Raw genomic sequence first — 141,804 nt, 5'->3', positions numbered from 1 at the left:
GCACACTCATGCCGACTCTTTCAGCGGCAAAGGTAAAGGAGTCCCTTGCAACCTTTCATTTTTAACTTTATGGCTCCTGGTGGAAGAAGTTTGGACACCCTGAATTACAAGTTTGTCATTGGACAGCAACAGTGTGCCTTATACTTTCTTTGAAAGCTTTTCTTGCAATTGGTGCACAAAATTGCTGCTTCTTTGTACCCCCCAATCCCCTAGCGACTTTCTATTGTCTTGTTCAATTAAGTTTAATTGACAAATCCTGACAGTTTGTCTGATGCATTCCCTATCTTCTGTATCGGTTCAGATTTGGCTCCCTTTTTCCTGGGAGAGTATGTGCACCTCTACGATGGAGTTGGTGACAGGGAGGTGGCAGGGTGTAAAATAACCCCCGACCACCACTTTTCCTCCTCCTCTCTCTGCACTCCCAACAATAGCATTTGCATATTTTTATACTTTCTCTCAAAGAAAACAGCCTGAAGCGTGAATACTTCAGCAGTCGGCGTGCAGAGGGGAAACGGAAGCCGGGGAGACGGCGTGTCCGTTCTCACTTCTCGCTGGGGGTTGAGGGATGCTGTGCATGCACACACCCACACACACACACACCATTGGGTCCTTAGCGACAGAAGTCGTGCATGGTGAGGAGGGGGCGGGGGAGCAAAGTTTACTGTGTGTGGGGGTGCTGGGGTGGCTCTCCTGAAAAAAGACAACAAAGAGAAATTAGTGAGATGTGCATGCTGCTTATGAAGTCCACATGGACCAGCACCATGATTAAAATGTCATTGTGTATCAATTAGGGATATCAGCATAAAAATGGCATACAGTTGTCCTTTGTTTATCGCCGTCAGTTGGTTCCAGACCTGATCGCAATACTTGAAAGTAGGATTACTACGTAGGATACTAAATATTGCCTGTCTTTCAATATTTTTGGAATAATAATGGTTCATAGTCACCATGAACCTCTGGTCCTTGTTAATTAATTTTTGAAGAAAGGCCATTGAGGGAAGCAATTTGAACACAATAAAATGCACATACAAGTGATTTTATAGAACTATTGGCCCTTTGATTTCAGTAATGTTGATGAGACAGTAGAACAGAACATTAAAAAAAGAACATTGTTATATGGTAGATATGTTATTGCAAGTCTAAAGGGCTCTTGGGTCGTGAAGATTTTGATTAATAAATACGGAATCTTATCACTTATCACGTAAATGAGGGGTCACTGTACGGTACTTTTTATATAATTTGTAAATTGCAGTGTTTGTGAAATGGATCACAGTAAGAAACATCAAGTGTTTGTTCATTCCACGAGATGCAACCTGACATGTGTGAGGGACAATATAGAGCATCTTTTAGTATCAATGTCATCCATACAAACTGGCCACACCCAAGCATGTCAACCACTGGATGCAAATGTGCTAAACCTGTTTGAATGACAGCTGATTGGTAGATGTTACTTGTGTGACTAACCGCGACATCCACACTCGCCCACAAGTGCGTCCTTATTTGCGTACAAGAACAAGGGCAGATGACTCTGCGTTGCGTAACGAAGGAGAACACACGACGACATGCATTGCGCATTTTGTTCATGGTTTATCCAGTTGGTTCTCGATTAACAGCCACTTGAACACACACAAACAAACACACACACACCAGGGAGCTTGCACACCCTCATGGCACTGTCGCCAACCACAAACGCCAAGAATCTGCTTAGCTAAGCTCTGAATATGGAGTCACTGGATTCATTTTACATAACAGTGAATTATCTCTCCTCCTAACGCACAAAAGAGGCATATTTTGATTTGCATACAGCAGCAGCAGAATATTACAAGTCATATTTTGACAATATGAGCAGCAACGTTATGTGAATTGCAGTCTGTCTTGCAACTTCACCTCGGAAGCACGTCCCAAATTGCAGACACACAGCAAGACGCCTGTGACGTTTCAGACAGATTGACACATTTACTTGAAAATGTGAAAACTATTTATATCAGACAGCAGGGCAAAAACGCGAATCCTCGGCACAGCTCTAACATGATCCTGGTTCGCAGACGCCTCTCACCAAAACAGGCGCAACACACACATCTACATGCTCACACGCAGCACTTCCTGGCAACATGAAGAAAAGAGCCAAATGCTCTGAGGGATATTTGACTTGACAGTCTATGCTTGGGCAATTTTTGGATGTGCTTGAACAACAAAGTTCTATTGTGTCGCTGCTGGCGTGGCGCGGCCGTGGCAACACTCGTTTCCTACAAAATGGAGCGTCACACTCCGGCAGTGTCAGTCCTGTGACTGCCCCTTGTTCTGTCCTGACCGAGGGCCGCTGGTGAGTCATGTGCGATGGGTGTCGGCTCAGAGGCTCTGCGACCCACATGTGCACCCCCACCACCCCCGCCTTCAAAGCTGCTTTTGTGCCGCTGCTGGCTGCAATGCTTACAGGCTTGGACCAAAAACATGGGCAGGGGATGGGGAAACGGGCCAGCAGCTGCTCAGGGGAGTGGCGAGCCAGTTGAACTTTTGTAGGGTTTTTTTTTTTTTTTTTTTTTGCATTGTTCAAGCTTTTCACACATTAGGGCTGCTCACACTTTTTCAGCCTGTGAGCTACTTTTTAAATGGCCACATCCCAAACATTCACAGTTTCCAGGTTTATAGGTAATCACAATACTTTATATTTCAATTAGTGACACTTCAAGGGAAGTAAATATAAATAATTGCACATTATTCCTCAATATTTGTATACATAACTTGAGTAGTAGCATATTGAAAAGGTTTGAACTATTGGAAATAATGTAAAGCCAACAAATCTGTTCCAAGACACTCAAAATTATTGATTAAAAATACATTTGCCCGGGTTGAATTCAGTAGTTTCTCACCTTCTTTATCGATTGTTGCGTTTGTTTGTTCCGTGCAATATTGTGCAAAAAGCGAGGCAGAATTTTGGCAAATATTCAAAAACCAAAGAATGTACAAAATCCCAGGTTTGACTGTATTTGAAAAATGTGACTAGTGGGAGAGAAGGATACGTTTGTGGGAAGGAACAACCCTTGTGCTATGTTATGTTAGCCTTTTGTTTAAAAGACACAATTAAGCGGATCAAAGCACACATTCAGACCTAGTGCAAAGCCTAAAACCAGTTGAAAAATAGTTATTTACCTTTTGCGCATTTGGATCTTGATGAGGTTTAAAGTAGAGCTACAATATGCAAAAGCAAGAAGGGGAGAAAGCACTAAAAAAAGGTAATTTATTGAAAACAACAATTAAACTGAAATGGGATGTTTATCAACTGATCAAAAGTTTAAGACCATCTCTCAAAAAATGACAAACTCTCTAAACCAGAAGAAAAAAATCTCTCTGTAGTACTCTGTAATGAGTAGCTCCACCTTTCTTGTTAATCACCTCAAAATGTGTTTCCTGGAGGCTATTGGGAACATTGCTCCAAGTGGTGAAGATGGCTTCACCAGGGCATCAACTGTCTGAAACTGATGGCAATATTTATAAACTTCCCTTGCAGGGGAACATGCGGGATGGTCCAAAAGAGTGATGTTCTTCTCCCTGAAGAAGTTCTTGGTCAAACCAGCATTGTGAACTGCAGCGTTGACCTGTTGAAGAACCTAGCTGTTACCACACAGACCAGTGCCCTCGTCTGTCCTGCCGCAACTTTTGCATGTAACTGGTTGCAGTTCGACAACCCTGCACCACCTGAAGCTCCGGTGTTCCACTGAATGAAAAAGCACTCCGGATCATGATGGATCCCCCCTCCACTATACCGTGTAGAAAACATCTCAGCTGGGATGTCCTTGTTATCCCAGTAACGTTGGAAGCCATCTGGACAATCAAGGTTCCATTTTTTCTCATCAGAGAAGAAAACTTTTATCCACGTTTCAATGTCCCATTTTTTATGCTCCCTGGCAAAGTCTAAATGGGCGGTGGCGTTGAAGGGGACGAGATCTTTGGATTAGTTTTTTGTTTTTGAAAGCCTTTTCCCACAGATGCCATGTGATGGTTATTAGACTGCAGTCGGCACCAGTAAAGGCCGTCATTTGGGTCCAGGACCGCCCTGTGTCTTGACGGAAGGCTCATCCATTTCTCTGGCTCAGCGCAGGTGTCATTGTTTTGGGTTTACCGCTTGACTTTGTTGTTCCGTAATGCTCAGGATCTTTCCAAAAATGTAGAATGACTGTCTTACTGCCTCTTACAGCTCGACGATCCGACCACGTTCAAGAAGCGAAAGCTTTTTAGCTTTAGCCATCAGGAGACCAAAAAATTGGAATTTTGAGGAGGCAAAAAACAACCTATTTCAATTTACAATTCCCCCCCTTTCTTTTGAATATAGTAGCTCCACTTATGGCCTTATTAAGGTCCAAATGTGCAAAATGCATATCGGAGCAATTTTTCAACTCTTCTTAATATTGAATCAGGGTTGTATTCATTGGGGGGGGGGGGGGGCACAATACAATAGAAGGTGGAATGACACTCAATAGAGCACATATCTCTACCCAGGCCAAACTGTCCGACTTAAGTTTGGATCAGCCCTAACTGTATGCTTTAACAGATTGACATCGTACAATTGTGTGCAATAAAATAAAGGGCAACCAACGACAGCAATAAGTAGTAAAGCATCACTAAGGCCGACAGCATTGCATCACCCAAGAACCCCTCAGCTGCACCGTCAACTTTGTTCACTATGCAAGCTTCAGTGGGTGGGGTGGAATGGGAGGCGGTGCTTTTGAGTCATCTAGCAGAAGATGTATGTAAACCCATTTCCCAACAAATGGGCCTGACTGCACAGCAACGGTGAGAGGTGCCATAAGCGTCCGGTGTGCATAATGCCTGCATGAATCAAGGCTCCCCCGGCTGCTTCAACGTGACCACACCAGCTTGTGTATGAATAGCAAGTGTCAACCGCTGCTGCATATCATCAGCCTGCAAGGCTCCCGGTCGGATCCTCATTGTGGGCGCTCAGGTTTGCTGGACCTAGGTCGCCGTGTGCAGCTTTACCAGTTTCCCAACAGAGCTCAGAATATCCAGAACCTTGCCGGTTGTAGCATGCACAAACATGCCGTCGTAAACATGGAGAATTAGCAAAGTCTGTTCTCTGTAGGGTTTGTTATGTAAGCCTGCATGAATCTGGTGGTGCAGCCATTACAATAAGATCTCGTTTCTCCGCAGGTGAACACCAAAGCCGCAATAAGACTTTACTATGCTCTCTCATCTAGCTGTGTCTTGATTACAATTATTTCAAATTCCTCAACAGTATGAACCTTGACCAGGAATCAAACAATCAAAATTTTATTCTTACGACTACACAGTGACACTCACTTCTGTCACGTTAGTGGTGTTGTGTTCTCCATCTGAGCTCTCTGGGGCCTCAATACTTCTATCTGGGCCCCCGCCTGCACATATGCAGCAGCAAGTTGGATAGCATTAGATCCATTAAGTTGGTAAAATGAGCACAAAAAACAAACAAAGCCCAAAAAAGGTGTGCTCGAGCTTTAGCCTATGTGCCCGCTCCTCTGTTATCCAATTTTACCGGGATTTGGAGTGATTTGCGCCTGGCTCCCCGAGGGAAATAAATACTTTGATTAATGTAATCCTGCTAGGGTAGGTGCCACAAACCGTCCTGACTACATCCTCAGGGACTGCCGCTGTTTAACAAACAAAAACAAAAAGCTGCCACTATAGCGAGACAAGCAGAGTGGCAACAAAACCATGCAGCTATAGATTAGTTTGCATTTGAAATACATGGCTTAACACAAATATCAGCCTTGATTAGCATGTGTAATGCAGGCCAATTGAATGGAAAATGACCATGCAGGACCTGTCTGCTGATTTGCATTCATAAAAACCCGACTTGTTTTGCCGTGTGTCTAACCTCAATTTAAGTTCAGTAAAATACTTTAGTTTCATCAGATACCTTTTCTATTTAATTGCTTGAAATCAGTTCATGAAGAATATGTTTGTCGGTGCTGTAATATGACTGTATGACCATGCTGCGGCACCTATACCGTATACATGAGATCCCATGAACACATGGATATTGATTTCCAATTTCAAGTCAATATATTGACCTGAAATAGGCCTAAACATGAGCTCAAGTGTAAAAACATAAATGTTTCATCAACTACTATACAAAGCCAAGGTGGAATGAGAGCTGTTCATAGCACTTATGAATACAGTATTAATAATAAAATGCAGCTTGAAGGGGGTAAAAAAAATTCTTCCCTGAATCAGACGCCACCTTTAATGCTTACTGGGATATTCAGTGTAGGCCATTTAATTAGCGCTATAGTGGTCACATTATCGTTTAAGTGCCCCAAGTTAAATTCGGCTCTAAATCAACGTTTGGCCTGACATGAGCCGCACTCTATGTATGTCGTTTCACATACGGGGGGCAGGAAATAAATTATGCAGCCCATAGGCAACTTAAGTGGGCCATAATTAAAATGGCAGGAATTGCATCCATTCAATCTGAATATTGTAACCAGGGGTGCAGGAGATGCTTTGCCCACCTTTTGAGATGTGGGGATAAATCTGTCCGTCTCACATTTATGGTTTCAGGGGGAGCCTGAGCACATTCATTGATCCCCCACTATGTTGATGTTTTTATCTTGTGCTTTTATTTATATTGGTGGAAATCGCTTTTTACATGTCCTGTAAAGGTGGTGCAAGCTCTTGATAAATGTGAAAATGGGCCAATAACAGGCCGTGTGATTGCAATGTGTGCACTGTTGCAGCAAATGGCGCAGCAGCAACAACCAAGTGGTGCATGCATGGAGAGGAATTGCACCACACTAATTTCCAGGATGATTCATGAGTCCTGCCCAGGCCTTGTTTGCCACTAATTCTTAAAGTCAGCCCTTACATATGTTTGCACAAAGAGCTTCTGGCTGCAGATGGCTGTCATGAGGTGCAAGGCCTGTCTAATTACTGGACATTTGCATATCAGCTGTCTTTGACGTACACACTTAAGACCTATAATGAATCTATTTTTTGCAGCAGCAAATTCACTTGTATTCCTTTTGTTGTCTGCTGTATTTGCAGACTTGCATTTTGACACAGTGATCACATCAAAACAAGCAACCGACTAATAATAGGAAGTCTCTTGAACAACAGCTTTATGAAAGTATATGGGGTAAAATGACGTCTGACTTTTTGCAGTGTTTGCATGCCGAGTCAGCGCGACACCTGGTGGCAAACAAATGATGTATCTTTATTTCTCATCAGCCAGTGAATAAAACTCCACGCCACCTTCGCTTTAAAACTGAATTTGCCTCTTTCAGTTTTTTGTCAGCAAAAAGCAATGGATCTAAGTGTAAATGGGCAAGTTCCTCCCGTTAGTGTAACGCGTTACTTGCAGGACACATTTTCTTCGAAACCCCAGTGCACAAACCTACAGCTTAATGCGACCACTGTCGCCCCCTCCTCTCTCACTCTGCCTCTCTCTCTCCCTTCATTTTTTTATTGCTCTCACCATGGCGACCAAGCGCTGGGCTGAGAAATGCGCTCCCGCATCAATGGAGCAAGAGGAGTTCACCCGTGAGAAAGAGGAGCCAACTCCGCACACATTCGGACTCAAAAGTGCCACAACACAAGCGTCGGCTGTCATTTCAAAATACTAATCATACAAGTCAACGTGGGCTTTCTCCAAAAGCAGATGTAATAGATCTGACTGAGTCTAAAGCAGCTTTATCCATGAAAGTGATGATCCCGGTGGCTGTGTTTCTCCTCCCTGCTTCAAATGTGATGGATGGCCCCCTTTCCTCCCGCAAAAGCGTGCAGCGTATCCGTCTGCCTGCTCCTTTTCTACACAAAAAGCAGCGACGCTATTGAGGTTTTTTTTTGCAACATACAGAAACCCCCGGAAAATGAGCGTTACACCTTTTTAGAACGTCCTTTTTAAAAGCAGCCGAACCCGACCAAGCCGTGCGTAAAGCGCCGAAAGGAGTCCGCTTACCTCAAGTCTCCAGAAAGTGCAAATATGTAGGACTTGTGCAAAGGCTTGTGTCTTCCCTCGACTCTGCGCTGCTCCCTGAGATTTTCTTTCCTCTGCCTCGACTGAGCAGCAGCTCTCCTCTGCTCCCGCTATTATTTTCCACTAAAATATATGAAAATTTATGCAAATGAAAATCAGCACTAACTGTTCGTCTCTTGTTATACTTGGGGATGATTTTTTTTCTCCCCCTCGCCCCGTGCCTTTCCTTTTTTATGCATACCAAATAAAACCGAGTCCCCCAGCAGGGAACTTGGGGACCTTTTTTATAATAAGCAAATAAATACTAAACACGTCATATATCAGAGAGGTGCGGGTTTCTTTTTCTTGTGGTGAAGCCTTTTGACTGCTGGTTTTATTTTGCATGTTCAGTGCAGAAAACGGTAATTTAGAGAGAAATCAGTGCTGTATATTAATGACTAGAGGGTCCCATGGCTCTGGCCCCTTTGCCTGCCTATTCAATGTAAACAAATCCACAAGGCTTCCTTGGGTTTGAGCCTATTCCAAATGAAATCTACTGGGGAGAGAGTGGGGAGGGTGTCACTGGCATGGGCCCTATATTTGCCATTAAATCCCTTTAGCGTCCCATCTTTGATGCAGGGAGCTTTGGAGAGAATGTTTGTGGGGGTTAACGCGTGACATGTTGCACAAATCCGGGTGGGCTTCACCTGGCAGGTGGATACAGTGGGGGTGGGGTCGGGGGGTGCACAAGGGCACTATTCATGGTCACCTTGAGGATGTGGCCCTGTTGAGGGCTGCATGCAGTTTCAAATATATGCTCATGCAAAACTTGAATCATTGAATTGTGCCTGCATGGCCCACACGCACCCAAATGCTCAATGAGGCATATGTGACCTTGGGACAACAGTTCATTGCAGGGTTGTCCAAAGTGCGGCCCAGGGCCCTCTGCTTATGGAAAAAATACAATGAATGTATTATTCATAAGATATTATTGCATATTCCACTAATTTGATTTGTCATCTATAACCAAAAGCTAAAATATACTTTTATCTTCTTTTCAAATATATACTTAGCATCCTTAATGCAGAAAATGTATCAAAGTGGCTAACCATAACTTTCTTATGCCTTAGATGGATAAAATCAATATAAACCAAAGGCCGAGTCTGCAACATATCAGAAAAGAGGCCAAAATGTTGATTGCTGTTTTGTAAAGTCAAAGCTGACGTGTGAACATCTCGTTATGTCATGCGACACAAAGACAACAGGTCTGCTTTCATACTAAGGAAGAAACATTCACAGTCAATAAACATTCACGTTTCAGAGGCTGAAGTCAAATTTGAGAAGACAATGAATGAAATACCAGAATAGTTGTTGATTAACTGGACAACTGATTAATCGTTGATTAATTGTCTCAGCTACTGTTTTAATTATTTCATTTCAGTTTGTGAATTTATTTCACTTAGGAGAGGGGGGGTGTCGCACGGTGAAAGTGCAATGGATTTGAATGAAATTTTCTGGAATTGTGGGAAATGGAACATAGAAGAAGCGATTACATTTTGGGAGGTGATCCGGATCCATTTTTTTTAAAGGATTCTTTAACAGTGCGAGATTTGTGCATAACGGAACAAAACTGGGGGGAAATACAGGACTGGTTTCCACCAGGTTTGAGACAAAATACCAAAGATGATCCAAAATATATAGAAGTATGGTTATTACACTGACATCACCAAGAAAGCATGCAATGTAAAAAAAAGGGGGGGGGGATTATAAGTTTAAAAGGCAGATAGAGAAATCCAATAGTTGTCAAAGATGTCAAGGTACTGGACGAATATTGTCATTATATTGTGTGTACAGAACTTGGAATTTCCTCCAGATATTCATGTCTATATATTTTTTATTTGTTGTATTTTTTGCCACAGACACGGGTCACCGTTTTTATTCTCTCACTTTATTTACTACTGGTTTGTTTTGGGCTGCAATTAACAATAAGCCAATTGGAACTGCCGGAAGCAAGCTTGGTGAGCTCGCAGCTATGCTGGTCGCTCCTGTCAATCATTCCCCGGTCAGCCAATCAGCAATTAGGAGCAGGGTAAACATCCGCAAGCCGCTGTGTTCAGGCAAGGGGGGGCCGGGAGGCGGGACTTGCCGTCAGTTCAGTGAGAGAGAGGCGTGGAGGGAGAACAAGCGAATGAGAGACGAGGCTGGCGAGCAGCGCCTTGCACTGTTCCTGCGGATTGTACTTGAACGGTAGTTTGCTGTTTGGCAGCTTTAAATATATCAAAACAGAACAAAGAGAAAGACTCAGCACTGCCATAAAAGAAGAGACTTAACAATAAAGCGAGGGAGAATCTCAGATTGAATTACAAAGGACTCTGCTAATGTTTTGGGGTTTTTTTTTCAAAGGGAACACAACACGCTGACTCCGGAGAATTTGCAAGCATTTCTATTTCTAACCACCGAAAGTTTGTTGGGACGACTCTTGAATTTTAATGTTCACATTTCCACTTCGCCCCAAACTTTGGACTGCTCATGCTTTCAATGGACTTTTGAGTTTTTATTCCTCCATCTCCAAGCCCGAATGCTGTAAATGCACGCGGATTTTAACCAGTTTTCTCACACCTTCTTTTGGTGGCGTTTTTACGCACGCATGTTATTTGCAAGCCGTACTTTCTCAAGTTTGAATAATTCATGAGATACAATTTGCCCGCACGAAAGAAGTGACTGCAAAAAGGGAGGGGGCTATCCACAAACATATTCATAAGGCTTGACGGAATGGCCACCGCGGCTTCCAATCCTTATCTGGCCAGCAATAGCATCCCATCCTCTCGTCCGGCTCCATCGTGCACTCTGACTCGGGAGGCGGTGGCATGCAGCCTGGCAGTGCTGCTGTTACCTCGGGCTCCGGGGGCTACAGAGGGGACCCCTCCATCAAGATGGTGCAGAGTGACTTTATGCAAGGCGCCATGGCAGCGAGCAACGGGGGACACATGCTGAGCCATGCCCACCAGTGGGTGACGTCTCTCCCCCACGCCGCCGCCGCAGCTGCGGCCGCCGTGGCCGCAGCCGAAGCGGGGTCTCCCTGGTCGTCGAGCCCGGTCGGCATGACTGCGAGTCCGCAGCAGCAGGACGTGAAGAACCCCGCCAGAGACGACCTGCACACGGGCACGGCGCTGCACCACCGGCCGCCTCACCTCGCCCACCAGACTCACGCCGGGGCTTGGGGAAGCACCACCGCGGCGCACATTAACTCCATATCCGGTGGGCAGCAGCAGCAGTCGCTGATCTACTCCCAGCCGGGGGGGTTCACTGTGAACGGCATGCTGAGCCCCGGGAGCCAGAGCCTGGTGCACCCGGGCTTAGTGAGGGGCGACACGCCGGATCTGGACCACGGCAGCCACCACCACCATCACCAGCACCATCCTCACCACCAGCACCACGGCGGCGTCAACAACCACGACCCGCACTCGGACGACGACACGCCGACCTCGGACGACCTGGAGCAGTTCGCCAAGCAGTTCAAGCAGCGGAGGATCAAGCTGGGCTTCACGCAGGCGGACGTGGGCCTGGCGCTGGGCACCCTCTACGGCAACGTCTTCTCCCAGACCACCATCTGCAGATTCGAGGCTCTGCAGCTCAGCTTCAAGAACATGTGCAAGCTGAAGCCGCTGCTGAACAAGTGGCTGGAAGAGGCCGACTCGTCCACCGGCAGCCCCACCAGCATCGACAAGATCGCGGCGCAGGGGAGGAAGCGGAAGAAGCGCACGTCCATCGAGGTGAGCGTCAAGGGGGCCCTGGAGAGCCACTTTCTCAAGTGCCCCAAACCCTCGGCGCAGGAGATCAGCACCCTGGCGGACAACCTGCAGCTGGAGAAGGAGGTGGTCAGAGTGTGGTTTTGCAATAGGAGACAGAAGGAGAAGCGGATGACGCCGCCGGGAGTGGCGCAGACGCCGGAGGATGTGTACTCTCAGGTCGGCAATGTGAGTGCAGAAACACCGCCCCCCACCATGGACTGCAAACGAATGTTCAGTGAAACATAAAACAGCAAAACATTTCATACTAGACTGATTTAACTCAACACACACGCACACACACACAGTGCGAGGGAATACAAACAAAATCATCTATTTTTCACCAGAGAGAGAGAGAGAGAAAGAAAACAAAGAGAACCCTCAACAGCACATTTTTTGACCCCCCACCCGTCCAAACGCATCTTCTTCTTGGCCCTGAAATGTCATAACCTAAAAGGTTCCTTCTGCTTTTTTCTTTCAGGGGCATTTTTTAGTAGATTACTTAAAAGATGCGAGTGAGGCGAGCGACCAGAGGGTGACAACCACAAGTTCATTCCACCAGGTAATTTTGGCGCATTAAGAAGAGACCCCCTCATCCCACAGCACCATCAACTGTTATTATTATTATTATTAATATTATTATTATTATTATTATTATGCCCCTCCCTCTCCTACCCTGCAAAACAACCGCCACTGTCCTGGATGTGTGTGGTGTGTGTGCGTGTGTGTGTGTGTGTGAGTGCGTGCGTTTGACACAAAGGGCCAATCTTTTTTAGAAAAGAGAACAAAATGAAGATCCACAACGCTTCCTTCTTTTATTTCTCGCCCACATGCGAAGGATCAGGGATTTTTTTCCATTGGAAAAACAAAACACACACACACACCGGAAGAGGACTAACCCCCCACCCTCACCCAACACACCTTGAAAAAAAACATTCAGATCTCAAAGATCTCCCTTTCACGTCTTTTTCATTTTTGTATTATTTAACGGATGCTGTTGGATTCGTCCCCCTTTTTTTAATTCCAAGAAATTGAGACATTTGGAAAGACTTCAGCTGCACTTATTTGGGTGGGGGGTGGGTGTGTGGGGGGGTTGCCAATCGTGACTGTGGACGTCCTCCGAACGCTGCCCTTTCTCGGCAGTGCTCTTTGCTAGCTTTTAATAAACCAACAACTCTGTCACGTCGGCAATAGATCACTAGATCAGTAGATCACAGTGGATTGATGACTTTCTATTTTTCACCACGATGCTTCTTTGGCTCGGGATGCGTATGAATTATTCCAAACGGTAATTTATTGGACTTGTGTAAAATGATTTTGTTTTTCCTTCTTTCTTTGTTGACATTTTGATGGGGTATTGGGGGCATCCTGGAGGAGCACAAATCATCCCAAGATGAGCGTTGTTAGGGTATATTTTTGATGTGATCATTTGATTGTAATTTAATTTCAGTAGTGGTTCCGTACGAGCTGATTGAGACACAATAAATTTGTTAGAATGAAATGCAGACGTGCTGTGTGTTAAATGTGCAATTTTTTGCAGGCTGGAAATGCAACATTATATTTAAAGGACACCAAATGTGTTCTTCAGTGTCAAAACAGGAGGCATTGGCATTTTATTTAGGGTTAGCAATAGTACTTGCAGACTGCATTATCAGTGTGTACGTTTTTGCATAAATGTTAGGCTCAAATGCTGTTCAACTTTTATTTATTTATTATCCCTCGTCAGAACTCGCAGGACGTACGCGGTTTTGAATTTCGCGGACGATTCTCCCCACTAGTTGCCTAGCAACCAATGATCTTATAAAGCGGAGCGATGCTCGGTCTTCGGCAAACTTTCTTTTATAACCGCTTTCTCGTCACCAATTGTTTGTTTTTTTCCCTCCCGTTGTTGCATGCGAGTTTTGCTTGAAAAAGTCGAACGCGTCAAAGTGCCCGCGTGATTTGCGCGCAAATATCCCAATCTGGGACACAAAACCCGGCTTCAAATCTCATAATGGGTTTTGATCCGCCTATTCTGCAACAGCTTTGGCTTTTTTCCTCCATGGCGCGCTTCAAGCACGCGCGTGCGCGTGAGGCCCTGGGAGCCCAGTCGGCCCAGTCATCCCAGTCGGCCCAGTCTTCCAGTACTTTATTGTCACGCCGATCTGCTCCTTAAAAACAAAGCAAACTTTGAAAGACTTCATGGCTGCTGCTATTCCACAGCAGGTGTGTGTTGTTTCCAAGCAAAAACATAGCAAATATTTATTAAATGTTTATTAGATACGGCTCGATGCTGATCATATTCATTTTCTGTGATAAAAGAACATCCCCGTGTCTCAGCAATTACTAGGTTAAAAATATATCCTATTAAATATTAATATAAAAATAGCAGTCAAAGAAAAGCATTAAAGTGTAGTTTAAAAAAGCGTGTTTTTTTAATATTTAGTAATACATTTAAAAACAAGAAAGCAAAAATAAAAAGGGTGGGAAAGGAACTAAATTAAATTTAGGAACTAAAACTAAACTTGATGTAAAACGAATAAACAGGCAGCTAGCATAGACATTGTATGTAAATACAGGCAAAACGTTGCATAACCAACACATGAATCTATATTTCATTTGAAGTAAATCTGCTGATGTTTGATTTGTATTTGCTTTTCCATAACGTCCATTCCATTTTGGCTGTTGAATTGGAATTGTCAACCAATTTCTGGTGAATTGGACTTAATGTATCTCCACTGTGTATATCTCATAGAAATGGTGATCATATATCGGTGCGTTTTCGGTGTCAAAACGCGGGAAGGCACGCCGGCGTCTTCCGGGGTGCGGATGTTGGCGCGATGACGTGACACTTGGGGTTTCCTGGATAAATTGTGAAGGTCACGGTGCTGTGAGCTCGGTGAGGTAGAAGAAGAGGATGGGACGGGGCTGGGGTGGAGTGTGGGGGGTTGCTGTTTTGTCTTTGCAAACGAGAGGCCTCCCGCCGCCAACAAGCAAGAAGCTTCACCACCAAAATTCGTCATCAATGTATCGGTTATCCTCACAAATCTACTTTTAATATTATTCTAGGCCACATTAATTATGATTAATAATTGTGGGTTTTTTTGTGATTTGTTTCATAATGTAACGAACTGAAAAGCGGTGAATTCTGGAGCGTTCATCTAAATGCAACTTTGCGTCAGATGGAATGAATTGACAATCATTTATCCAGTGCAGCAGTGATGAGCTTAAATTTAATGTCTTATTAAACCGAGTAAACCTGTAATGAAATGATTTCTTTCCAGCGTTTTTTAGGTATAAGCCTGAAACCCACCCAATTAAATTAGATAGAAACACAGCACAAGAAATATGACCCTGTAGCGCCCCCCAGTGGCCACCTTACCTGACTCCTGCAATTAAAAGCCAACACCGATTTTATTCCTATATCTGACTTTAAAAGGATATTTTATCCAGTGGTAATTAGGTGTAGTATTATTTCATGTGATCCTAATGGGTTTATTTATTTATTTTTAACATTTTTACATGGTTTTCGCCTTTTTGTTCTTTGCACAGAATACCTGTCTGATACCCACAAAATATTTTCACTTGTATTGAAATATAATGTATAAGAATAATAGGCTAATTACACGAATAATATCTGCAAAATAGTAATAATTGTAATTATTTTACACATCACACACACACACACACATTTGCCATTTACCATTTTGTTGACGTTTAGTTTGTTATTATATTACATGCAAAATAATAAAAAACTAAACGTCAACAAAATGGTAAATGTGACATATTTAATATATTTTTAATTCCATATTTTGTTTATAACATAAAATTACACAAACTTTAGCATATCTAATGTCTTTATTTACGTATTTTATTTATAATGTGAAATACAAAAATAAGAAAGTGCAAAATAGTGGTAAAATAAAAAAAAGTAAAACATTTGCATTTGTTGATAGTTTTTCATGATAAAATATGAATGAAAATAAAATATCAACCAAATGGTAAATACGGTGTCTTTTTATTTCTATATTTTATATATAATAAAAATAAGAAACAAGTGTAAGTAAAAATAAGAAACATCAACAATATGGTAAATATATTATATGTAATTATACAAAGTAAAAATAAGAAACATCAAAATATTAAATATAGTAGGCTGTATTTACTATATTATATAGGACTATATAATATATCAAAAGTGTATCTGTATATAAATGATGAAATATACCAATATCTACAATCACCTTCCACCCACTGAAGGGGAAGCGCAGCTGGATGAGCTGGAGCCGTGCACCGTCATGAAGCATCATTGTAGGGCCCAAAAACATACACTCTGGTATCTGGGATCTAAATACACTCTCATCACTCTTGTAAAAGAAATAGTTATAAAATCACATCAATGGGTCTGACGTCCAGTGTTTGGGTCATCGGCAGCCCAGCAGACAAACGGGGACAGCCGTGAGGGTCAGTCGGTCCTTGGGGGCCCCAAAAGTGACATCTCCTGCTACAGTCCGCCGGCCGGCAGCCAGCTCGGGTCAACCGTCCCAGCAGGCTGCCGGCCCTGGCGGCTGTTAACGAGGTGACAGCAGAGGGCGGGAGGGTGTGTCATTGGGGAGCCAGCGGGGAGCCTGATGCATCGCCAGCTCTGATGGCTTTGTCAATATCGCTTAGATCAGGAGTGAGGTGGTGCTTGCTTGCTGTGAGACACGCGGGGCTCCGAAGCCCACCGGCGCGTCATTGTGATGCTTGTGGGACACGGACAGTGATATCACTGGAGTCTTTCTGCTGGTAGGACGGCGTTTATCCCCGAAATGACTTGGCGTATTTCTTCAAACATCCTCAACTCTTTGGTTGTTGCAATGTTTCCTTCTTTAAAAACGGTCGGTTGTCGTCTTTTCAGCTACAGTCAGCAAAGAGCTGGGGGTGGTAGGGTGAGCCGATCGATCCAAATATTCACATACCCAAAATTTGAAGCATTACTGCAGTATAAATATTTGTACCACCATTTTTATTCCACTGAATCTCAAAGTACAACCGCAAAAACAAACTTTTAAACAACAAAAGCACCAGCAGGTTTTTTTAAAGACCTTCAGGAAAGGATAAATCTGGAAAAATGTTCATCGGCATCGGCGATACTGGCCCTGCATTCACTTGCTACCAGATCGTTACCAAAATCTTCAGTATCACCCAGCCGTGGCAGATGTGCGTTTCTCATTCATTTTCCAATGTTATTCCAAAACATTGGAATAAAAGTGGATCTTTGACTGTGAAACCGCCAGAAGGAAATGTTTTGTTGTGGCCGCTGAAGCCTAAAAGCACATAAACGACATTAAGAACATGCGCTCGCACACAAACACTGCTGACAGACTGTGAGGCGTGGGTGCCCGGATTAAACCAGCACTGCAGAGAAGAGCACGCCGGCAGATAGAAATGAGACGAGGTGAAGGAAAAGAGGGCACGCTCGGGCCGTCTCGCTCCGTATCTCATTAACCAAAGCGAGAGGCGGCTTGGAAAAGAAGCATCAGCCACATTTGGGCGGTGTAACCATTTCCAGACGGTGGATTTAATAGATTACTAATGAAGGGCCTCAGGTACCTGCAGGTTAGACATTAGAGACGGGCGCCACAAATGAGCTCGCTAATCCCGCACAGTTTCCCTACTTTGATACGCGAGTGTGCCGATGCTCGGACTCGGCTGTGTGTTGTGATGCTGGGAGTCTTTCCGGGTAATCGTGACCCGCTGAGGAAAGTGTGAGGATGAAGCTCCAATCTGACCAATCCTCTTAGCGAGACGCGGCTCCTCTCACGCGTCGACGCTCAAAGGCGGCAAAGCCATGTGCGCCTTTGCTTTGAAACAGAAGCAAAATGTGCACAAGTGTACACAAGCCAACGCGGAGGTTGCTTACACTCCAGCAGCTTTGCTGGCTGAAATAAAAGTAATTAACTGCTGCGATCCACCAAGGACGTCATTATCTTTTGCAGTAACTGGCACATATTTAATTAGGAGTAATTGTTCCCCGAGCCTCGTTCAAAAGTGTTCTGATGTATCGTACACTAATCCCGCACTTGATACTTCTGTGCAACAATTGCATGTCAAACGGCACACACACACACACACACACACCCTGGCAGTCAGGAAGGCCTTGTCTCACACACACACACACACACACACTTTGTTTGCCACGTCGGGGTGCAAGTTCCTACCTGTGCTTCCTGAGGCGTTAATGCCTGCCAGATTGGAGATATTTGAGTCATTTGAGATCATTTCGCAACAAAGGCTACTGATACTGATTAACACACTCGCCAAGTGGTGTGGTCTCATTTAAAAGCAGCGTCAGGAGCTAAATTTACTCCTGGAGCCGTGGGGCGTGCGTGGCCCGGAGGCTGCGGAGGCGCCCTTGAACATGGGAACAAGGTTTAATAAGTAAACAGCAGAGGCAGTGAGATCACGTCTTTTTGGAGCCGCTACTAGCTGATTAGCCCGGGCTGATCGGACCCTGTAATTGCGGTGCCTTGAGCCCCTCTGGGCAAATATTACATTGGAGTTTAACCTTTCCCAATTGTCATATTGCCGGGCCAGATGTTAAAGAGCACAGCGGTATTCCGCCGCCGTCTGATCAGCAGGGAGAAAAAGCTTGCAGAGTGTCTTGTTAATATTGTCCCTGCTGATTTCTCACAGCGGTTTCCTTCTCAGCAAAGTTCTTGTCCCCTCCCTTGATGTCAGGTCACAAGCGAAGCGTATTATTTCAAATTGGTCCGGTCATTAGCTGTGCTTAGATGATCAATGGCGAGATCAATTGTGCATATTAACCCTGCAAACAGTCACTTGCTCCAATGACTGCTGTGAATTGTCAACTGTTCAAGTGCAACACATCCACCAAAACATCTCTTTTCTTCAATGAAAAGATTATGGATGAATTACAATGGAATCCCTAAGGTCAAACACAGTGCCTTAGGCTGGTCACAATAAAAGGCCTTTACAAAATATGAAGTTTTATGACCAAGATGCTGCAAGTGTTGAGAGAGTGAGCAATAGGCTGACTGCAGGAATGTCCACCTTAACTGCTACCTACCAATAGAATACACATTTTATCTACCATTAGGCGTTTCAAAGAACTTTGAAGTACGTCCAACTAGTCTCAAACAACCATCCATTCATCTTCATCCGCTTATCCAAGGTCAGGGTGCGTTGAAAAGCCCAGAGACAAGGTCTCTCCAATGTGTCCCAGGTTTTCCTCCTACCAGTGGGATGTGCCCTGAACACCACCTCCCCAGGGAAGTGTCTGGGAGACATCCTGACCGATGCTCGAGCCACCTGATCTGTCTCCTTTCATCGCAGAAGAGCAATAGCTCGACTCAGAGTTCTGCTGGGCTGACTGTGTCTGTGAGAGCCCAGCCACCCTCATTTTGGCCGCTTGTACCCGCTTGTACGGTATCATCCTTTTGCTCACGACCCAAAATCATGACCGGAGGTGAGGGTAAGAAGGTACTGTAGATCATCTGCTAAAACGAGCTTTCGCTCAGCTCCCTCTTCATCACCGTCGATTGATGCCACATAACTGCAGACGCCGCAACGATTCGCCTCCCTTCCCTGTCCTCCACAAGGACCTCATCCCCGACCTGGAGATGGCACTCCATCCTTGGACTCCTCTGAGTTTGATATATGTCAGTCTGTCACAGACAACGATTGTACTCCCTTCTTCCCTGTTTGTAAATGCACCAACACAACCTTCATGGGAAGGTGTACAGGCTCTTTCAAGCTGACTAGGCCCCTTGTGGGGGGAGGGTTCAGGGGATGAGGAGGGTACTGAAGCCGGCGGAAGTTTTTTTGGGGTCATTCCCAGACATTTTCAGAAGTTTCAGATTTCCTCCCCCGTCTGCTCCCCAATCCCAAGCTTCTTCCTCTCCAATGAGCCCGGCCCCAGTTCACCCAGTCTGTAATGGTTTCCTTCCTCTCCAGGCACCCACATGAAGAAAAACACTGTGAGAGGAGAAGAGGAAGGAAAGTAGTCATGTCATCTTTCCGACCCAGCGATGGACTGAAATAACCTTTCAGCTGTTGGGGGGTTGGGGGGTTGGGGGGGAGAGAACTCAATACTGGGTGTGAGGGCAGGGGGCGAGGTGGGCAACAAAGTGGTTCCATGTGAGAGAAAGACTTGAATGATGGGAAAGACTGGAATCAACACCTTACAGCTGGCCATATGGCTTCATGTTTTTGCTGCTCGGGATCTTGTTTGAATGGAAATTCAGATTTTAGAGTGCAACATCTAAAGTGAAGCTGAACAAACTGTACATTTGAAATTAGATGAATCATTGGGGAAATGTTCAAACATATATTGTAATACAATATTGTTATATTGCATTTATTTTAGAATATTATATCAATTTACTTATTCATACACCAGCTATTGCCATACTTCATATCTAAATAATAGCATAAATTTAATGTTTACTCATGTATCGACAGTATATTGTTGTATTGCAGATACATTTCTGGTGGAGGTTTTTGTTTTGTTGTTTTAACATTAATCATTTGAGAAAATGGGTAAAAAGTATTTTTACTTCATTGTATTTTTATATTTATATTTTATGATACAAATAAAATATACATTTGATTATTTATATATTATGGCAATTTCTGATATTACCCAAAGGCATTCCTGCATAAGGTTGTTGTTTTCACATGTATCAGTTAAAAAAATATATTTGATTATTATTTAGAGGCATTATTGTAACTGTTTTTTATTATTTAATTTTATTATTTTATATATTTTCTTTAATTTATATTTTACTGTAAACTATTTAATGTATAGTATTATTATTTCCATATGTCGTAATATTATCCAGTACCCTGCCTCTCGCCCGAAGACAGCTGGGATAGGCTCCAGCACCCCCCGCGACCCTCCTGAGGAAAAGCGGTAGAAAATGAATGAATGAATGAATGAATGAATAATATTATCCAAAGGCATACTGTGATTCCTACTTTTTTTTAAATTGCCATCAAAATCTTAGGCCCCTCCTGGTATGCGTTCATGTCTTTACATTTTTTACCAATTCGGAACAATCTTGGGGTCCAACAATCTTAGGTACGTCACTATCTTGACCCACCAGTAAACGTAGTGTTGTAGACAACAGCTTTTCTTCGTTTTTGCGTTTTTGGTACCACAGCCCTCTCTCCCGTGGTTCCCAGGTTGGAGCCTACACCACCAGGGCTTTCCCTTTGTGAGAATACAACCCGGAAATACAGAAACCATATTGTACACCCATTGTGTCATCGCTAATACTTCAAACTGCCTGAGACTTTTTCAGTGACTTCTAAGAAACAATAAGTTGACGAGAATCCTTCTGCTGACACACAATTTGCCAGAGCATTGTCTCATTCTGTTTGCTCTCTTTTTATTCCAAACTGTCCAAAGCTATTAGCTGCACATACGGTTGACCCAAGCAGCCTCCGAGCAGGAGCAGCAGCTCGGGTCCGCCCGGGCAGCTCTCGTCCCGTTGAGGCGCTCCTGAGTGGGAGGCAGCCTAATACCTGCAGACATCTATAGCCGCTGCCCAATCTGTTGCATGCGACGTTCATTTCACGCGCTGCCAGAAGCGCTTTCTAATTATCCTGATATTGATGAGGACTGATTCCAACAGGTCATTGCTGGCCGTTCAGTAGCTTTTACACTTCTCAGTAAAATGTCTTCATCCATTACCGATGGCCAATTAATTTCCACTTAGGGACAGTGCTTACTGGGACAATGATATGATATTTCAGCCTCCCTGTGTGTCAACTAATATGCAATGTAGTGGAGCACCTGCTGGAATTGGATCCCTGCCATTGAGTCTTTTGCTGCGCTTTGTCCATAGTACTTGCAGGCCGCTAAGTGTGTTAAAAGATGGCTGCTAAGTGATTTGTGGCGTAAATGACCACTTGTAATTGAATATGCCATCGCTGTCTGGCAGTGTGGTGAATCCCCCCTGCTCTGAGGGTAAATAAATGAGCTCAAGAAAAGTGGCCCTTTGAGTCTCCATGTTTGTGGAGCAACCGTAATGGATTCTTTAGCACCATGAGTGGTTTAGTTTATAGCCATGTTTCAGCACGACGGGCTTATCCCTACGCAAGGCGCTAAGGATATTAGGAAATCGGCGTAAAGCAGCATGGAAATGATGACGGGAGCAAAGCCCCAGCTTGCCGGTATTAAACCCTCCATCCTCGGGAAAAACGGGGAGGGAGCGCTTGGCTCATTGCCACACTGTGATATCCGATATTGTGTTCGCTCTTTTAGGCGCACAATTAGAAGGGTTGGCACAGTGTCGTGCTGTCCCACATCCAACATTGTTGTTGCACATTTACCAGAAATGACGATTGTGATATTAATCCGCTGCCTGTTTTCTTCGTCTCTCCTTTTGAATCGTGGATTGCAACCAATCAAGTTAGTCCCTCCCCTTCTGCTGTAGCCGAGATGGCGATGATTGAGGTGTGGGTAGGGTCCATTTGAGGTCCGATGACTATAGAGGTGCGCACCGACATACTAATTGGCTATCAGTGCTTCATTTCGATGATAAATAACTGATAACATGGAAAAATGTCGGGGGTGGGGCTTAAAAGGCGGCGGCTATAAAAGAACACCAGCATGGTGTCAGTTAGTTCCTCATCAGTTTTCATCACTTTTTCTTCTCCTACTTGGGCAAACCTGTGCACTATGCCTCACGGTAGCATTTTCCAAGAATGCTCAAAGGGCGGCCCCAATGGGAATCTGGCTCAGACACCTGCAACAAGTGCTTGAAGGTGATATTATACGGTTACCATCTTGTGAGTACAGTAATCCCTCATTTATCTCTACTTACTGCATGGTTCTTGACCTGACAGTGATAAGATAAGATAAGATTTACACAAAATTGCTTGAATTTTGTAGTTAGAGCATAGAAAACCTTTTTACGGCCATCAAAACTGTAGCCAGCAATATGGTTTGCAGTGCTGTTGTGGCACACTTAAGTGGCCAAAATAGTCTGATGCATTCTGTAGGTTGTAACAAAAAACACACACAACACTAATCAATCAATCAAACTTTATTTGTAGAGCACTTTTCATACATAGAATGTAGCACAAAGTGCTTTAAATGTTAAAAAAGAAAGACAACAACAAGACACATACAGTGCATCCGGAAAGTATTCACAGCGCTTCACTTTTTCTACATTTTGTCATGTTACAGCCTCATTCCAAACTGTATTAAATTAATCTCTTACCTCAAAATTCTATACAAAATACTCCATTATGACAATGGGGAAAAAAGGTTTTTTTGACATGTTTTGAATTTATTAAAAATAGAAAACAAAAAAAAATCACATTTACATAAGTATTCACAGCCTTTGCCATGAAGCTCAAAATTGAGCTCAGGTGCATCTTTTTTCCACTGATCATCCTTGAGATCTTTTTACAGCTTAATTGGAGTCCACCTGCAGTAAATTCAGTTGATTGGACATGATTTGGAAATATAATAACTGTCTATATAAGGTCCCACAGTTGACTGTGCATGTCAGAGCACAAACACCAAGCATGAAGTCAAAAGAACTGTCTGTAGACCTGCGAGACAGGATTGTCTTGAGGCACAAATCTGTGGAAGGATACAGAAAAATTTCTGCTGCTTTGAAGGTCCCAATGAGCACAGTGGCCTCCATTATTCGTAAATAGAAGACGTTTGGAACCACCAGGACTCTTCCTAGAGCTGGCCGGCCTTCTAAACTGAGCGATCGGGGAAGAAGGGCCTTAGTCAGGGAGGTGACCAAGGCCCCGATGGTCACTCTGTCAGAGCTCCAGCGTTCCTCTGTGGAGAGAGGAGAGCCTTCCAGAAGGACAACCATCTCTGCAGCAATCCACCAATCAGGCCTGTATGGTAGAGTGGCCAGACGAAAGCCACTCCTTAGTAAAAGGAACATGGCAGCCCGTCTGGAATTTGCCAAAAAACACCTGAATGACTCTCAGACCATGAGAAACAAAATTCTCTGGTCTGATGAGACAAAGATTGAACTCTTTGGTGTGAATGCCAGGCGCCATGTTTGGAGGAAACCAGGCACTGCTCATCACCAGGCCAATACCATCCCTACAGTGAAGCATGGTGGTGGCAGCATCATGCTGTGGGGATGTTTTTCAGCAGCAGGAACTGGCAGACTAGTCAGGATAGAAGGAAAAATGAATGCAGCAATATATAGAGATATCCTGGATGAAAACCTGCTCCAGAGCGCTCTTGACCTCAGTAGACTGGTCATGTACCTTGACCATATAGACAGTAGACATTAGCACACAGCCAAGATCTCAAAAGATTGGCTTCAGAACCACTCCGTGAATGTCCTGGAGTGGCCCAGCCAGAGTCCAGACTTGAATCCGATCGAACATCTCTGGAGAGATCTGAAAATGGCTGTGCACAGACGTCTCCCATCCAACCTGATGGAGCTTGAGACTTATTGCAAAGAAGAATGGGCAAAACTGCCTAAAGATAGGTGTGCTAAACTTGTGGGATCATATTCAAAAAGACTTGAGGCTGTAATTGCTGCCAAAGGTGGATCAACAAAGTATTAAGCAAAGGCTGTGAATACTTATGTAAATGTGATTTTTTTGTTTTCTATTTTTAATTAATTCAAAACATGTAAAAAAAAAACTTTTTTCACATCGTCATAATGGAACATTTTGTGTAGAATTTTGAGGTAAGAGATTAATTTAATACAGTTTGGAATGAGGCTGTAACATGACAAAATGTGGAAAAAGTGAAGCGCTGTGAATACTTTCCAGATGCACTGTATACACACACACATATAAGAAGTTTGTTTGCCCGAGTACAGAGGAACCAGTTCAGGAAGCGCTGCCATCTGCGCTGGGGGCTGCCCACAGCCCAGGCCATAATGCCGCAACTCAGGGGCCAACCACACCAAAAGGTAGGTAGGCGACCCACAGCAGCCCCCTGCAGTGGGGCACCGCCACAGAGCTCCCAGCCACCCCAGTCGGTAAGCCCCATGAGAGGAGACACCCCAGCCCCCAACCGAGAACAGCACCGAGCGCAGAAAGCCCCCACTGAGGAAACACTGGATATATGGGATAAAAATATAAAAAATAAGAATATAGAAAGCATATATAGAAATAATGACATAAAAAGTAAAATATATAAGAACATTAATAACAACTAAAATAAGAATGTGTAAAAACATAAAAACATTTGGTTAAGATCCAAAACAAAAAGTATAGGGTATAAAATAACCATTAGATAAAAGTCAAGTTCAAAAGGTAAAAAAAAAGAGTAGAGTTTTTGGAAATAACAGTTTGAAGCTCTGTGTTATGTTTTGCCCTTAGTTGTTGATTTATGCGATGCGTTAGCATGCTGTGGATGTGTCATGTTATGGTTTTGTTGCACTGTGAGCAAGTGTGTCGTGCTGTTTGATGCCACCTAGTATAAGTAGAAGGCCCCAATTTTTAACCCAATGTAGAAAAATTTGCACATCCCTGCATCACGTCACGACTCAAAGGCTTGTATTTTCCATAGCACTGAACCCTCCTTTAACTTTCATCAGCCCTGCTGTGTAACCACTTATTAACGAGGTGCATGTCGTCCTCAACAAAAAGTGAGGTGTGAAAATCCCCCTGTGCCCCTTGAGTCCGACAATGACAATTCGTATATCAGACGCACAGGGATGATTGATGTCCACCGTTGTGAATTAGAGACCCCAGCTACAAACTATTTTTCTCCGTGGTCAGAGGGACGCTTGTGGCAAGAAAAAGGGAGCAAACATTATTTATCATTCAAGTGACGACAGCCCTCCTCCAGGCAATTTAAGCGCATCGCCGTATCGACTGGCACCGGCCTGGAGTCAGTGCCCCTTCACTTTGATTAATCTTCCCGTGTCCCTGTTCCAACTCTATCAAAGTAATCGAGGTGAAGATACACAACATTGATCTGTAGGCACAATGCAAAGGAAAAACGCAACAGATGCACACTCATCCACAGTCACTGGTGGTGCGCTCAGCACAAAGGGAGCACTCACAGATATTTTCTGTGCATTTGTGGGAGCAAAACAGAAACACATTTAGTTTATTTGTGTGGTCTTATGTATCTCCATGACCGTATAGATTCACAGTGTGCTTTTACCCTACAGAGCACAGACTTTTTAAGAAGTGGCGTCATTCAAGTGGCTTCTTTGAGTCATTACCCAATTGTTCAACTGTTTTGAAGCGATTTAAACATTTTAAACAGTTTGTTTTTACCGACGGGTTTCTTTCATGGTTTGTATATTGTCATGTGCTTCTTATTATTCAATTTACGGTGCATTTTTTGCCGTCGTCTTGGTGTGGATCCCTCACACATATGACATGTCTCCATTAGGAATTTGAAGTGCTTTTTAAAAATGAACTATATACTATACTATATATAGTAACTATATAGCTATATATACTATATATAAATGACAATAAATGTGGAAGGCTGTTTCTGCCACTGAAATAAAAAACAAAAACAAAATATATAAGTAAGTCATAATTATGGGATAAAAAGTCAGAATTGGCAGAGAAAAAGTCTAAATGTTAAGATACAAACTGCCCATGTGTCACCTTTTTCACGGGTGTCTTTGTCACACGGCTCTCCGCACATGCGCAGTTCGTATCTCATAGCTCGATTTTGTATGTAATTTTTATCTCGTAATTTCGAATTTTGGGTCATAATTATATGGATGTCTTTCAGTGGCTTGAATGGGAATCGATAAAAAAATAACAACCCCTTTTTTATTAATAAAAACGATGTGATGCTCTTTGCAGAGCGTCCTTTTCCGGGTTTTCATAGTCCGAGATACAAATACTTCCGGTGTGACTTGACGCTGTGGCAGCCAATATGGCGGCACCGTGTACACGAGCTGTAGTGCAATGCCTCAGAAGATGTGGGACGTCCTCTTCTCGTTTAAAAGAAGTCTCGTCGTATGCGAGTCGGCAGGTAAATCTTTTTTGTTTGGCTTCAGGAGTGAATGTTTCCTGTCTTCTGACATGTTTAAAAGAACAAACATGAGCTTACAACGCTGACGTCCTTGAGTTAGCTTGTTAGCTAGCGGAACTCTCGTTATAAATTCATTGACATAAAACCAAGCTATGTTGTATTTCATTCTATAGGCTGATTGCCGTTCTTATTGTTATTAACCGCAACATTTTTCAGACCGCTTCATACAATTTATCTTCCTATTTTATATTGTAAATGCTATTCCTGTATTTATCAACTGCTGGGCGAATAAAGACTCATTCTGTCACTTTTCTACCTCAACCTTATTGAGTATCCCATCCTGGGTCAGTAGGAAGCTGGAGTCTATCCCAGCTGTGTCCCAAGAGCATAGAAGCAAATAACCACACACACTCATGTTCTCACACTAAATGTAGAGCAGCGGGGATCCAGAGTTCGACCCACTAAAGATAATTTAACAAAACAAACAGCAAATAACAACCGTAATTTTAGGAAGCATCTAAGTTTTATAGTGGGTGGTTTTAGTCAGTGTGGGTTGACTTTATGATAGACTTGTGTTATGGTTCAGTGGGGGCATATAAATCGTTGCCTATATGACCCTCTGGTGCCTTGTACCATAATAGTGTCTGAGAGGACCAGGAGAGCATTTGGTACAGGACCCTTTGAATTAACTGACTGGAATGGGTTTTATGATTCGACTGAGGATGTACTTGTAGATCCCTTACAGTTTACATATCTGAAAGTCAAAGTGTGGATGATGCAAAACTGTTTATTTTGGATACAGTGTACAAGCAGCTGCAGAAGCAGCAGAGAAACCTAAATCCCTGGCAAGGATTCAGCTTTTGATAAGATGTAGCCTCGTGTTTTAAGTAAACGCTTATTTTTATCTTTCAGGTCAGTTATATATATATATATATATATATATATATCAAAGTGGCACTTGCATCCTTCCCTCGGTGGGAAAAATTTGGACACTCCTGATTTAGGCTGTCCAGCTAACCTAACGCGCATGTATTTGGACTGTAGATCATTCCATTTTATGGAATGCTGCCCCCCACCTCTTCTCCAGGTGGTCAGGAGGCAGATATCCACAAGTGCAGTCACGCACAGAAAGAACCTGGCAGCTGCTGGACCCGAAAAGTTCACAATGGAGTTTATTGAGAAGCAGGTGGAGGAGTTCAACGTGGGCAAGCGGCACCTGGCCAACATGATGGGAGAAGACCCAGAGAACTTCACTCAGGAGGACGTAGATGTAAGGACTGTCTTGATCTGTTTTTCTCCCGTTTTTTCTTTGTGTGCCCTTTTTTTTACCTGTTATACACATGTGACTGGTTCTTTTCCTCCTCGATTCCTTTCCACCTGTTCCGTCATTGACTGAACCAACATAGCAGGACGGCGCACACACACTTAGTGCGCCATCTGTTGGGCGGTTAATGACGACGCATCTATGCACGCTGAACTTGTGGTGAACTGTTGCACACATTGGCCACCGTCTGTTCACTGTCATTGCTGTCACACACACCAAAGTGTCCCCTCCTTGAACCAGTGAGCAGCTTGTGACTCCACCCCTGTCACTCTGACGGCGTGACCTCTGTTGTTCGCAGGTGTCGTCATTGTCATAAGCTAACATTTTCTTTTTGTCTAAATTGTATATTTTCTGTTCCCCCCGCCACAGAGGAGCATTGCCTACCTCTTCCCCTCTGGTCTATTTGAGAAGAAGGCGCGGCCCCTCATGAAGGTAAAGACAGCGACTGTCAACATGTATGTCATCAATCTTTCTTACCCTCTGCCCTCACACTGCCTGTCTTCTTTAGCATCCAGAGGAAATCTTCCCAAAACAGCGAGGTACATAATGTGGACATAATATGGACTGTAAAGTGTTTGGACTAATTATGGCCCTCTCTCTTTGGGGCAGCTGTCCAATGGGGGGCGGATGGACGGCCGTTCCACTTTCTGTTTTACACAGGGAAACAGGCCTACTACTCCTTGATGCACGTACGTTTTTATTTTTATCAGACGCCTTTCCACCATGTGTATGAATGAATCCAGCATCAAACTGATACTCCTCATCTTCGTCTTTTCACTGTCTGTTGGAAGGAGACACAGAGTAAAATCCTCAACGTCGAGAGGCATCAGGATCGTCTACGAGCCAAAGGACTCCTCTCCAAGGATGTCAAGCAGATGTAGGAGCATAAAGGGATGTATGATGACTTGAAATGCTTCAGTCTAATTCACCTACTTTTCTCTCTTTAATCCCTTCAGTTCCCTGAGTGCAAGCAGATGGCTCCTGAAGGAGGAGTTGGAGGAGTTGCTTGTGGAGACCATCTCCATTCACGATGTAAGCGACTGTCAGGCCGCATGGTTAAGAGTTTTAGCACTCCGTGTTGTTTGGGCTTGTACGATAGAGCCCCGCTTTTTGTATCGGTCACATTCCGGGACTAACTGCAGTGCGTTCGAGGTGTGAAATCTCGACTCTTGACGAAATATCATTATCAGTGATAAGACCAGAGATACTGGCTCTCTGACTGATATCCGAGCCAGCATTTCACTGCTGATACCAGAACAGCCTGCAGCTCTACTCTCAAACTAATGTTGTGTAATCAACACATTATGCTTCTTTTATCATGATGCCACTGGATTCAGTAGAAGACAAATACTGCAATTATAGAAAAATACTGTATTCACTTTCAACATTCTCATTATTTTGCTCCATAGCATGACGCCTAGTGATTCTTCCAGACGTGTGATATCAGGTTAGAAGTTTAAAGGAAGATGCCTGACTCCCTGACTCCCAGTGACAATTTTTGGGGTGAATATTTTGGGACAATTTGCAGATTAGTACAAAAAAAATGTATGGTCAAGATATGTGGTCATCATTTTTTGCAGATTTGTAGGCAAAAAATATTTTTTCAAAAAGTTTTTTTCTATTCAATTTTAGGATTAAAATATTTAGAGGGGTTTTTTGTAAATATTTTGGACAAGTCACAGATTTGTGGACAAAGTATTTTTTAAAAAATTATATTGACAATTACAATTTATGGTCAAAAACAATTTTTAATGTCAAAGTGGACCACTGGATCGCCGCACATTTGCAGATTGAGGGTCAAAAACAAAAATTGTAAAAATCTGTTTTACCACAATTCTGTCATTTTTATTTGAAATTTGTGTATTAAAAATTGTTTTTTGGACCATAAATCTGCAAATATACGAGGATCCCCTGTATTTGGTTATTGGAAAACTAACAAAGAAATATTTTTGTGTCTTTGCTTTTTCCTTTCAGTACACTCGCTTCCTCCAGCTAATGGAGCGATTGTTGTCTCTGCCTTACTGCACCGTGGAGGAGCAGTTTGTCCTAAATTACCGCCGGCAGCTTACAGCCCAAGCCAGAAAGGATACAATCCCAGCACTGGAGAAGGATGAAAGGGGCGTGGCGTACAGCACCGCTGAAGGTACATACACTTGTACCTTCTTGTTGCGTACTTCTTGTTACTTACGCACACAAAGGGCAACAAGTGTCTTTATTCTCAGGACGAAGAAAGACTTCAAAGGCCTCTGTAGTTCTGAGAGATGGTGGCTCTGGATCTATCAGCATCAACGGGCAGAACTACCTCCAGTACTTTCCTGTCCTACAAGACAGGTTGGCCACGTTTTTGTGAATGTCAGCTCCTGCTACACTCCTGCTACTGTCCAATCCTTCTGAATACTGTGCACGCTGGTGTTCACTGGTCCTCACATCTGTCCTCTTTTGGTGTTGGGCATGCAGAGAACAGCTAATGTTCCCCATTCAGTTCATGAACATGCTGGGACGCTTCGACCTGGAGTGCAGCGTGAGCGGTGATGGGCGGTCCAGCCAGGCGGGTGCGTTGCGGCTTGCCATCTCCCGAGCCATTTGCAGCTTTTTGTCGGCGGGAGACGTAGAGGCCATGAGGCAAGGTGAGGAAGCCACACAGCAGCCTTTCCCCTCCTACAAAATGACGTGTTCTGAGTCAATATTTTGGCTTTCATCGCTTTGTTTGCTAGCTGGTTTGCTGACCCCAGATCCGAGGGTGCGAGAGAGGAAAAAGCCGGGTCAGGAAGGTGCCAGGAGGAAATTCACCTGGAAGAAACGTTGATACTGTAGGAACGTGTGAAATAATGAAACTGTCTTGTTGGTATTCCTCACTTTAAACTGAGATCCCTCAGTCATTTCATGCTCAGCCACCAGATGGCGCTTATGAGCAGAAATTATGTTCTGTGTATGAATAAACGTCCATTGCTTTTCTAAGAGGATTACCTTTTTTTGCTTAGCCACAGCTTTTTAAAATGTGTAATGTATTGTTTGTTTTCAGCAGGGTGGTGTGTTAGATAACGCTTCCTCACAACAAGAAGATTCAGGTTGAGGGTGTTGGATTCAAATTGTTATTTCAGGTCTCTTTGTGTGTCTTCCAGGTACATTTGCTTTCTGTCACACTCTAAGCATGCCGGGTTCCTTTAAACAGTCTCATGGTCATATCATGAGACCGCATCGCAAACTAGTGTTGGGCAAATTAGTTATAATTACTCTCCAAACGTTCTTGAATTAGTAATGGGAGTACTCCATTAATGTATTTTCTTACATTTTGGTTAATATGGGAAGTGGTTATTGCATTACTTTTTGATGAAACTTCAAAAATGTAAAAGCTTGCTTGCTTTGACTTGTGATTTTCAATTCTCTACCAAACCGCTAGGCAGCGGTGTTTGTTAGCTTGTACAATAACTCTTTTTGACTACTTAGTTCATGTGTAGTAGACTTCCAGATCATTTATGTATAGTACATGTATGATTGTGATGTTTGAAATAGCAATTGTTACTCCCACCACTGGTGCTAACTAACGCAAGCGTATCAAATAATTTGGGGCGACTCCCCGAGGACATTGATGTGACATAGATGACTTTAGTGCAGTGACGATGTGTGGCCGCTAGATGGTGCCAAAATACACTTGCCGACATGAATTGAGGTGGTCGATGCTGATCATTTTTACCTGAATATTTTTTTAAGCCTGTGAATGACTGCGAGTTTGCTTTCAATTTCTTTGATTAAAAAACATTTTACATGGTTGTAAGCAAAATAAAACGGGACATATTTGTGGACATTTTAAAACATCAATTTCTCAATACAGAAACAAGAAAATGTAACAATGGCAACATAAAACCATCCTTATTTGAAGTAATGCTATACAATTTAGAGCACAATATAGTTATGTAAAATAAGTTAACAAAGAGCCTTTTGCCCCCAAAGCCTCCATGCGTCCAAGGCCTGCCTGAGTTTGTAAGCTACAGTTGTAAACTATTGGAATGGTATTTATCTATTTCTCCCTTTTATTCTCCTGTATCTGATTCGAATCATGATCAATTAAAGGCAAACTCACCAAATCATTCAATGGCCTTAAAATGTCAAGTAAAAGTATACCTCTGGTTTTTACAGGAGGTGTGGTCATTCTATTTTATCCTTTGTGGCAGGTGCACTTGATGAAGTAATAAAGCCGGTTGAGGGTGGAGCTTATTGGGCTGTGGGCGGAGTCACAAGAGTGTTCAATTGAGTGAAGCCTCCAGGCGAACGCTCTGATCACATCTCCACCAAGTTAATACTCCGCCGGCATTAACGTGTACCCCAGCAAGTGGATGTGTGCACGCCGAGTTCAGATGGAGGCCGCCCTTCTGAAGCCCAACATCGTTCCGGTGGTGGACTGCAACAGCAACCCGGTGAGCGGCGATCTGCAGGTGAGGAGGCTGCAGGAGCTTGTGCTCAGGCTGGAGTTCCACAACGAGCAGCTCCGCACGAGGGCCGGCGCGGGGCGTCATTGCTGCCCGCTGGCCTCCCCGATGGCCTCCCGGATGCCACAAGAGGACGCCGGTGTGGATCTCCAACAGCCTGACGGATCCGTGCTGTCAGTTCTAGACGAGGTGGAGTTGCTGGACGTGGACCTTGACTGCTCAGATGAAACATGGTGAGTGGTTTTAGTGGTACATTACATTAGCTTATTGTTAATTCATTACAAAAGTACTTTTAATAACATTCTTGATCAATCCTGTTCATTTGAAGGCTGTAGCCGCTGCCTCCACTGTTGGTAGGGCTTTCCTAAATGAACTTGTGTGTGTCTGAAACAGGTTGTACATGTCCGCCAAAGCCTCAAAGGTGGAGAGCACCATAACCCCCCTTCAGTGGTGCCGGCAAGTGCTGGATGATCCGGAATGGGAGGTGATAAAGCGTTCTATGCGCTTCAGGCTGAAGTCAGGTGGGAGAACAGTTATTTGTTGTTTTCTACAAATATACAACTATTTTCGCACATGTTTTACATACACTCAAGCGAAATTAAGCGGCCCGATAAAAAACACAGGCATTAGTTCCAATGGGAACAATTCATTTGGTTTTCATACAGCTCTGTTTCAGCCTGTGGCAAATTAAGAATGAAAAGTCAGGTACCACTTTATTACCGTTTACCGCCATCTTTGAGACTTGGCCACCCGTTTACTTCCCAAATCTATTTGCGGTTCACAATGACTACTCCAGTTCGTGAGACAGTTGTCTTTTTGTCCTTCAGTGTGTCAGTGACTGGCGGTGCCGATGAGATAACTCTCCAGTGTTACACTCTTCTCAAAGACGGATTTATTTGCAACTTCAATTTTACCTTTTTACAAAAGGATGGAACAGAGTTGGACTATTCTTGTCCCATGTGGCAGTAACGGTTTTGATCCCCTGTTGATTTTGTAAGTCCAAAGATGTGAACAGCTCATGGTTTTGATGGCAGGTTCATTTTTACAGAGAGATGTAATACAAAGGCAACAAATACAGAACTAGAATTGATGCATTTGTACTCGTTTGCATGGAAATAGTTTTTGATCCCGTGTTCCTATGAAGTACAGGCTCCTGTCAGGAAGCTCGGTGAAAACCACTGTTGGTACGATACAGTCCAGAAGTACAGCCCAGACCACATGACATCTGACTGGAATGTCATTCCACCCAAACGACGCCCGTTATTGGTGACTGTCGTTGATTATGGCTTAATGACATTTTGTGCCACAAAAGAGTGGAAACCATTCTTGTCTGGGCATGCCTATACCCTTTTAGAAGACAAATACTTTAGATCGTGCACAACCTTTCAGACTTGATCTGTCCTTTCTAGCCCATGAGCATGAACGGACGAAGCTGCCACCGGTGAAAGGCCAAATGTCTCAGACAACCTGAACAGTACCGCTGTGATCAATTCAATGCCCTGAGAATACAATGACCTGGATGAATGAGAATATTCACCAGCAACCACCCAATCAATAGCATTCACTCTGGAGCTTCATGCAAGATCTCACATCATGAGAAAAGGATGATTCTGAACTTTGCCCATGATGAGTTAGACGAGGCTTGGGAGAATGTGTTGCTATTTGGCATTGGATGCAGAGAAATGCTGAATATGACCCTAAGAACACCATCCCTATTTCCAAACATACGTAGAGGCGAAAACGTTCTTTGGGGTTGTTTCTCTGCTAAGGCTGCAGAAGACGTTACCACCGATGTACCATATGATCCTGGATGAGAACTTTCTGGCGTCCACCAACAGCTGGATCATCAACCAAACTGAGTGCTGTTTGCAAGTCAGAATCTTCATCATGCATTGCATGTCACATGTCTGTAGCAATGTGTTGATAGAGTTATACAGTCTGGTACAGTTCTCCATCTCTGTGTGTTCATTGTGTCCCATGCCCAATGTAATACTCTGATTCCTTAAATCATCCGCAGCTTCCTGCTGGTGCAGATCATTATCCAGCCCTGTCTCATCCCCCCCACCTCCGAGTAGAGTTGGAGGTGTATCCCCCATTGGCAGTCCCTGCACCCCCGTTAGTTCCTCTGAGACTCATGGTAACCACACAGCATGTATACACACACACAACCAAAGTTCTGCTTTCATGCTGGATTGTTGCGACCATCGTTAAGGTCAAAGATGGTATTGTAACATCTATTGCGATGTTGTGTGGAGGCGGTCCACCAACAATCTTTCTACACATAACTTCCAGGTTGCTACAGTATTCTTAAGATCTGGTCTTCCCTCAGCGTCGTCACTCCGCCATCATCAGAGTTCTGTGAGTAAGGCAAGGATTCCGACCTTCATTCCCCACCTCGCCCGTGGTAAGACCGTTCACACTCGTTTCCAAATGTTGTCTTTAACTCGGAGCTGGGCGGGAAGTTGTGGTGAGGAAAGCAGCTTAAAAGAATGTTTTGTTTTATTTTGCCAGGCAGCAGCCTGCGGCACCGTAGCCCTCGGCCATGCGTGGAGAGTGACCTCATCTCCCCAAGAGTGGATGAGGATGAGTCGATCACCCATGACTACAAACTGCAGGACCTAATCGACGTGCAGGTGGTAGCGCGGCTGCAGGAGGAGAGTAAGTCCCGTCCCAAAGTGATCATTTCAGTCATTTGTGGTTTTTCATGTTTGATATCCGACCACCGTTATGCCTCCCCCCACCCCCACATCCCTCTAACTGTACTAGACCTCAGAGCTCATCGATACTTCAGCTTTATTAACCCCACAAGGTGTGTGTTTGTGTGCCATGCCATGCCATGCCATTCCTCATGTCCCGCTCATCCAGGACTCAGGCAGGACTACGCCAGCATGTCCTCCATCCTGGCCAACCGACGCAGCCAGAGCGTCACCTTCCCACTCAGCGCACGCTCCGACCCGGGGGAGGGAAACGAGTTGGCAGACGAAGACTTCGGTCCCCTGCCAGCTCTGCTCCACGTCTCCCCGCCGTCTCACGGCCACAACTTCTTCAGCGGCCGAGACTGGCGAGGAAGCAGCAGCTTCCTGTCCACCCCTCCTTCCACCCTGCCTCGCCCATCCGCAGGGTTCGCCTACCACACGCCGCCTCGGCGACGTCCGCCACCGGGAGCAGGTGAGCCAATGTGGCCTTGACCTTAAGTGCCCTCGCTCTGATGAACTTAATAATAACCATCTAATCCTCTTGTACAAGTGGGCTTAAAGCTCCGCCTGCAGTGCCTTTCCGATCCCAGTTTGATGGGATTAGATTGAGCTGCGCGTATCTGACCGCCGTTGCTGGGAATTGTTAAAGGAGCTTTATGTAGCCTCTTAAGTCATCACAAGGGGCGGCCGTGACCTCCAGATGTCATGCCATTCAGCAGGAAGTGACTTTGGGATGACTCCTGCTGCTGGCGTTACTCTTGGTACACATCAGTATGCTGTACAGTACTACGGTTCTCTATATACTAAATGATCTCTCTATCCTAGCGAGATTTACGTCATAATCGGGTAACTGCACAATTTTTCATGTACAACAGGCCTGACTCTCTCAAATTGTTCCCAAAGCGTTTAGTTCATCCCCCTCACAGGTGTGGCATATCAAGATGCTGATTAAACAGCATGATTATTGCACATTTGCCTCTGGCTGGCCACAATAAAAGCCCATGAGATGTAGTATTTGATAAAACGTGCCTGAAAATATTATTTAATATCGGAGACAATTAGGGCTGGGTGATGTATTGATATTTTAAAAGTATCAATATTTACTTTCAGCCCGGTATAAAAAACAACCATATCGTTGACACCAATATAGACAGGAAATCTCCCTCATGCCTGCTTGCAGGAGGCAAGGCATTTTGAATGGACAGCGATACCATGAAGCAATGCTCAGACTCATTTTTCATTCATCCACAACCATCACCTCATGTTGCAGCATGATCATGCACGGCCCCCATGTCTTTAGACGGATCCCGGAAGCTGAAAACATCAGCATGGTTGGGACGCTGCATCGGCGGACTGGTAATTGAACCCAATGGCAGTCGCACCAGATACTGACTGCCTTTCTGTTTTCAGATCATATGCGAAGGAGCTTGCCTAACCTCGCTGGAGCTCCCAGTAATCCCAGCGTTCCCAGTGCTTGCTTGCTTCATAACAGCCAAAGCTTTGATTCCCCGGGTGGCGTGACTCGCCGGCAGTCTTCTAGTGAGTCGTCACATCACCCCTTTTGAGATTTTGGTCAAAGCCCACATTTTGTGTGCTTGTACCTCCAGTGGCCTCCCCCAGCTTGCTGCACACCAGGGTCCAGGGTGCGGGGGGTGTGCCGCTTATGCCCACCGCCTTTGTCAGCCCCACCATCAAGGGCTCTGCCTCGGTGCCAACGTTGCTGGGCGGCAGGAGTGGGATCCCTCTGCTAAGTAAATCATCCTCCTATGTGTCAACATCACTTCACAGCGTCCTGTCGCCGCCTGCCTACTGCAATGAGACCGCAAGCCCCACCCCTATCACCAAGGTGGCCCGATCAGCGTGCAGGTACAGACATACTTTGTGGCATCTTCCAAGTGAGTCTGATGTGACCATAATGTCCTGATTCCAGTTTACTGACACCCCCAAGGAGCTTGTCGGCCTTCTGCAACCTCCATGACCGCGCCTGGAGGGACAGCCGCTATTGACTGAAATTGAAAGCGCTTATCAGAAACGTCATTTAAACTGTTTTCAGTTTGTGCCAAAGGGGTTTTGTCGCTGCTGCTTTTGTGCAAAGAATTTTTTTTAATGACCAACTATTTATATTAAAGCGTAATGACTATATTTAGCCCTTTTAGCAACATGTGCCATGCAAAAGCTAAAGGGAATGTATTTGCATCACTTATAGCACAAGGGAATGGTATTAAATTACCTTTTTATTTGACTTTATCCACAATGGTTTGATGAAACACTATTTTGTAATGTTGCACGTTAGAATGGAGATGTTGTCCTGTCGGTTTGCTATAGATTACACTTCATGTCACAGTAAAGTAACACCCTTTTTTTGTCAATGATGTACACTGCACTTGTCTATGTTGGACTAACAGATCAGAATCGTTTTATTAAAAGAAATTTAAATGTGCATGACTTTTTTTAAGAAAGTGATAAAATAAAAATATTAATGTAATAGTATTTTATTTACAGTATTTAAAGTAATACCAATTTGTTTTTTGTCCAGCAGGGGGTGGTCAACCGTTTACACGCGCCCATAGGGTGCAACGTGACGTAGAAGAAGAATATTTGCATAATGTAGTTTTAGGACGACAGTTTGAATATCACCGATGTCATCGAAGTGACTGTACTGGCAACCTTAATATGGGGGACAAACTAGACGAAGGAAACTCAGTCTGGATGTCCCGGCTGCCTGAGGAGCACCTTGATGTGTCGCTGTGGAATTTGGCCATTCCCGGTAACAACAATAAAAATGTCGACCGAAAGTTTGACATTTCCCAACACGCTGGTGTGTTTTTGTCTTTGTACGTGGGTCTTTCAGGGAGCCACGACAGCATGTCCTTCTGTCTGGACGTGTCCTCTCCAGTTTTAGAGTCGGAGTCCCGGTTCCTCAAAATTGTGGACAAAGTCGCTCCCTGTTGGACTCGGCCGTGTGTGTCCCGTTGGGCCACCACTCAGGTACGACGTACACAAAGGTGCGTGTTCGTCATAGCCGAGTCTGTATGGTTTGCCTTTCCACAGTACGTCTAAGTTCAGGGTAATTTATTCAAACTTGAGCTGACGTGGGAGGAATGGCGTATTTTACAGTCACTGTCGATATTTTTGTTCTCTTTAACGAAGAACTGTATTTTTATATACTACCCTTTAATAGGCTGGAGAAAATCACACCACCGCTGAGTACCTAGTTGGTTTCACTTCCTGCCTTTCTACGAACTACAGTCTTATCTATGTAACACTACTGACATCTAGTGGCTGGTAGTAGAATATCATATATCATTACTCCATTACCGTTCTTCCCCCTTTTTTGACTGAAACCTGAACATCAAATGAAAATGAGGAAAGTGTATTTACATACTTATGGTGTGCACTCAGCAAGCGGTGCTGGGTCGCCAGTGTGACCTCGGCATTCGCTTCTTGGACCTGCGGATTGCCAGGAAGCCAAAGGACTGCTACGACTTATTCTTTGCCCATGGCATTTATACGTGGATTACTGTCAAGGTACGCACACACACACAAGCAATACATATTTGACCAAGGCATCTTTTGCACCATGTGCATCAAATTCAAATGATAAACCCATGAAACCTCATCAAATCTAAAGTTTAAAATTGTTCATATTTTCATCATGACAGAACCACCACAGATCATTCAGTGTGAGACGCACATGTTGTTTCTCTGGTTGCATGAGGAATATGCCGGGGGGGCAATGAAAACAGGCTGCAGGCCACAACCTGTCCCCCGGTCCCACACTTTGGCCACTCACTGATCTAAATGATTGTTTTTTTGTTCAGCCCAATGTGAGCCTGCTCCACATACTGTATCATCATGATTGCTGTGTGGGCAGGAAGCGCTGGATGACCTGGCCACCTGGTTGGATGCTCACCCCAGGGAGGTTGTTATTGTTTGCTGCTCGCATTTTGCTGATCTGACTCTCGGTGACCACACACGGCTCGTCGAGTACCTCATATCGCTGTTTGGAACCAAGCTCTGCTGCTCACAGGTAAGTTCATTTGTATATATTTTTTTGTAATCAAACACCAATGGAAGCCTTCTTATGCAGGATAATCCCACCCTGCGATCCTGTTGGTCCAGAGGGCAGCAGGTTATTGTTTCCTATGACAACCAGGAGATGGTGCAGCGTCATTCTGAACTGTGGACTGGAATACCTTACTGGTATAAGTTATTCAGTAGGTACATTCACATCTCAGAGTCCTAAGTGTGAATGTCTTATCCCAGGTACGCTGATAGCCCCGACCCTAACAAGGTGATTGCTTACTTGGAGGCCCAGAAGCAGAAAGGCAGACCTGGTAGGATCTTTTGTATCAGGCAGGTCTACATTTGATCACTTGAATGGAATAAGATGACTCAAGTTTTGCTCTCCAGCTGGATTTTACATCAGTGGCCTGAACCTCACAGAGCATGCGGCGTACATCCTCTTCCATCCTTTGCAGAGCATGAGAAAAATGACAACGCAGGCGATCATGCTACTGCTTGGCTGGGTGAGGGAACAACGTCCGGGACCTCAGGCGGGCTGCGTGAACATCATCTGCTGCGACTTTGTGGATGTCGCTCAGTTCTGCGATGATGTGATTGGCCTGAACTACAAAGGCGGCGTGGACAGAGACAAGACTGGTTAGTCTGTTAGCATACACCGGCTAGTAGCTACACATGCACAAGTATGAGTCCTTTCTGTGTGAAAATCTGAAGTTTAAATCCAGCCTTTGACAACCCATCTTTTATTAATCTTTCTAGCTCAAATACGAGGAGGGAAACATTCTTAGCTTGATGAAGAAATGTCAGCATGTACAGTACACATCGATGGCCGGGAATTAAGGCAGGAAAAAGATGTTTGACACCAATCGTCACGAGAGTTTCACCTCGCAGTTCATGGCCGCGTCAGTTCTGTCCCTCCCCTGCAGTTCATGTTACACACAGTCGAAAAGAAAAGACGATCTTCAACAGGATCTTATTTCTTCTTCTTCTCCTGTGTGCTTGTGAACCACTGGTCCAGCAGCTTCTTGCTGTAGTATATCTGCCAGCCGTGCACTTGCACGGCAATGACGATGACCAGATACATGACCGACACGGCAGAGAAGCCAAGGATGAAGCGGTAGGCTTTGCCGTGCCGGTACAGCTGCTGAGCGAACGGAAACATCTCCATGCTCCCATAGATGAGCGGCGCCACGGAGAAAAGCCCAGCGCTGATCATGGAGATGACCAGGTAGCTGATGTTGTTACGAGGCAAAGCCAGGAAGCAGAAGACTGTGGGGATGATACTGAGGAGGTACGGGTACTCCCATTGGTATGGCGAGGCAATAGTCTTGTGGGACACCAGACTCAGCTGGTTCACGATCACCTGACAAGGGAAAAACATTGAAGTAGGAGTACAACTAGAACTTGTGTTGTATGAGCTTTTACCTGAGCTGCCATCAGTCCCCAGATGAGCAGGTGGACAATGTTGAGTTTACGGATTTCGGATTTGAGGGCAACACTGCTCAGGATGACACCACGGGAAACAAAGAATAATGATGCCATCAATCATTTGTACATTTGCCAGACAGATTCACTACCCACCTCATCTGGTAGTGTGAGGCAACACGCTCTCTGTGCTGAAAGTCGCTCCCATCTGTGCCCGTCGCCCGCGGTCCTGCTCGGGAAGCCATGCCTGGGTTCTGGATGCAAAGCAGTCTGGACTGTACACATTGTTACACTTCCTCCTGTTACTCTGCTACAGCAGTTGTACGTTTGTTGATGTCTCCGCCATTCTACAGCACATCTGCACTTCCTATCATTCCCTTATTCAAGTATAACTGGTTGCCTTATTGGAAGACTCGAAATGTGATAAAGACAGCAGCTAGCAGGCTAACGCAGCTGGATATCGTCGCTGGCTTTCAGCGTGGATGTGACTGTGCGTTGAAATGTAACTCCATGCTTTCCACATACAACGTACACTTAAGAATACAAAGCACTTACATTTTAAACGAGAGCGTTAATATAATTCTCAGTGTTGGAATACTTCGGCCGCTGCTGCCTGCCCAACACCAGCGCCGTCAGTGTGCGGAAGGGAAAGGGTGACATCAGCAACTTTGATTGGCCAAATGGACTTCTTTGCTGTCGTCTGATTTTTCGTAGTTAGGTAATTGTCGCCGTCTTGTGTCTTGGGTGTATATTGCAGCCAACCATCACCTTTATCCGGGTATCATCTGACTTTTCTCACTGCTTTTAATATTTATGGGACTATAACGGTGCCGTATAATCGTTACTTTTTTGCATGTTTAATGTTGTTTTACTAAAAATCACAAAATCACCACAGATGCGATTCATAGTGTGTGAGGCAAGACACCAAACCCGCCGTTGCTATCATCGTTTAATTCTTGTCACCCCTTTCACAGTTTTCAGGGTGACATCCTATTGTCATAAGGGCATGAATATAATTTCATTGCCAAAGTGGTGAAGCTACAAATAACAGAGTACATTATAGCTCTAGTTTTATACACACATTTATATTGGTGTTAAAAACACTCAAAACTTTATTGGATAATGTTATAATGTGTTCGATTTACCATGCAAAGTCTCAGCAATGTCATATCCTGCAGAATAAGTCGGCACTGTGCAATGACAATAACATTCAATTTCACCTACAATATAAACATTTTTATGCTTCATTTTGGAGTGGCTTGACTCATTTACAAACCCAAATAATCAAATGATCAGTAGTCAAACCATTTATTTTTGACACATTTGATGAGTGAATCATTCACATTCAAAGCAAAAACAAAATTTGATTGATTGATTAGTGATCGATCCAGGGTGGATCGGATCACCCAAAGTCAATTGAGATACACTGCAGCTTGAATAAAAATTGCACATTTTGGAGCGGCCTTTTATTGTAGCCAGCTTAAGGCACACCTCTACAATAATCAGACTGCAATACCGTGAAAGCGAAAAGTGACGTTCATGTGTACGTACAGACATAATGATTTTAATGCAATATCTGTCCCGATTTCTTATTGTTGCCATAGCACATTGGAAAAGCTTTAGTTGTACATTTAAGATGTGTCACTTAGATTGGGTACAATAAGTTTCCAGAAAATGTGGAGTGGACATACTGACTAGCATAAAGTCCTGCTGCCTGGTCAGATGGAAGCTGAACATGCACAGTGTCAGCCTGCTGTAGTGGGAGCACTGCGCTCCCCGATGCCTGATCCAGCAAGCCCTTGGTGCACTCATCGTAAGTGTACATGACAGGCTCATTGTTCTTCATCAGCGCCATCCACACATTATTTTCTTTGCAGTGGATGTGGTAAGCAAAATAGTAAATTCCTGGCACGCTACAGGTAAAAAGGCCATTTTGAGGGTTGTAGTCCTGATTGCCATTGTATAGAACTTTGTCGAAAATGACAGGAGAACCGACAGGTGGAAACGGATCGGTGATCTTTGCTGTGAAAGCTGGCATTTCCAAAGCATTACCACCAACGTAGGCGCCATTCTGCTTCCTGTACACTTGTTTCTGGCCATGGTATGGACCTGAAGCTGGCAAGGTCTGTCCAAGGTCAGGGTATACAGACGGAGATCCCGGAGGACCAGGGGGTCCAGGTTGTCCTGGTAGTCCAGGTAGTCCAGGAGGCCCACTAGGGCCAGAGTTACCCTTAGGACCAACATGGCCAGCAGGTCCTGGTATTCCATCCCCAGGATAGCCAGGCACCCCAGGAGAGCCTGTTTCCCCCTTTTGACCAAGCAGCCCAGGAGGTCCAATTGGTCCACTTGGTCCTGTAAGTCCTGGAATCCCTTGTGGTCCCTCTTGCCCCATGTCACCAGGTTGTCCGCCTTCTCCTCTTGGTCCAGTTAATCCCGCAGTACCAGGGGCACCAGATAACCCCCTACTGCCAGGTTCCCCCTTGTGGCCAATTGGTCCTTGAAGGCCTCTCAGACCAGGTTGTCCCGCCTCGCCTCTCAAACCTGGCTGTCCTGTAAGGCCTGGTGGTCCTAAATCCCCTTTTAATCCTGGTTTTCCTTTTGGTCCACCATCACCATCTTCTCCCTTCTGACCTGGGAAGCCAATGCTACCTACAGGCCCCATTGGGCCAGGTCGGCCTGGTCTACCACTTGAACCAGTGGGACCGATAACACCTGGAAAACCTCCATGACCCTTATCTCCTTTTGGGCCTGGAGATCCAGGGAGCCCACTGTGTCCCTTGTGACCTTTGGGTCCTGGAAATCCTGGTTTGCCATAACCAGGCAAACCTGGACTTCCTGGTAATCCTGGAGTGCCAGCTTCACCTTTTCCACCAGGAATTCCTGGTTGCCCTCGAAAGCCATCCTTCCCTGGTTTTCCAATTCCTGAGACACCCGGTAGCCCAGGTTGCCCTCTATCACCAGGTGGTCCTTCTGGTCCTGGTTCGCCACGAAGACCGGGTTTTCCTGGTATTCCTGGCTGCCCAGGAAGACCATTTATGCCAGGCTTTCCAATCCCGGAGACCCCAGCATGTCCGGGTGGACCCGGTGGTCCACTAAGTCCTTTCAATCCGGGTAAACCAGGTATTCCAAGTCCTTTTTCTCCTTTGGGGCCTGGTTGGCCAGTAAGCCCAGGGGGACCTTTTTGCCCTGGTTCTCCTTGAAGACCTGGTTGTCCAGGCAGGCCTTGACCTCCTGCCTTTGAAATCCCGGGGAGGCCAGGTGGACCAGGAAGTCCTGGAGGACCAGGAAGTCCATTTGGCCCTTCACCACCACTGGGTCCTGGATCACCCTGTGGTCCCGGCAAACCAGGTCCTCCCGGTTTTCCAGGTAATCCTGGCATTCCTGGTTTCCCGATTCCTTGGTATCCTCGAGGACCAGGAGGACCTGCCTTTCCTGGCATTCCCTGCATCCCCTGGCCTGGAAGTCCTGGTGGTCCTTGAGGTCCTGGTGGCCCTGATGGTCCCAGTGGGCCTTGAACTCCCTGAAGTCCAACTCTGACACCATCTCCTTTAGAAACAGGGAGAGGTGGGCCTTTGGCTCCTCTGGGAAATGTTTGCCCTTCAGAAACAGAGAACATTTGGCAGTGAGAGGTGAGGGTTAAACCCTGATGAACAAAACTCATTACTTTGGTTTTCTTTTAAACGATAACAGATACCTTTGCTTTCAGTTAGTAGTCGCTCTTTGCCCAACTGAAATGGCAGCTGAGAGAGCTCCTGTACATACTGACCCAGGAATGGCATCTCATTCCCTATGAAGGGCTGCTGAGGGTGGCCATCATTGTACTGTGGCCGGGCCTGGTGTTGCTGAGGCGGTGCCTTGCTCCTGTAGAAAGCACCGCTGTGGGCCTGGTGGATCAAGGCGGTGATTATGTGGATGTGATGGAGGAGTATAGACACCATTTTCTACTGTGGAGTAGAAACATTGATGCAACTGGAATGACAAATTCAGCTTTGACTTGGAAGTAGCTGAGGTGGGCCAGTGGAGCTGTGGACTTACTTTCAGATTAGCCAGGTAAATACCTTCAGCTTCTGTTTTGCCCGAAATTAGGTTTCTTCTATGTTGTCCCCAAGGCATCAGTGGCGTGGCGGCCATGTAGAGGCTGTGGTCAAGTCTCAGGTCTACCAAAATAGAAACATCAAGTTCATAAAGACCTGGGAGCGTCTTCATTTTCCTGCTTCTTCACTGAATAAATATTAAAATGTTGTAGGATGTAATGAAATTTAAATGACTGTTTCAAATGTGACCAGAAATACACAAATATATATATTTAAAAGGTTATACTATAAACATACATATCATACAAATTTTCTTTTAGAATAACATTTGATCCATCACTAAAGACATACTGATGGATTTCTACTAGTGTAGAAAATTAGGAAATCTTCACACTCTGAACCTTTGTGAGTCGGATTCCAGCTGGTGCATAAAGTACGCCTTAAAGGGGTAGTTTGGATTTTTTGACATTAAGTTATATGACAACTGTTGTATGACAGCAGTACCGGGCCCTTAGGGGTCTCCAGTGCTGAAATTGATTATCATGCCATTATTGTCAAAGTAAAAGCATTTGGAAAAGACACAAAGTTCATGAAGTGCAAATCGAAAGATATGACAGCAGAGTTTTCGTACAGGCTGAGACCTGAAACAAAAGTTGGACTGGACATCCGGGGATTATGTCACAATCTGGACGGCTCTAAAGACCAGCCTGACAACAGCATATTTAACCTGATGCTCACCTGCTCCTTTGTCAGGGTGAATATGCACCAGAGTAGTGAATAAATGTGTCAGCACCTTTTTTTCACCATGGTCCCTTTCACAATAAAACATTTATTAAATGACCCGATGCAGGGAAGATGGCATGTAACCAAATGGAGGCTGGTTCCTCGGAGGCTCCTTGCCAGACGAGCTGGTTCAGTGAGGTGCCACTCGCCTTTAATGACCTTGGGCTCAGCTTTGAAAATAATCACATTTCCATTTTGGCCTTCACTGGTTCCAGTTGGACGACTCTAAGAGCAGTTTTTGGAGCACTGTTTGGACTCAGACGTTGACGTGCAAAACACTCAGCTGACAGCACGGGTTGAAGCCAAGACATTTGGGGAATGCACCTTTGTGTGTGTGTGAGTGCATGTGAGTGTGTGAGTGCCTGCCTGTTGTTGTATCTAAAAGTTCTTGACAGCTGAATTTGTATTTGAAAAAAAATGTCTGAAGTCCATTAGTGTATACCAAGCCTTTCAAATATAAATAATAATGGAATACATACATACTGTAGTCGGATTCATAATTCGACATGTCCAAATAGGAGTAGGAAGAAGCAAAGCGTATTTAATCCTACCCCCTCTCCGTTTCACGTCAATTGCAGGAGGTTTTTACCACAGGTCATATTTCTCCTCTCCTGTTTTGGGTAAGATCTGTATTACGTTTTTGAGTAGCCGGCTGCTAACAGACATTCTTGCGAGCGTATCAATGACTCATGTTTTTTTGGCATTCGTTGCTGGTGCTGGAACGTAAATCCCATGAAAAGCTGGGATCAACTGCAAATAGTTGCAATTTTCTCTCTGTGCAATCATGATTGGGACATGAATTGAGAAGTAAATTAAATAAGTACAAAATCACACTCAAAAATATTACTCCAAAAATGTGGCAAAATGGGCTTGGAGGGAGTTTCACACCCATCTGCGAACCGCCACCAACTAAACACAGAGTGTCCAAGAAGCCATCGGGACCACATCATCTGCACATAGCTGTGACTCAAACAGAATCAGTGCAAATGAAGCAAATCACAAATGATGTGTATCATGTGATGTGTAACTGCCGCTGTGCAGCAACAATGAAGTCCCAGCATGAAAGCAACCAGGGGCTGCTGCTGTGGCTGATGGCATAGGATAAAAACTGCACAAAAACTACACACCTTTAACAATTGCCGCTATGTTGTGCATATTATATATTATATATATATATATATATATAATATATATATATATAATATATATATATGTATATATATATATATATATATATATATATATATATATATATATATATATATATATGTATATTTATTCATCCATCCATTCGGTCGTGTGGGTGCTGGAGCCTATCCCAGCTGTGTTCGGGCGAGAGGCGGGGTGCACCCTGGACGGGTGGCTAGCCAATCACAGGGCACATATGTATGTATATATATATATACATGTGTATACGTGTGTGTGTGTGTGTATGTATGTATTCCATTTCACAAACAATTAAAATGAATGAGATGATTTTCAAAGAATGATCGACATTTTTGCATAGAGGCCTACTAACAACAACTGTCAGTTCTCTGAATCAATCTCCTGGTATGGCTGCTAATCCAAGTCAATAATTCCATAAGGCTAATAGATTATTAGAAAAGCCATCTCAAAATCTGAACTAGGTATTTTCTAACTCAACTTGCAGATCATGTGTTTGTAGTGACCCAGAAGTCCAGAGACCAGAAATCCGACAGGAGCAGAAGAGCATAGACTCATTGCGGCGGGATCAAGAAGCACATTCCCTCCGTACTACATCAACACTTCCTGTTCAGGAGTAGGAAGAAATATGTGTGGCGCTGTGGAGACAGCGTACATCAACGAGGTGGTGGAGTCTGGGCCTGCTCAGTTGCCTTGACATTCAGCGCAACTCTTAAGGCACAGGGAGGTTTACCACGTACTTTACGTGTTTGTTACGCTTGCATCAACGTATGCTGTCATCAAACCCTTGAGCTCTGAGCTGGCAGGTGCGCACGCAAACACATGGCTTCCTGGCAGCCTGGGGGCCGTGCACCATGATTACTTGGCTTTGTGGATGCAAGAGAACTCTAAAAGCCCGTTTGTGCACAACAGCCAAAATGCAGGATTATGCAACAAAGCACTGCTTATTAGTCTCAGGCCATCTCCTGGTTTCCATCCTTCAACCATCTGCATGGTTTTGATTTTAAAGAGCCAATCCAATCAGGAAATACAAAAACCACCAGTAGCAGCAGACTGCAAGTGGTGGTACGTCTTACCTTCATGTCTTCTGCTGCAGGGTGGATGTAGCACAGATCGGGGAGGCTGTGAGACTTTATGTGCGAGAGGGAGGAGCTACAGGAGGAGCAGAGGAGGGAGTCCAAACATCGAGAACAGGATCTCAAGAGAAAAGGCACAGACAAGAAAAAACTGGGAAAGTACTGTAAAGTATTTGTCTTGGCCGAGCTTTGAGTCATTTTCATTTCTGTCTGGTTGCAGACGCACCAGCACAAGCCGTTTAGATCCAGAGGAAAGCCTGACCAAAAAATAATGGCCATCGCATTGACCTAACAATGGGGCTCAAATATTTAACAGCTGAAAACTCAGCTTTCAGTATCAGTGTCTTCATGCTTGAAGAACTCTTTTCTAAATTGTTTAAGCTGTTGCAGACGTTATCTCATCTCATGTTGTTCATCTATTTTCATCATCGCTGTGCCAGCGACTCATGCAGTGCTTGGAACAGATCAATATCTTCTCAATAGCATTTCAAATCAGGGGGTGTGGGAAATATAACAAGAGAAGCACTGCATTAGATCATTCAGGTTTCTTCTCCCGAGTATTTGAACTTTTGCTCAACGTCTTGCTTATTTCACGCAGACAATCCCCGCTCGGAACAGATGGTTCACATTTGAAATATCATTCTTCATACGCTTTGTTTTATTCCACGTCTGCTGTGGCAGAAGGACAACACGTCGTCTGACCTGCAGCGCTTTTCACAGCAAACGGTATTGCTACATCAAGCAACAAAGCCATCAAGCTTTGTTCAAGCTTTGTTTGAGCCATCAAGTTAGGCCAGCTCCACCACCACCAACAGCCAGCCATCAAGCTAGGCCGGATCCACCACCAACAGCCAGCCATCAAGCTAGGCTGGATCCACCACCAACAGCCAGCCATCAAGCTAGGCCGGATCCACCACCACCTGGATTCAGAGTCACAACTACTGATGATAACATCTTTGACGGAGCGTGACTGCCCAGCTGCGGACCCACAACAACGATCAGGATCCCGAACAACTGGGTTGGCCGAGGCCAAAAAAGGTGCATAGCTTCTTCTTGCTGTGTCTCTGTGTTCTGCAGCTGCATCAACATGCATCCTTTAATAAGATCTCCCTCGGCGTACTGGTTTTTACTGCTCATCTTTGCTCTGTTCATTACAACCCAGCCCTCCTGCGACACTAGCAGACTTTTGCACTGGCTTGTAACAGTTACCTATGGGGTTAGTACGCTGGACTTCCCACTATTGCCCAATGATGCTCCCACTTTCTGGATCACAAAAAATGCAGAGCTATTCAGACTTTCTGCTTCACACTCCCCACTTTACTGTTTTGTGTTACTGCAGCAATTCATTGACTCTCCCCTCCCATTACCTGGCAAATTAACTATGAAAGACAAAAGCATTAATCCAAAATCATACCTTGGCTCCACCCTTGCTGCATTTTAATTGTTCTTATGTTACTTATCTCAGGGAATATTCATCCTAACCCAGACCGGGCTACCTTTAGTCATAGTTGTTCCTATTTGGATGTTTTATATTTGCCCAGTTGTTTCCTTGTTTTTCTGATACAATGCGGCTTCCTCCTTTGTTGGCTTTATTGTACATTGTGTGGCTATCATAAAGAGATCCTAACTCTCCAAGAGTACAACAAGAGTACAACACAACAGTTTGAGGAAGCCCCCTTCATGTTGGCTTTACACTCGCCTTGAAGTATAAACCATTTCCCCGCACAGGAATGTGAAATAGTCTCTCTTTTCTTGGTAAATCCGGTAAGAAAGGGAAAAGATGACATCATTGCAATTTCAGCTGGCTAACAGGGAAAGAAAACACGTGGTTACATTTAGCTGAAGGTCAGTGAGGAAAACGTCAGCTTGTGTTTCATGTGTGGCCTGCAACATCCCAAGGAGTCGACCTCCTGGCATTATCTGTATTTGATGGGCGGCCACTCTTCTACTCTTCTAGCATAAGAAGGACAACATCTACAGGAAGACAAATGAACAGAACAGGGTCAATGTTCTTGAGCTGTAAGAATGGGAGGTGGGGGGCGTTTAGGCCCATCGGGCACCATCAGTCATGAGGCTTCTTTGGAGAACAGGTGACCAAAGCCACAACAGATTGTTCTGTTTTCTTTTTTTGTTTGTTTGCGATTAGCCTCTAAGTTTGACCCGGAATCTCTGCAAGGTACAGCTCTACTGGGTGTAAAAACACCTGATAATGGAGGCCCCATTTCCGTTAAAACAGCTGTGACAGCTTTTATTTCCAACATCAACATGGAGACAATCTCCTCAAGTCGTCAGGGGCTGTGACAGCAACAGAACTACACAAGCCGACCCAGAAAGGAAATGAAGGATTAGAGGACGGCTGTTGTCTCTGCTGCTGGGGTCCCAGGACCCTGCTTGTGCTGCTTTGATGAACCACGGGTGATCTCTTCCTTTGCCAGCAGAGTCCGTTTATACTGGCCTGCCGAGCCTCACTGGAGACACGCAGGACACTTCTCTGCAGACCATGTTGACAGCGTGGGAAGTCATCGCCGATGAACTTGTGATGGCGGCATACTGGAGTTTACAGAGGCTGCATTAGGACCAATCAACAACGTAGAAGCTTAAAACCAGTTGACTTTCTTAGAGAGTTTGGAGCAACAGGGCAAGGCTTCCAAAATCAACTTGGATGGATTTAGCAAGGCTGTAACAACATATTTGATATTTATCAACCCCCAAAAGATGCATAAACAGAATGAAAAGACAAACATTGTATGACAGAGGTTGAATACCTTCTCTGATATTCCAAGGTGAATTAGATCATTAGACCATCTACACAATCCATAAGCACCAAACTCCTTGGGCCTGGATACCGTCTGCTCAGATCCTGCCTGGATATAAGATCATATTTCTCGACATGTTTTAGAGCTTCCAGGTTTGGCCAACAGGAACATTTCAGGAGAACTAGCGGAATTGGAAACCAGCAGTGGAAAGCAAATAAACTCATTGTCTCGAATTAGTCAGAGAGAGGAGCGGCTGACAGACCATGAACTTAATGACAGGATACAGAACCCACCAAGACCCTGAAGTGGGTCGTTTGCCGAGCATCACCACATTCATCTCAGCAGTTATGGACTTCTGGTCAAGGACAAGTCGCGGCTCAAGGTTTGCTCGCACATTAATAATCAGCCTGACACCAAGTGACTGCTGGGGGAATGAAGTACGGAATCACGCCAGACCGCAACTTGGTCAGCATTCAATGGATTGAGTCCACAACCATTCCACTGCTTCTAATGTATGAAAACCGCCCAGACAGCAAAGTCAACAGTAAAAGCATCAAAAAAGTCATAAAAGCCAAGTGGCGAACATCCGCACGTAAATTCATAAGCCCATGAAAATGTATTTTTGGGTCACATGGGTCGCCCCCCCTTTCCAAATCCTCCGACTGGCTTGACATTGACATTCTATGATTTCAGATGATTCAGCACCAGAACAGTCTGGTCTGACATTACTAAGGAGTAGGGCTTAGGTAGGTTCATGCCTCATTACTGTAATTTTGTGTACCTTACTCTAAAGCGTTACCGACCGTTTCTCTTCAAGTTCCCCAAACTTTAATTATTAAAGATGGGAACCGATTGATCAGTCACATGTCTGCCCTCCAAGGTGTAGCTTTGGGAGATGTTCCTCCAAGCCACATGGAGAATTGGCCAACTGTGGTACATTTATAAAGTACCAAGTTTTACCATGACTGGAAGTCATCATTAGGGTGAATGGATGTGTTTTAATCACAAAACAATCGATTAAATAAAAGCCATGAATTTGCAGGGCATCACTTTAATTTTCCAAAGCACATAAATTCAAACAATACATATTCTTACAATAAAAAACAAAAATAAATAAAAGGAAGAGTCCATCACTTCCTGTTGGCAATCCTCTTAGACCGTCTCAGAACCAGCGTTGGTTCCACCTCTTTCTGCTGAGCAGGTTTAGAGTTCTTTGCCTGTCTGTCATGTTTCACCTGCGAGGCCGAACCCTTTGAGGGTCCAACAGGTTTTTGCCTCCCTCGGGGACCCTGCACAGGCTCCGTATTGTCTGCCAACATCTGCTGTCCAGTGGAGGCCGTGGTCGTCTTTAAAGATGTTTTCTTGGATTTGCTGCTACTTTTGTCCTGGTCTGCTGGCCGACTTTTCTTTGGAGCAACAATCTTTCTCTTGACCTTTTCTGGGTCCTTCACAGGACCTTCAGCTGCTTGCACCTCCTCTGTTGGGCCACCACCATCGTTTAGCTCCTGAGTGATGGTCAAGCACACGTGAAGCTTTCACTTTTGCCCAAAGCTCATTTTGACACACATTACTTGAACATGCAAAGTAAGCTCTTACGTCTTGCTGAGCCAGTTCGGATGCGAGATCTGACAAGTCACAGATGAGCTGCTGAATGAGCAGCTGGAAACAGACACGTTACAAATGAAAAGGTGCTGGTCCTCCTGCTGCAGTCATGTTGCGTCTCCCTCACCTGGCCACTGGCAAGTTGTTCCTCGAGCCGTCCCCGCTCCTTTGTGTCCTTCATCCTCCTGAAACATGTGGCACATTAAGAGACCACATTTGAACTCAACATTGAAGCAGCACCACACATACTGGCGAGCCACCATCTTCTCCAGCTGACTGATGGCTTCCCTCTTCTCACTCAGTGCCACATCTACGTCTTCCCTCGTCACCCTGGCCAGCAGTGATCTGGTGTCCAGCTCCGACACTTCCGTTGCAGGCGACGGGACTCTGAGCACTAGCTTGAGAAGCTCAGCAAGCTCTGAGCTTGATGGGAACTGAACAGGACAGTGATCTGTTTGACCTTGAAGGTTCCATTTGGTGACTTATCAAGCGACCGCAGCTCACCTTCCCAAGGTGAGCACACATTTTCTCCCTGGAGGCCAGCGCAAGTTCCAAGGCCGCCGTTTCGCTCATCAACTCCTTGCGCACCTCCTTCAGCTGTTCCTGCACGAGGAGCGTCTCGTTGTTTGCCTTGCATGATGCTTCCTTCACTGGGAAAAACCCACCTCCAGCAGCTTGGATCGTTTGTCCACCTTCAACATCCTGATGAAGTCCAGGTCGTTTGTGGTGAGCTCATATCCCTTCATGCCCCTCAGCAAGGAGTCCGAGTAATCTGCACAACCTGGAGGGCATGCATGGAAATCCTTACACGCTTTAGTAGTCATTCTGATCCCTAATCATCAAATGGATTGCATAACAAAGAGGTACAGTAGACAACATTCAATTGGGGGAAATGAGAGGGCAACCATCATTGATTTTCCCACCTGGGGGCCACACACTGAAACGTAAATGTTCTTGTAGTAAACTTGTGGAAATTCCCATTGTCATAATTTGACAAAATTGGCGACTTGTTTGTTTCGCACAAAATGCTTCAACGCCGCATTTTTTCCCCCTCATAACATTGCACCTTTTCATGCTAGACTACCCCCAAATATTTTTTTCCACAGTAAATTACTAAGCCTTTTCCCATCCCATTACTGCCATTTCATTTTCCATCTATTTCAACTATATTGTGAGAATATTGTACCTTTTTCTTGTTAGAATTTGCATTTTTCCCCTCAAAATTTGAATTGAATTCCCATAGAGTCATAATTTGACAAAATTGGCAACATTTCTCACAAAATGCTTCAACTCCGCTACTAAAAACTGCATTTTTTCCCTCATAACATTGCAGCTTTTCATGCTAGACTACCCCCCCAAATATTTTTTTCCCAGTAAATTACTGTGAGCCTTTTCCCATCCAATTTCTGCTGTTTAATTTTCCATCTATTTCAACTTTGTGATAAAATTGTACCTTTTTCTTGTTAGAATTTGCCTTTTCCCCCTCAATTTGATAAAATAAAAGTTTTGTAGTTAAATTACATATTTAAAATGTGTCACAGACAATAAAAACCCCACCCCTGTTCTAGAAGGATTATCATACCCATCGTTGTACCCGCTGTGTTGACCTTTGAATCCAGTTGTTCTCCGCTGGCCCACTGTGGATAAGGTCACCAACAGATCACCAACATGACAGCCAAAGAAGCAGTAAAGTAATACCACACACACCTCTGTCATCTCCTCGCAGGTCAAAGGTTCTTCACTAGTTAGATCCTCACTGGAAAAATCCAACTCTTGCTTCACTTGGACCACGGGCGGGGTTCTGGGCAGTTGTCGACCACTGGGGATAAAGTTTAGTCTGCTCCGGTTGGCCATGGCGATGAAAGCACCAACGTTCTCATGGCGTTGGGCTCCTTGCTGCCTCTTTAGTGGAAGCCGTGTGATAAGCTATTGGTTACACCTGCTGTGGAAAACTATTGTTTCCACCTGGTGGCGCAGTATTACATTGTGACCGCCAGGAGGAGACAGAGTTACAGGTTGAAAATGCAAAGGCATAAAGAAACGTGTGTGTGCTGCCACGTACGTCTACAAATGTGAGAATGATGTTGAATTTTACACCTAATTTCCACGTTTCAACCCACGTTTTTAACCCTAACACAAACCCAAAGCCTCAAGCCTAACCCTCTAACCCTAACATCTAACCCTAACCTTAACCCTATAACCCTAACCCCTGGAGTTCCAACATTAAAGTACTGTCCTATCGACTCACAATGGTCTGAAATGTGCTACTAACATGATTCTGTGGGACACTCAGTTGGAAAAATGTTGCTTGCGTTCCAACAATGCTATCTCAATGGACAAAGTTTTTCGCAAATAACTCCCAAACAGAAGGTTGAATAGACTTGGTCACTTATGGAAGGTAGAAGTTGGTTTAATCTCGATAGGATTTACCTTTCTTTTTTTGAATGAACTTGTATTTAACCATAGTGTTAGGGGTTAGGGTTAAAGTTTAGGGTAGGGCAGGGCAGGGGTTGGCAACCCAAAATGTTGAAAGAGCCATATTGGACCAAAAAAAAAAAAACAAAAACAAATTTGTCTTGTCCTTATATGAGCCTTATAATGAAGGCCACACATGTTCTATATATCCATATTAGCTATATTAGCCTACAATCAAAATGACTAAGTTGGCTAAAGATACATAATGAGCCTTCATGATTAAATGTTTATTTTCCCTGCAGCACATCCTGTAGGGAATGACGCACCATATGACTATTCTGTTGTACATGCCGCCTCAAGTTTAACATCATTACAATATTAATAAATTGTGTTTCATTGCTTTGATTAAATTAAAGAAATGCAAAAAGAAATCCGATTTTTGATGTAATTTTTATTTTGAGGATTAAAAAAATCAACAAAATGGAACGTGCATAATTCCTGCCCCTTATCTGCAACAAAATGCAGCCTGCATTTATAAAAATAAAACAGTAGCAGGTAACAGGTAACAGGTAAAGTATATAAAATTAAATTAATACAGTTTAAGTTTGATTTCTGTGCAAATGCCAAGCAACTCGGTGCAAGGGTAAAACACACTCGGACCCGGGCAACAAAACACAATAATATCACAAGTGTCAATCCAAATATATACTGACGAAAATCAGAAATCACTGTTTTCGGACATGACTGGTCAGCTTCTCAACATCGGGCATGCAAGATGAATGCAATGAATGCAAATGATTTGGTCCAAGAAACGTTTAATCCTTTGTTCTCCTCAGTTATTTTTCTCTTTTTCCCTTTGGGATCCATGGCCCATCGGTTTGTTTACAACAGCCACCTGCCTGGCATCCAGCCCCGCTGACAGAAACGTGTGTCGCAGGCTATGACGCAAATCTTTGTTGACAGAAATGTTGAAATGTAATATTTACTCTACACATTTTTACAGCATTGGAAAATGTTAAGAATGTTTGTGTCATGTTTGTAATCCTACAGAAACCATATTAAAACAAAAAATATATTTCTCTCCCCCATCTTTTTGCATTTTCAAACATTTTTCAAAAAGCTCAAGGGAGCCACGAGGGTGGCGCTAAAAAGCCGGGTTGCCGACCCCCGGGGTAGGGTTAGAGGTTAGGGTGATAGCCAGTCGCCGTGTTCTACAAATACAACTGGGTCACATGTGACAGGAAGAGGCCTTTGCAGTGCCAGGTATGTTGTGACCAGACACACAGCTGAGTGTGGACACTCACTTACCCACTCACCCAGTCACCCACTCAAGTACTAACTCACACAGCAACATTGTAAATGATGTAAATGAAATGTGTAATTGGTTTTGTTTTACTTGTTTTTCATGATTCCATGTTTTATATGACAGAAATAAAAAGCAATAAAAACAACTTGGAGTTCCTTTGCATATAGCAAATAATGTTGTAAGTGAACTATGCTTGGATTCTGTTTTATTACTTGGTTTTTTCACTATTTTATATTGACCTCACAGGTAGGAGACCAGGGTCCAATTCCACCCTCGGCCATCTCTGTGTGGAGTTTGCATGTTCTCTCCGTGCATGCGTGGGTTTTCTCCGGGTACTCCGGTTTCCTCCAATATTCCAAAAACATGCTAAGTTAATTGGCGACTCCAAATTGTCCATAGGTATGAATGTGAGTGTGAATGGTTGTTTGTCTATATGTGCCCTGTGATTGGCTGGCCACCAGTCCAGGGTGTACCCCGCCTCTCCCCCGAAGACAGCTGGGATATGTTCCAGCATGGTTCATGGATGGTTCAGGATGGTTCATGAGCTAATATTGGCCACCGAGACGGTAGTCATTTGGCTGCATTCTGTTCACATCTCAGGATGGGTCATTAGCTGAAACTAGCCCCCCCCCCAGAGTCGAACCATTTGGCTCGCCTGTGGGCATTCTGAGGGTGGCGAGCCAAATAGCATTGGGCATTCTAGTGTTAAGGTGAAGGTGTCACACTGCCAGTCCCTCCACGTTTTTAGGGCACTCCTGGAACTCGAGAGGAAAGCGCTGAGTCGTAAATACTTCTGTTTTTAACCATCCTGCTCTTAATGATGCCGCTGAAGTGGAAGAGCGAAACAGGTCACACACAAGGCCGACAGGGGGAAGAATCATCAGCTTATGTATGTCAAGCGCACGCAGGATCTGCTTCTAGACTCCCAAACAACTAAAAACTGCTTTGTGTAAGTAAAAGACGCAGAGCTCACTGGGATGTTCACTCTAGTCTACAAGTCCATTTGAAATATGAGACCACTCCATTCATTCATTTTCTACCGCTTTTTCCTCACGAGGGTCGCGGGGGTGCTGGAGCCTATCCCAGCTGTCTTTGGGCGAGAAGCGGGGTACACCCTGGACTGGTGGCCAGCCAATCACAGGGCACATATAGACAAACAACCATTCACACTCACATTCATACCTATGGACAATTTGGAGTCGCCAATTAACCTAGCATGTTTTTGGAATGTGGGAGGAAACCGGAGTACCCGGAGAAAACCCACGCATGCACGGGGAGAACATGCAAACTCCACACAGAGATGGCCAAGGGTGGAATCGAACCCTGGTCCTCCTAGCTGTGAGGTCTTACTGTCACTTTAATAGGTCTGCAAGCTTAATAGTTAATGATGGTCATGGCTGTCATGGCAGACTAAAAGTGCGGCCAATATTAGTGGGTGTTTCTCCCGTCACCGTAAATGTAATGTTGAGATAACTGTAATGTCAGTGATAACAACCGTGATGATAGGACACCACAATGTGGCCCGATAACTACAGCCTAGTTTCCTGTTTGTGAAGCAAAGCTCTTCCCACATTCATGAACCCATGTGATGGAGGAGGACGTAGCGCCACATCAGATCACGTCGGGGTCACCAATGCGGCAGGAAGGACTTTACTCTTCAACTGCCCACAACCTGAATGAATGCCAAAGAAGGAACGTCTCTTTCCGCGGCCCAAACATTGTACACAAACCCCGCCCCCGTGGTGACAGATATTCCCCCTAGCGTTTATCACAAACCAACTGAACACCACATGGGCAAACACTTAACGATGGAGGCAAGGAAAAACTATTTTGCCAAAGAACCCAGACTCCGTGGAGCGTCCGTCTATCCTGGGCAAGTGGGGTAAACCAGAAAGCCAAAGTAGAGGTACAGACAGTTGATAGACGAGTTGAGCGACGGGGGCCAATGAACTCCAAAACACCTACGCGTGATTAAAGTTCCGGACCCTATTTTGTGCATTTTACCAAGTACCTTTAAATGTTAATTCTATCCTCCTCAGGCTTCTGTCAGGGGCCATATGGTAGCGTCATAGCCGCATGTGTGTCTGAGCACACCCAAGTGCGTGTGTGTGTGTGTGTGTGTGTGTGTGTGTGAGGGAGGGCAGCCGTGGCTCAAGGTGTCAGAAGGCAGGCTGGTTTAAATTTAACTGGCTGATATCTGCTTGGCATCCCCCTCACTCACACACACACACATGGACACGCACACAGGCTCAGACAGCAACGTACCCGCGCAGCCTCAGACACCATCGAGCAGCACCCATTCAGCAGCAGCCTCCCTCCGTCGGACCACCTTGATTGTTCGGGGGCCTGCCGAGGACATTCGACTGGCGGCAGACAAGAAGAGTGCGTTGAACACTGAGGATAAACACTTCATCCCGGCACGGGCGGCAGGCTCTGCAGCATCCCAGCAGCGCAGTTAGCGGTTGCTTAGCTACCAGAGGTAAGACCGGAGAGGCTCTCAAATGCTTTCAATGCTGGACAGATAAAACACATTAGCTCGAGTGGCTTCATGTGCATCGTTCTGCTGCAGCACAGCAGCGTTCGTTTTACCCCGGGAAAGTTTCAGACAGCACCGTGTCCATAAGCCACCTCGGACCGTATTAGCATGTTTGGATGGTGTTCCTGAGAGGTTATTTACCACTGGCTTTGGAAACAGACGACAGCAGCAGGGGAGGGTCAGTTGACGGTGATATGTCATGCTGTTCAAGAATTTCCACTTCACTTGGCATTTAGTTTCACAGCAAAGGTGTTTCTATTTTTCATTGACATCACAGGCTCACCGGGAGAAGTGGTTGGCTGATGTGTTGACATGTGAGGAGCACATGTGCAGTACATATTTATTAGTCATTGTCGACATTGTTAAGCCCTTTTGGTTTTGGTCAAATAACTTGGGTTCTGTGAGGATTTTTGTCATGATGAATGTATGGATTGTATTTTGTGACAAATGGACTGCCACAGGTCCCAATATGGTACTATTGTCACGGGGTGTCAAGGGTTGGGCCCCAGATGCAAAGGAAGGCCAACAGGAGTTGCAGTTAATGTCCTTTAATAGGCAAAGTCCAAGAAACAAACTGCCCAGGGGGCAACACAAGGTGGTGGCGAGGAAAGACACGATGAAAAAACCAAAAATCTCACCACAGCTAACATAAACTACTAAATAGAACCACAGGAGGCTGGCTGGACGGCTAGGGAGTGCTGGGTAGACCGGAGCACCAGTCGGTAAGCAGGATACTATCAGAGGAACCAGCGACTCCCGCTGAAAGTGGCGGCCTTAAATGGGCAGTAGATTAGATGGGCTTCAGGTGTGCCCAGTCCTCCCGCCCGCTCCAGGACTCCTGGAAAACATGGAAAAGCAGACCAGGAGAAGGCAGGAACAGAACTGTGACAGTACCCCTCCCACCTGGCAGCTTACCTGGCTTCTCTGGAAAACATCTATAGAAATCAGAAAGAAGGGTGGGGTCAAGGATGAGGGAGCGGGAAATCCAGGAATGTTCCTCCGGCCCGTACCCCTCCCAGTCCACCAAATACTGGAAACCCCTGCCCCTTCTTCTCACGTCTAAAATGGCCTTGACTGTAAAAGCGGGGTGGCCATCGACCAGTCTGGGCGGAGGGGGAGGCACCTCCGGAGGGCTGAGGGTACTGGAGGCAACTGGCTTGAGGAGGGAAACGTGGAAGGCTGGGTGTATCTGGAGAGATTCAGGGAGGCGGAGCTGCACAGAGGAAGGGCTAAAGACACGTACTACTGGATATGGGCCGATGTACCTGGGTTGGAGCTTCTTTGAGTCCGTGTGGAGCGGTAGGTCCCGAGACGAGAGCCACACCCTCTGTCCAATCTTGTACTCTGGGGCGTTCGAACGGTGGCGGTTGGCCAACGGCTGGTTCCGCTCGGAGGTGCGGCCCAGCGCGGCCCGGGTGTTGTGCCATGCCCGGCGGCGGTGTGGAGTCCCGCCGTGGAAGAGGTGGCGCTGGAGGAGGCGGCGGCGGCGTGGCGTCCCGCCATGGAAGAGGTGGCGCCGGAGGAGGCGGCATGGCATCCCGTGGAAGAGGTGGCACCAGAACACTAGGAACGGACCCACGGTCTTGGCTGGACTGTGGAGCAGAGGTACAGCAAAGTGAGTCTTGGACGAGAGAGAACCTACCGGACAGCACATCCCGGTCAGCTGGCAGAACCGGTTGTGCTGGCGGTCCGGCGGGTTGTTCCTCCTCAGGCGACCAGCTGAGGGCATCATCCCCACACTCCTCGGACAGGGTGTGATGTGCGTCCTCCGACGCACTGCTGGTCGTACCAGCCCTCCCTTCCGAAGGTGGATTCCAGACACCGTATGCCGCTGGACGTGGAAGGGAGGAGGGGGACCTGGAGGAGGGTCTTTAGTTCCGCCTGCTCAGCTGCCCGGACCAGGTCTACAAGGGACCTCAGGCGGGGTTTGGGCACAGGAGGAATCCGGGCTGTTACGCTGCTTGGCACGGGAGCCGGGGTTTGGGAACCCTTGGGGCTGCGCGGTTTGGGCACAGGAGGAATCTGGGCCGTCACGCAGCTGGGCACGAGAGCCAGGGTTTGGGAACCCTTGAGGCTGCGCGGTTTGGGCACAGGAGGAATCTGGGCCGACACGCAGCTTGGCACGGGAGCCAGGGTTTGGGAACCCTTGAGGCTGCGTGGCTTGGGCACAGGAGGGGAACGTGCGCTGCGGTCCTCTTCGTGTTGCATGGGAGGCAACGGGGATTCCGAAGAGGTGGGCAGCTGGGGCTCGGCAGGCGTGACATGGGAGTCATCGGCAGCTGCGAGATGGGCCAGCACTCATTGTCGGCGTAAGCTGAGGGTTGCGCCCTGGCTTGGCATGGCGAGGAGGAAATGAGCGGCTTCACCTTTCAACGCCGTGGAGCCCTGGCTGGAGGCAGCCGAAACGTACGTTGTTGTCGCGGCCAGGCCGGTGTGTCGTCCACGGGGCCCGGATAAACCCACGCCATGGGTACGAGCGTGCCATCCGGCCCCCACACCATGTCCTCCAGTTCCTCTGGAGTGAATCTTGTGCACTCCGCTTCCATCGCCGTCAGGATCTGCCAGGTCCAAAAGTCGGTCTCCGCGAGGTCGTCGTTTGGTGGTTTCATTCTGTCACGGTTGCGCTTGGCGGTGTTGCGATACGACCCCAGGATGCAGAGAGCAGGACCAAAAGTGCAAATAAAAGGTAGTTTAATGCAAAAAATGGCAGCTGCAGGAAAACACAACAACCGCTACAAAGCAAAGACTATTCACAATGGAACCACAACAGAAAGAGCACACACCTGAACTAAATAGGGATAATGAAATTAGAAGCAGGTGTGTGAAAAGAGCAGGGGTAAGGAAAACGGAAGAGAACAACAAAGGAAGAGGATACCAAAATAAGGGCATGGAAACCAGAACAGAGGCAAAGAAGGAAACTAAGAGAGCACGAGGGGGTGACGCCCGCTCGTGACAACTATCTCACTGTCCGGGTTGTGATATGAGTGGATTTTTAGGTAGCTGTGGCAGGGACACCTAAAACAGTTATTCTCAAATGATTGGTCGCGACCCAAAAGTGGGCTCCATGACCGTCATGTGACAGGTTAGTTTCACCCTACAGTCACTAAACAGCCATATGTTAAAGTTGAGAACAGAGTCTCTGAACAGAGGGGGGGGGTGGTGGTGTGACACCACTTTAATCCCAAGTGCAACGCTGTCCTTTCATTCCTTCCTAAAAGATTCAAACAAGGCACAGCCACCTTGGTGGGGGGAAGACAGGAAGTAGTGATGTCAGGGTTTTTGCTTGGTGTGGATTACGGCCACAACAGTAGCCCATGTTAGGGATTATTGTACCTGTTGTGAGATAATTCAACCGTGCAATAAAAGTTGTTCCGCCGATCAAGTCTGGTGCTTGTGTGTCTCACCAAACATGACTGACACTGATTGAGCAGCGTATCAGAATGTCTTTGAATGAGCCTTCTGAATGCCTCATATGCGTATTTTAGTTCAGTTAGCCATTTTTGCCATTAATAATTACCCATTTGAAAATGCTGAATTTAGGCAAAATACCTACAATTTGTTTAATAATAATAATAATAATTAACCCACAAAACAGCATGACTTGTTGATGAATATATTTTCGAAAAACCAGGATAGAGTGCAGCGGCAGAATTTGAAGCGCAAATTGTTAAGCGATCACTGTACTGTATATGCAAAACGCTACTTGCATCTACAACCCGCTAGGCATGCTGGGTAACATTGCCGTCGCTACTCTTCCCCACATGCTACGCACGCAATTTGGGTCACAGCTTGTCATTAAGGTGATGATGGCAGTCAAACCAGTTCATTAATCCATTAAAATGTGCAATTTCCACTTGCAAGATTTGCTTTGTAACCAATAAAACCAATCTGACATGTAGGATGTTTTTCGGGTTTTTTTTTATTACGCAATATATTTTGACCTACATTTTTCATTGGAATAAGTTGCTATCCAGAGACAAAGGCCTAAAAGGAACCATGCAGCATGCTGCTGGTGCATGTTGGGGGTTGGCAGGTGAGTGGAAGTGACAGGTTGATCTGATTAAGTGTGTCCAATAGCAGGGCAGCAGGCCAACGCCTTCTGGTGCTGCTAATCTGCTTCAACAGATTGTTTCGCCACTTTACAATTTGTAGACTCACGTGAGCGGCAAGTGTGAATGCTGGCAGGGAAAACAATATGAAGGCTGAAGCCGTGCTTGTTATTTCCTTTGTTAATCACTATGACTGTCATTTTTCACGATGTGGACCAACACAAAGTTTCATTCAGTGATAGAACCTAGAATCAAGTACAGTCGTTTCCTCATTTATTGCAATTAATTGGTTTCAGACTTGACCATGATATGGGATTCAGCTTTAATAAATTGAATATTTTGTAGTTAGAGCATAGAAAGCCTGTTTATGACTTTTTTATGACGTTTTTAACATTACTAGAACCTTGTAGGCATGAAATAACATCCCTGTCATCTCCTTTACACTCCCATGTTTACAACGCATTGCACAACTCTTAGGGTGCAGGTACTCAAGACCACCGCAAACTAGCAAGCTTATGTATTTCTTCTCGGCCTAAAACTTACCAACTGCACTCAGAATGGAAGGATAACTTTTTTAATCATCATGTCGGACATGCCATGGCTGACTTAATGACTTCATGCAGCGTTAGGGTAATGTAATGTAAGCTAATGTCTCAATGTTTTGTGTCACTACTGCCACCTAGTTGCTTGCATTTCAAGATGTTTTCACTAATGACAGATCAACAGAAATCCTTTATTCATTTTTAATTTTGCGAGAGACGGCTATATCTCTAGTTTCCAGCATAGAGCTTTATCCCAGCTCACGCCCATTGTTGACTGGTGGGAGGTTCACATGACAAGAAACATACATGGATGTTGCTTCATGAGACTATGGTCAGGTGCTGACATTCATAAGGTTGCTGGTTGTACAGCAATGTTAGGTGACAGAAAACGCACCTTGCCTTTGATTGACAGTTTGGGGGTAGTGGGACACAGGTTGCTAAGGTACTTTGAGCTTTACCAGCTGGAGGGCGGATTGCAAGGTCTGGCTCGGAGGCTCTGCGTAGGATTCATCAATGACTCTCAAACATGCCAAGCGCATTCCTGCGCCCGCAGTGCTGCACCTCAGGTTGCACCTGATGCTTCACCCCCATTCCATGGTATCAATAGCACTAGGAACGGCCACCAATTTCATTAAAAAATTTAATTTACAGCACGTGATACTGGCCTGGCCTTTTCCACGGATGTCTGTTTCCACGTCCTGTGATTGTTGTTAGTAACCGAGACGTTGTTAAGCGGTTGTTCATACATGACCTTTTCATACCGTCATATACCTTGAAAGCGATGCCGAGCCATGCCTCCTGGCCTGATATATTACAGTGTTTTCAGTCATTTTTGTAGTTTCATGATTAAAATCGTTATACTGATGCATGTCTTACTTATGTCTTATTTTATTTTCTCTTATTATGTCTACAATATTGGGTAATAAGAGTGTAACGGTGACTATAGGATATCATATCTAGAATGCTTTGGTAATTAAAAATTCATATTTAGAAAGTCTTAGATCTGTATCTACAAAAATAATTCACTTATAAATAATTTTTGTCGAGCTCAATCTTTCAAATCATTTTAGCATCTTAGCATCTCCTAGCCATCATTCACAGTAGCTGATGTATTGTCGCGTCATCATTTTGCGGTGGACACTTCTGCTGTGCAGAGTGAGCTGGAGCTTATCCCAGCTGATTGTGGACAGCCTGAACTGGTCAGTCAATCCCAGTGTAAGTTCCTAGCACATGATTTACCTTCCATTGTATAGCATACAGTAGCACTGATTGATGGCGGCGAGGTCGTCCAGTCCAAATCAAAGTGTGGAATGAGGGCCACATGGTGCTCGCTGACTCGTTAGGGCTCCCTGGATCCAGTTTCACTCGTAGAATAGCTCCCACTCCGAGCTCTGGGAAAAGAGCACTATTTATACTCCAGCAGAAACGCCAGTGTTGTCCAACATTAGCTTCGCTCTGAGCTTGACCTGCAGTCCCAACAGTCCAAATAAGTCCAAGGAAGTTAACAGCCATCACACGGTGCTGTGGGATGAACGTACATAACCATTGTTTAAACTTAACAATTTCAAGGAAGGAGACATTTGTAAAGTGGGAAAAGTAAAAAGAAACCTTTGCAGGACTGAGTTAGTTACATTAAAGCTTGCCAAGAGACAATGTTTCCAACTTTGTGGCCACAGTTTGGGGACGCTTCTGGTCCAGAATTAAGGCTGTGAGGCTCGGATGAATCTGCTGAGGAAGGAGAGGAGAGCCTTGACCTCGGCCCAATCACATACGGAGACTGAGAGCTAACATCAGTGACCGCCAACCCCTCAAATATGCGTCTGGATGAATGGACAATCTTACAGAAGGTCCTACGGAAGCTGTCTATCAAATCATGCATTTGACTGAAGGGTTTTCATAGTCAAAGTCATGAGATTTTGCTCATAGTTGAATGTGTTTATCCATGTTTTGATAAAAATCATGACGTTGCAGTCATGAAAAACGGTCCTAAAAACAGTGGTGCTGCGAAATCCAATGTCCAAAGCTCCGGAAGATATAAGATGTAGAACTAATGGCGGTCAAGTCATGTAGGGATGTTTGATATCAGATCATAATCAGTATCCGGATGTACCAGATACTGACTGTTTTCTGACCCGATGCCAGAATCTGTCACCTGCAGTGCTCACATGTGCCAGTGCGTCATTGCCTTCTCTCCAATTAGTACATACGCTTCGTGTTAACGACACAGCAGGTTGAACTCGGTTTCCCCTGCAGGCACAAATTCTCAAGGTGGTCGACATCCTGATTGGCCTTGCTGGTTTACATGCATACAAAATCCCCACGGAGCTCCGCATGCAGCATCTCGTGGCTATTTCTGCATTGTACTCCCAGGAGGGACTCAACTTTGCCTGTGAAATTCCTGGCATATGTAACATGATTAACTAAAGCGACACAGGTGGCGGGCTGTCGCTAAATATTCACGCCGGCAGAGGCCATGCTGTGGACGCTCCTCCTTTTTGAGCTGCCATTGTTGCCCTGTGCTGTGTTGCACGTTGTCATGGAGACACTTTGGCTGGCTTAGTGTGCTTACAGAGATTGTAGGGCAGCACCTATACCCACACCTACTCTTAAGATAATTAGAGATGAGCAAGAACCGACGAAGGGCGCTGTGGCCGGAAAAACAGTTCAGTCATTCAGACCTCCAAACTGGCAGGCTGTCCATGTCAGACAGTGGCCCAATTCCACCTTCTCTTTGGTTCCTTTTGAGTTCAGTGTTTTACAAAGTTAGTCATCAGCAGCGGATGGTTTAGCAGCTAATGGGTCTGACTTTTCCCTCAGGAGACGATGTCATTGTGTGTGTTTTCTTTCATTGATCCTTTTTGAAGAGCAGCCTTTGAATGGGTGACGGCCTTGCGAGAAGCGCACGGCTGGCGTGACCTTGTAATGATGCCGAGCATCATGCCACGCAACAGAAGCAACTCTCGCAGATGAAGTAACAGATTGCTGACCATCCCATAAACCCATGTCCTGCTTAATCTACCCTCAAGTGGGGGCTAAAACCCACAGAGGAGGGCATTTAAGTGTTAATCCCGACCAAATGGTCCTTGTAGGTCTTTGACTGTCCCTGTCCAACGTATGTGAAGCACACCACCCATTTAACTAGTTTATTGATGCTGAAGTTGACTGAGCTGAGCCAGACTACCATGGGTGGCAGACCTGAGGGATACCCTGCTTGATTAAAAACACACTGCCCTCTGCTGGTTGTTTGGTAAAGATGAATGTTTAGATCTTCTCACACATTTGCCTCCCTTGTCTGCGAAGTGCGAGGCTTACCAATGAAATGAAGAAACAATAAAGTTCTGCAGTGTCACAGCCTGCCTGAACCCAAGGACCCCTGAAATGATTCATTGCGACAAGCGGGCTGATATTACTCCCACCCAGCAGCTCTCCTGGCTTCTCTCGCTCATAATCACCTGCTCCAAAACAGACCCGGTTACAGTAAAGTTACTGCAGCGTGCGCCAAGACAGGAAAGCCGATATGGGATATTAAATGCAATTGTGCGTCTGAACATGCGCTGAGGCTCTAACGGGGTTCACAGAGCTAAACATAGCATGTACAGTTCACTTCTTGTGCGTCATGGTCTGTTCATTGATGGCTGATTTCACACAGCGTGACCGGTGCCATTAAAAAGTCATTTGCTTCCTTCTTCTGCTACTTGTGTTTTCACCAGCGCTGGCCTTGTGGCACAGACGGGGATGTTTGACAAAGATGTGTGTTTCACTGACTCAAGGGCCTTCGACAAAGACTCAAGATTCACAGTCTGGGGTGCCGGACAAAAATTGTACTTTTACTGACTCATGTGTGCTCGATGAATATTCAAGTTGTACTGATTCACAGGCGCTTGAGGAAGACTCAAGTTTCACTGACCCAGGGAGGCCTGACAAAGATGGAGGTTTTTCTGACTCACGGGCGGATGACAAAAATTGGAGTTTCACTAACTCAGTTTTACGGACTGCTGGGTACTCAACAAAGACTTGAGTTTTACTGACTTGGTGATATTGGACAAGAACACAAGTTTTACTGACCCCCGGGTACTCAACGAAGACTTGAGTTTTACTAACCCCTGGGTACTCAACGAAGACTTGAGTTTTACTAACTGCTGGGTACTCAACAAAGACTTGAGTTTTACTGAACCCTTGGTACTCAATGAAGACTTGAGTTTTACTGAACCCTTGGTACTCAATGAAGACTTGAGTTTTACTAACCCCTGGGTACTCAACGAAGACTTGAGTTTTACTGACCCCCGAGAACTCAACGAAGACTTGAGTTTTACTAACCCATGGGTACTCAATGAAGACTTGAGTTTTACTGACCCCTTGGTACTCAATGAAGACTCGAGTTTTACTGACGCCTGTTTACTCAACAAAGACTTGAGTTTTACTAACACCTGGGTACTCAATGAAGAGTTGAGTTTTACTGACCCTTTGGTACTCTCTGAAGACTTGCGTTTTACTGACCCCTGGGCACTCAATGAAGACTCGAGTTTTACTGACCGCTGGGCACTCAACAAAGACTTGAGTTTTACTGACCCCTGGGTACTCAACAAAGACTTGAGTTTTACTGACCCCCGAGTACTCAACGAAGACTTGAGTTTTACTAACCCCTGGGTACTCAATGAAGACTTGAGTTTTACTGACCCCTTGGTACTCAATGAAGACTTGAGTTTTATTGACGCATGTTTACTCAACAAAGACTTGAGTTTTACTGACCCCTGGGTACTCAACAAAGACTTGAGTTTTACTGACCCCTTGGTACTCAATGAAGACTTGAGTTTTACTGACGCATGTTTACTCAACAAAGACTTGAGTTTTACTGACCCCTGGGTACTCAACAAAGACTTGAGTTTTACTGACCCCTGGGCACTCAATGAAGACTTGAGTTTTACAGACTCTGTGATATTGGACAAAAATGCAAGTTTTACTGACCCCTGGGTACTCAACAAAGACTTGAGTTTTACTGACCGCTGAGTACTCAACGAAAACTTGAGTTTTACTAACCCCTGGGTACTCAATGAAGACTTGAGTTTTACTGACCCCCGAGTACTCAACGAAGATTTGAGTTTTACTGACTCACTGTGCTCGACAAAGACTCAAGTGTCACACAGAATTATGTTTTACTGATTCACAAATACTCTCGAGTACTCTCAAAGACTCGAGCTTCACTGACACTTGTGTGTTGGAACTAGACCTGAGATTCACTGACTTCGGTTGCTCATTAAGTATATTCAGCTCGGCTGCTGAACATGTGCAGGTTTCTGTACATTGTGAGTTCATTTGAGACAATGAGGTAAAAAGCACAGATCTGTCAATTCCTCGTCCAGTACAGCTCTTAAGGTGTCAGAAAATGAGGTTTAACAACATACTACCACACAGGTGCACTAGCTGGTCCCCGATACACAACCATGTCCATAACCACCTCCAGGCGACACCAGAGTGATCATATTCTTCATCCTTCATCCTGAATGATCACTGGCTCCATTTGCGCCTTCAGCCATCTTGGAAGGATTACTGCAAAAGCCTCCTCTGTGGTCACACATTAAAGGACTTCCATAAACGTGCCACGTCTGCTCGCAAACACCTCATTCAGAGACCATAAGAACAGTCCTCCATGATCTTCACCCAATCCCAGTCTGATATCCAATTCCCGTCACCATAGTCCTTGGCACTGTGTGCTATGTTTGCACATCCTTTTTCAAATCTGCACTGTCAGGCATGCACTCGTTCATGTTTTTAAGTAGTGGAAATGATGCTGGAACCTATGCCAGCAGGCAAGTTAGGGAAAGAGGTGGTGTAAGTCACCTGTCAATCACCAGTAGGTGTAGTTGGACAAATGGCGCCCCCTGGTGCTGTGCTTGCCCTGCAAAGTGCAAACTGTGACAGCGCAGGGGCGATTCCGATGTCACGATGTTGCTCTAAATGCATCTCAGACGCTGAATGTGCTGAGTCGGCGCTGCTGTATTGACACAGAATCCTTGCTGGTGAGCAAACGTGCAACCGGGTCTTTTCGCCAGGGGGTGGAGGACTTCACTGAATCCCCACCTTGTTTCCTCTGCAAGGATGGATTACGTCTGCAGGAAGCATTTCGGAAGGTTTTATGGCACCTCATGCAGACCCAAGCTTTGGGCGCCACCTGTTGCTACGGCAACCATCTGCCCTGTTTGTAAACACTCCGCTCCCTTTTTGGCTGCGTGATTGTAATCTGGGCAGGGAAGCGTGTCACAGCGGTGGTGCTGTTTGCGCAGGACTAATGGCTGTGAAGTAAAACATTACGACTTACTTCCTGTAGATTATCGTAATGTGCAGCTGAATAAATAATAACCGCAGCAGGTTCTGATGCTGTGCTTCACTAAAACAACAAATTCCAGGCAATGCCACGCAAAATAATTAAGCCCCTGTAATGACCTTTTAGTTATTTATGCACATTTGTGAGATTGCACTACACAGTTGTCCTCATAAGTCATTTTGAGCCATTTTGCGCACACTTTGTGTGCAGTAGTGGTTCTATCCTCTTAGGTCACACAGAGGCTCCGCGTCTTTCCCTCCCCTCTCTTCCTGCTCCCTCTGATCCTTGTTCCTCCTGCCCTCAATCACATTGGCAGCAGCATGACGTCAGGCTGCAGGAATGTGCTGCTATTGTGTGCGCTTCTACATGCCTTGACTTTCTATGAGCACACCTGCTTCCTTTCCGTTCACGCTGGGGATTTTAACGGGCAAATTCAAAGTGAAGGCCAAATAGGAAAAAAAAGAATGGCCAAGTGTGAGTGAGGAGTCCAACAGTGGAGGAGAGTGGGCTCTGATAGCCAGTCACAGAACCTCGGCTTGACTTAGAAGCGGTCCAAACTACCTCCAGGTACTTACTCTAGAACAGGGGTCTCAACTCAATTTACCTGGGGGCCACCTGAGCTAGGTTCTGGGTGAAGCCGGGCTGCATCAGGTTTTAAAAACAAAAAACAAAACGCATTTATTAAAAACTGGAAAAAAAATCAATAAAAAAACTATCTTCAATGCTTTTGCTTCTGCTATACCCTACACTTTTCAGTACTTTGGTTCCGGTTTTCCACACCAAAATATCTGATAAAACATTCCACTGTTCTCAAATATCTTAATTTTTATTTTTCTATACACAAAATAAGCTAAAAAAAATAAATAAACAAATTAAGAATAAAGACCATGAATCAAAAAAATAGAAATTATTTTTTTCAGATTCAAATGTACAGTATTAACAGTTATTTAACCTTTAACATGAACATTAATGAAACTTAATAATTTTACCCAATTAGCAAGTTAGCATCGTACTCAGTTCCATCTGAGCACCGTCGTAACTTTAACAACATGTTTGATGAGTGCTTTATCTTGACGTGTATTTTCCGTTTTATTCCAAATCATTTCCTGCATTTATTTGTACCCAGCGTCATAAGCCTTTAGCTTCATTGCTAATCCAAAGCAAAACAGGGCGGGGTAACAGGGCAGGGTAAGAGTATGGGCGGGGCAAAATCATGTTAATTGTGTCCGGTGTGGACACAGCCTTAAGCTGTCATTTCAACATTAAACTTTGGTATCAAGGTGGGGGCCTCAAACTAGTGTCTCGCAGGCCACGAGTTTGAGACCCCTGCTCTAGAAGCTGAAAAGTGCAAAGGAACAAAAACAAGAACTATTATTGTTTTCAGTATGGTCGTAAAGAAGTGCTGGATAATATCGGTAACAAAGCCAAGATGGAGAATTTTGACGTAAAAGACGTTAAAAAGTTGGAAAAAATCAACCAAACTAACAAGAGATCCATCAGAAGTACTTCCTGTTCTAAGTTGTATTATGTATAAAGAGTATTCACTGTGAAAATGAATGGCAGCACTACAAATAACCGTTTGAGACGCATTTTTGTCCCCCCCAGCCTGAAAGTGCATTTTTATGTAGAGATAGAGAACCATCTGTTCAACTTCCTCTCCCCCCGTGTGACCCTTTTTAGGGACTATGTGATATATTTCTGATCCTGCTCGCAGTTTTGGCAGATATGTGATACTTGCACATGCGGAGCTGCTGTGCACGTCTGTGACCTTTGGATCTGTTGCAGCCCCTCACCTTTGGGCCATGCAGCTTGCCAAACATGCTTGTGTATGTGCAATATTGTTGTTAGTAAAAAGAAACAATATATTTTTCTGTATATATATTTAGTGGTGGGAAACTCGATTCCTCAAGGTCACAAAGACTCACTCATGAAATGAATCGGGTACTTGACTCTCAAGAGTCAGTGGAGCTCCAGCTCAATTCTTCATCTAGCATCTGTGAGTCAGTGAAACTTGAGTGTTCATTCAGTACCTGTGAGTCTTCTTTGTCAACCTGCTTTTTAGTGAAACTCACATTGAGTCATTGAGTCAGTGACACTTAGCAGGGGTGAGTAAGTAAACCCTTGCCTCCAAGTAGAAAACACACACACACACAAACACACACATGCTCTGCTGGTACAAAGGTGTTGGAGTGGATGTAGAGGAGTTTTTGAGCGGCAGGGAATTATTGAAGCTCTGAATCATATGGTGTCTCGCCTCCACAATGCAATCCGTCGGCCATTGCTCTCAGTGATCATCAGCGAGCCGCTTCTCACTTTGGCGGTCGCCGACTGAAACGCTGCTGCCACAAGCGCTGATATTTGGATTCAGCTGAGCGGAATAAAACGACTTTCTCAGTGCACAACATACCCTGAAGTAAATCTCTTAGTTTTGAATTGGAGGTGATTTATTGCCCTCTAATGGGTTTCTAAACCCTTGGAGGCCCCTGCAAATCTTTTCTTGTCTGAACTCAGATAGAAGCCCAGATAGAAGATGATGTAATGCTTCTGGCATTCTTGAGAAACATTATAAATTGCACGGTCACAGTTAATTTGCTTGTTCTGTGAATTTATCATAGTTTGGCTCATTGTAATCAGCGAGACCCCGGCCGCCCGGCACACGTCAGCGCCAAGAAGACTTTGGTCTATGGCAGGGGTCTCAAACTCAATTTACTTGGGGGCCACTGGAGCTTGGGTGAGACTGGGCCACATCAGGTTTTCCCCCAAAAAAACACATTTATTAAAAACAAAAAAATTTAAAAAACTTTGCTTTGGTTCCAATTTTCTACAAGAAAAGCTCTGATAAAACGTTCCACTGTTCTCAAATATCTTACTTTTTATGTTTTTTCACAAAATAAGATGAAAAATAAATAAACAAATCAAGAATAAAGAAAATCAATCAATCAGTAATAAATAAATAAATATAATAATAATAATAATAAAACGGCAAATAATAAAAACTTAAGAAACCACATATAGTTGGTGGGTAGACAAATTATTTTTTTCAGATTAAAATGAACAAAGCATTATTAGAGCCCTGTAGACATGACAAAACACAACTATAGTCACATTTATACTTTTTTTATTTACAACATATTGCGCAACTGCAGGGTCTTGAGACACATGCTAACTCGCAAACTAGAGAGCTCGCGACCTAAACGGTAGCCTTCAAGTTATTTCCTTTAAACTTAAACAGTCAAAAACTTACCACTTCCACACGGGTAAGGAGGATAACTATTAACAATTATTTAACCTTTAACATGAACATTAATCAAACGTAATAATTTTTTCTGGGTACATGATACCATACAGCATCCATATCAAACTTGCGTGGGCCGCACTAACATTAAACATTTATATCAAGGGCCTCAAACTAGTGTCCTGCGGGGCACATTTGGCCCATGGGCCGCGTGTTTGAAACCCCTGGTCTATGGTCATGATTATTTTTTATCCGAAAGTCGATTTCATTTATGCCAAAGGGGCAAAAACAGCAGCTATGAACGGCAACACTTTCGTATTTGACGTTTTCCTTTCTCTATTTAGTACCAAAGACCATATCAAGCATATCCACTTTCTTCTTTCACAGCAGCAACATGCGCTCCCGAAGCAGCAGCCTGGAGGATGTCACCAAAGTCAAGTTGGCCAAAGAGCAAGTGGACCCTCACAGGCAAAACTCAGAGCGGGAGGAACTCTCAGCAGAGACAGGACGCCGCAGTCGCCACCGGGAGCCACCAGATGACACCGGCACGATCCAACGGAATCACAAGACGACCAAGAATGGTGGGAGCGGCGCTGCAAAAGTGGGCCGGAAGGAGAAAGGAAGAGACCTTTCCCGTGATGACCTGGTCTTCCTGTTGAGCTTGCTGGAGGGAGAGCTGCAGGTAATTTGAGGGGACATCCTTCCCCCATCTTGCCAAATGCTAACCTATCGTCTTCTCCCTGCAGGCCAGAGATGAAGTGATCACGGTGCTGAAAGCAGAGAAAATTGATGTTGCCCTTCTGGAAGCCAAATACGGTTTTGTCATGCCTCAAAAGGTCCTGCAGGCTTTGCAGCGAGACGCCATTCAGGGCAAAGCTGAGGGCCTCCAGGAAGACATCTATGAACAACCCATGGTGGAGGTACGTGAGGTTGAATGATTTCTCTGGAACACAAACGACATGGAGTTGAATGTATTCTGCGACTGTCTTGCAGCTGGACAAGCTGGTGGAGAAGCAGAGAGAAACGTACCGCCGAATGCTGGAGCAGCTGCTGATGGTGGAGCAGGCCCACAAGCAGGCCTTGTGCAAGATGGCGGACGAGAAGCGCCACCATGGCGAGTTTATGAAGAAGAGCGATGAATTCACCAACCTCCTGGAGCAGGAGCGCGAGAGGTCAGTGGGAGCTATCGCAGCACTAATGCCAGAGGTTCTCCTCCTCAGTGGATCTACCTTGTCAGAGCAAGGCAGGCAGACAATGACAGCGTGGGGGGGGGGGGGGTGACCCGACTCGCCCTTGATTAATCGAGGGCCTGTCCATGGGTGATGACCTCATCGCATGCCGACTGATGCGGGAGCAGCAGGGGTGTGAGAGCGAGAACGGCGTGCTAAGCAGCAACAGATGTTTCCGAAAACATGACCTCAGCTCACAGACGAACGCTAGAGACGGCGTCTCGCTCGACTTTGTTCTTCTGCAGAAAATTCAAAGCAGTGAGTCTGTGTCTGCTTGCTCAGTTCAATAAATAAATAATTACAATCTTGGCTGTTATCGAGCATTAGACGCCAACCTGTACCGAAGGTCATGAAGACATGAAGGTCATGAAGGTCAGTTTGAACTTCCAAGACTCTTTTCTGTTGTGGCAATGACATACTCTTTCTGGGATATTATATTTACATCACCACATTGCCCCAAAGGGGGACAGAAACGTAGGAGCGACACGCTCCCCGGTTTCAAATACGATAGAAATGTGCTTTGTGTTAATTTTTTTGAGTGTCTGGAACAGATTTTTTTATGAGGAAACTGTTTTTTGATGAATGAAAAAACGGGGGTACCATTGTATATGGTTGCAGGGGGATGTTTTGCACCCAAACAGTAGCAGCAAACATGACCGCCACGACCTCCCTCCGTCTTTTTATTGCTCTGTCGGGCTTGCCATATATCTTCTTCCCATCTGGTTGGCTTAAATGAGGGAGTGGTGACATCACTCAGGATCAGCTCAAGAACATTCTTGGGCGATGTCCTCATCATCGTAAAGATGCTTATTATCTAGACCTGCCCTATGCTTGGAACAGAACGGCCTTCTCTTGTACAATGTGGGATTTTGGTTAAAAATGATCGGCGTTCTCTGCTCAAGCTGGCCTGAAGGTTGTGAACTCGTCTGCAGAGTTATGTGCTGTTTTCTGCAGGGAAATAGTCAGGCAGCTGTTGCGCTGCATGCATGAGCAGGATCTGTCAGCACCCCCGCACTATTAAGATGCCATCAGGCCGTCAGAAAGCGCTCAGCCTCATCCATCAAGTGGCGCTGACTTGTGCTTGCATTGGCGGATGTGACGTCTTTCCTGGAGAGATGCACACCTGTATTCTCTGCTTGCCGCATGCCCCGCATTCCTGCTCCATGCCAGCTTTTCGGATTACGGCCAAAGACGATAAGGAAGAACGAAGTTGTTGAAGTTGGACCCGGAGACGTTCCTACCAAACATGTCCTTGTATGGGAAACAAGCCATTCCCCAGGCGGACGTTTACGGGATGCTGGCAGTTGTGTGCTTTGTGTGTTGAGGCCACAGATTGCATGAGTACACCACGTTGACCCAACACACATTCTACCTCACCTCCAAATACGTCAGTGGGCCTCCTTCCAGAAAACATCCATCTTGTGTCTGTCTGGTCAAAACCCACTTGTTGAAAAGCACAGCTATCAAAAATGAGCGTATCAGAGTGACGGTATGATGTCACCGTGTTCGGTGGAGAGGGAGGGAATGTGTGTTTCACCCTGTGGCAAAACGGCTGATCAAAAGGCTTCTGTTCCTGATTTGCTACTGCAATTACATAATTGTCTAAATATGAAGGTGAGGGTTTGCATAATGCGTCTAAGATTACCGTGAACCAGTCAAAGCAGCACGCCACTGCATCTGTAAAGTGGGCTGGACAAACGCTCAGATGGTTGTTACCGCATGGTCTAATGTGATTACATCCCGCTAAGAAATGTAGCCTCTAGAACCACATGGATGTGGATGTCTGCCTTATGGAGACGCAACGTTTGGAAAAACCTTCGGGTTGGAAAGCAGGGGATTTCTTTTTCTGTGTTCATGTGAGAATGTTTAATTTTAGAGTTCACCTTTCCTTAAAAGGGACAAGCGCCTGGCAGCAAATTGCATACAGGGCAAGATGAGCTTGACAGACTTAACGGCGTCCCTTTGGAGGTCTCACTTCAATGGAAGAGGCTCAAAATTAGCAATGATGTCATGCTTGGAAATATAGAGCTGGTAAAGCGTGTGGCAGCCTGTGCTTTCCTTTATTTACGTGTTTAACAAATGATTTTGGCCAACAAGCCACCTACTTGTGTCAGCGCGTATGTACTGTACTGAGACCTGTTTTCATCAAGTCATCCGTTTGACTGATTCTTCATTCTTCTTCCTGACCTCAACCAGTTCAAAGACATTTGGGATTAACAAGAAGCCAGATTGAGGGTTGTCCCAATAGCTAAGATCAGGGTATGAAGGAGTGTGATGCAGTCTTGTGGTTTTATATACAGTACATTCTGTAAGCATGCAGTAACGGGTACTGCCATGATAACACATACTACTTACAACATTTATATAATAACATATATATTACTTATGGACCAACGCCTACAGGCAGAAGTGTCTACCTGCAAATGCATCACGAAAGTCAAGTCCTTCCTCTTGTCTGGAGGAGTATTTAAACCAACGGCTGATAATGACATCCTTGTGAGAAGCTGTGGTTGAGTGATTTGTTTCACTTTCACGGTTGCAGTTTAGCTTCACTCAACAGAGAAACCTGGACTAAGTCACAAAATGTATCGCTTGGCATCAGTGGTCAGACCTGTGCTTCTCAAAGAGCGGGGCGCCTGTCAGTATCAATGTCTTCATGCAGTGTCTGAATGCATGGTATTGACCCAGATAGATGGCAGAAGTGTTCAAACTAATCAACAGGTTGCCGGTTCAAGTCCACGGGAATATCGGTGTAGCGCTGGCAGGGGATGGACAATGGAGATGTTTCGGGCAAAAACAGAAGAAAAGCGGTTATAACTGTACTAAAAAGACTAGGAAATACGGACCACCTCACCAATAGATACAAGCGTGAGATTGGAGGGGGAAACTTCATGAGATAGAAATCACTATTCTCCTAATCCCCCCACCTTCATGGAGCCCATGCCAGCAGCTCATACAGTGGTTTGTACAGATAAATGCATAAATATTATCAGGTTCCCAACAGCATTTCAGTATCTCTGTCCCCTAAGGGGGCATACGGAAAATAATCCAGAGCCTCAGCGGTTAGACGGCTTTTGAAGTTCAAATGAGCAAAGTCTTGTCTGAAGTGATGGAGTTCAGGGGTGGGGTCTGACTATAAAGGCTTCGGGGTTCAGATCCTATTCCAGGAGTCCCAGGAGACAGCGAGCAGTTAAAGGAGGAGGAAGCTCTCATGTCAGCAGGAAGACAAGCCATGAGGCCCCTGCAAAGAATCAAATGTGCCGTGACACGGTCTTTGGGTCACTTTGCCCGGTCTTGTTTTAGTAGAAACTCACACACAGCGTATTGCGTCAGTGATGCCTCCAAGGTCTCAACAAAGTTTAATCAGGGGCACAGCGTGTGCGGTTTGGATTAGCGCACAGGCAAGAGATTAAATGCTGTGTTTCCATCACTCTAATTTAATGTAAGTATAGCATGAGCTCACCCTAGAAGAACGCTCTTTTTTTCCAAACAAAGAAATTCATGAGCTCACGTTTGCAGAAGTCATGTGTGCGCCAGCCAACTTCACACTGGAGCCAGAGCGACCAACATAGCTGAGCGAACATGCTTGTTGGGCCTCATCAAGCTGCTATGCAAAAGCAAATTCATGCCATCAAACGCAATTCGGCCAAGTAAGGAAATTGGATGGGACAAAAGCACCCAACTCTGAGGGTCTCTGAGGACCCCCTCCAAATGTGAGCCAGGTGTGGGGTTCAGTCACTGATGCACAACCAATAAGGTTGGTCCACACTGTGACATCACCTAGAATCTTGCAACCACTTATTTATAATACCCTCTCGATAAAATGGCCTCTGGAGTTACAATGCTTAGAGGAGTCATCCATCTATGACTCTCACAGAAGGTGCTGACATGTTGACGTCACACAGCATGGATGCTGATGGGTTGGTGAGTTGCCCTTGAACTTGCCTCATCCCGTCAAAGTGCACTGGCAAGGCAGTGATGTCACCAAGGGGGTGTCATAGATTTAGGAGCGAGGATTCATGACATGATCCATGCAGGTGAGAACTAAAAGGGATCCTTTTAGCAAGCGGCCTGGTGATAAAGAGACTGCATGAGATGGAAAAAATACAAGATAAGATGCAAAACCCGTGTGGGGTAAGAACTTTGTCGAAATGCCCATCTGAGGTTTTCCAATAAGGCCTCGGAGAATGGGATGTGGTCAGATGAGACCAAAATTGGAGCCTGAGAAATGCCGAATATGACCCCAAGAACACCATGGAAGTGTCAGACATGGAAGTAGAACATTCTGCTTCGGGGCCGTTTCCCTGCTAAGGGTACAGGGAGGCTTCGCCACACAAATTGGAATTTATGGTTCAAGAAAAAGCACATGAAGATCTTGTATGGGCCGCGCCATTCTCTGAAACCTTAGTAAAGAGGCGTGAACCATCGGCACAACCCAAGCGACCAAATAGTTTCACTCACGACCCAGTCAAGAAAATCTGTACTGTTCATGTTTTGGTGACAAACTTACAAAATCAGCATTGGATCAAACCATTATTTCCACCATTAAAGAGTTTGTTTTTATTTGCAAACCGGCCGTTTGGTAATATTAGAGATCTTTTCATGGTAAAATCCCATCATTGTGCATTGTGTACTAAAGTATACAGTATGTTGGGTTGGGTGTAATGATACCTTGAAATGAAGAACAAACAGTTTTATTTGCAGACAAGCTAGAGAATGTATCTAGTCATTGCAGGATTTGGACAAGGCAGTGGAAAACTATTTCTTCTGTGGCTTCCTCTCCCTCCCAGGCTGTTAAATACCCAACAGAAGAATGGGAACAAACACGCATTCCCGTTCCATTCTACCGAGTTGGCTGACGACTGCACTGCAAAGTTGCAAGACAAAGTTACGAGATTGGACAGGCAATGGCTGCAGCTTGTTAACTGTCATTCACAAACCCATGCAGGGCACATAATTGTGGTGGTTTAAGACTGCTCCTGATCCGTCTTGGTCACCATAGAGTGGCACCGTAAAGCCACTGTGTCTGCACCGACATAAGCGCACGGGATTGATCAAGGGATTGATTGAGGGAGAGGTGGAGAAGGGACAAATGATTACAAGCTGTGCTCACCCAAGTTTTCACACATGCAAGAACACTTCTTGCTTATTGTTTCGAGTTTACGCCGACCTTTCTTAGGAAGTAACAGCTCTTAGTGAGTCAATGACAGCCTGCAGTCTGCATGGTTCCACCCTTCAGTCTCAAGATGATTCTTGCCTGTAATCTTTGAGCAGGATCACACACATTACTCATGATGCGGGCGCAGTGGGGGCTATTTGTTCTTAGGTCTGTGTAATGGATAAACAACAAGCCAAATAATGATACTTCAATGTCATGATGAGGTTCCCGGTCCCAAGTGATGTCTGAAGTGTGAAGTTACGTACTTATACAAGCAAACCTCAGTTTTCCATTTTTTTTTGGTCTGTATGACTTGCTTGGTTTTTGACAATTTTTTGGGTCAAAATTTTGCCTCGGTTCTCGTACACAGACCAAGTGTAAACTGCGGTAGCCCAAAAGAGTGAACCAACTCCATATTTTACCTTCCTGGAAGCAATGGTGAGGTGTTGGAGGACAATCAAAACTCAGTTTGCCTCGTTTCTCATATACTGTCTTGGTTATCGTACAGTTGCGAGTAACAAACTTGTGTATTTTATCCACGCAGCTCCACACTAATGCAATTCACTTCAGGGCAATTGATAAGAGCTCAGCAGGCATCATGTGAATAGAAAAATCACATACAACAGGAAGTAGGAGAAAATGGCCATGATTGAATGAAGTAATAAATATGTGGCTGGACTACTCCCAGCATTGCTTGTTTACTCGATAACATACCAAACACCAGCTATACTTAGTTTCCACAATACTACCATATCCTGCAAGGCAGCGGTTCGCAAAGTGGGGTACACGTACATCAATTGGCAGAAGGGTGCGTGAATACCTTACACCAAAATTACAAGTGGGCCTGAACGCCTCACTGTGCGAGAACAGCACAGCAGGAAGGAGACAGAGCAGATCATATCAACAAATAAGTACGTCTGAAAGATGGTTTATGTTTTTGAAGTGTGCAGGAGTAGGGGGGTACGCTGTCAAATGTCTGAAGGTTGTACGTGACTGTAGAAAGTTGTGAGAATGTTACACAAACTCGTCTGTTTGCAGCAGCAACAATAAGTTCCATCCTGGCAAAGACGGAAGAAATCAAGGAAGCCAATATTGGTGGTTGCTGCCTGACACTGGTCTCTTTACTAGGAACACAACATTTGAATTACGCTCTGCAACTGTGCTATAATTCACGTTTTGAGTGTATTTTCAGTGATTTCCTAGCAGCAGCCAATCGTGTGTGTGTGTGTGTGCGTCAGATAATGAGTGCTGTCTGCCTCAAGCAACAGCCGGCGGGTTGGTCACATTTCATCCGAGACGGCGCGACTATCAAGACTCAGTGATGTCTCATCACGTGTTCCGTCTTTCCAACCTTGAAGCGTTCTCACCACCAAGAAAAACTAAAGCTGTCAAAAAAAAAAAAAAAAAATTCAGGTTAGTCATTAAAATCTTGGATGGGCAGCATATGCTGCTCATCTTGGCTCTTTTGTCAGCGGGTGAGCTTATGTAACACATCTAACACACACACACACACACAATTTGTCATTTTGGAGTGTTTGTGTAACCGGCTCTTTTATTGGATCCCAAACATCTGTTTCCAGTCTACAGCAATCACATATTGGAAATTTACGCACACCTCAAAATAGAATCCCCACGCTGGATGACCAAATTGTTTGCACCGAGGAGCACACAGTTTACTGTGGTGAAAAGGCAGAGAACATCAATTTTAAACAACAAAGGTCACCACCTTGCTTCCTCTCTTTTGAGGAAACTATGAAATCCTGACCTCAGGACAGGACAGCGCTGGATTAACTTGACGAGCCAAATCCCGTTATACCGTATGATTTCTCACTCTGTCATGGTGATTAGCTTTTGTGACCTTGGTTCACATTTTCGGTGTGAATGACCTTCGCCAGTGTGAAGCCATGGTCACTTTAAATCCTTCGTATTCCGTTTGGAGCAGAAGCATAGGTTTGGACTCCTTTGAATTTCTACCCTCATCTATCATAGCTACCATCAATTCGGGCGTATAAGCCACACGGACCCCAATGGCTTGATGAGCTTGTGACTGCACTTAAAGCTTGTGATTGGCTGCTCCCAAAGAGAGAGCTCTTATTTCAACAATTAGTGAGTAGTTCTTCTGAAGTAAAGCATATGTTGTGAAATTAGCATTTAGCCATAAATTATCACATTGCTGTATAAACAACAGTCTTCAAAGTTTAAGAAAAAGAAATGAAGACAAAAGTGCTACACACTGAGTAGAGAAGATAGATTTTTTTTTTTATGGTTCCCCGATCGATCGGCCAGTATTGGTGGATATCGTTACCTTCCTTTATTATTCATAAATTATTATCTATGACTTTTTCTCATTTGATTACAACTTTTCATCGCTTAATATTTTGACTTTATTGTTGTAATATTACTTCTGATGTTTCAATGTATTTATTTTCATGTTTAATTATATTTAATATTACTTCCTACATTGTCCTTATTTTGCCACAAGCAAATAAAAAACAGCTGCTGGCTGCAAATGGCCTCTTAATCCAGTTTAATCCAGTATATTGGAAGGTATCTCATTGGGTTCTAATGTGCCTCCTCTGACACAGCAGCCAGCACTCTAACAGACCCGCATCATTACACACCTCCTCTCTGCATCACATCCTTAGACAGACACACTCGTGCATACGTTTGAGTAAGCAGGCAAGCACACCCCCTTCTTGTGAGTGTGCAATGCCAAACTCCATATAAGGCCATGCTGGTGATGTCATGGTCCACGGGCTCAGAGAGCACATCCCTTATTGTTTGGTCTGTGTAGGATTGCTACTCAGACGGCCAGTCGGCTGGTGCACAGCAAATCAACTCATGGCAGTGACAAAAGGGGAAGCTTTGCTGCAGGTAGGTAGGCTCGCTTAACTTGGGGGGGACACTGAATTTATCTTCAGTAGCGTATGACTTTCTCACAATATATACATTTTTAAGACATTTGAAAAATGGACTTTTTTCCTTCCAAACCCAAAGTTTGAGAGCAGGAATGTACATCTGTCAAGTCATTCATTTTCTACACCGCTTGCCTGCGTTAGGGTCACGGGTGAACTGGAGCCTATCCCAGCCGACTTCGGACTGGGGCCCAGTCAATCACAGGGCGTACACTTGCTGTTTCTTAATGTATAATATGTTGTATATGAAGTTTACAATTTTCCATATCTGGGTTTCTGGTCCTGTAGGGCATGTACTGCTTTATATTTATGCTCTTTGCAGCTGTATGATGTACATTCATTCAAAGGACACAACATAACTTTACCTCCTTACAAAGACATGATCAGTCCATAATTTCAACCAAAAATCCACATCATTAAAGGCAAAATTAATTTTTATGTAATGGACAGAAGTCAATATTTAATCCTCCTGACTACATAGAGACGGAGAAACCCTTGTTGGCGAGGGCAAAGGTCAGATATTTCTCGTCTTTGGTGACTGGGATTAGCAACTTCAACGCTTTCAGCTCCCTCCACAGATTTCTTTGGGAAGTATGAGACCGTCCTTGCTAGATCATCGTATAATAGAAGCCGCACGGGTGCATTGTGGGCACTGCAGCATCAGTCAGTCCATTCCTAAAGTGTCTTAGCAATGGTGTTCTTGATGTCTGTGCTCCAGCTCCCTTGAGATCATGAACCAGCTCCTCCAGTGACTTTCTAGGCTGATCCATCACCTGACTCCCAATCATCCTTACCCCATGGGGTGGAATCTTACATGATTTGAACATTATTTTTTTTATTTCTTCTAGTTTTTGATTATTGCGCCAGTGGACTCTTCTTGCTGAAGTGAATTTGTGAGCTAGATGGGAACACCATCGCTCTTAGTGGATCAAATACTTATTTCACAAATGGAAATAGAAATATCCTTTATGGGAGATCTTTTGTGTTGCTAATCTGTCTGTTGTAAACCTACCACAAAGATTATGGAATGTTCATGTCTTTGTAAGCGGATATACAGTAGATCCCTGCTTTGGTTAGAGGCTTTCCAGCAAATTTTACTAGTTTTGTCACATATTTGTACATTCTTATAGTGAATGAGATGTGTTTTCTGCAGAGAAAAGGCCCTAATTCAGAGAAAAACTGTCTGTCCAAAAATCAGCCATTGAAAATTGCTTCAAAAAGGACAGCATGGATGTCGTTACGTTAGTTGTACAACGTCTGAGGAGAGAAGTGAGACAAGACACATGGGCTAAAAGGATTACATCATAGCCCGCAGCTGAAGTGTTCCCAGTGTGTCTTTGATGGGGGCGGGGGGAGGGGGAGGGTGGGGATTTCGGCACAATCTCCGCAAAACTGTAATTGCTTTTTGAAAGAAGGGAAATTCCTTTACAAGTATTAAAAAATGTACTGCTGGGGAGGGGTTGGGAGCACAGGAATGACTGTTGCATGCCAGCAGCGTCTCACACAGTGGCCACAGTATCCCATCAGGTGTGCGGATGCAGTATGTGACCCCGTCGACATGGTCTGCACTTAACTTGACGTGAAGAACACCGACATATTTCCAAACACCTCAAATCAAGCATGTCATAACATTCCGGTTTTTACTCATTTGTTTTGTTGTTCATTACGTTTATGACGTGGGTGTTCACAAACACAAATGGAGGTAATGTCTTTTGTTAATGTCAGCCCACCATGCAAAGAAAGAAGACCAGAGAGAAACGCTTTAAAACATTTAACACTTTCTGTGTTTTCTTTTTCAGGTTGAAGCTGTTAATTGATCAGGAAAAGGCCTACCAAGAACGCAAGGACCAAGAGAACAACAAAAAGGTCACAAGTTTAAAAGAAGAGCTGACAAAGGTCAAGTCCTTTGCATTGATGGTCGTGGATGAGCAACAGCGTCTCACAGAGCAGCTGAATCAACAGACAGCAAAGGTCCAGCAGCTGGGCACCAGCACTTCCCAGATTCAAGAGGAGCTGAGCTTGGCCAACGATCACCTTCAGGAAGAAGAGCGCAAGGTATGTCGCCTGGAGGCGGAGTTGCGTGATTGCATCAATCGACACCATCAGGAGCAGGAGGCCATGACGGCCAAGCTGACCAGTGAGGACGCACAGAATCGGCAGCTGCGTCAGAAGTTGTCGACCCTCGGCAGGCAGCTCGACGAGCTGGAGGAGACCAACAAGACACTGCGCAGAGCTGAGGAGGAACTGCAGGAGCTGAAAGACAAAATTAGCCAAGGAGGATGTGGAAACACCAGCCTCATGTCTGAGCTGGAGGAGCTACGGAAAAGAGTGCTTGAAATGGAGGGGAAGGATGAGGAACTGATTCGAATGGAGGACCACTGCAGAGACTTGAACAAGAAACTCGAAAAAGAGGCGGGTCAGAGTTGCACTTTGAAGGCTGAGGTCGATAAGCTTAATCACAGAATTACGGACTTGGAAAAACTGGAGGGTGCGTTCAGCAAGAGTAAACAGGAATGCAGCTCGTTAAAAAGTAACCTTGAGAGGGAAAAGGCTGTGTCAAAGGCTCTTTCCGGCGAGCTGGAAGCCTTGAAAGCTCAAGTTAAAGAGCTTGAGTCTTCTGAGGGTCAGCTGGCAAAAGCAGAGTTGACACTGAAGGAGGACCTCACAAAGTTAAAGACACTAACGGTCATGCTGGTGGATGAGAGGAAGGCCATGGCAGAGAAACTCAAGCAGATGGAAAACAAGGTACAAAACAGCACCGGCAAACTTCAGGCAGAGCAGGATAAGGTGACATCCGTCACCGAGAAGCTCATTGAGGAGAGCAAGAAAGCCTTGAGGTCCAAGGCTGAGCTGGAAGAAAAGATGTGTGGCACCAAGAAGGAGCGGGACGATCTGAAAGCCAAGCTGAGGGCTGAGGAGCAGAAGAGCAACGATTTAGACTCAAAGATCAATATGCTGAAAAAAAGGTTGCAATCGCTAGAAAATATAGAACGAGACTATCTGAGGAGCAAAGTCAAAGACGAGCACATTAAAACACCGACAGCCAACCGCTTCCAACAAGAGGACAACAAAGTCAAAGACTTGACCCAGGAAGTTGAGCGTCTCCGATGCAAGCTGAAGGATATGCGGGTTGCAGAAGGAGACTTGGTAAAAGCAGAGGAGCTGGAATCCCTGGAAAGGAGGTTGGCTAACGAGCAAAAAAAAGCCAAGACGTTGATGGAGGAGCTGGAAGTATCCAGAAAAGAGCTTTCCCAGTACCAGCTGGCTGAGAAAAACGAGTCCACCCAAGACGATGTTTTGTTAAAACGTCTGAAGGACGAGGAGGCCAGGTCAAGTCATTTGGCACAAGAGGTATCCGCTCTCAAAGAGAAGATCCATGACTACATGGGACAAGAGGAGTCCATTTGCCGCATGAAAACAGACCATGCCACCCTGCGACGAAAGATGACCCAACAGGAAGTCCGAAACAAAGAATTAGCCAGGGAGATGGAGACGCTAACACGGGAGCTTGAAAGATATCGAAGATTCAGCAAAAGTCTGCGCCCTGGCCTGAATGGACGGCGGTTTTCGGACTTGCATGTTGCCACCAAAGAGGTCCAGACTGAGCCTCTAGAAATCCCACCTCCCAGCGACAAGACGCCAGTGCCACGAGAAAGTCCTTTGCTGAACGGTAAACTGTGTGACGAGAGCGAGCCTGAGGACGAGGTGATCTACAACAAGGGAGGGAAAAATGTATCCTCCCTAAAGAACAATGTCAATAACCTCAATAACAGCATGAGAAGAATGCCATTTGTAAAATCAAAAGAGGCCCCCCACCTCCTGAACGGAAAATTGCAACCGCGGCCAAGTGGCAACCTCGTTCAGACAGGGGACGTGGTGTTGAGCCACAGTCCCGGTCAGCCGCTTCATATTAAAGTGTCTCCCGAGCATGGACACAACATGGCGACTCTGGAGATCACCAACACTCTTGCAGAGAACACGCCGTCATTCACCAGCACAGCAGTCATCCCCACAACTGGGGGCCCGCCCAAACAGAGAATCACCATCATCCAGAATGCGGCTATTTCCCCGACTGCAAAATGTAAAACCTCCCCGATATCAGACGGACCTCGCTCACCCGATAGGCTGTTCTCTCCTCTCGCCATGTCAACATACTCCAGAGCGCTCACCCCTGACTCTTGTGGCTCTCTGACCCCGGACAGAGCCATGTCCCCAATCCAAATAGTTTCCGTTACGACAGGCACCCCCGACCGCACGCTCTCAGCAGAACCGGTGGAGGTTGTCGGAGGGCACTCCGTATTGCGCGTGACCCCCGAGCGTCAGAATGGTTGGCAGTTACAGCGATCCAACAGCTCCGGGCCAAATGTCATCACCACGGAGGACAACAAAATCCACATCCACTTAGGGAGCCCCTTCATTCAGAGTGTCAGTGCGCCGGTGTTGGCCAAAGGCAGCACTGCAACATCCAAAAGCAACAACAAAGTCACTAGTAGCATCATGATTAAGCCCACCTCCACCCAAACCCAACGGCCATCGCAGATTACAGTAAGTAATGCTTATGACTGACCCCTTCTCCCCTAAGCCTCCATCCCATCACCCAAGACAATCAACCCAAACGTAACCCAACAACCTTGACCCATCTCCATGTGTGTCTCCCTTGCTTCAGAGCAAGCTAGCTTAGACTGGGCTTTCATTTGGGTTGCTTTCCTGCTCCTGTTTGATTTGCATCAATCGGACTAAACAAAGGATTTGAACGTGTGCACGGACTATGTTGCTTTTTCCACTGATGTACCATTACCTATCACATTTTTGGGGTTGTTTCTGAGAATTAAAGTGGTTTTAGTTTGTCATCACCCGCCTCATTTATTCACTGGATGCAGCATGTTTGATGTGAGTGGAATAAAAAATAAGAATAATTGGCCCATTTACACTGTCATTGCTCAATAATTCATATTTACACATTGTGTGTCGTGCTCACGCTCTTGTACTCACACAACTGAGCTATCACACTGCAGGGAACAGTAAGAAAGAAGAATTGAATAGAATTTCACCTAACAAAGTGCTAAAACATAACTGAAGTTTGTTAACCCTCTGTTCACCCGCGATGTGAAAGATAAGTTAAATTACACTTTTTGCAAACACATTTAAGACTAGATTGACACTAAAAGACCAAACCGGAGCATATTACAAGTTCATGATTTTTTCTCTCAAATTAAAGCTGTTTTTTCTATTTCTGTTTTTTTGTTTTCCCAACTATCTTTATGGCCGTAATATTTTGACTTTGTTTCCATAATGTTATGACCAAAATTACAACTTTATTCATTGTGTTTCAGAATATTTCATCTGAAAATCTGACCATTTCAATTCTATGCTGATTTTATTTTTCTTTACAATTTGGCTAAATTATTCTCATAAAATTGAGATTTATTTCTTGTTAAATTACATGTTTTCCCTAAAAAAAAAATCTGTAAAATGTCTACTGTTTTTGACCATTTCTGCTGGTGCTTTTTAAATATAATTGTTCCAATATGTCAACTTTCTTCTTGTAAATTATGACTTTAGTTTTACCCAAACTATTTTCCACCATTGCAGGCCACTTCTTGAAGCAAAATGTTGAGCTACGTCGCAGGGAAATACGAGTTTTAATGTGACGTGGGTGAAGTGAGCTGGTGCTGACAACTGTTGCAGGGAAAAAGCCACCGCAACACGGACCCATGCAGCATGTAGCAATGAGCTGATGATTAAATCAGGCGTTAAACCGAACAAGCAGGAAGCGGTCCAGATGGAGAAACTGGATGCTTGACAGTTCTGGGCAGGAAGTGATGATGCGGGCTAAACAAGATGCTATTCATTAGCGGCAGGCCTGAGAAAGCCTGTGAGCAGCTGGGTCTGCTGTCTGTGACTCACGTTGGATTCAACAGCTGCACTGGCGCTTCCTGAATGGACGGCAGTGCAGCTACGATAAAAAACGCTAATGAAAAACTGACAATGTCACATTGGGACGCACATTTAGACCATAAGGGGTTTCATCCACAACCTAAGAGAGAACAAGAGGCCATGTTTGTACCAACATGTGCAAAGGCTTTTGTCTTATCAAGTGTTTGCTTCCATCTAGAGGTCAATTTTTAGTATTTCATCCTCACCGACCAAAATGGCCGCCTCTGTTGCATGCATGTCTCATCACTGTCTCCTCCTCCAGATACCGCTAGAAGCATTCCGACGCCCGGGGCCGACACGGATCCCCAAACCGAAGGGCTGCACATCTCTGAAAGGGCCGGGCACCAACTGGGCCATGCAGAACAGGAGCGGGTCCCTGCACGCTCCTCTCAGCGCAGGCAAAGGCCAGGCCGGACACACGGCTGCAGCACACAGCAACAACAATCCAAACCTGGCTAACCGCAGGCTCTAAAGTCAGAGATCAATGACACCGCTAACATGAAAAGGTCATTTGGCATTTCTAGAAATCAGAGTACTGTACTAGAAAGATTACTTGCTAAACTAGAATCCTGACAATTTAGAGACAAAACTTGACTTTGTTTAGACCGATAAACAGCAATAATGTACATACATGTGTAAAGCTGATGGGTTAATGTGCTGCTTCACACGGTTAACTAAGTCTTTTTTTTCTTCTGGTTCAATAAAGATTTTTTATACCTTGAACACACACGTCTCTATGCATCATGAAGAGATTGCATTCTGCAGCAGAATTAGCTAAAAGCTAAATATGTCCTGAAATGCAGTCACCTCTGGATATCCATGTGAAGTTAAACTAGCAGGTTTATTCGGTGATAAGGTAGGCAGATGCGAAGTGCGTCTTGGCCTCAAGGGGGCGTCAAAAGCAGGGAAGGATCAAAACTACAGTAGTTGTTACTGATGTCTCGTTCAGAGAAAACAGTGTCGTAAGAAAAAATATTCACTACTTTAATTATAAAATTGGGAACTCGGGTTTATACTTTAATCCTTCTTGGGGGTCAGGGTGAAGGCGCACCAAGGGTTCGTGTATCAGGTCATCGCCAGGGCCGTCTGCATGGTGCTCCTCAGCATGCACAGGAAGTGCTCCATCTCCTCTTCGTTTTCTGTGGCACACACCCACGACCGACACGGACCCTCCAAAACAAAGGCGTGGCTCACATCTGCACGGGAAGTAAGACAGGTGTCAACAAAGGAGAGCAGCAGCGTTGAATGACGGAATCTTTGCCTGATCACTTACAGCGCGAGTGTGAGAGCTTTCTCACAGCCAGGCTGGTGAGCTCTACAGAAGCCATGAACGTGTGCATGCTCCTGTGTGCCACCGTGAAAGGTGTGTGTCGCTTTTGCCTCCGTGTCATCACCAATGCATCAGTGAACAGGAAGAGGCCAATGTCTGCCACATGCTCGTAGGTCCTACGACATGTGGGTGTGCAACATTAGCATCTGCAGCAAAGGTGTTCCTCCATTCTATTGGCTATCATTATGCTGCATGTCACCACCTGAGGGACTCTGGTATGTCTTCATTGGGGCTCTGGACCATCGCAGCATCCTGAGTGGTTACCAGCTGCCGACTTCCCTCCCTGAGACTCTAAAACACACAGAATAAGAAAAAATAAAACTACTTGTGTGAACAAATACTCCTAAGAGACAGAAACGTAGTTTTACTGGACAGCCTTGTATCATCCTTTGGGTGTCCTCCAGGAGCCCATCTCGTTCGCAGTTGCGCTTCAACTGGAATGAGGCAAAACATCTTTGTGAGGTTGCTCCACATAATCACGTAATCTTCTCCCCCCCACCACTGTTTTGCTTCTATGTTTGTTTGTTTGTCTGGGTTCAAACAACTTGAAAAGTTCTGAATGGATTTCGATGATGTTTATTTGCAGAAATTGTTGTAAATGTAATGTGGGAGAACTAATTAGATTTTGGGGGTGATCCAAAATGGTGCATGGTGCGAGTGCTTTTCCAGTTTAACCTTTTGTATGAACTGCATGTATCGCTGCAACGTGTCCCGGGCGGAGGAGAGGTATATGTGATCAGGGTGACTGGTGTGTGTGTGCACAGTCAAAGCCTGCAGCAGAGTTGAGTACTCCTGGATCCTCCACACCGGACACAGCAACAGCTCCTGCAGACTACAGGACAGAGGCACACACACATAAGCAGAATTACGCACACACACAATGTGTCATCGTCACGGTCACCTCAACATGTGTGTTGTCAGAGTTCTGTCAGTTCTCTTCAGGAAAGCTCGGAATGCTGGTTTGGATTCCCTGCACTGAGACAGACACACACACACACACACACACACACACAGTACAAATGATTATGTGATCGCTCAATTGTAATCTGATGCATGTTCAAATGAAATAAAACCATTACCATTACAATACAATGGAAAATGTTGCAATGCCAAGTCTGTTTGCCATGTACTGTATCATCCAACATACAAATGTTTTCCATTTCTGCTGTTTCTTTTTTCCCTAAAGTTACTTTAGGAAACTTTACTTACAACTTTACTTAAATTATTTTTCCTTGTAATACTGTAAAATTACAACTTTTCTTTTGAGATTTTTCTCTTAATATTTTGACTTTATTCTTGTAAAACTGCATTTTTTTTTTGTCTTGTTAGATTATATCTTTAGAATGTGCCGCGGGCCACCAATGGCCTCTCTGCCACACTTTGAACCAGGGGCGTCACTAGACCTGATAGTACTGGGGTACACCTGGGGCACAAAGAATTCATGAGAGCACGCAAAGTGTGCAAGAGAATTCAACACTTACTTATCATCGAAGAACATAAATAGATCTTTAAACTATTTAAATCATATCAGACTATGTTGTTGTCTAGATCTTTGATTAACCACCTGAAATGGACTGCACTAATGCATTTAGCCTGCTTGTGCACTTTACTCTAGACTTCTAAACCATTACAAAAGCATGGCAAAAAATGGCAATGAATTACCATACTAAGTAGTATGTGCCTTAGACTTAAAACTCTGCAGTGATTTTTTTTATTGGTGACATTTTTACTGGGGCACTGCAGATCAATACTGGGGCTCGTGCCCCAGTGAAATCTGTCTGGCAACGCCGCTACTTTGGGCATCCCTGGTGTATGTGTAATATGTCTTATGTTCTCTTCTGTCTTCTATACTGGGTAATTCCAGTCTAAAGGTGACTATAGGGCTGTTATTTCATGTCAAGAGGACTCTAATAACGTTAAAAACAACGTTACCTTGTCGATGGTGCTGAGAGCAGTTGTATAGTTGTTGAGGTAGTTTGTATACACTCTGAGCTGTGTGCACAATTCCAGGCACACATCCCCAACACACTGCTCTGCACCCCAGTGCTGCAGCCTGTTTTCTAAATCTGCCTGGAAGCGCCTGCAACACGCAGCCACACAAAACGTTCACAGAGACAAACAAAACAATGAAGCAAAGCTTTTCATTCTGTGTACCTGTTGAGGTCCAGTATTTGTGCGATGGGGCTCAGCACTACATGCACATCAGCAGAACTAAGAATGGCTCTGTTGGAGTTGAGGGCTGCTGTGAGAGGCTCCTGGTATGCCTTTTAAGACAGAGAATGAAGGGACATGAAGGGACATGCACCTTTCCACTCTGGTTGTATACATGAAATGCAGTCTAGAGTGATGCTCTCAAGAGGAAGGCACCTTCACCAGAGCTTCCAGTCTGCTGATGTACAGACGTTCACTGTGATGTAACTCTCTGGCAACGACACCTCTCCAGTCCGACTGCACCTGAAATCAGATGTGAGGTAAAGATGGAGACATGGCTGTTCTCTGCTGGAGGGGGCAACACAACACACACACCTGAGGAGGTGCCCGCATCACAGAGACATCATCTGTTTGGTTCGCATGCTTCCAGCTTTTCAGAAAGGTGGCGAGAAACTCCAAATGTCTCGTCTGAGAATGAAAGTACATGTGTACACGTGTGTCCTTACACCAGTAAGTTGATTATTGTAGGAAGTAGTCCTGCTCACATCTTCCTGTTTGCTGAGAGCAGTGAGTCCCTCTGTGAGTGCCTGGGTCAGGTCTTCAGATAGACAAAGATCCTCAAGACCAACTTTCTCCCACAGAGAATGACCTGGAAAATCAATAGAGGTTAAAAAAAAGCAGAGGATACACAAAGAAACGCAAAACGCTCACCCAGAGCTCGACACCGGGATTGAAGGCTGGCCTCCTGCAGATGAGGCTCCAAGCATCTTCTCATTTCGCCCAAAGCCTCCTCCATCCACAGGGTTTGTCTGCACCAGCCCTGCAGGACTTGCACACTGACGTACTGAAGCGCCAGGCCTCCTGGTTGCAGGTCGGAGAGTCCACTGGCTCCGATGCTACCATCAGACCACTCACTCAGGACTGAGGAGTGGAAAAGAGAGTTTGCATTTCATGTTCTTATACTGTCTTTCAGTGGACTCCTGCACATCCACCATTCAGCCAATCTGTGGCTACGAGACTCACTATTCTGGAAACTTCCTGTGGCGAGACCCATTGGTGCCCAAACCTTCAGACCCGTCAGAGTGGCGAGCGTCTTCATGAGCGCCACTCCTGAGGCTGATTGAAACAAGCAGCTTAGAACCAGAGTTGTAATCAAGCATTGTAACAAAATCACCCACTCGATGCCGCAATTGGCGAAAAGATGTCAATCCCACCCCCTTGTTCCGCGGGGGCCATCAGGATGCACAGTTTTTCCCAGAATTCCCTGTGAGATGGAGTCAGCAGGGTTTTGTCTGACAGGCAGCTGTCTGTAAGGAGGAAAGTGGAACAGAAAACAATGAAAATACATTGATCATGATATATTGATCATGAAACATCATCGATTCTCACTGTGAAAAAGGTGGATTCCCTCCGTTCCTCCAGGAGCTAACAGGCCCAGTCTTTGAACCGTGCGCCCAGACACTGCCCTCTCCACCTGGGACAACAGCGCAGAGAGGGTCCCTCTGTGGTCGTAGAGAACCACAACCACTTCCGGCATGGTGCCGCTCAGCACCAGCTGAATTGCATGCGATGAGGAAGTAAAGTAACCATTGGAACGTTTTTTTCAATTTCCACCTTTATCACATCTTGCAATTACCTCATAGGCAGGGATTCTATTGGAGATCAGCAGCAAGCGGACCCCAGGATGGGGTGGAGGACCTTGAAGCCGTGCAGGTGTAGAGGTGAAGGTGGACAGTTGGCCGCTGGCTCTGCACCGAAACAGCAACTGTTCAAATCTTGAGGATATGAGGGGCGCATATTAGTATATTTGGTATGCTGCACGCATACCAAATTTCTTTCTTTAATCATCACATGCTTAAGCAGAAAAGAGCCTTTCCAAAATGTTGTCTTAATAGAACGAAGAACTGAAGAACTATTTATGTTGTAGTTGCAAATCGCTGACCTGCTCGACGTCACGACTCTATCTGAGCACAGTCCTCTGCTTTTGCTCGGACAGAAGTCAGGAGGTGCAGAGGTTGTGAGGGACCAGGAAGTTCTGCTTTGGAGGCTACCCCCTCCAGGTTTCCCCAACTTTGTGCTGCTGCTCCAGGCTTCCCTGGTGGCTAGTGATGTTCCTGCAGAAAATGGAAAATATTTGCTACCATGTTCCATTAGTTGCTTTTTTCCCAACTGTACTCACTCTTCTTCTCTTGAATCGTCTCTCTGATAATTTGCCTGACCATCCTCTCTTTCAGTCTCTCCTCCACTTCTTCTGCCAGCTCGTCAAACGGTTGGTTGAGAGTCCCGTACTGTTGTGCTGCTTCGCGGGGGGTCAGCCGGTCCAGTGTGTTCACGCAGGTGATGTAGTGGTTCTTCCAGGCACCGAACTCCTTTTCTCCAGGTGTGTAGGGAAGGAACCAGCCTTGCCGCATGCAGCGGCCAGCCCAGAGACAGTCCTAAGGGGCGTTTGATCCAAGTCAAGGATCATACACAATTTAGGATCCTGCACTTTAAACCGTTTCACCTGTTCAGACAAAAATCTCCAGTGCCAGCTGACTTGGGCAGCAAAGCATAGGTCCAGAGGGGACAGGAAGGACATGATGTAAAGCGACAGGAAGCGGGGCAACACCGCTGTTAAATCCACTTGAGTCACCGGAAGTGTTTCAATCAGCAGATCTCTACAGTACCTGCTCAGATATTTTAGATATTTGGGTAGCTGGCGATCTGCTGCGTGAATTTCACAGGTTTTACCTGAGCTGAGGCTTGGTGCAGCGAGTGAGCAGAGAATGCAACAAGTGTTTCCTCTGTCCGTCTGTCCACAGGTCAAACCAGTGCAGCACCAGAGTGGTCCTCTCCTCAAACAACTGCAAGCAAACATTTGGTACAACTGCACCTTATCATCTATCCCAGCTAGACGGCTGTGTAGAGTCTTTAGGAAAAGCATACTGTGGTGTGAAAGAATTTCATTTCAAAATGGCATTTATGTTCAGTTGTGGTGTCATTGACAGTGACTAATATTTTAATTAGTTGGATGATCAGAAACATTTCGGTGTGACAAACATGCAAAAAAATTCTAATATTTAATAACTTTCTTAACTTCTTCACGTCCAAGATTATCATACATGAGAGCTAATATGTGTCACTTGGAGACCTTCTGACCTGCTTGTTGCTGGTCTGATTCATCAGCGGCGTCCAGCAGCTGAAGCGCGTGTCCGAGGGCCGGCGGCGCGTGTCCTGGTCGGGCCCACCGAGCTTCCACAGTTTCACCGAGTCAAGCTTGGCGTTCGGGTTGTTTTCCATGGATGACGCCGTCGAAGAAGCGGAGTGCAGTTCTGATTAAATCAACGGAATAGAGCTGATCCCCGATCTAGTTTCCAAATGATGAGGTGCCAGGGTTAACATGGTTACGCATCAACACATTCCTGTACAGATAATCGGCGCCCCCTGTAGGCAGTATCCGCGAAATTACATCAGGTCCACACATTTTTGGTTTGTATTACTAGTGACGGTCAGCCAATGAGCCAAACAATCGTCCCTATTTTCTTCTCACATCTTTGACTTTCACATTCTGAATTAATATGGGAAAATGTTCAAGGTTCCCATTTGTTGAACACTCGTATGGTGTGGTGCCCGGCTTTAACCACAAGGGGGAGCTGAGAGACTGCCTAATAAAATCCGATTATTACATTGTAGTCTAAATTATGTTAACCCAAACCGAGCAGGAAGAATCTTTTGTCAATAATAACAGTGTATTCACTGCATACGTTGGGGTGATCCAAACTTCTTTCACCAAGGAGCACAGGACCTTTTTTCCCCTACATTGTCCAATAATGTGCTGCTGGCCAATAAAAACACAAGAGCAGCTTTAAATGCACACCTTTGGCATGCCAACATGGAGTGAATGTGACCACCAACATTATAAAGTCAGTGTGACTGATCGTAGCCGCTTTGCCATAGTTAGCACAGTGTCTGTAATCAATAGCAGCAAAGTTTCTTACCAAGAAGCAGACGGATGTTTCTGAAGTAATATTTCGGGACCAAGTTATCCACATTTTTATTGGCAAATCAATCAAAAATAAAATCATCATGCATGCTTAAACCTTTCATTATGTAAAAAGAATCCCAGCCAAATGATGCCTGAGACGACAATCACAGAAGTCACAAGTGCAACAGAATTATTACAAAAAATGATTTCGATAAGGCATAGTCATGAAGTCAACTTTTTTTTGGCTCTGCAACAATAAAATTTAACAAATGAGTTCAATTACACACTGATTGGCCTGGAAGTTAGAAGAAGTAATATGAATATAAAGTGCAACAGAGTGCTGTGCATCTGTCGTGGAGTCATTAAATCACTCTGGGTGCTGTAGAGCCCCCCCTACGAGATGCCGTGCTGGTGATCAGTCAAGACAGGATGGTAAAGAAGCGTATTAGTGACTAAACTACTGGCATGTGGATGTTTAGTAAGATAAGGTTGGCGTCATCCGCATCGGAATTTGCTTTTGCATCTCGCCGACAAATAGCCGGTAGTGGGGGGGGCAGTCACATGCTGGCGGGCCTGGGGGTCTCTTGGCAGTCGGTCAAGTTTAGTTTCTGGCTGGAAAAGCAAGTTAAAGTAGAAAACAAGCACAGGTCTTTCCCTTGAACGGAACAAAAGTGTTTTGTCTCTCAGGTGAGGTCAGAGAAGGATACATAGAAGAACTGAGCTCCTCCAGCTGAAAAGGGAAAATACAACTTTAAACATGGAGCGTTTAATTCATTGTGCCAAGAATGTACTCCACAATATTGGCCCCCAACCTTTTGAGGCCCATGCACTGGCTAGTTTCTACAAACCTCCAACAGATCAGGACTAATCTAATGCCATCATCATTGACCGACATATGAAACAAACTGTCAGGTAAGTATGGTTTGTTATTGCATTTTATAGGCATGTGAGTCAGACCTTCATCGTCTCTGTCCTGTACAGGAAGAGGCGATCACCCCTTCCCTTGCATATGTGGTGCCCTATATTAACTACCATTTCAGCATGAATAGTCAGAATAATCATTTATATTTCATTTTGCTTTCTTGTCCACACTGGACAGTTGTGATCGCCATCTTTGACCCCAAAGTGATGTCAGCGTAAGATAAATTGATTGTACATTGTGAAATAAAAGAAACCATAATCCATATGCCAAGAGTGTTCATATTTTTTCCAGCGAGGGCCACATACAGAAAATAAAAGCAAGGCAAAAGCCATTTTGATATTTTGCAGATATGCTAAGTACTTCTTTAAAGTTCAAAAACTCCAGCCCAGATATCGGTGAAAATGTGTATTATTAGTATGAACTTCAGGCTTTGTTTTTTTAATTACCCTCCCGGGCTGCACTTCTGACACCCCCGCCATGTACAATTATATGAAAATTGGACACTGCAGATGGTCAGAGACCCCTGTTGTATGAGATTATTAGAACAAGCTTTGGACAATGCTAACTCCACCAACAGATGTGCATGCAGAAAACATATTACATATTAATGAAACAAATATTATGACTGTAGTTACTGTTTCAACATGTCATGTTGTTATGGCTGCTGAGGAAATGGCCTTACGTTCAACAGCAACTTATCCATGTTGGTGTCTCGGGCTGTTTTCCTCTGGTCCTCTGGCATCTCATCCGCTTCGCCATAAAGGTCAAAGTGCAAGCGAGCCAGCTTTTCCTGCATCTCCCGCACATGCTCCATCTGCCCAATGGAGCACTCGTTACCTGGGACACAAATAAACGTTTACAAACACCTTATGATATACTAAATCAACAAAAACAGCCAGCCCACCAAAAGCTTGGAGTTTCCCCGAGTGGAAATCATTGAGGAGGCTGAGGAGCCCATTCTCCATCTCCTGTACGTCAGAGACGTCAGTCAGGAATGAGTGTTGGATGCTGGGGGCAGCCTGGTTCTGGTTCGGGGTAGGGCGGACGCCCGAACCTGGCTGATATTTTGGTTTGTCTCGAACTCCCCTGAAAAAGACCATCTTACAGTATTTTCCAAATAATCTTTGAAATGATGAGTTGAGCCCACTGCTTCTGATACCTTCTATTCTTGCTCCTCTGGTTGGAATGCTGCCCCATTCCATGGCTGAAGCCTCCATGCTTCGCCCCGGTGGAAGTGCTGTTTTTCCGGCCAGAACCGCCCGTGGGTGGCGTGGATGTCGCTGTCGCCGCGGCGGGGGTCGTGGGGGTCCTGGTGCTCTTTCTCTTCAGCTTCCGCTCCTCCATGTCGGCAGGCCTCGGTACCCTTCGGCTAGCAGGGCCGAAAGCACATCAAGACAAATGGACACAACACTCTGGCTCCGAGCTCCCCCGATTATACACGACTCATGTTAGCTCGTTTGCTAGCTAAACTTTAGAGTCACGTAACTTACGCAGCACAAACGTATGTACATAGCGCAATCAAAATTGTAATAAATAAAATGATCGGTTGCTGTCTCTGCTCTGGTCGTACATCTACACGAGGGGAACAATCCCTTTTAAAACACTAAAGACGCAGAGATCAATACCAGCCAGTGCAGTCAGTGGCCACCTCGGAACACTTCCTGTTTTTGTGAAAGACGCAACAGACCCACTATTCAGGGCCGCATTCCAAATCTGTTTAAACAAGCACTTGAATTCATATGAATACTTTGAAGACAAACTCACACTTTTATAGTTTTGATACAAAATCATAAAACAATACACACATCATAGCAATTAGCATAAAGTGCTACATAAAGTTATGATTCTGGCTAAAAGTGCAAACAACAAGACGCGGATTTGAAAACGAGGATGCCGTGCAAGAAAACGTTTAGATTCCCTTAAACATGTCAGGAAACCACTGTTTGTACATTGGTCAGACGTTTTAAACTGTAACTTGAAATATATAAATTGTGTAGTACTTATATATGATATTTTTAGATATTTATAGATAAATATATATAAATATAAGATAAAATCCAACTTTACCCTGCCATTATCATTTTTTTTCTTCTCCATGAGTCCTGCCATGCATTTTGAAGGATATATAAAGTACATTTAAAGTCATTTCATGAAGTATTTCACTCAACCATAAATAGAAACGCCATAATCGAAACTTAAGTAAAATAGTTTTCCAAAACAAAAATTGTCAGCTGCGTGAAATGAAATGGCATTTGCTTATGAGTAGTTACGAGCAGTGACCACAAGGTGTAGCTAAGTGAACATTTGATAAACTCCTACTGATTTGAATATTACTGTGTAATTCAGGAGTTTTCAAACTTTGGCACAAGGAGCCACAGAGAACATAAAACTTCTCGGACTTCCCCAGCTCCTTGAAAATTATTTTCCGTGGGGTTAAGCTGCGTCCTTTTTCACTGTAGAAGCTAAAAAGGAATGTATTTATTAGCGGGCTTTAAAAAACAATTTCTTTATTTAAAAAAAAGGCATTATTTTTTCTAAATACACTTTTTTTCCAAAAATGTAATGAGGATTGGTGATCTGCTAAGCTACCCAACACATTTACAAATGGCTATGTATGGGATTCTGCATAACAGGCAATTCACAAAATTGAGATGGTACAATCAAAATGTAAAACACTTTGGTAAAAGTTGCCTAATGCTAACTCACTTTACTCTACAAACATAGAGTGCTGTGAGATGATTTTCTCGGTCCACTTCACGTCCCTCTACGCTTCCTCTTCCCGCCTTTGTGAGCTTGTGTGTGTTTGTGCTGCGTGACAGAGGCGGAGTGAGGTGAACCAGGATAAAACGCTACAGATGAACACATTTAGACTGTGTCCACACAGCCATTAAGTTAGTGGATGCGTACACACACACGTACCGTAATTGCAGTGTAGGGTGCTGTTTGGAGAGCCAGTTCATTCTTTTCTCATGTGTTTGAATTATGCATCAGATTTGAGATGAATGACAACCCGTTTAATTACACATCTCATCTTGTTGCTAATTCTAAGTTACCTACCTACCTACCTACCTAAAGCAGCGTTTACTTTAGCCACCGGGCCAAAGTTCAAACTGGCGTGAACGTGAAAGACAAAAGAAACAGAAAGACACGGTTCAGATGATTGGTGTGGAAATGCCAAAACATTCCCATTCAAATGTGCAAAATGAGAATGATATTACTCTGTCCAAAATATTTAGCAAAAGAATATTCTCTACTTGTAAAGGATGCCTCCCCGCAAATAAAAATAGCTAAAACAATAGCACCCCAGGTCTTGTCCAACACCCATGAGTCAGTGAAGCTTCCACGGTTGTCAGTTCAATTATTCAGTCCCCAATATTCTAGTGTCAAATAATAACCTTCATTTTAATACAGGTGCTATTTCATGTTACGGCATTGTTTGGTTACGGATTGGTAATGGATTCCGGACCATCATAAGTGAGTTTCCTTGTTAGAAATAAAATATTTTCTTAGCTAGATCATAGAAAACCTGTTTACAACCTTCTAAATACATTATCAAAGCCATCAAAGTGTGAAATAACACCCCTATAGTTTCCAGCTTTACACTGGTATTGACCAATATAATGGACATAACAAGAGAAAATAAGACATAATCGATGCATAATATAAGTTCACTCATGTTAGCGTATGTTTGTGTTTTTGTTTGTTTAGACATTAAATGCTTAATTTGGGTAAAAGTGGATGAAATATACAAAATAAAACATACAGTTTGGCTGATAAGAAGCTGTGCAAAATAAATTAAAATACAAAAAAAAAATGGAAAAAAAACAAAAACCCAAAACTTAAATTATATTAGAAAGGCAGGAAGTGAACAAATGTAACAGTTACTGATTGTAAAAGTACCAGAAGGAGGGGTAGGATTTAAAGCTTTGCTTCTTCCTACTCTTTTTGGACATGTGGAACTGTGAACTGATTATGTGTTGCACTCAATTATAATCGGATGCATATTCTAATGAAATTAAACCATTACCATTACCATTATTCAACCTACTGGCCTACTGGTAATCTGGCCACAAAGACGCAAAAGAAGCCGATTGGGTGTTGGGGTTTATAAAGAATGGTCTTGAATGAGGTCATTTCCAGATTTCTGAAATACAGTGATATTCTGAAGCCGCAAAATTCAAAGTGTGAAGTGTCGAGGGACCACCGTCGTTGGTTGTCGCCACGAGGTCTGCTCACATTTGCTCGACTGCTTTTCTCTTTCACTTTCGCCTCCCTCATACTTGCTAATTCCCCATCTCTTCCCATATTGCCACCTCCTGACCTCCTCTCACCGCTCTGTAGAGGGTCCAGCTGACATTTGGCTGGCTGATGCCTTGAGGGGGTCCAGGAGATGCAGACGTTCCTGGCAGGCCGGCACAGGGTAGCTGAGGGGTCCTGACGGGGCCTCCTGGACAGGGAATAAAAAGAGGAGACATCATAAACAGGCACACGTGTCATTGTCACATTGTATCATAACCTTTTATGAGCCCATCGATTTCAAGAGTTCAGACTTTTTGTGATGTAGTCAGGGATAATTCGTATCATTTTATTTATGATATAAAAAAGAGAGAGACCACTCACTGCACCGACGTTCTCCTTGGGTCTCTTGAGAGATAATGCCTTCGGGGACAGCGGGGTTGGGGGCCTGATTGTGGGGAGTCGAAGCTTGTCGGCGTGACACTGCCCGCTGCTTTGGCTCGGCCGTAATTACCTGGTATCGCCATTGTCGTTCACCCGGACAAGAGAGGATGAAGGGGTGGGGGCCCTCACAGCTGCACACAAACTTCTGCAACACTTTCAAATCATCCATCCATTTTATTCATCGCTTTCAATTCATCAAACCAAGCCTTTTATTTATGCTCCTTGCATGCATTTGAGAGATAATAATTCTGCGTGTAATAAGTGAGCCGCCCCCCCTCATGACAGTGTGATAGCATGCACGTGCAAGTTTGTGTGTGTGCGTAAACATATGTGATTATGTGTGAGCGTATGTGAATGGATCCTGTTCAAATGGCGTTGGAGCCCCTCCAGGGGAGAATTGTTATGGACGCCGTGTCGCTCAAATGACAGTTATTTGTTTCCTTTAAAACAAACTAATTGCAGCATAGAGTAGCAATCGCTGTGTTTGAATGTGCGAGTGCACACACTCAATTAGTTTGCTGCCTTTTTTGATTGCTTGTTTGTTGCCCCCAGTTTCCTTACCACACAGCTGTTGAGCAAAAAAGCAACAAAGTCATTCCACCAAATAAGGCTTCTTTAAATGTGCATGTTGGAGGATGTACAGCAGAGTGAGCATGGTGTGTGTGTGTGTGTGTGGAGTGCTGTCATGTGTGTATGTGTGCATGATGTCTTAGACAAACAGACAGGTGCCAGGCAGGTGAGTCAGTGTCTGTGTGTGTTTCACACAAACCTGTGTGCCAGCTCCTTCACGGCCTGGCGTGCCAGGTATGGCTTGGCTTGTCTTTGTGCGCGCATGAAAGCGCGGCACATCTGAAGAAGGAAGAAAAATGCACATTCTCACGGGGAGAAGAGGAGGGACAAGAGAGGGAGAAGGAGAGGTGGCCTGAGCGTCCCTCTCATCCTTCAATCCAACGCTTCTCCTCCTTTCGTTTGGTTCCACTCGGCCGTCAGTTCTTTCTGTTTTGTGGCGTTCCATGTGCGGCCGCTCCTCTGCCGTCCTCCTTTTTTTGCACTCCATCCCTTTTCTCCCCATCGAACGGGGCTCTCTCGTTCCTCTCCATGCCCTCTTCCTTCTCGTCCCAGTTTCTAACTGCTTGGACGCGAGCTCGCTGTCAGATGGTGCTCAGGGAGGCCGGCGAGCTAAAGAAGACAAATCAGCTCCGGTTTCAACCGAGACTTGTTTGCTACCTGCACGTCTCCACATCCCAAAGCTTATCAGCGCACCCAGCCCAGGAAGCATTACCGGAACTGGTCGGACATCACACACATGCAAACACCGAGTGCCCAGAGATAAGCCTTGCTGCTCCCGTCTAGGCCGTTTACTCAGCACCGTGGGCCGAGCGGCACTGGCGTTCAAACAGATGCTAGACAAACATTCTATACTTCTCCCAAGCTACGGTCATCTCGGTGGAAATAATCTGTCTTAAATGTGAAGATACTTCACAGGTCACTCGTAAAGGGAAATCTGTTGTCTGAGGACCAGTGGGCGGTGCCTGGGGACCATCTATCCATCCATCCATCTATCTGTCCTTGCATCCATCCATCCATCCATCCATCTATCCATCCTTGCATCCATCCATCCATCCATCCATCCATCCATACAGCCGTTCGTCCATCCATCCATCCATCCATCCATACATCCGTTTGTCCATCCATCATCCATCCATCCATCCGTCCTTGCATCCATCCATCCATCTTCTATACCGCTTATCCATCCTTGCATGCATCCATCTATCTATCCATCCATCCGTCCATCCATCCATCCATCCATCCTTCTGTCTGTCCGTCTGTCCATCATCCATCCATCCATCTTCTATACCGCTTATCCTCAATAGGTGGTATTGTGCCTGGGGACCGTTTCTTTGAAAATGATTGAATATTACCAGCACCAATTGCAATACCTCAACAGCATGGAGTCTTTGTCTTTTATTTACATGAAGATGATGTCATCTTCAACACTTCCAGTTGAAGATCCAGTTCTTTGAGGTCTTTGACAGCAAGTACTGGGGCTTCCTCCGGTTCTCCATTTAACGTGATGTAGAGGTCCTCCAAGGGAAAATCTGACAATCACATTGTCGTGTCACATGTTCTGCTCTAAATCAGCATTTTTTTCCATCATTGGAGATATAATGTGGATGTTGGGTTTAGCTGCCTTGTATTGTTCCTTGGCTTCCTTAGGCTGCATGCTTTCTTGTGCTGGTGGAAACTCTTGTGGAAGATCAGAATCCAGAACATTCCCTTTATTTGGTAATACAGCTAGGATAGGCTCCAGCATGTCCACGACCCGAGTGAGGATAAGTGTTATAGGAAATGGATGGATGGACAGGCATGACAGGCATGTGCAGAGCACCAAAAGCAACACCAGCACTACCAAGGCTCGTCACTTCCCTCCCTGCACCTCCACTTCCTCTCCTTCGTAGGTGCACACTGATTGATCGTCACTCTCCAGGTGTGCTGACCTTTCACCTGAGGTGCTCGTTCTCCAAGACTTCAAGAGGTGAGAGTGATTGATGTGACATCTTTGAAGGTGGTTGTGTGTGTGTGTTTCTTCTGACCTCCTGCAGTTAAGGAACCAAAGGTCCTCAGGGTATTATAGCAGGAGATCAGGGTGTCGGCTCACACACCCACACACAGTCGCATGCACATTGTGGCGTCTCAGCGACCTCTTGGTGAGTTCAGTGGCAAGGCGTGGTGAGAGTGGTCGTTTGAACCAGAAGACTGGAAAGATCACACACACACAAACCGCATCCAGACGTGTCACCCACACATACACTAAAATGTAGGCTGAAGGATCGCACGGAGCGTCCAACCTGTGGGATGTAGGACTTTCTCATGAGAGGACAGGACAGATGTGGGAAAGCTCAGATGAAGGGAAAAATGTCTTTAATGTGAGTGAGTCTTGGAAGGTCGGCTGGGGGAGGCGGGGCTTGTGTGAAAGGTTGCAGGAAAGGTCAGCATGATTTATTTAATCACAGCTTACACACCCACATACACACATATATACATATGCACACTTCATAGAAGATGATAAAGGGGGTGACAATCAGTTTGTTAGTCATTCCTTTGGACCTCTCTGGTTTGCAGAGGTTTTTGAAACTTTCATACCCTATTCCCCACTGGGTCTCCTCTGCCACCCAACTTGATGCTTTCCTGGAACGCGTAAAGAGGTCCTGGTGGACAAAAGAGAATAGCAGAGTGGCGCAGCGCATGCAAAAGAAGCCTCATGAAAAATGGAAGACTTTAGGAAAGCGGATGTAATTAATGTTAGCGATGAAACAAAACCTCCAGCGCTGACTGTCATTTGCTCATCTTGTGTGTGTGTGTGTGGGGGGCGGGCAGCAGTGGGGGGTGGATGGTGATGAGAGGATGAAAGTACCGCACACCTGCCTTTTGTGGCTGCAAACGCCCCGAGGCGCAATGTCACAGAGGTGTCTCATTGACAGTGCCACCTCACTGACAACCCCCACCATCACCCCCCGCCCTCGCCGCTCATCACTGCTCATTGTGTTGCTTGCAGCCTCGCTAGTCCTTTGCGGGCCACGACCTTGGTGGTCACAAGAAATCCACCATATGGAGAGTAGACCGAGCGCCAAAGTGAGATTGGACTAATCCTTCATTTGTCGCCATTTTCTTTGCCTGCGTTCTGTGTGAAGCATATGCACTCCTGGCCTCCCCCGCTCTCTTGGCTCAGGCCAAGGCCAGTGCCCCCGCCACCTTACCCAGGGCAAGGGCTGCATATGTTGGGAAGGTGGGTAGGAGGGGCGGCAGATGGCTGCGCCCTAAGGCCGCCGCGGCTGGTGGCGTTGGTGGTGCATGTGTAACGGAGGTGTGCATGGTGAGGTGGAGGGAGATGCGTGTTTATACGGTATGTGTCTACATTTTTACCCAGTAGGATGGGCAAAAGCACCAGTACAGAACGACTTGGTGGAGGACATGTACCAATAGAGTTAGCATAATGCATATAAAGATTGACAGTAGAGGGACACTCAAAAATAGATTTCAGCACAACGTCATATAATGTAGCACTATTATTAACACTTTTCATAATGTTAGAATCAAACACACCATTAACTATAGACTAAGAAAAATGAATTGGTGACAACGGGAGTCCCTCAAACCAGAGTAAGGTATGAAAGAAAAAAAGATAATTCAGCCATAAGACTATAAAGGTTTGGTTTTATCCTCTTTGTGGCTGTTCTAACCTGATGCACAAATGAGCTCCGAGTACAAATAAGTATTCATCTTCCACCTAGAGAATGGCGCCCTGGGCAATTGCCCATAGCTATAGTACCGCCATTGCAAGTGTTGTTGCACTCCAGTTCAGGCTCTGATACCCCTTCCATGTGCTGTTCTTACAGATGTCTGTCCCCCTCCCCTGTCCCCATGTCCCCTGTCTAAAGGATTACATACATGGGAAGCACACGGGTGGACACGGATGGTGTCACTTTTGTCATTCATTCGACCCATCCTCTTCTTCTGCTACATTACGGACAATACGGCCGTCGTGGAGATGCTTGAAGGTATGACACAGCGGACATACACTGAAGCGCACACGCACACCTTGCAGATATGGGCTGGCTGCCATGCTCTAGATAATAGGCTGCTGAAAGCACAGCTTGTTAGCCAGCCACACACACACACACACACAGAGACACACACACACACACACACACACACACACACACAAAGAGAGCAGACAGGAGAACATAGTAATGAATACATCTCAATCTCATCTCATGCATTTGTTGTAGCCACATCTCTTGTGGATATTTAGGGTGTATTTATTCCTTTACTTTTTCTTGAAGCGAAGGAAAATACAAATGTAAAATTATTTGAAATTGTTATAGAAAAGTCATATTAAAAAGATGGTTTGATAATAATAGATTGTCCTTGAACCTAAGAAAAACTAAAATCATGCTGTTTGGTAACAGCAGAAAGGACACACACCAGCAAATACAAATAGACGGTGTAGACATTGAAAGGGTGAAGGAAAATACATTTCTGGGGATCACAATAGATGAAAATATGAGCTGGAAACCTCATATTACAAATATACAACATAAGGTGGCTAGAAATATTTCAATATTGAACAAAGCAAAATTTGTTCTCAATCAGAAATCACTCCACACTCTTTATTGCTCTCTGGTTCTACCATATCTTACTTATTGTGTGGAAATATGGGCTAATAACTATAAAAGCAATCTTCACTCGCTAAATGTACTGCAAAAAAGGTCAGTAAGGATAATTCATAATGTCGCCTACAGAGAACATACTAACTCCTTATTTCTAAAATCACAAATACTTAAACTTGCTGATATAGTTAATCTTCAAACAGCTACAATAATGCAGAAGGCTACCTAAAATGTCATCCAATACTTCTCTACAAGAGAGGAGAAATATGATCTCAGGGAAGAACTCAATTTGAAACACTTATATGCTAGGACTACGTTAAAAAGCCATAGCATTTCAGTATGTGGAATCAAACTATGGAATGGACTGAGTAAGACCCTCAAACAATGCACAACGATGAGCCAATTCAAGAAACAATACAAGCAGTTGATGTTTGCTAAATACAAGGATGAAGAGTCTTGAACCAGTCATGATGTGCTATACATATCACTATATCAGAGGTAGGGAACCTATGGCTCGGGAGCCAGGTAGGGCTCTTTTGATGACTGTATCTGGCTCTCAAGCATTTCTTACCACAATAAAAATGTATTTTTGCTAACATTTTAAAGTAAACCATCACAGAAATGACTGTTAAAAATAATATTCAAAATCAACAACTTTCTTATGCATTTTAATTCGTCCATCTATATTCTGCTGCAATACAGCCAACCATATCTATCTTTCCTGATGATATTTTCCAGGTCAAACACCAAAACTTGATTATTACTGGGTAATGCTGTAGTCTACCTCGGTCATTGAGATGTCAAAAAAACATGTAAATGTAAACTTTCCTCCTTTAGTCAAATAGCTAAAGCTGCAGAACCAAGCCTTCTGACGAAGATGGCCAAAAGAATGAAATAAGTCTACGGAGTACGGTGCAAAACTATGCAGCAGCAGAAGTTGTATTAATGGCAACAAGTATTTGATTTATTATTAGACACTGCCCTGCTCACGAAAGTGTGCTGGCCACACCCCATTGGCGTGGGGTAGTGTGCCTGGTCTACGTAATTAGAGCCCATTATCTAAAACTGTTGGTCTTACATAAAAATGCACACATTTTATTGCATTCAATGTTTAAAGAAATGTATATGGCTCTCACAGATACACATTTTAAAATATCTGGCCTTCATGGCTCTCTTAGGCAAAAAGGTTCCCGACCCCTGCACTATATTGACAGTTACTATGGTAACCATTATGTCATTGTGGTCATATCACCTCGTACTTCAGTATGTGACAAAAAAGTTAAAATACAAAATAATAAAAAAAAAATTAAATTACATTAGAAAGGCAGGAAGTGAACAAATGTAACAGTTACTGATTGTAAAAGTACCAGATGGAGGGGTAGGATTTAGCAAGCTTTGCTTCTTCCTACTCCTTTTGGACATGTGGAACTGTGAACTGATTAAATGAAATTAAACCATTCCCATTCCCATTCCCATAAGAATAAATGTCATCAGGGAGGACGACGCAGAGTGAATGTTAAGCTTGTGGGAATGACAACTATTGTGCATCTCTGATTGTGCTATGTGAGTCTATGTGAAGAAGGACTTCTGTGAAAAGCTAACAGACTAAATGTATAATATAATGTCTATATCATACAAATGTCGTGTTTTGGTGCCTCTTTACGATTGGATGACATTTTTCGTGATAGTGTGGTCAAGGCCCACCTCTTCCAACCATGCAGGGGATCAGGAAGTGTAGCACTACATTAAGTGCGAAAACAAGTGTGTCCTTAATTTGCACATTAACATTTCAGCGACATGCACACACGTCCCACAGACTCCCATAAGGTCAGCGCCCTGAGGAAGTCCATTTGAAGTGAAGATCTCTGTCACCAAACGGTCGGAGGCCTGCTTCCAGAGTTGCGTCCACGTGTGGTAGGATCTCGTCCATCGTAATGCCAGAACAATGCGAGTAGGTCATTCTTACAATGTTAGAACACACTCCAGAGCACTAAAATGCAAATGTATTATTATTATTCAGAACTGATTCTTCTGTGGAGCTCGGATACAATACAGGCTGGGACCTTCCCTCCACCAGAACCTTTTCTATTACATTCATCTGCTCGTCTCAGTGTGTTTGTGTGTGTGCTTTGTCTGAATGTCCTGGTAATGGATACTAATGGTCCTGGGCAGGCCTCCGTGGTGCAGTGGCTGAGATTTGTCTATTTGACCACTGTCCTCAAGCTGGGCGACCCAGCCCCCGGGGTTGTGTTGCCCTGTAGGGATTTGGTACTCCATCAGCACGCATCACATTCAAGTTAAAAATACACACAGACCACTGAGTCTTGTGGATTCTACACAGGATGGAAAGCCTCTGCTGTCTTCATCAGTCATTTATTTTCCTTTGCAGGAAATTGGAAAATCACAATCAGTCGCTTGACGTCCCCGACGTCTCCTAGCAGTCTGTACCCTGAACATCTCCCAGGAAGGCGTTCAGGAGGCAGACGCACGGGCCATCATCTGGCTCTTCTCAGTGCTCAAGTCCAAGTTTCTCCGAGATGACAGTGATCTTGACCTTGTCCTTTCGTGACCATCGGTGAGGGTAGGAACGTAGACCGGTAAATTGAGAGCTTTGCGATGTTCACACCAATCCACCTGAGTTCCATGCTCTCCGTACTCAAACTGTTCCACATTGGGCAGAATCTCATCCCCACCCCGAGATGAAAGTCCATCCTTTTTTAGGTGAGAACCATGGACTCAGACTTTTTAGAGGTCAGAGCGATGACTCATATCAGAAAACTATTTGGACGTAAAATGGTGGGAGCAGAATAGGTAGGTCTTCAGCTTCCCAGAAACCTAAAATCTCTGGTTTAGATACACAATTCTTACAATGAAAGGATATTTTCTGGATGCCGTTGTCAAGACGGCCCTGAGCAGCGGCTGCAGGTTACTGTTGGACATCCGGCAAATGGCCTAATAGTGGAACCTTAAGTTGTCATGCGAGATATTCACAAGAGCTCAAAAGGTCAACATTTGCATCTGAATATAAAAGGCATTTTCTAGACAATGAAAGAAAATATGGGAATTTTCTGTAAGATTTCTGGAAAACTGTTCTTCCTTTTCTCTCCTTCTGTCTCCAAGTAGGTGAATGTCAAAACGAAGGGAGCAGCACAGGTAAACAGAACTCTCAGGGGAGAGATGACCTTTAGGTTCACAGCCAGGGGGGGACATAAAATGGAGGCGGAGGGAGGCAGAGTGAGAGAATAATGGGGAATAATAAAAGAACACTAAACAAGCGGCAAGAAGAGGAAAAACGAGGGATGCAAAGTAGCCACCTCCAACTGTCCACCTGCTTCATTTCCAATTTGTCTCTTAAAATAAGGAACCTTTGTGTTGGAAGGTGAGACGTGCATCTCCGCTCACAAGACTCTAATCTTGCTAAGTGTGGAAGTTCTCGTCTCCTAAAGGCGTGGAGCTGCGGCAACACCCTGAGTGGAAGTCTTGCACACCAGCACAGAGGCAGTCCTCCCTCCTCGGCGGCAGTCTCGGCCTCCTGTCGTGGCGAGCAGACAAAGCTCGCCCTGGGCAAGTGCTTCGCTGTGGGAAGGAGCCTTGGCTTTAAGTGGCTCTAAGTGGCTCTCGCTGTTTGTCTCTTTGGTTGTTTATTTTCTCCTGCCCTTGGTGCAGGCGGGGAGGGGCCTCTTAGCGGCGGGTAAAGGTAGGTGGGGAGGGCGAATGCGGCGAAGCCTGCAGCGCCGTGTGCGTGTTGCCTTGTGTGTCTGAATGCAAGCCATTTTATCATTAGAAATGTGATCAGTGTTTATTAAGATTTCATTATGTTGATCTCACACGAGCGAGTGTGCATGCGGTTTTCATATCGACACGGCCTAAAGGTCCAGGTGTGACCTTCTAAGATGACATTATTTGCCATCGATCCGCTGCCACCGCATGGGAGAGTCTCGCTGGGACTTTGGCACGACAATCCCCGTATTGTTGTTGTTGTTTTTTTTAAGGACGCTCGGCTGCCTCAACTTGACTCAGCATCGCTCTGTGAACTTGCGGTGAGCTGAAGCTACTGAGGATGGAGCCAAGTGGTCATCTAATTTCCTCCAAGTGGGATGGAGTGAATCCAAGCGTGTGAATGTCTAAATGTGTGTGTGTGTGTGTGTGCTTCCAAGAACATGATCAAGTTCATGTCAGTGTGTAATGTGCAGATGCACAGAGTGAAATTAGCGCCCTCTTAAACTCTCACATCGACACACAACTTGCCAACAAACACGAGGATTACCTGCATGGCCTCACACATACACAACCACACACACACACACACACAGACACACACCTTCAGTGGCCTTGCTGTCTCAAGTTAAGCAGCAAATGAACACAATTAGCCACGGCTCCGCAAACACACACTGGGGTATTGTTCTGCTCACACTCACTCAGACCCTAATCTGGTGCACCAGAGGGACCCTATATGTGTGTGTGTGTGTGTGTGTGCAGTCGAGGGGAAGCGGTACGGAGCCCAGCTGACAGAAGGGGCTTCGAGGCCTTTTTCCCTCAGAGGTTTCCACGACGATGATCAACTCCTTGCGCCTTAGTCCTCGTTGCGCTCGCATCAGCGCGCACACACACACACACACACGCACACACACACACATATTCTTTGAGACCATTTCACACAGTCATAGACGCGCACACACACACTGCCTTCGGTCAAAGCCAGATGTTCCAGGGTGAACAAAGGCATTAAGTCACAAGTTACTGTTCTCAACAGCAGGTTGGGCCTTGGGTCATGATTAACATGCACACACACACACACACTCTGGTAAGTGTGTGTGTCTAATTAGATGGCTGGTATCTGCCTGACAAGATTTCTTGCAAGAACACCTACACAAGTGGCTGCCTAATGGTTGCACTTTAAGATGCCTCCCGGGCCTTTCTGGAGGGGCTGGCCCCACAGCCACCCCACCAGTCTCCATGCAACAGATCTTGGTTGCACTTCTGGTATGATGCCATTATTCGTATTATTATTCTAATTATTGATTGGTTTCATGCCGGACAGACAGCAGTGAGATGTCTCAATGTATTCATCACCATGACAACAAGACAGTGGGAGTAAGCACGTTATCCAGTGACGTTGTTACCGTTACCAGCAGAGCTGCCCGTCCCTACAGTGCTTGGGGCCCCATTTTGCACAAGGGGGCGCATTATTGGCAAATGTTCAAAGCATGTGCATCACTGCCAAGGGCTACAGTGCATCGAGTCAGTCAAAAGAAGGAGAAAGTAAATAAAACTACAAAATGCAGCGACTCACCTGTCAGTGCCTGGTGGTGTAATGGTACAGCTGCTGCCTTTCAAGACAGAGAACATGTGGTTGAATCCCAGCCCCCGACATATGTTTTGTGTCCCATGTGTTTTTATTATTCCAAAACATGCGTCTAACTCAGGTTAACAACAGCTTTTAATGGGTCGGTTAGCTGTGGTGACCCAGGGAGGGCTCAATGGGATTTTTGTCCTGGCAGCCCCCCTTTTTTCAATGATGTCGCTCACCACGTCACAGTTTGAATTTTGCAGTTTTAAATGAATAATAATGCTGTTTTCAGGGTGAAATATGTGGATATCGAAACTAATCTTTGCTTTAATGAAGCATAAAAATGGCTAAATAAACTAAAATGCAAACGTAAGGCTTTCTGAAGATGCATTGGAAGGATATGTTGTCTTCCACACCGGTCAAGTGTCAGTAATGTTACTTTACCATTCAGTGAGACACAAACATCAGACTTGATCACCGAAATTCCAGGCTTTTATGTCACAACAGCCACACGAATCCCTCATGAATACACCGGTGACTGCTGCGGCCGTAAACCACGCCAAGCCGAAACTCAATTCTGGACCCCTGATGTCACTTCCTGTCCGCCTGCCACTCACATCTCATAGCGACACACACCACATCTTATGGCTCATTTACTCTATTAAATTAGGTATTACGACTGTTGCTAGTTCATTTCTAGAGTGCTCGGCCACAAAACCCGCAATGAAAACTCCAGTTTGATAAGGCCAGTGGACAGCTCCCACCGCTGCTGCACCAAGCCATCTCAAAGTGCACCAGATGTGCTCGCTTGTGCAATTATTCCAGCAAAGACACTGCCTCAGATGTTGTGGATATGCGAGCGTGCACATACGGTCTTGTTGGAGCAGCAAATGTCTTCCGTTTGAGCTGGCTGGCTGACCTTCCAGCGCTCTGGCCTTTCGCGCCCCCTCCTCTTTCCACCTTCACCGCCAATTCAGTTGCGGTATCGAGCGTCTAAAGCGATGCCATCGCCGCCGTCTCTCAAAGTCCTTCTCATCTGCCACGTCACTCCCATCTTCGCACTGATAGAAACCCCTGGCCAGTGTTGGATGCGTCTCTTCCCCATTCAAAACTCATTGACTAGACGCTTTGTTTGGACCAACTGCAGCAGTCATTTGCATATGTCGGCTGTGTGTTGTTTTTAAAGCAGGGAAAATGCAACATTGTGCCAATGTTAGTAACAATAATCCAACCTGGAATGAATAGCAGAAATGTAAAACTTTAACTTCCACCTTTGAAAGTGAATTATAGACTGAAAGTGAAAAAGTTAAGTCTGTCGTCGGATGCACGGCTTTCAAAAACAATCATGCTTTGCTAATGTATGGTGGAGCGCGTGCTGCAGTTGCAAATAGTGACCAGTGAGTGGCGACATTTAGCACACTAGGGAATCAATCTGTGTTTATACTTTTAATTTAAACCACGGGTGTCCAAACCTTTCCCACAGAAGGCCACATACTGAAAATGAAAGGTGCAAATTTCCAATGACATTCTGTAAAGCCTCACTTGCAGATGTTAAGAAGATATATACATTTCAGCTTTGTAATATGAAAAAGTGAATAAGTATGAACTTTGCTCTTTTGTTGTTTGGGGATGTTTTCTTTATTTTTTTTTCTTCTTAAATAATCGTCATACGTTTTTTCTGTTAATATTAGGACTTTATTCGTATAACATTAGAACTTTTCCCCAACTTAATTTCCATGGACTGCAAATGGCCCCCAGGCTACACTTACTAAGCTACTAAGATACTCCTGATTTAAAGAAAGTAGTTTTTTATGTTTATGTTTCCAATCCAAATTAGTCAAAGCACCATTATATGTGTGTTATATTATTACTATTGATCCCTTTTCTTTTTTTATTGAATTATTACCATTAGAAATATTATATATAATATGTGTCTGTTTTTGTGTATCATCTTTTGTTAATTTCAGTTTTAAAGTGTGTTGGTGTGCGCTGACCTGATAATCTGTGTGTTTTATGGAGTGCTGTTCACACATCACTCTCCACTCTGATCCCAAAGTCAAACACATGCATCCCTCCCTCTCATGCCTCTCACACACACACACACACACACACACACGTACATGTACATGTACATGCACACAAAGAGTCTAAGCAGGCAAAACCACACCACCATAAATCAGGAAGGTGTGCATCACATAAACAAAAATTGTACACATTTCACAAAATGCAGCTTTTGTGGAAGTACAATGTCTTTATCTACCCCCCCTCACCCCCCCAGTTGTGCTGATCCCACTTGTATATCCTGCACCGATCCCAAACTCAAACACAGACTCTTTATCAGGAAACGCACTAGCACATAATCCCTGCAGGACTACACCTGGGAGTTTGTGTGTGTTTGCATGCGCTGCGGTCCTACACCAACGAGCGCCACATTATTTCCAACTTGAAGAGAAAAACGGTGAATTGTTATAAGCAGGAATGGGAATTGTGCATTGGAATGTGCATTCACCAGTCATTTATTTTGTTCTTCGGTGAAGTGTGACAGCAGTGGCTCAATCTAGAAGGTGTTTCAATTTACACTGCTGGTTGTGGGGTTCAAATCATCACCAGGATACTGCTGAGTGCTGCCTGAGCAAGGCACTAAAAACCCACAACTCAGCTCATTACTCAACACATTCTTAACATGATGTGAAAAGATGGAGTACATGCAAGGAGGATGAGGAGGCCATCCCGAGCGGGAGGGATCGAGGCGTGGGTCACGCTGTGCTGCGCCACGCAATGCACCGATGACAAGAACTTTTTGCACCAACACATGTGCAACCACCCCAGCACTAAGTCAGCATGAATCCTCGAGGTAGAAATATGGCCGTCCTACAAGGAGAAATATGCATACATTTCTACCTCAAACCTTCGATTGACTATCACTATCTATGTCAACGTATTCCGTGAGTAAGTCCGTGTGGAAGGATTGTCAAAGTAATGTCAATTCCTGCTTAAGTCACCGGAAGACTACTGGTTTCAGTGGCAAAAAAAAGTCAAAAAAGGGTAAATGTGTCATAAGGTCTTTCATTGTTATTTTGTGTTTTGGTGTCATAAGCGCTATAAATAGGGCACAGAGAGGTTTCCTTGTTGATGTCAATCACATCTTTAATTGGTGCGTGTGTAATGTAAACACAGTCTGTTTTAATTGCTGCTATTCTGCGGTAAAACAGATTTTCCCGCTCATTAAGCAGTCACTCCTTCAAGTGGCTCCGTCCCCCTGGACCCGCCCTGTTCAGGCCTGCGTGCGTGTGTGTGACAGCAAAACAAGCATACAGGCATACATCCATATTCAACACAACAAAATGTTATTAAAGGAAAATTGCTACAACCCCAAAATGACACTTTTTTGTTCTCTCCAGGCAAAAATACTGAACACGTGCAAACAGCAAGTGGAAGCTTTTCTGTTCGGTTCAACTGATTGCTCATTTAGCTATAGTCACTATTCAGGATGTTATTTATGTCTCATCTTCCATGGGGGGTGGGGGCTGTTTGAATGAGGTGGCACTGAAAAGAAGAAGTCTATTTGGATGAGCATTGTCAAGATTCCTTTTTCGGGAGGTGTGACCTTAATGTGAACATGAGGGGACTGCGTGCACAGCCCTGCTGTCCCTCCCCGGGTGCAAATAGGGCACGGCAGATTATAAAGCGAACGATTGGTGGCCAAGAAAGAACGCAGAGGTCAGAAATAAACATTTTAGTGTGGGTAAAATAAAGAAAGGAAGGAACCATGTGTTGCACACCTGAGCCCGACAAAAAGGTGGGAGGGGTTGGGCACCGTGGGGGGTGGTGGGGTGTTAAGTGGGGGATGATGGGAGGGAATCAGTTCCACTACACGGTCATTACCACCTATTCATCTGGAAGATATTTCTGAACAGATCCACTGCTGGCTAACTAAATGTATTTGCATGTGGGGTACGCTAATGTGCATGCATGTATGTGTGCATGCCCCCCCCACCCCAACACATTCACTTACTAATAAGATAATAATGAACCACATTTACATCCCTTTGGCTGTGACGCTTACTGTCTAATTCCCTGCTCCTACTTGGAACCCTGCTCCTTTGTTAACATGAAAACACACACACACTTCCTGTACATGTTCCTGTACATCCCGCTATACAAATAAAGCTTACTTACTTACTTTGGTCTTAGAAACGCATGTGCTGTACATATTCTTGGGCCATTCAAATTTTGTTGTATGCAATACAATGACAATAAAGGCGATTCTGATTCTGGAGGCTTTTTCAAGCAACAACACGCTCCATCAAGGATGATTGAGGAGGTCATACAGCGCAGTGTTGAGCTACATACACAATATACAAAAAGATATAATGAATGTATATAATGTATATAAATACCCAGAGAACGTGTTTTTAACAATATTAGCTCATGTGATTGCATTGCTATTCTTCAGATGGCAAGTATTGTTGATGAGGATGTCTTGTTTGACGTGTTGTTTTGACCACTTCCCTGCCTTACAGGCTGCCGAGGTAAAGGGTGAACTAATGCAAGCGGCCATTATTTTGGATGTTAACCGAAAAACAGGTAAGCAGGGCGGACGTTAACCAAGGCAACAATGTATATATAAAAATGGCCACCAGAACAGTTCCATGAAGAGAACACCGCCTCAATCAGACATTTCTTGCATTGACAAAATCTGTCTTCAGGCATTCCTCCCTGCTTGTTTATGTGTTTGTGCGTTGACATTTTTACGCGTACATCAGCGGCCATATGCTTGCGCATGCCGACGAGTGCGTGCCGTGCAGCTGGCAGCCGTGCAGACAGGTGGGCAAGCAGCGCTCGCCTTCCAAAGAGTCGTAGCCCCGCAAATGTTCCCTTCTCGCCGGCGCACCCTCCCCTGCTTCCCTTCCTCCCCGCCTCATCTCTGGAGCTGCTGTTGTTTAGCTCGCCGGCCCAATCTGGAGGGACATATGCAGCCAGGCAACTCCCCCCTTGTTTGGGCTCCCAAGAAATTGTCTCACATAAATATTGCAAATTAGTGAGACCAAATGGCCTTTTATGGATTCTTCTGTCACCAGAACAATTTCAAATGGCAGCTTTTATTTCCTCTATGATGTACATCTGTTAACGTGGGGGAAAAACAACAACAGATTTTTGGATGCCAGCGTTCTAACTTCCCTTTATTCTTTTAATTATCCAATTTTCCAATACACAAACTTTGATAGTTGTGCTGCCACGTGTGTGCTCCCAAACTCAGCCATTGTTTCTAACGTCGCCCTCCCCGCTGAGACAATGCACAATGTCACCCCAAAAGTGGACGTAAGCGTGTGTGTGTAGTGCAGGCCCTCGTGCCAGAACCCTCTGCCACACTTCCATCTGCAGCCCCACAGGCTGGACCAAGGTCATGTTGCCCCTCCTTAACCACAGATGTGGAGTCCCTTCACTTGGCATCGTGTGATTGTGCATCTTAACAGGTAATGTGGAAACAATCTGCACTTTCTCAGACGCATACAGCCGGCCATTACGAATGCTAATATTTATTTGAGTAAAAACAGCTTGTCAATTAGGTGTCCTTGAGAGTAAAAACCAAAACACTAAATATATTTGATAGGGATAATATGGGATGCTGCGCTTGCAAAACTAACATGACAAACACACTCCTCTACTGTGGAGAGGAAGAAGTAAACATTGACAGAGCGACACTCCTTCTCTCAGTCTTAAGACATTCTGCTTCCCCAGGGAGAAAACAGACCGGGCTCGCTGCCAGACGGATACTGAATTAGCGCTCACATCTTCTCTACACACACACTACTGCCGTACGACGGATGTGCAGTTTTCGTTATTAATCCGTTCCAAAGAGTCCATCAAAGACCAAACCGTATGTTGTTATTTTTTAAATATAAAATAATTTAATGATGTCAATGAATATACCTCACCTTCTTGTCTTTCTATTTGCTTGCGACGTCAGCACAAGTGTCGTGTTTCTGTTTTCCTAATTTCATGACTATACAAAAAGGATGCTTTAAGGGACCACGGAAATGCTCATCAATCTAAAGCTGTTCTGCAGAAATGGAGGTTGATCAAGTCTTGGCAGTTCCTACAGGTGTTCCGGGTTCTGGAGTACTTACCACCTCCTCCGTCTGCATAAAAACAGTGTTGAGAACACACTGGGTACTATACCCTCGTCAACATCAGTTGAACAGCATTGTACCGGAGGAAAAAAGCAACAGAGTTTCTCTTCAGAGATTGATTGGACTTCACTAAACCTTTGTTTGACGCTAATCGCTCTTCCCAGCGTTGCTTGCGGTCGCTTGTGTAAAAACCATAACTTTGGACTCATGGGCTTATCTCACAGCTTATAGAATGAAAGAACCTGGGTGGTACCTGTCATTCTCTGCTAAAAGGGCAGACCAAATACGTCCATGGCTCAGGTTAGTGATATCTGCCGGAGAACAGAGATAACGTCTCACTGCGGCACGAGGACTGGAGAGCGGCTGTCATATTATTATTTTATTATATTTAAAATCTGACTTGCAGAAAAAAGGTTTATTTTGGTGTAACCACCTGTCAGTGGACGCCACACCACATATCAGCGACCCTTAGGAGGACACTCATTCAGTTCTTTTGACAAGTCGCTTGAAACTGTAAGTGTGACACATTTCTGGACCGGAAGGAGAAGAAAATAGAGACTATTTGCCTGCGTTGTCATAAATTCCATTGGAGGTGCAAATTAGGAAGTCTCACATCCATTCACTGTCTGAGCACTAGTTCAGTTCGAGTAAAGAGCCTCCAATCCAGTTCTCAATCAAAGCTACTAATGAGAAATTGGAGTAGATCCAAAGGTCAGATCTGCTTTGTGTTCTCTAATTAATCTATTCAAGCGCTGCAAAGCACCAAAGTTAATAAAAAAGAAAGAAAACCAGCTTGTATTAAAAAGACTCAAAGACGGAGGTTGGGGGGCGGTGTTTGTGTGCTACTGTGTTGGGATACAGTGTGCATCTCAAGGTGAGAGCCGCTTATCAGCTGTGTCTTCAAGGCGTGCTGCTGATTGTTCGATAGAGACGCACACACACACAAACACACACACACACACACATACACGCATGCACGCACACACACTTCAAAAAGGGTGGCAACTCTGAGCTGCTGTTTCGTTCATTGGCACAAACAACAAGGTAGGAGACTCACCTCAGGGGCGAACCCCTACGTAGTACATACCGGACGGTAACAAGTATGCCCCAACCTTCTTGGGGCTTTTCATTGGGAGCAACTCCAACCGGCCCCTCTAAGAGTTTCAAAGCTCAAGCCTCGAATGGAGGCCAGCACAAACACATCCAACAAGAATCTGAGCCCAACACGTCCAGTATATGTGCAAAGAGAAATACAGAGAAATGTCACCTTACTTTTGCAAGCTGTTCGCAAAGTGGGTCCATGCCAAGCCGCCGTACGTGTGTGTGTGTGTGTGTGTGCGAGGGCCCACGTTGGACAGCTCTTTAAAGTAGTGAGTGGCCTGAGGCAGAGCAGGTTGAGTAGACAAGACAGGCAGATAATAGAGGGGCATCTGTGTGCCAAGGACTTCACCTCAAAGTCACTCATACACACACACCACCTGAGACACACAACACATACATCCTCTGTCCTTGTATGCGTCTATTTATCATTCCTACATTAATCTGAAAGCTTTTCTAAGATGTCTCATTCTCAGTCTGTCCCCTATTGGCTCTTGTCCTCTTCCAGGCGCTCCTCCCCCCGCTGCCCCTCACGTCATATCTCCCTTCAATTTCACATATCTTGAATTAGGTGTAGATAGACTTAAGTACCCCGCAGTCCACTTCAGATAGGCCCATATTATTCATCGATGTGCAGATAGACAGTGAGTGTGTATGTCTGTGTGTGTGTGTGTATGTGTGGGTCTCTCAGTCAGTGTGGACAAATAAAGCAGATTGTCACAACATCATATTGAAGCTGGAGAAGAAGCATTCAGGAGCGCAGACCTCCACCAAGCACCACAGCCCCCCCGCCCCCCTCATTTTGATTCCCACAATAATAACCCAACATTTTTAGATCAGTCTTTGATATTATGTTGAACCTTTTGGAAGTGCTCTGATAATTTTTGTGAAGTTATATGCACAAATGCGGAAAATGGTTGTATCTCACAATATTAAAAATGTCAAGCATAAAAATGGTTAAATGAGCTAAAATTTCAGCATCCAGAAGATGCCTTCAAAGACTTGATGCTATGTAAAATTTGCATTGGTCACTAGGTCTCAGCAATGTTGCTTTAATGGTCATACACAAGCACCAGACTTGGTCACTTATTGGAGGTTTGAATCATCTCACAGCAGACACAATCATCCTAATAATAACAGCTATAATCCACTCCAAGCTAAAAGTCAACTCTGAAACCCTGGCGTCACTTCCTGTCCATTGCCACAAACAAGGAAGAGTATGGATCTCAAATGGATTCTTTCAATATGAATGTAAAGGCGACTACAAGGGTGTTATTGCCTGTCTAGACAGTTCCACAAATGTTAAAAACCGTATTTAGAAGGCTTGTGAAAACGTGATTGCCCCCCTTGGTAAACCACAATTTAACTGATATTAATGGAGATCTATCAGTCTGGAAAAGGTTATAAAGTCATTTGTAATGCTTTGGGACTCCAGCCAACCACAGTGAGAGACATTATCCACAAATGGCGAAAACATGGAACAGTAGGGGACCTTCCCAGTAGTGGCCAAGCAACCAAAATGACCCCAAGATTGTAGTGATGACTCGCCCAAGAGGTCTCAAAAGACACCCACAAGAACATCCAAAGAACCTCAGGCCTCACTTGCTTGCTTCCACAATCCAGCATTAGAAAGACGCTGGGTAATGCATGGCAGAGTTCCAAAACCACTGCTGAACAAAAGGAATTCAGGCTTGTATTAATTTAGCCAGGATAATGTGGCTGAATGACAACAATCACAACCACCATGTATGTAGCTTTGGACTTTCTTCTCCCTTAATAATAAAAAGTTTCATTTAAAAACTGCATTTTCTGTTCAGTTGTGTTGCCATGGACTAATATTTACATTTATTTGATGATCTGAAACATTTAAGTGTGACAAACACAAAACAAAGAAATCAGGAAGGGGGCAAGCCCTTGACCCCTTCCTAACCAGCTTGCCCTATTCTATTCCTAGGACTATTCAGACGTACCGTCCACTGCAAGTAAAACATCAGCAGGGAATGCAATATAAACAATTTACATCCATGAATAGAATTTGTATGGCACCTGAATCATTCAACACACCACAAGGACTGCGAGATGTGAGCGCCTGAAGACATCATGAAAGAGTAACGTGAGTGACACATTCTGGACTACGCACAAGTCACAATGAGATTAATTACAGCCATCGAGTGCAAAGCATAAGAGAGGAGATGATGGTTTTAGTTGCAACTCTAAAAGTACATCGCCTAATTCCACAGAACTTTAGTGAGGGAAGAAACACTGACATAGATGTTGGTAATGGTCCAGACCAGGGGCGTCACTAGGTTCTGTGGACAGGGGAGGCTTAGCCCCCTGCAGATGCACAGGGTATTAATGAATCTAGTAGACATTCCAAAAAAAAAAAAAAAAAACAAATAACGAACAAGAACCGGGATATAATTTCCCCACTTTTAGACAGTTTTAGTAGAGATACTAAATTGTTTTAGGCCACCATTAAATTTACACAAGTACACACAATCTATACTGCAAAACCGCTGCTCAAACTCTGCAACCATTCTGTCCAGTGGACAGTGATCAATTATATAATAATCATTATTATATTATTAATTAGCCTATTGCCTATTATTATTACTATCATCATTATTCTACTAGTAGTAGTAGTAGTACTACTATCAGTACTACTACTACTAGTAGTAGTAGTCTAGTATTAGCCCGCTTATTGGCTTGCTTATTAGCCTGCTTTTGCCCTATATGAAATGTATTTATATGAAATAAAAATTTTAAAATATTATTTAGGGGGACTTAAGAATATTTTAGCCCAGCTAAAATAGGCCTAATGACGCTACTGGTCCAGACAGCGGATTCAGGACTTTCTGGTTTAGTATTGTTCAAATCCAATTGCTATCGAATCCATGTGCAGGACATGACTTACTTTCTTATTTTAACAATTTTAACAATCACTTCATGCAACACAGTGGCTTATTATTATTAATCTTAAAATAAATAAATAAATAAATGAATGAATGAATGAATGAATGAATGAATGAATGAATGAATGAATGAATGAATGAATGAATAAATAAATAAATAAATAATCTTAATCTTAATTATTCCGTGGCTTATTATTGTGGGTCTGCCTGAATTGGTTCCATGCACCAAAACTACAGAGAAAAAGATTTTATAAAGGACAATTACAGCTTTGCATGGAGACAACAATGTGAAATAATTAGAAATAATTTAACAGCAGTTTACAGCAGCGGCCCACACCGTTTACATAGAGGGGAGCCAGTTGAGGTGGCTCGGGCATCTCGTCCGGATGCCTCCCGGGCGCCTCCCTGGTAGGTGTTCTGGGCATGCCTAGCAGAGAGAAGGCCTTGGGGCAAAAGTAGGACACACTGGAGTAGAGGTAGGGAACTGTATCTGGCTCTCAAGCATTTCTTACCACAATAAAAATGTATTTTTGCTAACATTTTAAAATAAACCATCACAGAAATGTTAAAAATAATATTCAAAATCAACAACTTTCTTATGCATTTTAATTCGTCCATCTATATTCTGTTGCAATACGGCCAACCATATCTATCTTTCCTGATGATATTTTCCAGGTCAAACACCAAAACTTGATTATTACTACCTCGGTCATTGAGATGTCAAAAAACATGTAAATGTAAACTTTCCTCCTTTAGTCAAATAGCTAAAGCTGCAGAACCAAGCCTTCTGACGAAGATGGCCAAAAGAATGAAATAAGTCTACGGAGTACGGTGCAAAACTATGCAGCAGCAGAAGTTGTATTAATGGCAACAAGTATTTGATTTATTATTAGACACTGCCCTGCTCACGAAAGTGTGCTGGCCACACCCCATTGGCGTGGGGTAGTGTGCCTGGTCTACGTAATTAGAGCCCATTATATCTAAAACTGTTGGTCTTACATAAAAATGCACACATTTTATTGCATTCAATGTTTAAAGAAATGTATATGGCTCTCACAGATACACATTTTAAAATATCTGGCCTTCATGGCTCTCTTAGCCAAAAAGGTTCCCGACCCCTGCACTGGAGGGATTACGTCTCACAGCTGGCCTGGGAACGCCTTGGTGTCCTTCCGGTGGAGCTGGAGGAGGTGGCCGGGCACCGGGAAGTCTGGGCTTCCCTACTGAGACCGCTGCTGCAACCTGGATGAGCGGAGGAGTATGGAATGGAACAGCGGTTTTACCTTTCTGGGAAGACATATCCATGGCTAAAAAAAGTTTATTAGTCAAAGTTAGTTGCCCTGAGAAGGTGAACGAAATCAGGATATCAGAGGTTTCTCTATCGGTGTGTATTGCGTGAGCCAGCAGGCCCATTGAAAATTTTGTCTGGAAATTTTCCAGTTCATCCTCTGGTGTTTGGCAGGTGTAAATCCCGTCTTAACGTCTCCATCCATTACTTGATATTGATTGTTGATTGATGACTTGCCAAATGTTTTGCAGTAAACTTACTCTGCGCCTCAGTACTTTTTCCATGTCTGTTATTGACTGAAAAAAGGGAGTTTGCACCCTAACTTAAAAAGATTTAATCAAGCATCATGATAAAAACGGCAATCAGCCTCACAACCATCAATCAGGGGGTGGATGTGAATTTTCATTAAGACACTTAATGTTTTTACTACTCATTTTGTATGGAGTATATTTTTTTCATCATGTGCAAAGTTCTTCTAGATTAATTTTGTCGTCTTCCCTATAATTTTATCTTTTCAGTCTCTGCTTTTGTCCCTTGCTCGGAAAGAGATGCCCGCTCGCCTCTAGCCTCGCCGCGTGCGGCTGTCAGCCCGCACCCTTGCCAATCAGCGTGCTAGCGTGTGTGTCTTTGTCTCCTCCAGAGGAGAGAGAGCCGCGTACTGTAATGACTGTTTTATGTCTCTTGCTAGCTGAGTTTCTTTTATTCCCCTTGGCCATGACGGCCTAATATGTGCCTGTCACACAACTGCTATTCAGTACGCTAACACACTGGTGACTAATACTTAAGACACACAAAAACACACCTACGTGCAGGGTGCTCATTGCCTCCTCAGCGGATTAGTGGGCGTTGAAGGAGGCATGGTGCATAATGTGCTGTTCTTGCGCAAATCAATCACTATTCATTTATTCTAAAGAGTGACCATGTCCTGATCTGAAGAGTTGTTAGACTGGAAGCCTTGTCGGTAAATCGTTGCTGTTAACTAAACTTTTTGTCATTTGGTTTTTCCTCTTTCTTTTGTCAACATTGTCTGGCCTTTTATTGCAGTAGCCTTGCCCTGCCGTCTCTTTGGAAAGCTTCATGCTCGCCAGAGGACAGTTGCTGGGCATTTAACTTTTGTTCAGCATTTACAACTTATCGTGAACATTATAAACAGTCAGACGCTGATTGTCCAATCATGAAAATTGTCGCAAAAATGTTGCCTCGGTTTTCGTACACTGCCTCGGTTGTGGTACAATTTTCCATATGAAAATCATTTGGAATGTTGAATCTTGTGATGTGGAAGGATGATTGTTCATTCCATCATCTTGGCTCACACAGCCAACACGGTTGGTGATTGAATTTCCGCAAGGTAGGTTTTTTAAATATAATTTGTTTTTAGAGTTAGATACAGAAAACCTGTATATGATCTTATAAATCTGTTTTTTTAGCATGATTAGAACAACAAACAAACGTATCACCCACTCATTCATTTTCTCCTGCTTATCCTCTTGTGGGCGTGTTGGAGCCTATTCCAGCTGTCTGCGGGCGAGAGGCGGGGTCCACCCTGGACTGGTGGCCAGCCAATCCCAGGGCACATATATACAAACAACCATTCACACTCACATTCATATGGACAATTTGGAGTCAATTTTGGATTTTCAATAGGGATTATTGTGCCTGTTGTGAGAAAAAACCTGCCCTCCTCCCCAAGTGTACTAACAAGGTGAAAAAAATAAGTCCGAAGTTGGGACTTGAACATTTCTACTGAGGTAGCAGCTCTAAAACCAGCAGTTGGAACCTTCCAGTGTTGGAGCCCCAATAGAAAAGGCTCAGAGCCATCATACTTCTTTCTGGCTCTCGGATTGTCAGAAGACCGATGTGTTGTGAGCACAGGTTTCTAGACGCAGCATAGGGTACCACTAGGTCAGATAATCAACATCTCAGTTTTGTCCGGGTTCCAGAGTAAAAAGTTACAGGACATCTACTGTTTGATATCAATGAGGCATGCCTCAGTCTCGTCGGTCAGGTATATTTGTACTTAGTTGAGACCATGCTACGGTATTGTGTATTCATTTGGCTGTTTGGTGTTTCACAAACGAATCAGTTTGTCACGTCAACAATCTTGGCAAAGAAAAAAGGAATGTTGTGATGAGGAGTTGTTGGTGTGGAACCTTGGAACTTGTCCTCTTTGGCCATCCTTCACCAGCTACAGAACAGTAATAAACGGAGAGCAAATTCCAACTAACAACTGTTAGAATATTATCCAACATAAAAGGCAGAATGCTTGCTTCATCTGTGTTGAACATCAATGAAAAGGGTGGGTTTTCAGCTCAGTTTTAACGTGTCTGTGCAACTCTGATGTAAAAAGGGGTTCCATCATTTAGGAGCAGCCAGACGCTCTATACTCGAGTGGAGAGTTTGGAGCGAGGGATGGACTGGATGAGTTTGTGCAGACCTCAAGGCCCTGCTTTCTCATCAGCATCGAGTCTGCATTTTTATTCTTTTTTAAGTTTATGAGAAGCTTTCATTGAAAACGCTGGATTCCACAACTGCTGATACTTGTTTAGCAAGTTTCAAATGCAATGTGCTTCACAACCAAGTCGTACCACTAAATGAGAGCTTAGTGTCACAGCTCTTAAGGCAGGGGCGTCAAACTCCCCTTCACCGTGGGCCACATCACAGTCATGTTTGCCCTCAGAGGTCTGCAGCTTCGCTTAAATGTGTGTGTAACTGGACTGTTCAATTTGTCGGAGAAGTTGTTTCACCCCTCATCAAAGCAGGCTTTATCAGTTCATCCTCAAAGACTAGATAGGATGGCTCTAATCTGAGGGCATGGTGCAAGACCCAAGCATTTTTTCTCTCAGGCCGAGGCATGCCCCACCCGAGAATGGTTTCACCCATTTGTGGTGCAAAGATGCAGTGAAGTGAGAGCTCTGAATGGAGAAAGTTGCCTTGAGAACATATTCTGGACATGCATTATTTCCAGGCTTTTGGGGGGCCACCAAAAAAACAATGTGTCGGACCAAATCTGGTCCACGAGCTTTGAGTTTTACACCTGTGTCTTGAGGCATTTGGCTTTCGTTGCACAGATATTGAACACTAGATGCACTTCAGCCCATTTAGAGGGTTTAAATACCGTCAGTGCTCTGTATAGTTGAAGAAAAACAACGGAACGATATATGGTACTTTCAGAAAAATGGATCCCAGGGGACGTAATTACAACATCCAATAATATGTAGTCTTTTCCGATGTGTCTTTGCCATTCTGACTCATCTGTGTTTTTGTATACATTGGACATCATTCATCATGTCATTTGATAAAAACGGAGTCTCCATTCAAAAGAGTTTGGGGTTGAGTTAGGCTTGGGATTGGAATTGGGGTAGGTTTAGGGGTTAGTTGCTTCCAGAGAAAGTCAGGGTCAGAGGTTGAGATAAACATAAAGTCTGTGGTCCCCATCGAGGTTAGGATGAGGCCATCCGCCTGGTGATGACCGTCATCCAGCCAATCAAGGGACAGGACTGGCTCTTACCCGTCTCACGGTGCTTCCTCTTCCCAATTTCTTTCCCATCTGAGTAAGTCCCATCAAACTAGAAATCATTTTGTTTCCTTCCCAACCTCAAGAGTTCCATCATGTATCGGTCTGGATGGGGTTCCTACCAGTAACCTCTAGACTGCTGTCAGGACTTGGGGGTAGGTTCCCTGTGAGAGGCAGCTTTCCCACAACCACACTGGCTGGCATCCATTACACACGCTTGAAGGTCCTCAATGCATTTGATTTGGGGGCAGTGGCGCCATTAGGCCTATGTTAGGGGGGGGCTTCACACCCCTCAAAATGTTCTTAAGCCCACCTAAATAATTTGATATTTTTTTATTGATTAAAATTTTTTTTTATTGATTTTTTTTGTTTTTTACCAAAAAAATCTCTGACAGAAGGACAACCATCTCTGCAGCAATCCACCAATCAGGCCTGTATGGTAGAGTGGCCAGACGAAAGCCACTCCTTAGTAAAAGGAACATGGCAGCCCGTCTGGAATTTGCCAAAAAGCACCTGAATGACTCTCAGACCATGAGAAACAAAATTCTCTGGTCTGATGAGACAAAGATTGAACTCTTTGGTGTGAATGCCAGGCGCCATGTTTGGAGGAAACCAGGCACTGCTCATCACCAGGCCAATACCATCCCTACAGTGAAGCATGGTGGTGGCAGCATCATGCTGTGGGGATGTTTTTCAGCAGCAGGAAATGGCAGACTAGTCAGGATAGAAGGAAAAATGAATGCAGCAATATATAGAGATATCCTGGATGAAAACCTGCTCCAGAGCGCTCTTGACCTCAGTAGACTGGTCATGTACCTTGACCATATAGACAGTAGACATTAGCACACAGCCAAGATCTCAAAAGATTGGCTTCAGAACCACTCCGTGAATGTCCTGGAGTGGCCCAGCCAGAGTCCAGACTTGAATCCGATCGAACATCTCTGGAGAGATCTGAAAATGGCTGTGCACAGACGTCTCCCATCCAACCTGATGGAGCTTGAGACTTATTGCAAAGAAGAATGGGCAAAACTGCCTAAAGATAGGTGTGCTAAACTTGTGGGATCATATTCAAAAAAACCTGAGGCTGTAATTGCTGCCAAAGGTGGATCAACAAAGTATTAAGCAAAGGCTGTGAATACTTATGTAAATGTGATTTTTTGTTTTCTATTTTTAATAAATTCAAAACATGTCAAAAAAACCTTTTTTCACATTGTCATAATGGAGTATTTTGTGTAGAATTTTGAGGTAAGAGATTAATTTAATACAGTTTGGAATGAGGCTGTAACATGACAAAATGTAGAAAAAGTGAAGCGCTGTGAATACTTTCCGGATGCACTGTAATAGGCAAAAGCAGGCTAATAAGTAAGCCAATAAAGGCTAATACTAGCCTACTACTAGTACTACTATTACTAGCAGTAGTAGTAATAATCAGAAGAATAATAATGATGATAGTAATAATAATAGGCCAATGAATAATATAATAATGATGATTATATAATTGATCTCTGTCCACTGGACAGAATGGTTGCAGAGCTTGAGCAGCGGTTTTGCAGTATAGATTGTGTGTACTTGTGTAAATTTAATGGTGGCCTAAAAAGTATTTCTACTAAATCTGTCCAAAATTGGGAAAGTTCTTGTTCGTTATTTGTTTTTTGGATTTTGGGGATTTTTCTCCTCTAATACATTCATTCATATCCTGTGCATCCCAGGGGGCTAAGCCCCCCCTGTCCTCAGAACATAGTGACACCCTTGTTGGAGGGGTACGTATATTTGTCGATTGTCAGCAAAAAGGGATCCCAGGGAAAATAAATATAATGTCTAATGATACTTATGTCTTTTCCAACATCATCCTCTTGTTGATTTGGTTTCTTTGAGCTCTGACTCATCTGTGTTTTTGTCTACATTGGACACAATTCATCTTGTCATTTCATAAAAGGTATTCTCCATCTGAAGGATTTATTTTTGAAAGCAATTAAAGAAATGAAAGAATAACATGAATTCAACTATTTCAAGTTGGAAATCTTCCTTTAATTGAATCGGCCGTGGGAACAAAAAAAATAGTTAATTAGTTTTTTTTCTGCTATTGATAACTTTTGATGAGATTGCAACAATTTGCATAAAAGCACAGTTGCACAGTCTGATAGGACCACATCAAGGTCAGCGCTTTGCTATTCATCTGCTCCTCTCGTAGGGACGTGCACAGCTCAAAATTGAAAGCAACTTGGAGCTTTCTTGCAAATTCATTGGCCAGGAAGCGTGGAGCAAAGATGCCGAGCCGTTCCGCAAACCAAACACTGCCCGGGTACCCATGCCGAGCCTTTTCTATTTGCCTATGTGGTCATTAATTCTGTCAAAGCGGCAGACTTAATGAGTGGATGGCTGAGGAGCTGAGCGGGACGCAAATAATAACTTGATAATGCTGAGCCACAAAGGAGGGGGCAGCGGCTTTCCTTTCACCGAGATGGGGCTCGAGGTAAACATGCACGGTGATTATATGTCAGTGCGCTTTAATTATGAGGCCACACACACAAACACACGCACACACAGGAGGGAGAAAGAAACGCACGGAACAGAATGCGACAGCTCATCAATTCAATATTTGAAATAAAAAAAGAACGATTGAAGTAAGTCACATATGTACAGAAGCACACAAATGAAAAGAAAGTCAACTAAGGTGGCTCACGAAGGTCAGTAAATCTCCAAGAGTCCTCATAGATGACGTTCAAGGGTCATCGAAGAAAAGGACTGAAGATGGCCAACAATCCCCTGGGTTGTGATAGCTTCAGCTGAAACGTTGTTCACAACACTCCTCTTTGCACCAGGATGAAACGCTTCATCGCCCTAAACGTCCTTTTCCGCAGGACGCCTTTTAAATCAGACCAACTTGACCTAAGGTGGTCTACCATAGGCCCTTTGAGCATATTCGCAAAACTCCATGACCCTGTCCGCATCCGTTCAAGTGCAGCTTCCAGGGTTGGAGAAGCCTCCCAGCTTTATTTGACCTTTCAGCACTTGGAAGAGTTATGCTGTGCTGTAAATATGATGGAAATTTAGGCAAATTGATTCTCTCAAGGTAGCGTTTGGGATGGCTGAATGGACGGACAGAGAGCTCTTCAGAATGGCGATGAGAAGGACTAGGAGTGGCTATGGAGAGGACAGATGTGCTCTAATGTGTTTTGGCCACATTGCTGCAAGGACAAAATCACGACGGGCGCAAACATGGGCACACACACACATACACACAGCCATGGTCCTTGACGTTGCCGTGTGGTCAAGAAAAGGTTGTTTTGTAATATTGATAACTTTCCATGTTTGTGTGGGATTATGGGACAGCATTTTTCTTTGACAAAGTCTGGATTGTGTACAACATAACAACAATACTAACATGTTATCCTCTGCTGCAGATTACAGCCAATCACAAAATTAGAGAGCTGATGACCCATCTGTCCACATGATTAGCTGATTGGTTGCCTATGTGTGTGTGTGTGTGTTTCAACAGTAAAGAAAGGGGCACAAGAGACAGCCAAATCCAGCTTGCCATTGTTAGTCATAAGAAGTATTGTTTTAACTACACTAATGTGAACAACGTAATGGCCCTTGAGCCCACTTGCCAACTTGGAGCAAAGATTTCACTCAATTAGTAGCTTTGTTATGGTTTGGTTGGGCTATGCAGGAAAAGACAGATGTGGCCCGTATAAAAGAAGGTTGACAAGCTACCTTTGATCGTGATAGGAGCCATTTTTGGAAAGGGGAAACACACACATTACACAGGCACACACACACCTGCTCTATTTGCTGTCTATTAACAGTGTGTGGTGCTGCAAGATAGGAGCCGAGATAGTATCTTCTCCGATGTTATCTGTTATCGAAGTACACACGTCCTTCAGGCGTCCATCATCATATCGCTCCTCTCATCTCTCCTCTCTTGCTCTTGCCATCCTCCTGCCTCGCCTCCTACCACTTTAACTTGTCTCCTGCCGTCTAACCTTGCTTCCTGCCATCTCTTCCTGCCCATCCACTCTTCAGTTACCTTACCGCCGGTCCTATTGTCTCACCTTGCCTCAAATTGATTGTTGTTGTCGCGTCGTTTTCTTTCCCTCTGTACCTTGTCACCCCGGAATATTCTTTGGAATCGTTACAAAATCTTTATGCCGTTTTCCATCCATCCACACAAGGGCCACGGGTATGCTGGAGCCTATCCTAGCTGTCTTCGGGGCGAGAGGCGGAGTACACCCTGGACTGGTCGCAAGCCAATCGCAGGGCACTTTGTGATGTTTTCCATTTTTCAAATAGTCTTCAGACTTTCAGTATATCTTCATCAATGCCGTGCACTTAGTTGGACAATAATTATAATACTTCTTTAGCTGGATAATATACTACGACTTCAACTACTACTACTAACAATGAATGCTAATTAAATTGATGATAATAATCATGAATAATGCATAGCTGAATAATAAGAACAATAATGACTGTCTGAGGAATATGCACAATGTCATTTTATCCTGTGTACAATGACTGCAATGCACGGCAACCTTGAAAGACACAGCAAGCGCCCTAATGTAGTTGAATGATATAAAGTAGTTTTCATGCTGTGCTTTTCAACCGCACAACCAATTCATGCACACATCCAGCCCTGAATTCAATTTCTAATCAATTTCTGTATTTTTCTTCAAGTGGTCTCTTCAGGTAAATGACTGAATTGGCTGATGGCGTCCATCAAGGATGTCTGCTAAGTACAGTGCTCTGCTGAGAAGAGGTAAGGGAGGGGCCTCGGCTGGACGCCTTCTCTCTTGACCTCTAAGGGGTCTTCCTCGCTTTCTTTGTCACCTCTGCCCACGCATGCACACACGGCTCCTCCAGGAGGCAATCAAGCTCTTGTGGAAAGGTTGGAGTAGTTCACAGCTGTACCGCTCTCTAAGTGGCTATTTGAGTCACGAGGTCATGTCTTAGCCGCCTTCCGCTCTTGCCCTTAATCATCCTCCATTAGCCCGAGTGCCTCCTTGTGTGTGTGTGTGCGCGCGTTTTGTCATCAATGTGTCATTTATGTGTTTGAGTCCATCACTGCAAACAAACAGTCGTACTTTGCATGAATCTCACCTTGGAGTGTTTTTTGTGTGCACTGAAGGAAATTCTTCGTTGCTGATGGGGGGGAAAAGGGCACCGAGGGTGACAGGGAGCGTGATGGAGTGATGAGAGGGAAAAAGAGCTGAAAAGAGAGTGCTTGAGAACTAAGAGGCTGGTAATTATACAAGTTCCTTTTCTGTCTCTTTGCACTTTGAATGAGTCTGTGAAGTATCGTGCTTCTTACTTATTTCACAACTGTTACCGGGATGCTGTATTCTATCACACGTTGTATAAAAAACAGAACCAAATTCTCACTTGAATGCGGATATTTTTCCAAAAAGGCACATCCAAAACCTGAAAAAGCACAGCTGACTTGGTTGCACATTATGACGGCTCTATTCACCAGCATAGTCAAATGTTAGACTTACAATGATGACAAATACGGTTTCAAAACATGAGATAATGTCACACATTTCTGATCACACAAACCTAAAACCTACATTTGCACGTGGACAAGAGGTGATTTACACTATAAATATTAATCCTACATCTATATGATCTACATAAAACATAAAACACCGGCTTCTGTTGCTGAAGTAAACTCTAAATCACTGATGTCACTTCCTGTCCGCCCTCCACTCAGCTCCCCTGGGGACAGATTTTTGGCGACACACACCAGCATGAGTCTTAGTTATGTCTTAAATGGCTTATTTATGTCCATATAGGGTAGGATGAGCGTAAAGGTCTATGACTGTAGGGGTGTTAGTTCATGTCTAGAGGACTCAATGTAAAAAAAAAACACATTTTAAAGAGGTCTTCTATGTTTTAACTATACAAAAATATTCCATTTATAATCCTACTCGGTGGGAATCCATTTATCTTGGGCGGGGATTATTGTATCTTTATCGCAAATAGTACTGTGATTGTAAGCAACAACTCTATGTTGTCATGTGACAATGCGCCTCCGTCATGAAACTGGTGTTGGGGCCCTTCAAGGCCGCAGCAGCACTAATGATGTATTGGCAAGGCAGCGGCCATGCCCTTGTCAAAGCGAGACAACTTCCCACGGTGATTGATGGAAGGACGGAGGAGTAAGAAAGGAGAGGAAGATGTGATGGATCGAAGAGGCGTTGAAGGCGAGAGATGGTATGACTGATGGAAAGGCAGGCCCGAGCACAGGGAGGCGGCCAGTGTCGGATGGCGCCATGCTGCGAGTGGCCACTGTGGCCACGAACCTTCTTGTTCGGATGTTTATGTTTTACCATATGGTTGAAGGAGACTGTGTGTTTAATGAGGGACAGGCCACTAAACTTGGCGCTCCACTCTTTCCCGGATGATAAATTCATGTTTGATTCACAGCAGGAGTGCCAAAACAACCTCTCATCCGTCTCTCAACGGTTTTCAATCTTCTCTAATCTGTTGGGAGCTGTTCTTTGACAAAGGGCTGAAAAATAGAAGTCAAAAGGTAGAAAAGGCCCAGAATGGCGGCACATCTTGCATTAGCATATGGGTGAATGGTACCATCATGTAGGTCACTTTCAAGGTTTAAACAAACCCAAAATGCTAAAAAAACAACATCAAACTGGAGGAACCTGCCCTAGTTTTTGTTCCTTCAAACAAGGACTTGGACTGGATGTTACTGCAGAGAGTGGTGAGGACAACGGAGAAGATCATTGGGACCCCGCTCCCCCCCAACTAAGGACATAGCAAAAAGCCGCTGCGTATCAAGAGCCCATCGGATCTGCTCTGACCCCACACACCCCCAGCATGGACTGTTTTCTCGCCTGGCGTCAGGGAGAAGGCTCTGCAGCATCCACTGTAGAACAACCAGGTTTAGAGACAGCTACTTCCCCCTGGCCATCAGACCAGTGCTCAATGCCAAATAAGCCTCTATCTGCCCACACGCACAACTTTTAATTATTATTATTGATTCAAAATTATTTAAATTATTTGTGCAATTTACTGTTTGCGCTGTACATTATGTTGTTCATATTCGGTGTCATCTATTTATTCAACATATTATTATTATTATTATTGTTTATTATTATTAATCTTCTTTTGTTTCTGGTATTATACGGGAGCCTGGCAACGACATTTCGTTGGCAATTTCACTGCTGTGTTTTTGTGCAATGACAATAAAGGAAGTCTATCCATCTATTTCTTTTATTATTATATTATTCTTTTCTACCAAAAATAATGTAATGCTAGGTTCAAATGAAAGCTACTTACCATTGAGGTAAGTACCATAGAAGTCTTGAAGTCACCTCTTTTTTTCAGAACTTGGGACTGACCAGTCTCCACTTCCGGATGGGACTGGGGATCCAACACTTAAAATCCACACTGGATTTTAAAAAAGATACATTGCCATTTATCATCAACACCTATCCTGTTTATCAGCGCCTATAAAGTGGAGTTTGGCAGTGGAGTGGGTGTGGCTAGAGGCGGGCAGTGGGTGAATAAATTAACAGAGCATTTTCACAGGAAGCAGGAAATCCAAAGAAACACAGCTGGAATAGGTGCAGATTCTGGAAGATCTAGAAAGCTTCCTGTGCTGGTTATGGTGTGCAGCTGCTCTATAGGAGTTCACAACTCAATACAAAGGGCAGAAAAAGGAGCATAATAACCTTTAACAAGAATTTAGACAGCACGTCTCCGAGGAGGTAATGCTGAGATGCATCATCTTCTCCTTAGATCCTCCCTGGTGGCCATCTCTAAACAATCATCCCTCCTAAGCATCTCCAAGACCCACACTACACCTGAGAGCCCACTCTGCAGTCTTCCTCTCCTCCCTTACATGTGTGGGTTCATTATCTTCGCAAAAGCTCTCTTTCTCTAGTGCTTTAAATCCCTGTTTGTGCCGTGTTTGCTCTGCTGGGACACGCTTTGTACAATCAAGAGAGTCACCTTTTTGAGAAGAACAGCAATCAAACAACATTTGCGTCTTATTCCAGCATCCTCTCGCTGTCTCTTCCTCTTAGCCGAGGATTAACCGATTCGTTTGGTCCTCGCGTCCTCTGGGACACGAGCTTGTTTTCCCTTTTACTGCCTCTTTCATGCACGTCGGTTTGCTCATCTTAGCGGCTCATCTCCTGAACAAACCCTTTAGATATTGAGACTTTGTGGATAGAAACGTGTTAGCCGTGGGTGACATTGTGATCAAGACACTTTTTTCCCCAACTTGCAAAGACAAAAGACACTACGGGTACATAAAAAGGTAAAGGCCTTGGTGGCGCAGTTGCACGTTGATGAACACAGATTAATTTTGTTCCGTCCTGTCACGTGGAATTTACATGTTCTGTGGGTTTTCTTTGGTCGCCTTCCCCCCAAAATGTGTTCATTAACTCGCTCAACATCAAAGTATTTGAGTTTTGCAACCAATCAGGTGTGTCCTGAGCACACTGGACTTTGCCGTTTCAGTGCTGCGAGGTGGTGGTTAGCCTGCGTGTCCTCATGCATGAGCAAGCATAGCATGAGCTTTCCCATGAATTATACTGCACCATTTTACACCGGAAAATACCTGTGACTCACATATTTGTATACATTTCTCCAGTGTACCATTCTCTGTCAGCAACGCGTTGAGAATCTCTGTCTCGCTGCATAACCGCTTTACTCATGTAAAAGACACACAACTCCGGCATAATTCAACAGTTCAGACTCCATAAAACATAACATTCCCAATCAGACCATTCCCAATCTATCCCCATTTATTTACAAACACTGAATTGTTGTAATGTATTGGAAAGATGAGTAAATAAGATTCAGGTGGAACTTGGGAATCTACTTGAACCTCAGATTGATTGAGGGGTGATGAGCAGAAGGTAAAACGTCATCTCAACCTGGAAGAAAGGATGGAAACAAAAGGATGTAAGAGAGGACAGCATAATCTAAAAAATGGAGCAAATGAATCCCACTGTGTTTTCCAGATTGTTTCCATCCAATCCGCCTTGAAACAATAAGAAAGGCAATTGTCACTTGGAAGGTACAATTCCCCTGATCTCCCTTCCTGCCGAGAACCGCACAGTTCCAGCAAGTATAAATAGATATCAAGAACAACTAAGTTGGAAAACTTTTTTCTCTTTAAAGCCAATCCACTTTTTAAAACCATCTTGGTCCGTGGAGTCCAAAACCACGAGCCGGGGAATAAACTTCCACTAATGCTGGTCCATGTTTTCCTTCAATCGGGCCTTCAGTGGCAGTAGAAAGGATGCTGTCTTGGCTGCCATGACGCCGTATAGACAGACAGTATGGCACTAGAAAGAGACATGTCACAAACCATATGCTTGCTTCAACACAATGGCTGCCACATCGGTGTGCCTATCCTCAAGACGACAGACAGACGCACACACACACACACACACACACACACACACACACACTGACACAGATGGGTCCATGTAAATGCACACATTGCACAACATCCACAAGGAGAGATATATGTCTGTAATAAAGGTGCAGGTTTGTGCCGCTCATCGCCAATGTCACACTTTCTACTTTGGGTACGCTTCCTGGCTTGCCAGCCTTCTTTCTTCGCCTGCGTGTCTCTCGGCTCTTACCAAACCCAACCCACCCCCATCCACTGTTCCCCCTCGTTCTTCTTCTGTTTCTGTGCCATGCATTGAAAAAAGGGACGCGTGTGACAGACCACGCGGCTCCTCGCCATCCCTGGGCGCTTACCGGTGTGTAAGTGTGTGTGCATGTGCACGTGTTTTATGTGTCAGCAGAAGACATGGGCGCAGCTGTCAGCATTCCACTTCCTGTGGTCCCCTTGTAGTCCTTTTGGTGACCTGGAAGTATTTCTCAACACCACGGTGGAAGTCTGGAAGGCTTCATGTGTCGACACGCACAGACACACGCACACACACACACACACACACACACAGACAAGGATGTACCTTGTGTACAAATCATCGGAGACAAAAAACATCCCCATCTGTGTGTGTGTGTGTGTGTGACCTCCAACCTTCCCTAGTTTTAACCCTTTAAATCAGCACTTTCTACAAAGTGGGGTGCACCCCCCAGCGGTGGAAGCATGGAGTATTGGGGATGGGGGGTGCTTAAGAGGCCGCAGGGACTTCAAGTTTATTCATGCTTGAATGATGCGGGTGCCAGCAACTCATACAGTGGTTTGGGGGGGGGGGGGGGTGGGCACATGACAGAATTAAGAACCACTGCTTTTAACCACTTGAAGTCAAAGCAGCATCCTTACGATCCCAACACGTATGCCTTTGGAGCCCTGAGTAGTCTTTCGGTTCTCTCCAGTATCGAGTTCAGGATCTCAAACCTGGAAAACGCCACACACGCCCGCTCCTCCCCCACTGACCCTTTTCCGTTGCATGACGTGCACCTAAAAAAAGTAACCTGGCGGATCATAGATCCTGTGATTGGTCCACTCTGCTTTTGCCATCAAGCTTGTCTGCTCTCTTGTGTGCAAATGAATGAAATACGAACACTAAATGAATAAGGAGCAGCATGAATAAAAACAAAAAGGTGACATAGCCAACTCGAATGCGACTCAGAGCTGGCCTGTGGCGGACCACTCCAGAGGCCTTGTTGGGTATCAAAGCCTGGGGCTTGCCTGAAGGCACGGTCCATCTCGAGGACCCTTTGGCTCGGTAGCGACTAAATAAAAGATGGAAGGCAGGCTAGGCAGTGTGGAAGGCCAGAACTCAAGACAATTCGATAACACAGGGTTCCAAAATTTGGCCATATATACAGTATACATACACACTGCCAATACCAATCCCGACAATCCATGTGTGAAATCGTTGACACCGATACCAATACCGATCACATACACGTAAATGTTAATGTACTACTGGCTATGTTAGAGGTCATCAAGGTTTTTTTAAGACCGTGAAGCTTGGACGGAATGTTTCTCTTATTATCATCGATCAGATTGGAAGATGGTAAAATTGGCCAATAAAATGGACTCAAACGCGAACTCTCGTGGAAATTGACAAAAATGTGAATAAAATGCTGTCATTGTGAGGAGGAACAACGTTTGCATGGGGAAGTTTAACCCTGCGGGACTGCTCGATCATGGCAGAATGTCATCAGAAACGTGAACTCGCCCCATCCCGAACGCCACATGTCGAAGCGGTGACCTGAAACCCTGAGAAATGTTGATGAAAAAAAATGTGACACTTTTCCTGGAGAGGCTGTGGCGTATTCTTGTTGCCGTAATGACCCATACGCACATCACTGGACGCAGCCTTGAGCTTCAATATGAAAATATAATTATATGTCTCATTGCTAGCTACAACTTTGATGTTTAAAGAATAATTCGAACATATTCAGCAGCCCAGGTTAAAAAGCTGAAAAGAGCAGTATCTGGCCCATGTCTGAAATAACTGAAACAAAAGACTGATGGAATTAAGCATGGGCATACAAGGCACAATGTGATATTAAGAACTGCTCATTTTATTAGTCTACATGCAGTCAAATTGCACAATATACCGTCTGAGTGGTGAAAGAGATTTCAGTTATCTCGGCCTCTCAGTATGAGTTAATAGCATCGAAGTGCTTTGCATGTATGCCAATCATCCACGCAGGCGGCGGATTATCAGCACATGCTGCCAAGGTTGTGTTCCCGTGATCCCAGCCTGCCATGCTCACATGCATGCCATCTTTGTGTGTAACTTAGCAGTCTTGCTATTTTCACTTTGTCCATGCATGTTTCATCCTTGGTCAATCTTTGGACTATTGCAGCTCACACACCTGCATGCACACACACACACACACACACACACACACACACATACATTCAACGTTATTGAGGGAGGGAGTGTGAACGGCAGCTGATCTCAGAGAGGGGAGGTTATCTGGCCCACCCACAGCTGTGCTAATATTTGACCTAAAGATTTCACAGCGACACACATCCACGCACAAATATACACATGGATGCAGGCACTGCCAGTTTAGTTGCAGATAGACTATTCTCCAGGCGTGACTGTGAGCGGCTTTGGGTCTGATGGGAAGGGAAAGTGTACGGAAGTGGGGCTTGACTGGAGTACCGGCACCAGCAAGTCTCGTTTAAAGGTGTACTTATCACTTGTTGTTATTTTTAATCATAACTACTCATTTAACAAGAAAACATGTTTTTTCTTCAATATGGAGATTATTGTTTTTGTGACTTCTTATATGTACCTGAGTGTTCATTTAAAGGATAAGCTGCATCTGCTCAGGAGGCTGCGGCCTTTTGAAGACCTTTCATGGCTCAGTGATGGTCTTTGCCATCTTTTATGGTGTGGTCCAAATACAACCCATTCAGATTTTTCATGTAAAAAAAAGCAATTTCCTGATATTTCCAATGCAAGCAAAATGGATCCAATGAGTTAGGATTGTTTGCAACAACTGGTGAGTACAGTTGGATGTTGTCGGCATAAAAATGAAAGAAAAGGTTGTGCTTCTCAAAAATCGAATTGAGGGGCAACAAATATAAAGAAAACAGTACAGGTCCAAGAATGGGTCCTTGTGACACACCTGAGGACAGCGGAGCAGTGGAAGACACAAAACATCAATTGTTCCATATATGGGTGACAAAAAGGCATATTGATATATATGGTTTATTTATTTGGTTTACTAGCATATAATATGTTATTGTAACTAAATCTACAAACGCATCTTCAATTATAAATAATTTTTTCTATGCTGTTTTGACGGAAATATGTGACTCATGTTTATGCTGCTCTGGAAGGCTGACTGCAGTACAGAGATGATTTTTCTCCCATGGAAGTTAAAAAGATGCCGGGTTAGAAGGGCAAAATGTGGGATCAACCAGGTATGCTATTGACCGCCCTTGTTCTTTTGACTGTGTGAACACGTCTTCCTTTAAGCTTTAGTGCCTCTGACTATCTTTTGCAGGACTCAGGTTTGCCACAATATTGATAATATTACTCTAAAATGTGCGGGCCACACGAGCACTCCACTCTGATGTCAAGTAGCGAGTACGAGACCCCTGTATTAAGTGATCACATGTGCCTTTTAGAGACATAAAAGTAGCGTGCCGGGTAAATAAGCAGCAACCACTATTTCTGTCCGTGTGTGTGTTTAGCCATTTGGTCATAAGAAATGATCTAACATGGGGGAGATCATGCACACACGAGTGCACTACTTGTTTTTCTCTTCTCTCTGCCCTCAGGGCGTGCGTGCCTTCTGTTTCCTTTTATGTCAGCTCCAGCAGCAGCCAAGGGTACTTATGTGTTGACCAATCACCGTCCACCTTGATGTCAATTAGATGCAATTATTCTCATGCAAAGATGGACAGCATACATTTGAGACACAAACAATGCACGTTTGCGGCATTCTTGGCATCCCTGGCTATGCCTCCCTCTCTCTTCCAACGCTGCCCACCGCTTGCTTGCTCTCCTCCCCCGTGTGTCCATGTCTCTCGCCCATGCCAACAGTAGTAGACTACAGCCGTTTCTCACTGTGAGGTCACAGGCAGCCTTCTTGCAGCATATGGACCCGCTTCCTTCCAAGAAAACCATGGCCAGATGAGAGCACACACTAAACATGCACTAAATACATTGAGGAATACAAAACACTAGAAGGGGAAGTGAAGGAGATTAAGGAAGCAGAAGCTATCTGATCTCGTCTCATCGTCCCCGTGACCCGCAGGCTCAATCTACTTGACTTGGAGTAATCTTGGTGTTACACACAGACGGCGCTCAATATGCCAGTAATCCCTGAAGACCAGCTGAAGAAGTGAGAGCGCTTAACAAACATGCTTAATCGCGCGGACCACCATTGTCTAATAACCTGGCACAAGCTTGCCGGCTTCTTGAGGCCCGCTAAGCGTGACACACACACACTCCGGCGCCGCCTTGTAATCTAAGTGTCGTTAAGCAGGGATCTTTAGCAAGCTTCCTCCAAGCTACCGTGATTTGGACACAAACACACATGCAAGCATATGCAGGAGGACACACACAGAGCTGGTAATCTTCCAGCCAGCTGAAGTGTAATCAAGACGGCGTCGGCCATATGTCTGAGGCTGCTGGCGTTCTCCGTGCCATCCACTTTTCGGCATCTCCTCGTCTCTCTTTAAAAACATGAACCAAATGACCAAAAGCCCTTTGCATTGAAACACGTCCTGTCTTCCTCATCAATATCTCAGCGATATGTCATACCTGAATGTGTGTGCATGTGTGTGTGTGTGTGTGTGTGGATGTACACGTCCTGCTCCCCTGTGTGGAGACAGCTGGTGTGGCACTGACCCTAGCTGGAAGGAAGGAAGCCTCACACGTTCTTGTGTGTCCCATTCCACAATTCCTGGGGTCATTTTGGGTCTCCTTATCTTTCCACTGGTGACACACACAAACACAAAACACACACACTTTATTCACAATTCAATTCTTAAATGTTGTGTGATCTTAAAGATTTAGTTGAATTGCATAAAATCAAAATGATTCTCCCGTTTTTTCTTCTTTTGACTCCGTCAAGCCATTTCTTAATCCTCCGCTGCGCCGCGGCTGATGAAATGACCATATCTAATCCACTGCTTCCCTTGGGAGAGATGTAACTGTATTAAGACAGTAAATCCATGTCCTTACAACCGCTACAGATGTCTTTCTCTATTATCCCCTCTTTCTCTGTCCATCACTCTGCCTCTTCACATCAGTCTTCAATCTTCTGGCTCCGTTATCTCAATCATCTTTATTGCTGAGCTCCCAAAAAGCTACTTGTGTAATCTGGCATTATGTTTTGGCCCAGTTGTTCATCTCCATCGTCTCCCTGTGCTCCGACAGACTTTGTGAACATGAAGCCACACCAAAGGATGCTGTTGCCTCAAAGCAGCCCATAAGGCCACCGTAAGGCCCAGGTGCCAAACTCATTTCCCCGCAAAAGCCTGGAAATAATCCAATCCACTGTGTTTGTACAGCGCATTTTAGAAACTCTGCTGCACAAAATGGTAAAAACAATAAGTCAAAATACAAAATTAAAGCAGTAAAAGTAAAAAGTGGGTGTATGTCATTTATTTTGATAAGATGAATGGCTAGAATTGGCGCCACTGTTTTTAGATCAATGGCGAACTGTGCTGGGTAGCTCATACTTTCAAGATATTTCATGATATTGTTTTGACATCAACATGGCATCCGTTTATACAAAAGATTTAGGCATTTTTGCTGAAAAATAATATTTAGATTTAGAAAATATTCAATTTACACTTTTTTCTGTCCATAAATTGACCAGAAATATCTTACCACATCATTGAAACATTGTGATTGAATATCTTATGAATGCAAGCTAAAATATCACTTCAAACAATAAATATAGCTTTGTAGAGTTAGAATCAGGTGTTCCAAAAAGGTTCCAAAAGGGTTGGAAGGCCTTGGTCACGCATGGATAAAAGCCTCACGTGGGCCGTGAAAAGACGTGGAAAGACTTTGTTAAACCTGTGCTGGCATTACAAGTACTTACATCTACTCCTGTTTGAATTCAATTGTAAACTGTCCTTGAGACTGCTTGTCTCGTTCACAGCTGTGGGGACCTATTGCCCCCAAAAAGGGCCCGTTCAAACAACGAGAATACAAGAAATATTCAAGAAATATCTTGTGCGTCAGCGCCTGATGACACAGGATGGCACAGTGCTGATGTGGGCATGAGGCAACACAATGTTACACTCAAGTACTCACAACTGCAGCTTGGTTATTCCCTCG

The 141,804-nt window shown here is 44.6% G+C and overlaps 9 protein-coding genes across 17 annotated transcripts; 5 read left to right on the top strand and 4 right to left on the bottom strand.

Moving 5' to 3' along the window:
• The first annotated feature begins 10,153 nt into the window (after positions 1–10,153).
• Positions 10,154–13,241, top strand: pou3f3b (POU class 3 homeobox 3b). The gene is given in 3 exon segments (XM_058051279.2): positions 10,154–10,765; positions 10,768–11,925; positions 12,218–13,241. Coding segments are annotated over 3 exon segments (1,302 nt in total). The 5' UTR covers positions 10,154–10,720; the 3' UTR covers positions 12,317–13,241.
• A 13,277-nt stretch (positions 13,242–26,518) lies between these two features.
• On the top strand, positions 26,519–30,958 carry mrps9 (mitochondrial ribosomal protein S9). The gene is made up of 11 exons (XM_058051208.2): positions 26,519–26,671; positions 27,759–27,941; positions 28,365–28,427; positions 28,504–28,534; positions 28,605–28,684; positions 28,787–28,872; positions 28,952–29,027; positions 29,970–30,138; positions 30,218–30,326; positions 30,453–30,622; positions 30,710–30,958. The coding sequence occupies exons 1-11, from the start codon at positions 26,573–26,575 to the stop codon at positions 30,799–30,801; spliced, it is 1,158 nt and encodes a 385-aa protein (XP_057907191.2). The 5' UTR covers positions 26,519–26,572; the 3' UTR covers positions 30,802–30,958.
• Positions 30,959–32,239: 1,281 nt separating this feature from the next.
• On the top strand, positions 32,240–37,221 carry LOC131104233 (SLAIN motif-containing protein 1-like). 3 transcript variants are annotated; one of them, XM_078796921.1, is made up of 9 exons: positions 32,240–32,655; positions 32,816–32,943; positions 34,440–34,559; positions 34,752–34,826; positions 34,934–35,080; positions 35,288–35,590; positions 36,529–36,657; positions 36,726–36,984; positions 37,067–37,221. In XM_078796921.1, exons 1-9 carry the CDS (start codon positions 32,330–32,332, stop codon positions 37,122–37,124), a joined length of 1,545 nt encoding a protein of 514 aa, XP_078653047.1. In that variant the 5' UTR covers positions 32,240–32,329; the 3' UTR covers positions 37,125–37,221. The 3 variants fall into 3 exon arrangements, with proteins under 3 accessions (XP_078653047.1, XP_057907189.2, XP_078653048.1); XM_058051206.2 differs by having other exon boundaries at positions 32,241–32,655; positions 37,049–37,221; XM_078796922.1 differs by lacking the exon at positions 34,440–34,559 and having other exon boundaries at positions 32,241–32,655; positions 37,049–37,221.
• Positions 37,222–37,363: 142 nt separating this feature from the next.
• Positions 37,364–48,593, top strand: LOC131104236 (PI-PLC X domain-containing protein 1). 4 transcript variants are annotated; one of them, XM_058051210.2, is made up of 8 exons: positions 37,364–37,885; positions 37,970–38,106; positions 38,521–38,646; positions 38,993–39,148; positions 39,209–39,321; positions 39,385–39,455; positions 39,532–39,780; positions 47,644–48,593. In XM_058051210.2, the coding sequence occupies exons 1-8, from the start codon at positions 37,792–37,794 to the stop codon at positions 47,652–47,654; spliced, it is 957 nt and encodes a 318-aa protein (XP_057907193.2). In that variant the 5' UTR covers positions 37,364–37,791; the 3' UTR covers positions 47,655–48,593. The 4 variants fall into 4 exon arrangements, with proteins under 4 accessions (XP_057907193.2, XP_078653049.1, XP_078653050.1 ...); XM_078796923.1 differs by lacking the exon at positions 47,644–48,593 and adding an exon at positions 47,035–47,114; XM_078796924.1 differs by lacking the exon at positions 47,644–48,593 and adding an exon at positions 39,901–41,217.
• On the bottom strand, positions 39,381–41,269 carry LOC131104237 (protein jagunal homolog 1-B). Its single transcript, XM_058051211.2, has 4 exons — positions 41,122–41,269; positions 40,723–40,820; positions 40,567–40,639; positions 39,381–40,504 (listed from the first exon to the last, which is right to left on the bottom strand). Exons 2-4 carry the CDS (start codon positions 40,809–40,811, stop codon positions 40,115–40,117), a joined length of 552 nt encoding a protein of 183 aa, XP_057907194.1. The 5' UTR covers positions 40,812–40,820; positions 41,122–41,269; the 3' UTR covers positions 39,381–40,114.
• On the bottom strand, positions 42,203–47,812 carry LOC131104232 (uncharacterized). 2 transcript variants are annotated; one of them, XM_058051204.2, is made up of 4 exons: positions 47,624–47,812; positions 44,602–44,723; positions 44,261–44,510; positions 42,203–44,163 (listed from the first exon to the last, which is right to left on the bottom strand). In XM_058051204.2, the coding sequence occupies exons 3-4, from the start codon at positions 44,502–44,504 to the stop codon at positions 42,212–42,214; spliced, it is 2,196 nt and encodes a 731-aa protein (XP_057907187.2). In that variant the 5' UTR covers positions 44,505–44,510; positions 44,602–44,723; positions 47,624–47,812; the 3' UTR covers positions 42,203–42,211. The 2 variants fall into 2 exon arrangements, with proteins under 2 accessions (XP_057907187.2, XP_057907188.2); XM_058051205.2 differs by having other exon boundaries at positions 44,333–44,510.
• Positions 48,594–57,880: 9,287 nt separating the features above from the next.
• filip1l (filamin A interacting protein 1-like) lies at positions 57,881–88,316 on the top strand. Of its 2 annotated transcripts, XM_058052041.2 has the most exons (6): positions 57,881–58,181; positions 72,774–73,068; positions 73,133–73,306; positions 73,380–73,558; positions 83,488–86,233; positions 87,888–88,316. In XM_058052041.2, the coding sequence occupies exons 2-6, from the start codon at positions 72,781–72,783 to the stop codon at positions 88,095–88,097; spliced, it is 3,597 nt and encodes a 1,198-aa protein (XP_057908024.2). In that variant the 5' UTR covers positions 57,881–58,181; positions 72,774–72,780; the 3' UTR covers positions 88,098–88,316. The 2 variants fall into 2 exon arrangements, with proteins under 2 accessions (XP_057908024.2, XP_057908025.2); XM_058052042.2 differs by lacking the exons at positions 57,881–58,181; positions 72,774–73,068; positions 73,133–73,306; positions 73,380–73,558 and adding an exon at positions 81,274–81,647.
• Positions 88,317–88,587: 271 nt separating this feature from the next.
• Positions 88,588–94,975, bottom strand: ect2l (epithelial cell transforming 2 like). Its single transcript, XM_078796817.1, is given in 20 exon segments — positions 88,588–88,821; positions 88,899–89,071; positions 89,158–89,246; positions 89,324–89,389; positions 89,631–89,787; positions 89,857–89,930; positions 90,888–91,035; positions 91,110–91,219; positions 91,323–91,574; positions 91,652–91,755; positions 91,818–92,027; positions 92,130–92,222; positions 92,285–92,413; positions 92,496–92,661; positions 92,743–92,854; positions 93,049–93,220; positions 93,286–93,541; positions 93,610–93,772; positions 93,837–93,949; positions 94,245–94,975. Coding segments are annotated over 20 exon segments (2,859 nt in total). The 5' UTR covers positions 94,386–94,975; the 3' UTR covers positions 88,588–88,690.
• A 139-nt stretch (positions 94,976–95,114) lies between these two features.
• Positions 95,115–97,680, bottom strand: ccdc28a (coiled-coil domain containing 28A). Of its 2 annotated transcripts, XM_058052309.2 has the most exons (5): positions 97,152–97,675; positions 96,897–97,078; positions 96,675–96,829; positions 95,778–95,800; positions 95,115–95,682 (listed from the first exon to the last, which is right to left on the bottom strand). In XM_058052309.2, the coding sequence occupies exons 1-5, from the start codon at positions 97,334–97,336 to the stop codon at positions 95,628–95,630; spliced, it is 600 nt and encodes a 199-aa protein (XP_057908292.2). In that variant the 5' UTR covers positions 97,337–97,675; the 3' UTR covers positions 95,115–95,627. The 2 variants fall into 2 exon arrangements, with proteins under 2 accessions (XP_057908292.2, XP_057908291.2); XM_058052308.2 differs by having other exon boundaries at positions 95,115–95,800; positions 97,152–97,680.
• Positions 97,681–141,804: the final 44,124 nt, after the last annotated feature.

The sequence above is a fragment of the Doryrhamphus excisus genome, linkage group LG15 (assembly GCF_037039965.1).
Source record: "Doryrhamphus excisus strain RoL-2023G ecotype Guam linkage group LG15, RoL_Dexc_Guam_v1.1, whole genome shotgun sequence".
Lineage (NCBI taxonomy): Eukaryota > Metazoa > Chordata > Actinopteri > Syngnathiformes > Syngnathidae > Doryrhamphus > Doryrhamphus excisus.
This window is presented reverse-complemented; position numbering and strand designations above follow the sequence as displayed.

What these genes read in the sequence shown, in the direction of transcription:
- LOC131104232 (XM_058051204.2), bottom strand. Translation starts at nt 44,504, where the DNA reads ATGGTGTCTATACTCCTCCATCACATCCACATAATCACCGCCTTGATC. An exon ending in ACTACTAACTGAAAGCAAAG is followed by an intron (nt 44,164 to 44,260) that starts GTATCTGTTATC and finishes CTGTTTCTGAAG; the next exon opens with GGCAAACATTTCCCAGAGGA.
- LOC131104236 (XM_078796923.1), top strand. Translation starts at nt 37,792, where the DNA reads ATGGGGGACAAACTAGACGAAGGAAACTCAGTCTGGATGTCCCGGCTG. An exon ending in ATACGTGGATTACTGTCAAG is followed by an intron (nt 38,647 to 38,992) that starts GTACGCACACAC and finishes CTGTGTGGGCAG; the next exon opens with GAAGCGCTGGATGACCTGGC. An exon ending in GAAGCAGAAAGGCAGACCTG is followed by an intron (nt 39,456 to 39,531) that starts GTAGGATCTTTT and finishes TTTGCTCTCCAG; the next exon opens with CTGGATTTTACATCAGTGGC.
- LOC131104233 (XM_058051206.2), top strand. Translation starts at nt 32,330, where the DNA reads ATGTGTGCACGCCGAGTTCAGATGGAGGCCGCCCTTCTGAAGCCCAAC. An exon ending in GCGCTTCAGGCTGAAGTCAG is followed by an intron (nt 32,944 to 34,439) that starts GTGGGAGAACAG and finishes AATCATCCGCAG; the next exon opens with CTTCCTGCTGGTGCAGATCA. An exon ending in TAGTTCCTCTGAGACTCATG is followed by an intron (nt 34,560 to 34,751) that starts GTAACCACACAG and finishes GTCTTCCCTCAG; the next exon opens with CGTCGTCACTCCGCCATCAT.
- mrps9 (XM_058051208.2), top strand. Translation starts at nt 26,573, where the DNA reads ATGGCGGCACCGTGTACACGAGCTGTAGTGCAATGCCTCAGAAGATGT. An exon ending in AGACCATCTCCATTCACGAT is followed by an intron (nt 29,028 to 29,969) that starts GTAAGCGACTGT and finishes TTTTCCTTTCAG; the next exon opens with TACACTCGCTTCCTCCAGCT. An exon ending in GGCGTACAGCACCGCTGAAG is followed by an intron (nt 30,139 to 30,217) that starts GTACATACACTT and finishes CTTTATTCTCAG; the next exon opens with GACGAAGAAAGACTTCAAAG.
- filip1l (XM_058052041.2), top strand. Translation starts at nt 72,781, where the DNA reads ATGCGCTCCCGAAGCAGCAGCCTGGAGGATGTCACCAAAGTCAAGTTG. An exon ending in ATGAACAACCCATGGTGGAG is followed by an intron (nt 73,307 to 73,379) that starts GTACGTGAGGTT and finishes ACTGTCTTGCAG; the next exon opens with CTGGACAAGCTGGTGGAGAA. An exon ending in CTGGAGCAGGAGCGCGAGAG is followed by an intron (nt 73,559 to 83,487) that starts GTCAGTGGGAGC and finishes TTTCTTTTTCAG; the next exon opens with GTTGAAGCTGTTAATTGATC.
- LOC131104237 (XM_058051211.2), bottom strand. Translation starts at nt 40,811, where the DNA reads ATGGCTTCCCGAGCAGGACCGCGGGCGACGGGCACAGATGGGAGCGAC. An exon ending in GCCTCACACTACCAGATGAG is followed by an intron (nt 40,640 to 40,722) that starts GTGGGTAGTGAA and finishes CATCCTGAGCAG; the next exon opens with TGTTGCCCTCAAATCCGAAA. An exon ending in GGGGACTGATGGCAGCTCAG is followed by an intron (nt 40,505 to 40,566) that starts GTAAAAGCTCAT and finishes TTCCCTTGTCAG; the next exon opens with GTGATCGTGAACCAGCTGAG.
- ccdc28a (XM_058052308.2), bottom strand. Translation starts at nt 97,336, where the DNA reads ATGGAGGAGCGGAAGCTGAAGAGAAAGAGCACCAGGACCCCCACGACC. An exon ending in CAGAGGAGCAAGAATAGAAG is followed by an intron (nt 97,079 to 97,151) that starts GTATCAGAAGCA and finishes GGTCTTTTTCAG; the next exon opens with GGGAGTTCGAGACAAACCAA. An exon ending in TGGATAAGTTGCTGTTGAAC is followed by an intron (nt 95,801 to 96,674) that starts GTAAGGCCATTT and finishes TTCCCTTTTCAG; the next exon opens with CTGGAGGAGCTCAGTTCTTC.